At 42.0% G+C, this 144,179-nt stretch overlaps 3 protein-coding genes and 1 long non-coding RNA gene across 4 annotated transcripts; 2 read left to right on the forward strand and 2 right to left on the reverse strand.

Moving 5' to 3' along the window:
- Positions 1-10,405: 10,405 nt before the first annotated feature.
- LOC118248557 (uncharacterized) lies at positions 10,406-14,144 on the forward strand. Its single transcript, XR_004778789.2, has 3 exons — positions 10,406-10,464; positions 13,023-13,057; positions 13,204-14,144. It is a non-coding gene; the product is annotated as an uncharacterized LOC118248557 (long non-coding RNA).
- A 4,804-nt stretch (positions 14,145-18,948) lies between these two features.
- PDZD8 (PDZ domain containing 8) lies at positions 18,949-76,537 on the forward strand. The gene is made up of 5 exons (XM_035547713.2): positions 18,949-19,884; positions 38,406-38,528; positions 44,511-44,613; positions 69,933-70,095; positions 71,921-76,537. Exons 1-5 carry the CDS (start codon positions 18,989-18,991, stop codon positions 74,119-74,121), a joined length of 3,486 nt encoding a protein of 1,161 aa, XP_035403606.1. The 5' UTR covers positions 18,949-18,988; the 3' UTR covers positions 74,122-76,537.
- Positions 76,538-78,373: 1,836 nt separating this feature from the next.
- On the reverse strand, positions 78,374-105,288 carry SLC18A2 (solute carrier family 18 member A2). The gene is made up of 15 exons (XM_035547842.1): positions 104,980-105,288; positions 102,967-103,318; positions 96,498-96,556; positions 95,318-95,401; positions 92,693-92,785; positions 92,143-92,232; positions 91,992-92,035; positions 91,852-91,912; positions 86,946-87,041; positions 84,178-84,256; positions 83,881-83,932; positions 83,376-83,439; positions 82,833-82,952; positions 82,126-82,259; positions 78,374-79,993 (listed from the first exon to the last, which is right to left on the reverse strand). Exons 1-15 carry the CDS (start codon positions 105,098-105,100, stop codon positions 79,883-79,885), a joined length of 1,560 nt encoding a protein of 519 aa, XP_035403735.1. The 5' UTR covers positions 105,101-105,288; the 3' UTR covers positions 78,374-79,882.
- Positions 105,289-134,828: 29,540 nt separating this feature from the next.
- On the reverse strand, positions 134,829-139,615 carry KCNK18 (potassium two pore domain channel subfamily K member 18). Its single transcript, XM_035547536.1, has 3 exons — positions 139,399-139,615; positions 138,504-138,650; positions 134,829-135,655 (listed from the first exon to the last, which is right to left on the reverse strand). The coding sequence occupies exons 1-3, from the start codon at positions 139,613-139,615 to the stop codon at positions 134,829-134,831; spliced, it is 1,191 nt and encodes a 396-aa protein (XP_035403429.1).
- Between the last annotated feature and the right edge of the window lie 4,564 nt (positions 139,616-144,179).

Genomic DNA, 144,179 nt, shown 5'->3' on the forward strand with positions numbered 1-144,179 from the left:
CTGTGAAATCGAAGTGGTCTTTGTCCCAAAGTATACATCTTCAGCTGAAAACAAGGGATCAGATTCACTGCCTCTGGCTGAGTGGCTCCTTACCCCGCGAGTAATCCCGGTGAAACCGACGGGACTGCTGGCGGAGCTGAAGGATGTGTTGGCAGAGCGTTAGGTTGCTGGCTTTGGTTCCCAACATCCACTCCCGGTGTTTACCTCTGTGTTAAAAAGCTTCTAACATCTACACTCACTGCAATGTAGTGGGGCTAAGGTGCAGGCCAGATAAATACAGAGTCTGGAATGATGGAGCAAAATTCTGGCCAAAATATCATTGTGTCTTCTGGTTGATTTTTTTTTTCATTTTGTGCTTCTTCCTCCCTCCAGTCATACTCCCAGTCACACTGGCAAAGTGAGCTCTGCTTCACTGGTTGATCTGTCTTAAAAAGAAAGTAGTTTTTTCACCAGCAGAGGAAAAGGACAGATCCCATATGTATGGTCTCACTGCTTTTTTTTTTTTTTTTTCCCTGTGCAAAGGCAGCTGATTAACTGAAGTACCTGCCCTGCGTATCCCCTCTGCTGTTACAGGTAGGTCCTTCCTTCATTTCCCATGACATTAATCTAGCTCTGCATGTAATGTCATTTCCCCACGGCATTAATATTGCTCCGCATGTAAGGAAATAGGAGGCGAAAAGGAGCTATGCAGAAGACCTCCTTGTGTTATCCTTTAGCTTTTGCTAAAACTGGCTGGAAATTTCGGAGAGAGAAAAAAATTTTCCACTGGCAAACTGCCAGGCTGATTAAATCAAAATGAACCTCCCAGCAGAAATCAGACGAATTTCTCAGGTTTCCGATGAGCTCAGTGGGCTGGTAGGCTGCTGCAGAGCCTGGTGACTGGGAGAGCCTCAGCTCAGTCCCGTTAGATCCATGGCTCTGTTAGACAACTGGGAGTTAGCCGCTGCTATCTTTGTCTGGGTATGTCACCACAAGTCATTCATCAAGCTGATGGAATCCACCACCAGACTGGTCTCCTGGGTTGGGTGAGGACACTCTGAGGCCACGCTCTGCTCCTCTAGAGCCTTTTGTGGAGCTCAGGAACCCCCGAGCTCAGCAGTCCTGAGCTGCTGAAATAACTGAGCCGCCCTGAACGACACCCCACCCCAAGCCGGGTCGCAACAGGAAGATACACGCTCTGAAAATTACACTCACAGCACTTCAAGGAGGCAAGGAGGAGTTCAAAGGCGATGATTTTGGGTTGCCTGTAGCAACTTAATTCCATCCTGAGCATAAAATCAATTCTCCATCCCTCTAACCAACTGGTCCTGTTCTTCTCTCTCCTCCCAGGCTGTCTTCATGGTTTCCCATGTAGGACCAGATTCCAAGACCGTCTGGTCCCAGGTTCTCCCCTCCCCATAAAAACCCAGTCTCACCCAAATCCTCACGCCAGCTCTCCTGTTCTTGCCCCAGTTCCTGCCCCCTGTGTTCACATTTACTCACCTCTCCTCATGTGCCTAACCAGAGGCCAGTGGGGCAGAGATGATGGCAAGCCCAAGAAAGACAGGGTCTTTATTCCAGTTTTGGTGAGTGGTCTGGTCCCAGCCCACAGCAGCTAGGAGCAGCAACGAAAACACAAGTCTGCACCCCAGTTCCCCATAACCGGAGCATCTGAGGCTGGCATATAAATGGCTTGGGGACCCCTGCTTGCCTAAAGGGGATAAATGTTAGAAGAGTCCAGTTGTTAATTTTTACAAGTCTCTACTGAGTATATGTGATTTCTCTTTCAATTTTCTTTCTTGAAAATAGATTAATAGTTTCTCCCCCTTTTTTTCCAGCTTGAGGCAGAAATCTAACAGAAATTTTCAGCTTGAATGATGAAAGTTTCGTGAAGCTGTACAGAATGGGAAATAGCTTCTTCTTCTGGGAAGTGCTGAGCGACCCTGACGTGGGCTGGGACTCTCAGGCAGTGCAGGGTGGTCTGGCAAAGCCTTCAGCAGGGCACTGCACTGGTAGGGCAGGTAGGTGATGCCAGAGCACTGCTTTTAGTGTGTAAATGTGTAGGACCTGGCCTGATATCTCAGGGAAGCAAGGCTGGTTCCCGATTCCATGATGTTTTCTATATAATATTTCCAGGAGCTCCTTCTCTTTCCTTTTCTTGCCAATAAACCGCAGTCTCATCCAAATCTGCATGTCTTCTCTCTTCCCCCCCGGTGCTGCATTTCATCTGCTTATCCCTTCTTCTCTGTGGGGATGCCAGCAGAGCAGAGCAGATCAAGAATATCACAGAAAAGGATCTTTTCATCTCTGTTACCTCCTTCGTTGCGAGCCTTCAGAGGCAGACCTGCCTCTCACTCGATGTCTAAGCAAGTGTCCTGTGCAGTGAAACTGATCTAGAGAGAATCGAGCTTTAATGACTTGGCAGCTGCTTTCTTTTTTCCACTTTTTAAAATTTATAGTACACGAGATCAATCTTTTATCCCCAAGAGAAGAAGCAGATTAATAGAAAAAGCGAGGTGAAGGGGGTGGAGGGTTGGCTGGTCCTTAGCAGCAGCTCCTGGCAAGCAGAGGAGGTGCGTGGCACCCACGTCGGGGGTCCCCCAGCACATCAGCCCTGATGTGCTCCTGCTCCACGCTGGCCTTGCTGTTTCCACACTGATCTTGACATGGTGTCATCGCTCAGAAGGTTTTTCCCCCTCCGTCCCAAGGTCTCTTCCCCTGTGAGTTGTCTGGCACCCCAAGGAAACCCTCCTGCGAGCGTGCTCCTCTGCATTTATAGGCAAGGTGACAGACGTGGTGCTGGCTTAGGAGAATGAGCTAACGAGTTCTCATAAACAATATTAATAAGTGAAATAGTATTTCATTTTCTCCAAATTAGGAAGGCTTTTGTTTTGCTCTCATAGAACTCTGCTGGTCCTCCGAAATGGATCGGTAGTGACATCCAGTGGCCACGAACTGAGACAGCTGTAATAATTTGGGGTTGTAATAGAGTCATCTGGATTTACTGCTGGTTAGAAGCATCGTAAAAGCGTTCTGTATGCAAAAACCTGTCTATGGTTTTCATAAGTACCGCTGTCCAGGGAGTGAAGAAAAACAACATATTCACCCAAAGCATCTTCTCCAGGGCTAGGTCAACAACTTCTTTGCTTTGGAGCCCTGGCTCTGCTCTGACCCCCTTAATCAAGTAATCATTTGGACTGGCCTTTGCAAGTAGCTTTATGCACTCTACAAGGTATTGTGAAGTGAGTTAAAGTAAAGATCTTATGGAATAATTTGGATGGCCTGTACAGGTTGCCAACTTGCTGTTATCAGTTCTCTCAAAGGGCTTTGTGACCCTCACATGGTTCCTATTTATCTGCTTGGCTTCTGACAATGCTGGCTGAACCAAGGGGCTATCTTCACTATACAGAGCTTTGCAGGTGTCAAAGTTTGTGTATGAAGGGGTAAGAGAACTGCTGATAATGCTTTGGGGGTGTTTGTTTGTTTGAGGAAAATGTGCTTGAAATCCATTTTCCCAATGCAAACACTGATTAAAATGTCAACAGCGTTATTTTCAGGGTTTTAGAAATGGACATGAGATCTAGGTAGTCTGAGTCCAGCTTGGCAGTCCGACATTATGAGTGATTTTTTCTTTTCTTATCATGTTATTGTGGTGTTCCAACCTGCAATGTGCTAAATACAGCAGAGCACATACTTCAAGCGTCCCTGACCTTGAGCAAGCACACCCAGGAGCACTTTGTTGGATGGGAGCCACACCGCTTCACTTCTCGCTGATCCAGGGCTTCAGAGCGACTCAGATGCTGATCGAGAGTATGCACCAGGTCACCAACTCGTGAATCAGCTGTTTCGCGTGACTGAGGGAATTCGGAGAACGGTTTGCTTCTCTTTCTCAGTACTGTAGAAAGATACCTACCAGCCTAGTGTGCAGCCAGGAGACCAGCACATCATCAGCCGTGCACAGAACGCTTTTCACTGACTAACTGTGAAATGGGAAATTCTCAACTCTCCCTAAAGAGACAATACGCCTTTCTTAACCAAAGTGCTGACGCTGTGACTCTATAGAGTAAATCCTCAGGAAAATGCTGTTTCTCACTTGCAATTTAAGAAGTTAAATTTACAGACCCTCCAACAGCCCTCTGCCTCACGCTGGATCCTAATCTGAAGTGACTGCTGCGGTTCAGCTCAGGGCTCAGACAGATAATCAAGTTACTGTTGGTTAAAGAGTCACTGTGTGTTCGTCGAGGCTGGAGGCTCAACCACATGCATACTTCCAGACCCTCACAAGCATACAGCAAAAATGCATTATCTTAAATCTTTTTTGCTGACATTTCAATGAACACATTTTTCCTCAAATATGTGACAGGCCGAGAGCATCTGGCTCCGCTGATGCTTAGTGAGTAACTCATTACACTGCAGGAACTCACTTATTTTTGAGCCCTGAGCTTTGTTAATGCTCTTGCCTGTGTTACAGTGCTGGAGCACTTGATTTGCACTTGGACTGGGGTGTTAGATTTAGGTGCTTGAGCAACAAAGTTTGCAGAGATCCAAACCTTTAATCCGTAGCTATGGGAAGCGTTGGGGTAAAAACCCTGCTCATTACTCATTGCTTACATTTAGACTATGGATGCTTTGAGGAGCGTATGGAGTCTACAAACTTACAGACTGAAACTAAAAAGCAGAGGCAAGTGTGTCAGCCTTTCAGATCCTGCTGATACTTTATCTGAGAGAGCAACCTAATAAAACACCCTCCTTGCCTCTCCAGTAGGGATGCTTAGGACATTTTGATGGCTGACACTTCGAGCATATAACCTTTAGTTCTGTGATTTTAGGGATGGCTCTCATTTCTCCCCTTCTCCCATTTCCTGTAATGCGTGTTTACTTACTTAGTAATGCTCAGTCCTCTTTGGGGATTAGAAGATGTTAAGGCAACAAATAAGACACAGATGGCAGCAAGCTCATATTTAATAGTAAGGCACCGAATGCTTATAATTACTTTTACTAAGCTATTACTTAGTCATATGGTAGATCATTGATATTATTTTCTAAAAATGATAGGTATCTTCAGAAAATCAGATTCTGTCCCTTTCAGAAAAAAAATATATCATAATTAATCAAAAATATTATAATAAAGGAACTTCCAATACTGCAGTAATAAAATTACCATCTCTCTCCTAATATGCTGAACAGAACAAGAAGTTCATCATTATCTAGAAGTCTGATTCCTGCTAAGGAATTAAAAAGTTATTAAACAGTGACTGTCTCCACAAATACTGTGAGCTACTCTGTGAGCCATTACCTGGATACCATGCCACAATGGGATTTAACATATCCTTTGACCAGGACAGAGTTAACAGATTGCCACTAACAGATGTCAGATTTGTGCATAGCATCTGAGAAAAATATTAGGCTGCAAGGGAGGAGTTAAAAGTGGACAGCTTTGTGTAATTGGTCTCAGATTGGGTGACAGAACAGGTTGGTTGAAAGGAAGGAAGAAGGAAAAAGTGAGCAAGACTGGTCTCTAGCAAAGTATGAGTGTAAATACAGCAGGAGCTAATTGTCCTGTCGTGTAGAAAGTAATAGGATTAAACTTGACTGAATATAGTGCAAATAGTGAGATTTGCTTTCTTGGAGAGTTTGAGATCTTGCAGGTTTGGCAGTTCACTAAAAAATGAAACCTGGAGAGGGGTGGTTGGATTATTATTATCGTCATCGTCATCATCATCCAAACAAATGGATTGTTTGGAAATCCAAACAATGTATAACTGCGTACCTTGAACAGAAAATGCAGCACTGACCTTAAATCTGTCTTTTAGCTCATGTAAAGGGACCAACCCAGCTCCCAGAGAAGAAATAAGAGAAATATAAAGGGGTTGATAAGGTACAAAACCATGTATTAACTTATGCTAAAGTACTTTGTGCATCTGTAAAGAAAAGTCTCAGCTATTGAGACAACTGGGCAATAGGATGCTTGCTTTGGGGTGGTGTCACTACCGCCACTGGAAGTGGATCCCCCAGGGGGAGTAGGGGTGAGCGGATTCAGTGCTGGTTTTAACTGGGCCTCTCACGGGCTCTTCTAAATACAGAAAGGTGTGACATTTGCTGGCTATCGTTTATTTTATTTCACTTATCCTCTGCCATAGAAAACAGTTCATTATCTACAGGTGAGGGAACTCAGCTGAGTGGTGGGAAATGTACTCATGATCTTCAAAAAATGTTAAGAAATGTAGATTTTGCTCCCTAGTGAGAGACGCAGTTGTATCATTAGCCAGAACTGAAAAAAGGCATCTGATGCTGCATAGTTTTATGCGTGGGGTCATGCTTTCTTGTGCTCATTCTAGCTCAGCAGGGGCTCAATCTGGGGCAAAAATAGGAAGATGCCAAAAGTTCTCTTCATTGTAATAATTGCTTGCGTTTGCCTATACAACTACAAAGCTTTCCTGTTAATATCAATATGAGGGCTCCCTCCATTCTTACCTACATGAAAATGTATTTTCTTGTGACCATCCTCTATGTGCTTTTTCATTCACTCAGTTCTGTTTGTGTACAGTATCACTTTAGCAGTGGCTCATTTGGATGTACGTGTCCAGCAAATTCTTGTAAGTTAATCATTGGCATCTTTATTGCATTTACAAATAACAGACTCTGGTTATCAAGTTCTCCTCCAGCTACTTCATCACAGTGCACAAGAACATACACACTGTCTGTCAGACCAACTTGGGACTCGATTAATTTCCTTAGATGAGCTAATGAGCAAACAGGTGCCAGCTAGAACAGGATGAACCAAGGCACTGCCAAAAAAAGTCAGTCCTGTTCCCAGACAAAAATAAGAAAAAACAAATGCATTAAATTCATTGAGCGTGAAATCTTCAGATGATAGGAATCAGCTATTGCAAATTTTCACTATTCATCAGGGTTTCTGGACTAGTGGAGCACTCAGTACATCAGTGGTATTGCTGAAACTACTGCCAGTCGGGTCCCATATGTAAGCAGTGGGCTATGGAAAGGAGATGTGCTTGCGTGAAGATAAGCACTCCTCAGAAAAGCTGTGAAGCTGACCTCTTAATAGCCAGCAAGAATCATGTTTATATTGTTTACCAAAACCCAGCATTCCTAAATGCTTCTCTACTAGAAAATGGTGCTTTGTCTTGTCGGTAAGTGGGATAATAAGGAAGTGAGAAAGATGAGTCACCAAGCCACAGGGAGAGAAAATGCAGTGTGAGCAACCGCAGCACCCTCACTTGGCCCTGTGGTCCTTCGATAGAGCGTAACGCAGCTTCCTGCAGCAGCGCTCTGCAACCAGAGCTCAATTCATCTCACTGCTCTGGGCGAAGGTGAAGCAGATTTATTCTAGCAGTCTCAGATGTGCCCACACGGCCTTCATTAACAAGTTATCTAAACAGCTTGTAATTTTAGTAAGCGCATTTATCAGGTGTGACTTCAAAGCTTAAAGAGCTAAGCCCCATCTTCTCAAGGGACTCAGGTAACAACCTTCCCCCTGAAGATGGGAAGCGACTGTTGTGAGAGTTAGGGCAGGGGCCCTGTCTTCGGACTGTCATGGGACTGTCCTTTCTCTCCAAGTTTGATATCCAAATAGTTACAGTACTGTACCTGAATGTTGGGATGGGGCAGGTTCGTGGCAAAACCACCCTGAAAACAGGGTAAGTTGAGCCCAGGTGCAGAGTAACACAGTAACAAAATGCCGAGGCAGAACGATGAGCAGGGAGAAAAGACAGGGCTGTGCTGCTGAATTCTGACCGAAACATGATTCTGCAGATAGTGCTTGTGCCAAAATAAACAAAATAACAACAACAACAAAAAACCCAAGAACAAAAACAAAATGCAAGCCAACAACCATGATACTACCAATATGGTTACTAAAAGTTGAAAGTGGGGGAAACAGAAGAGAAAAGTCATAGTGTGTGGCGGAGTAGCAATAACTTTTCAAAAACCTTTCTTAATTGCTTCTGTGACATCCTCTTTTACCTAAATTTGACCCCGTGCAAGCTCTTAAAGGCGTCTATCTTGTGTCAGGTGAACTGTCTCTGTCAGTGAATGCATCTGTCCAATAAAAGATGCTAAAAACAAAGTTGCTGTAGAAGAGTCATGCTGATGAGAGTAGCTGCAAGATGAAAAGAAGAACTTGGCCTCGTGGCAAAGTAATACTTTCACTGTTCTGCGTGGGTTTCACAATTAACTTGGCGTATACTTTGAAAATGTCCTTGCCAGTGCCCCTTCAGTGAGAAGCAGGCATGCTCATGTTACAGCACCAGGCAGGCTGAGCAACTGGTGGGGAGGAAGCGCTAATGCCCAGAAATCTCCTGTGTAAAATCAAACACAATTACCTTGACTATGAACCTATGGTGTAACAGCCTTTATCTAGCTGCTCTTTGGCACGAGTCCTGAACAGACCTTGCAGTTGGTCCTAAATCTTGAGTTACTTCTCCCCTGACACACACACACTTTGTTAGTAGCTGTACCCATTACATTCAGCATTTACACAGCTGCTGGTGGCTGCCCTTTTCCTAGAGATACCGACAGCTCAGCCAAATTGCCATCGAGAGGCTCTGTCCCAGGCTTTCCCAGTAAAACAGCCAAAGGTCTAAGAGAAAGGGGGAAGATAGTCCTGAAGGAGAGCTTCCTAGATAACTGCCATCCAGAACACAGCAGTGATCAGATGGAGAAATCTGCTCTCCCTTCCTAATAGAAGGGATAGAGCAACACCCCAGATGTAAGGCTTTGATACCAGCTCTCCCACCCCAGGCAACTCTGTAGCACTAGGACTCACCTCTTTGCATATCTGTAAAAGAAGAGATTTAGCATGGGGCAAAGCTCACTCATTTCACTTGCCCTGGCCTTCGCTGATATACTGTTCGTGACAAGATCTGTTCTCAAAAGCCTAGCCCTTTTTTTCCTGCCATCCTTCTTACCATGTAATTTAAATGTGTTTATCTGTGGTTGTCTCTTCCCCTGCTTTTGACATCCTTTGCACCCACGCTCCTCCAGAGAACAAGCAGGGGTGTGTGTGTATTAGCAGAGTGGGCAAAGGATGAATGCATTCTTGTGCTCCCTGGGTTGTGCTCCCTCCAAATCAGATCATTTCTGCAGGGTGCAAGCAGCATTGCCAGACTGTACTTTAAGCATTTAAGCTAATGAAAGAAAGATTAGCATCTCAGAAATCTATTAACAAACTCAGGTGGTTTTTGTTGTTGTTGTTGTTTTTAAACCAGTGTATTATGTTTATATATTATTAATGAAATCCAAGTCTTGTACAGTATATGCCTGCGTTACTCCTACATCACTCCTGTGCACTGCAGTGTATAAATTATTCCTATTACTGGCCCTTGCTGATTGTCTCTTGAGAAGGTAGCAATGCAAAGGAAGAGCTTTCTGCTCCTTGCAGAAATGAAGCTACCATGCTGAACGTGGGCCTGACTGGGACTAAACCTGCTCTCTACCTGGTTTAGGTCTCTGAAACCTGCATTCCCTCTGAAAACTGCTTTGCCTTCTGTAGGGCTGAGAAACCAGGGGAAGTGACAGGACTACTCTTAGATAACAAAGGAAAATGCCAGGTGTGAGGAGGTCTGGAAATCCATGCCAGCCTTAACTCTGTCTTTACACTGGATTCAGTGGGGGATGAAGCTCTTGGGAAACGATTCGGAAGGACAAGTATGCAACGAAAAAAAAAAAAAAAGATGCTTTATTTCTGAGAAAAAAATATTATCTCCCTTCCTGCTTCTCCTGCAGAAGCAGCCATTTCTGATCCTTGAGATAAAACCATTTTCTGTCATCCCTCCTCCCTTCACCAAGCTCTGCTTCTGCAGCAGCTCCTCTGCTGCAGTGTCTGTGCTTGTGGGCAGTGGGAGCTCAAGGAGGTGCCTTCCAGTTCCCTCCTTCACCTCACCACCTTACCTGCTCCCTCTGCTTCCCCAGACCTGCTCCTGAGCACAGTGTGCCTGGACAGCCTCTGGTTTTCTACCTGTTTTCCATTGATTGTGTGCAATTCATCTGGGGGCATAATCTGCTCAGGTTTTCCTCATTAATTCCATCGTATTCCCTTATCCTTTACGCCTCCCAAGACAAGAGGAAGTTCTTACAGGTTAATTTTCCGGACCAGCTGCATGTCAATAAACAATTTTGCAATATTTAGTGGATATTTATTTAGAGCAAAGGAAAAAAGCCTGCAGTAATCTATGGCAAAACAAAGCAGGGATCATCTTTTCATGCCTTAACAATGGGGTTCTGCTGGGTGACTAGCTCATAGCAGCATCTGCAGTGGAAGCAGTTAATATTTGTATTTAAAAAAAAAAAAAAAAAAAAACAAAACGTGAGACTAAGGTAGAACATTTTAAAATAACTGTTCTTAATGTTGCTACAGAGACCTCTATTACAGCCATTGTACGTGACGTGCAATGATTATATTCCATGTAGGTAACATCTCTCGCTCAGACGAGTAGAAGCTGATGATTCTCCCACTCATACAAGACGGTATGTAAAAGCATGCAGGTCGTGGCAGACAAGTTTACTTCGGTTTTCAACTCTTAAAAAATGAAATGTGCTGTTTTAGTACTCTATTAACAATTTCTCACCCTTGAAGATATCTCTTGTTTAACACATTTTGCCTTCTCTAAAACAAACATGCTTAGGATTCTAGTAATTGGGATGATAAACATAGCAACCCTATCATAAAAATAGAGGCTATAATTGATATGGTTGGCAGGGCATGCATCTAGAGCTCTGTTAAAGCTGAGTAGTTTCAACAAGTTACCTTTGAATAGAAAACATATTGACTACCTCAAAGATTTTATTTGTGCTTTGAGCCTAGCTGATTAGGCCACAGTACTAAACTCAGAAAATGTATTGCTTGTGTTCTTGCAGGAACATGGACTGCTTTTTGAAAATACTGCTGAGAAAATGCTGCTGATCAAAAGCTGTTAAGTCAAAATCCGGGAAAAAAAAATAGTTTTCATTACTGTATTCTAAGCTATACCCAGTCCAATAAAAATAACAGTAGATGGAAATGCAGCCCTCACAGAACTTCAGTTTCACTTCTACGACAGTTTTCATCTTCCTGACTTTTTTTTTTTTTATAATATTGACTTGGATTAAATAACCTTGTATGGATGACAAATTTTTGCAGATATTATTCAGGAAGCCAAGCTTCTTTAGGGCTTATTTCATAGAAGCTTTAAATTTCATATTGAAAATATTTACTTCAGTTTTTCCATTTGTTAGACCGACAGCTCAATAAGTAAATTCAAATAGAAGTGTATAATGCTGCATTTCAGGCAGCTGTGGTTTTACAGCCAAGCTTCTAAAATCATTGGAATAACTGAAAAGTTGTAGGTTGGTAGTGGGAGGAATTTATAAATAATTTGCTGAGATACTGAGGACAGCAGACAAGTTCCTCGCTTCTTTCAGCCTTCAGACCAAGATTCTGCTTTCTCAGTCAGTCCATTCTTCTAAACATCCGTGAATGCCCAGGGAAAAAAAAAAAAAAAAAAACAATGCAAGTTGAACAAAATGAAAACTGTATGAATATACGTGAACTTTGCCTTCTGGCTTACTGAAGCTACAAGGCTGCCCTAAAATGGGAAAATTATTCTTCAGTTAAGAACTATTTGATTTTTTTCCCTGTCAGTAGTTTGGAAATGAACATGAAAAACATGGATTTAAATCACACCTCTGCCAGAGGTTATCTCCTATTTTTACTAATAATCTAAACATTAGAAGAAAAAAAAATATATCAAACTAATATTTTTCTTAATTATTTTTGACACTTTCCTTGTCTGTGCAGTTCATTTAGCCCATTCCTCTGAAGTCTTAAACACAACCTCAGTGTACAAGGGTAAGACTAGACAATATAGCTTTCCAAGTGGCAAAATGTTTGTGAAGCTACAAATTGCTTCTGTCCTAAATGACACTTTTCAGGGTGAAACATGAGGTAATGTTTATAGGTGCATTCATATTTGGCTTGAGTTTGCCTTGCTTTGAACAGATTCTGAGCAGAAGCAGTGCAGACATTAGTATGAAACCAGACTATTAAATAAACGGTAACAGGATGAAGACAGGAATGGTAGCATTATGCCTTCTCAGCAGAAATGTGTTACTAATGGTACTTACATAGATTTCAGTAATACAGCTATTTGTCTTACATAGCTGAGCAGAGTAATTTATGTTATTACAGATATGTAGCTGGGGCTGCCTGGACTGCAGTTAGGTTTGCAACTATTATTGTCATTAAAACTAGTCTTCAGGCCATATCCTTAAGACAAGCTATTTGAGTTTGTGCAAAAATATTTTGTGATAAAACTGCCTACTTAAAGGTTGGTCACGTGAGTCATGCTCTCCCTTTTCATTCTTTGAATCTAGAAAAATCAATAATGGCACAGGAAGCCTGTTGTAAAACACTGTTACTAGGGAAGAGCAGAAATGAGACTATGTGAATTAATGTTTCTGTTTGTTTCTGTTTACCTTTCCCTAGCTTGCTGCCAATACAAAGGAAAAAAAAAAAAAAAGGAAAAAAAAAAGGGGGAGAAAAAGCCAACTTACTGCTCAGTGCTCAAATGTCCTTGAGTTTGTATGAGGAAATGAAATGAAATGAAATGGCCATCTTCCAGCCCTGCTGTGGGAATTGAAGAAACTGTTTCTTTGCTTAGTGCTTGTCAGACTCATCTCTAAAATAGCTATTTTTCCCCAAAAAAAGTTATTTACATCAAGATGCCTGGTCCAAGTTGACTTTCTGTAACAAGTTCTTTTCAATTTTTAACGTTTAAGTTGGGTGGAGGGGGGTGCAAACAGGAGAGAAAATGAGAGGATCTTTCAGGTGTTAGTGAGAGGTTCTGCTCCGCAAACACCTCCCTGTGTGTTTAGATGGACAACTTTTATGTGCAGACAGTGAGAATGCCCATGCTGCAGACACTGAGGGGGCTCACAAGTCTCAGACTGCTGGCAGAAAGGCATGCCTGCAGACCAAGTTACGCAGCACACCTTCTCCATATGGCAAGCAGATGAACTGACTGGTAATTTCCTTTTTCCCTTTTCAGTGTCATGAAACTCAGAGGTGATCAGAGAGGCAAAGGTAAATAACAGATAAATACCAGACACTTCTTCTTCCAAGAAACCTCACAGATCTAGGCTAAATTTTCTGAGATGCTCTCTCTGGCTTGGAGAAGCGGTGCAGATCGCCTCACAATTCTGTACTGTTCCCTTGTCTTTTCTTTCCAGGACACCAGGACACATGGGTGCTACTGAGCAGCGACTGAAACCCAAGACCTGCCGCAGCATGACACCAGTCCCGGCCGTAGACCGTGAAATGGGATGGCCGAGTATTTGCATGAGGAAGCACTGCCCGGAGCCCAGGACACAAATCTGCTCAGACAGTTAGGGCACTGGACAGTTCTTCCCCTGGTCACGGCAGTAAGGTATTAAACAGCCTCAGCCCTGCTCAGAGATGGCAGACACACAGCCATGTGCTCGGTCCTGAGCTCACAGCAGGACTGATAGCCTCTGGCAGCAGGGCAGCTTCTGGCAGTGGCCTGGTTCAACCAGGTTTACCTGGAGGCTGGCAGGACACAGCGAGCAGCTTGCCCCAGCCTACGCCCCTGAGTGTAACCAGGCACCTGCAGACACTTAATGAAGGGCGAGTGAAGCACAAAGCCTCACAGGGACCCTCGTCTCAAATGTTGTGGTTATCCCTGAAGCATGCATTAACTGTTTTGCTGCTGAGCCCTTCCACAAAGTCAAAACTGCTTTCTAATGCAGTTTGTTGAGGCCTATACGTCAGCCAGAGGCCGATTTGGACTAATCCAGGAAGGGAGCCAAGTATTAAAAAAAAACCAACCTCTGAGGTTGTGGAATATCTAAAACATATTGATCATGGTGTAATTACTCTTGAAATGTATTAGGGGAAGTAGCTAAAACAGTCTCCACTCTGAGAAAGATGATGTGGGAGCATGCAAGAGGGCCTCGGGGAGACTGACTGGAATTCTTATGAGGGATGGTGAACCTGTTTCAGAAAATGTAAAGAAAAGTTACCCAAGTGAGCATTAAATGACAGATGTGGTAATGACTATCTCAAACTTCCATTTTCTAAAGATTTAGCTACTATTTACATGAATATCAGAAGTCAGTGAAGCAAACGCAGCAAGAAGCAGCATACATGTGACAAATCTCACTTGCATCTTTGAATTAAAAAGCAGTTCCTCAACTTAAGATGTAATGACAGGCTGGAAATAAAGGAAGTCTTCAGTTTGCCTTGGATACTGGTAATATAAAAAGACTGAATTTGTTACATTTACATTTAAAACGGCTTTCTTTCCTTTTTTTTTTATTTTATTTTTTTTTAATCTTGGATAAGTTATCTCAGAGCTGCAGTTCATAAGTGGAGGATCTTGTTCCATGACACAATAAAAGCCAGGGTCTGGTGAGACAGTAGCAGAATCCCTAATTAAGAGACAGGATACTCTAAGCTTGAACACGAGCCTCTTGAAGTAAGTATCCAAAGCACCTTTATATCCAAAATGTTAAGCTCTTGATTAAAAAAGCATAAAGTACTTTTGATGATAATTAAAGATGAGCTTCAGTCAAAATACCGGCTTTGTGTTTGGGCTGAACTAAACCTAGGATTCAAACTCTCACTATCTTTTTGTTTTGACATGTTGTGATCCAAACTGTTCGGGCCCTTAAGCCATTACTAGTAACCAGCTCAAGTACTTTACTTGTTGCATGTAAGATTGCAAAGCTGTTCATAAACAATCAAGTAGTTCACAGCAAGTTGACAGCAAGTTGAATATGAGCCAGCAGTGTGCCCTGGCAGCCAGGAGGGCCAACCATATCCTGGGATGCATCAAGCACAGCATTGCTAGTCGGTCGAGGGAAGTGAGTGTCCCGCTCTACTCTGCGCTGGTTTGGCCTCACCTCGAGTACTGTGTGCAGTTCTGGGCACCACAGTACAAAAAGGACATTAAACTGTTGGAGCGACGAAGACGGTGAAGGGCCTAGAGGGGAAGACATATGAGGAGCAGCTGAGGTCACTTGGCCTGTTCAGCCTGGAGAAGAGGAGGCTGATTGGGGACCTCATCGCAGTCTACAACTTCCTCGTGAGGGGGAGTGGAGAGGCAGGTGACTCCGTTATCACCAGTGACAGGACCCGTGGGAACAGTGTCAAGCTGAGGCAGGGGAAGTTTAGGCTAGACATCAGGAAGAGGTTCTTCACCGAAAGGGTGGTTGCACACTGGAACAGGCTCCCCAGTGAAGTAGTCACTGCACCAAGCCTGTCTGAATTTAAGAAGCGTTTGGACCGTGCACTTAGTCACATGGTCTAAACTTTTGGGCAGACCTGTGCGGTGCCAGGAGTTGGACTTGATGATCCTTATGGGTCTCTTCCAACTCGGGATATTCTATGATTCTATGATTCTATGATAAGTATTCCTGTTGTAAGACAGTTCATATTAGATGGGTAAATTGAGACATGAAATTAAAAGCTTTTTTTTTTTCTTTTTCCTTTTTTTTTTTTTCTCAGAAGTGAACATTAATTTGGGGTATCCACATCTTTGGGCAGTCATGAGAGGCTTTTTTTCTTCCCATAGCACACAGTCGTCACAATTCCAAACTAAACTGGTTTCTTATTAACACTGAAAATGGAGGTTCAGGCATCTCAGGTAGGGTCTATCCCAAAAGCAGCATTTAAAATCCATTCAAATCCCCAAAACATCAGCCTACTTTCCTTTTCTGAATTCACTATGAGTCAGTTCTAGGATAGAAATAAAGTCCCTTAAAATTCTCAGTCACCTCCCTTAAAAATTACTAAAAGTTGGTAAAGTGAGGAATGGAGGAACTGAGCTCTTGATGGTGAACTATGCTTGAGGGATTTAGAAATGAATGCTGAGTCAGAAGAGATGGACCATCCTCTGTGCAGAGAATGGGCTCAGAAGGGACACAACAGATGAGTTTCTCCAGGTGAGTTGAACAGAAACCTTCCAGGAGACAACCAGCTGGAGGTGCGGTGAGCCCCTTCTGCCAACACTGGGAGCAGATTCATATTGCAACCTGCCTCTTCAAAAGGCAGAATTAAAACCGAGGGAAAATAAATAAATAAATAAATAAAAATTTAGATGGCATCAAAAGAAATCTCATATGCTTAAAAGCTTCAATGTTTTTAATGAGGTTCACTCCAATAAAATGTAGGATCACCTGATAAGTAGATGACCTTGTGCATGGAGAGTTCAGAACTAGAACTGTAGGCAGTCCTGATCACTGTATTTCTTTTCCTTTTTTTTTTTTTTAATTTTACAGACCTCCAGAACAGGACCAGACCAGCTGCTCTCTAGTATTCTGTCTGAAATGGTAAAAGCCTGAGGATAGTTAAGAGGAAACAACACACCACAGTAGTTTGTCACCAGTGCAACTTCCAGCAATCTTTGTATTTAATAGCCCTCAGTGGATTTTTTTCCTCATGAATTTACCTAATCACTTTCTAAATCCTGTTTCATGCAGTACCATGAGAACGATAATCTAATTTTGGTCTCTAAGACATGTATTACAAAAACAATAGGAGGCCCAGGAAAGAATGAAATCATCTTGCCAAAAGATATTACAAAAGCAGGCAACGACTAAAGCACACTGATGAAGAAAATTACTAAAACCACTCATTACAAAATAACCCAGCATTTCCTGATTTGAAAAAGAATCTGTTATTTAGACTACTTTGCAGTTTTGAAAAATTTCCACCTGTAATCATTTTTCTAAGCTTGTGACAAGGGCATTTCTCTCTTCAGTGCCACAGGGTGCCACATTTTAAAGTGTACTTTTTCCACTGGTCATACCATATAGGATTAACAGAAAATTCTTCTAGATTTCTCTTAATCCATAGATTCTTGGATCAGTCACTAATGAGATGAATATAGACAAATATTCCCAGGGTGCCACTACTCTTTAAGCACTACTCATGCTTAAACATGAGAAATACAATTTCTGTGAATTTACGCTTCCTTTTCTCTACTAGATTACCTATTTCTATATATTTTGCAATCCTTGTTCACTATCCCTTTTGCAATCTCTTGTAAAGTGTCAAAAATTGTTTTAAAGTTCTATGCTTACAGGTTTATTGTCCTAAAATCTGATTTACAAAATAAAATAATATACCAGGACTTTTCCTGAGTATTTTTCTTGCTTAGATATAGATGAAATAAATTTTAATAAATTCTCCCCTAGTATTTTTTTTTTATATTAAAAATCATATATACATACAGAGTCAAACTTTTGCATGGCAATCCTATTTAATAATTTACAGCTGTGCAAAGAGCAAGCAGGTGAGTATATTCTATACAGTTGCACAAAGCTCTGTGTAACCACAGTGGAAATTGGCCAGATTGCACACACCTTTCTATTTATCCAGACCTCCAGAAAATGCAAACAGTCACTTCTAAACTGAAGCCAAAGTCAAATATGCATAGAGGTCCTCTCTGGATGCTATGAAGACGAATATTTTTTTCCCTTTTACCTGACAAACAATTTTATTTTCTCTCTTGACTTACTTCAATCCTACTTAACGTTTTATAAAATTTTTCCATGCCCTTTTTGTACTTGTGTTAACATTACTTATTTCCCTTCATTCTTTCACTGTCACTGAAAATGCTGAAACACACCCGATTCTAGCTTTGTAAAGTGTCTCCAAGATTACACGGCTCCTATTGAAAAAGTTCCTAGGAGACAAGAAAAGCGATTACTGAGCTGAACATTTCAGAGACTCTAAAGCCGCCATCAGGTGCACAAAATGCGCCAGATTTTCTGTTCTGCTTATTTAGCAGGGGAAGATACTCAATTGAGACATCTGCAACATTTTTTTTCCTTTTTTCCTGGTGTTCTTCCTGACACAAAACCAAGGCTGCTACTGCCTTCCTGAACGTATTATTCCGTATCTGAAAAGTCATTTAGTTGCAAATCCCAAAGCTTTCCTTTCTTGCTGCGTATGCCCGTACTAGCCATGGCGGAGGCCCACAACAGAGCGGTTCAAATTTTGTACTAATGACCTCTCTGGTATTTCTATAGAGATGCTCTGTTAAACACCCAGGCATTTCAACTTTCAGTCACAAGACCTATAAAAAATTCATACTCTGAATCTCCAGTTTCAAACCGCAGCTCTGCCTCATTAAGAGCTTTTCAATCCTCCCACCCCACACACTCACACAGGAGGTGGGGGGAGAGGGAGCTTTTATCTCCCTGGCGTTTAGATTTCACATTTTCTTCTCCTCGTTTGCATTTTTAAGTATCTCCGGAGGCTGGCAAAGAACGAGCATGACCCTCGATTTTCTGATATTAAAATATATTAAATGGGAACGTCTTTATAGCTAGGTGACTAAATAAAAACAGGCGGTGAAAAACACAAAAACCCACGAGCTTTATTATAAGTAACTTTTGTGCTAATTGTGGACGCCTTACAGAAATTAGAAAACCTGAAGGCTGCAAGAAGAGGTTGCACGCACCCAAAATCACCCAAAATGACCCCAAAGCGCCGCGGGGCTGTCCCCGCACATCCTCCAGCAGCCCTTGCAGCTCCGATTCCGCCTTTAAACGAGTTCAGCGCATGAGACCAACAGGTGGGGCTTTATTTTTGAAGCACGTTTGCGCTTCCCAGTAGAAGCTCGGCTATTGAGCGCGTCACTTGCGTACAGCACCTTGCGGCTGCCCGCCGCCTCACGACCCCCCCCCACACCCCCCGGCCGCCATTTCAGGCACCCCCACCCCGGCGCCCCTCAACCCCTTGCGCTCGCGCATGCGCGTTCCGCCCTGTGACGCCGCAGCGCCCGGCGCGGTGACGCGCCCGGCGGGGCCTCCCCGTCTCCGCCAATGGGGCGGCGCGGAGGGGCTGCCGGGCCCCGCCCCCCGCCGCCGCCACCACCGCGGCCGCCGCCGCCGCCGCCGCAGCGCAGGGCGCGGGGGGGACCCGGATGAGGCGGCGGCGGCGCCCGGCGGCGGCGGCAGCGTCGGGCCGCGGGCGCCGAGGGCCGGGATGCTGCCGGTGTACGGCATCGTGCTGTCGGCGCTGGCCGGCGGCTTCCTCACGCTGCTGCTCCAGCTCCTGCTCCTCTACGGCAGGAAGCCCGAGCCGCCCCCCGGGCCGGACGGAGCCGCCGGGGGCCTCGTGTACGCCCGCGTGGCGGCCGGCCACGGCCTGAGGGAGTACCTGCAGGGCGCCGAGCCGACCGCCGGGCAGGCGGCAACGGACGCGGCCCCGGTGCCGGCCGCCGCTCCGCCCGCTGCGGGCCCCGAGCCCGGCGCCAAGCCCCCGCCGCCTCCCCAGCAGCAGCAGCAGGCGGCGGAGCCCCCGTCGGAGCCGTCGTCCCGCGAGGAGACGTGCCACTTCCTCAATGCCATCTTCCTCTTCCTCTTCAGGGAGCTGCGGGACACGGCCCTGGTCAGGAACTGGGTGACGAAGAAGATCAAGGTGGAGTTCGAGGAGCTGCTGCAGACCAAGATGACGGGGAAGGTGCTGGAGGGGCTCAGCCTCAGGGACGTCTCGCTCGGCAACGTCCTGCCCGTCTTCAAAGCCGTCAAGCTCATCCGGCCCGTGGTGTGCAACGAGGAGGGCTGCCCCGAGGAGCTGGGCTTCGAGGTGGACCTGGAGTACAACGGCGGCTTCCACCTGGCCATCGACGCCGACCTGGTCTTCGGCAAGTCGGCGTACCTCTTCGTCAAGATCTCCCGGGTGATGGGGAAGCTGAAGCTGGTCTTCACGCGCCTGCCTTTCACTCATTGGTACTTCTCTTTTATGGATGACCCTGTGATACTCTTTGAGGTAAAGTCCCAGTTCGAAGGGAGGCCCATGCCGCAGCTCACGTCCATCATCGTGAACCAGTTCAAGAAAGTTATCAAGCGCAAGCATACCTTGCCCAATTATAAAATCAGGTAAGAAGAGGCCTGCATCCAGAACGTTACTCTTGGAGAAGTGTGTTCATGTTGGTGTCGTGATCTTAATAGGCCAAAAGAGGCTTCTCTTGGTATTTTTACAGATGGGACACTTGCACTTCATTGATACTGAATGCTTTGCGTGAAGATAAGCATGGTTTTCCATTTACAGCAGGTGAAATAACCTCACTTTGCACAGTGAGGTTGTGATATGCCCCAAAACGCATATAACTGAGTGGTGGAAATAGTGGGTTTCAGAAATTCTTGGGTCTGCCAGGTGTCCAACAGCAGGACCAGGATCTTTCTCTTTGGAAGAGGTGAAAGGATGGCCGTGTGGAACAGCACGTGGGTTGGGGGTATCCTTCTGTCACAGGTGAGCCACCTAGGCAACGCTTGTGACTTACGCTTATCGAGAGAGAAGGATTTTGTTCCTTAATGTGAGGCAGGAATAACTTCCCTTTGTAGGGAATATTTTTGGAATCACGTGATAGGTGGTGACCTCTTCCTTTCCGGTTTGCTTAATTTCTTCAATAGCTTTGGAAAAATCTTAAAGTTGGTAAGAGATGTGTTACTACTATTGTGGTAAAGCTTTGGGGGGCTTCTTTTTTCTTTCTTTGGAAGCTATCACCTTTTCTAAAGGTGCACATAGCAGCACAGGCTGTGTATCATATCACATATAATGTGATGTTCGGTGATATTTCTGTAGCAGAAGTTGCAAGTGGCATCTTCTTTTCTTGATTCCACCTTGATTTTTTGATCTAAAAAGATACTGAATGTCTTACCTCTGCTAAGATACAATGTTCCTCTTCTCCCATGTGTCTTAGGTTACCACCTTTCCTTTCTCTCTGGTTTATTCTTTGTAGTTTTTGTCATGTGTTAATTCAGGAGTTTTGTTCTGTTTACCACATTCTTTTCCAATAAGCCTTTTCTCTGGAATTCCTCAGACATGAGTAACTGAAAATGCCTATTTGAATTTTGAAGTGTAACTAGCAGTGACATGATTTTTAAAGCCTTTTCAGCTGGTTCTTCTGCAATCTAATTTAGAAGAGCTCCTGTGAAAATGGATGTGTAAAACATCCAGGACTTGGAAAGCCCCGAAAGGGTAGTAAGTAGTTTCTTAAAGTAATGTGGTGGTCCCTCCAGAGACTGAAGGACTGAATTACTCTCTGGAATGCCCTGGGCAGCAGTGAAACTGTCAAGAGCAAGTTTGTTTCCATTCTTTTACTGCTTAGCAAAAGAACCGAAGCTGGTAACTGTGGAAAAGAGCCAGAAGGAGAGGCTGGGATAGCACAGTCACCCTGGCAAGTGAGCATTCTCGGCATACCTAGAAAGAGCAAGTAGAGCAGATGAGCATTGCACTCTCTAGGCAAGTTTTTAGCTTGTTTGAGGAAGCAGTGATGTGCTCATCCCCTTCAGGAGCAGGAGAAAGACATTTTCATTTTTCCCCAGGGAGATGCACCAGGACAGTAGGGCTCTCTCTTCATTTGGGGTTAGAGTACTGAATTCTTCACATATTTCTCAAACGTTCTGCACCATTAGGCCACTGGCATGGTAAAGAGACTGGAGGGGGCAAAAAGGAAAGAAGCAGAGCTCAGTGATTGGGCCAGAAATGAGTAGAAGTGTATGAGGACAGAAGGTAACTGACACTGGAAACAATATGGGAAGCATAAATTATTGTAGAGCTAAGATGAGTTAAAACATTTTAAAATAATAAGTCAAGCTGTCAGAAGTCGGAAGTTTGGGAACGCTTGAGAAGAAAACAGTGTCAGCTGGTTTTCACCCTGGATAGCAGGCTTGTTGTACAGGGCGGCAGGTGTTCAGCTAAGCAGTGTCCAACCTTGTGTTTGGTGCTTTTGACCTTTACATTTTACGCTGTGTTGTGAACGTGTAATTCTGACCCACTGTGTTGTAAACGGGGAAGGCAGCAGACTGAGCTTAATGCCTGGTAATGAAATTACCTTAAGTAAGGCAGATTGGGTCATCGGTGTCCTAACTGCTTAGAACTTTGCCTTTGACATTTTCTAGTTGGACTGCTGACCTCTTCGTGCTCCTTATCCGTGAACCCTTTGGCTGTCCGTGGGTGCCCAAGGTTTTGTGGGAATGTTCTCTGGCATCATACCTCAGAGGAGTTTATTTAGCTGGAGCCCTGGCAGCAGGGCTTAGGAACAGCCCGGCGGTGACAATGCACCCATATGTGACGGTGTGGTTGAGGAGTTACGGCTTATGTGGTGTGGAGAACTGATCTGGAAAGTTCCCTGTTGATAAAAAGATACAAAACTTTGTATTTGTGACAGTCGTTTTAAGAATACGTTTATTTGGGGTTATGGTAGTCCAAGGCCATGTTAATGTATTCCTTAGCAGAGTACGTGTAGGAAGAAGTCAGGACAGTTTCACAACTGCTTAATAACCTGGTGCCTTAAATAAAACAAAACAATTTCTCATGTACAGGGAATGTGCTTCTCCTCTCCCCATTTCTTTCTTTCCTGTGGCCTATACTTCTCATGTTTAAGTACTTAGTAAGTGTTTGGTTCCGTGTGTAGTTCAAAACCTCTTGCTCAGGTAACTCTGTAAATAAATCTTTGAATAGCAGTAATTACAACCTTGTAAACAAAAGCACTTGGAGTGCAGGGAGTTCTCTGTCCAGCTGGTTAAGGGGATTTGTTATCTAGCTAGTTTCCAGATTGAAGTCCATAAAGGAGTTTTAACTTTTTTTCAGATGCTAAGTAATGGTAACATTTAAAATAAGTGGGTTTTGTCGTCTTCTGTATTAGGTAGCTTTCAGAGGGCTGTTGGTAATGAATGGTGTGAGGGGAGAACTGTCAGTAGTTGCTTCTTGAACATCCTGTAACGAAGTTGGGGTTAAACAGATCCCTCCTCTTACATTAGTGAACTGTGAAATACCGTATTAGAGAACGCATATGTGTGTTTTGTCTTTGCACACAGACTATCTGTGTCTATAGACTAGTTGCTACAGACAAGTTTTCCCAGATAAGTGCCAAATTTTAGGCAGCAAAACAGCGATGAGTAAGGTCTTCGTCCTCATTATCATTGCTGAGAGTGACTTTGTGCATCCTCTGTAAGTGGTTGGAATGTGGAAGCAGAAATCTGGCATTCCTGATGCTCTCTGAGCCCCCATAAGGGAGGCAGTGTAGACTGGTGAGTGCGTTTTGAATTTCACCTAGGATTCTTTGTACAAGTTTCTCCACAAAAGCAATTGTCTGCTAATTGACAAAGGCGGGATGCACTTTGTCCAAACAAATAAGTAGTAATTTGTGTGTGGTTCTAATGGTGTGTAATCAGTTTTCTTTGGCTCTTGAAGAGACGTTTCTATCTGGTAAATATGCATTTTGAAGCAATTGCCATTCAGTGGTAGAGCAGCTATCTCATGCAGTAGAAGCTGGTTATATTTCTGGAAGCAAGGCTGTTGGTAAAACTCAGTGAATAGTAGATATTTTTTATCATTGTTGATGAAGTGTTGTGCAATTCAGTTGGAAGTTGCAGGGACTGCAGCTGTTCTATAGCGAACTTTGATCTCCATGCATTTATTGCTTTGTTACAGAAGTGCAGAGCAGCGTTTCTGAAACCTCTCTGTCACAGAAGCCCCTCATTCAAGTTGGCAAGTGTGCGGAGCATGACAGTGGGTATGGAGAGACTTCCCTTCCCTGTTGCTTCTCCAGGATGCTAACTGCTGGTGTTCTGCAGGGTGGCCGCTTACCAACCAGCTGCCTCGTGGTCTCCCGAAATCTCTGCTACCAGCACCCTTGGGATCCAGGTTGAGTCAGCCGTGCCCACCCACGTGGCTTGACCTGATGCTGGATTTCTTGTGTAGGTTTCTTTTGCTAGAGCATGATGCTAGTTGTCAGCACACAGCTTTATCAGGAGTTTATCCTGCAGACTGAATCCGTACTTTTGTTTTTCATAGTATGCACTCAAACAGTTCTTCAAAAGTAGTGCTGTAGGCATTTTTTGTGTTGGTTTTAACTCTCCATATCACATGGGATACAGCGGTTAACACGAGGCTGTAGTTTCTAACATTGCTGCAGCATGTTCAATACTTATCTCGAAGTAGCAAGGGCTGTTTCCACTGTCCGTCTTTTTGCCTGCTTTTGCTGTTGTAGGTGTCACAGGTTGATCTCTTAGTTCCCTAACGAGCTACACCTTGCTCATTAACCTGCTTATTGGTGGCAACCTTGATATTCCCCCTGCTAATGTCAGGTACGCTAATTACGCTATTCTCTAGCCTAGGCTGGAGTCAGCTGCAGTTCTGTTGTTTTGAACAGGTTCTGATATCTTGGTGTAGATTTCAGAGAGCTTTGATTTTTTTTGTGTGCGCTCTGTGGATAACCAAAATACACTTTTCCATAATGAAGATACAAAGCCCTTCCTGTGCACGCAAAGGGGAAGGAGGAAGTACTTGCAATCTAATCTCCCTCCAAAACTTCGTTTCCCAGTATTTCCCCGGCAGCAATAGCAAAACTCTGACAGCTGCTGTTGTTCCCCCCCCAAGTTTAAGGTCTTGCAAGTTCATCCATTGAGGTTCAAAGCAGCTTAGGTACTGCCAAAGCAGCGAGGGAGGGAGTTCTGTGTATTTTAAGAACACTTGGTTTCTCTGCTCATTACAGTAACAAAAACCAAAAACAACAACAAAAACACACCACCACCACCAACAAAAAAAACCACTAATATTTCGGTATGGGTATTAGTTTGATCTTTTGCTTTATTTTAATGCATGTTATCAGACTGCAATCACTTTATTTTCGTTAGAAGTAGTCTTTGATAGATTACTTTATCGTTTTATATCTGTTTATATATTAATTAGATAAACTCCTAAATTCCCTTCCAGCATGAATTGCCCTTTGAACTGATCATTTGCGATATAGTGAGCTACATTAAATAGTTTTATGCTTTATTTGGAAGCTGGAGCTGTATTGAATTTCACTGGGAAGAACTATTAGAGAAGCCTATTTTCGTTTGCTGTTACAGAATGCAATTTGAGGGTTACACAGCAGTTTCTTATTTTTAGCAAAACTTGAGCTGAGAGGTAACGTAAGTAGCTATTGATTATGAAGTGTTTCTTATAATAGAAATGACTTCATAATCTGGTAACAGAGGTATTGGAAAAAGTATAAAATTAAAAAAAAATCTATCTAATTCATATGATGAGGTTAATCCAAGCAGAAATACTTACAGAAATTAGGATTGTGAGCACTGCTGACTTCAAAAATCAGCTGTTAGTAGAGATACCTACTTTCTCTTCCTCTTCTGCAAAGGAAGAGGATGTGGAGGCTCTCTTCCTGAGCAGATTGTGACCGTCGCTGTGATGTGAGCCTCTTGTAGAAGTTGCATCTGTGACCGTAGCTGTGATGTGAGCCTCTCGAAGCAGTTGCATCTGTGAGACACACCTATGTGAAGTTCATTCCTGTTGCTGCTAGAAGGAAAAATGAGACTTTTTTTTTTTTACACCCTACCTCTGCCCATTCTAGGTGGAAAAATTCTCTAGTATATAGAAAGAGGGAAAAAAATGGTTTCAAGTCCTTTTTTACTCTGCAGAAACGGATGGTACAGAAGCGCTGTGGGTTTTCAGGTTGTTCCAGAGGTGATGCTCTGAGTGATGCCAGCACAGAGACTCGCTTCGCTTCTGGCAAAGCAGCGGTAATTGCAATCAGTAGATCTGTCTGTAGACAGCAGCTTCACGCTTGGAAGATTATCTTTGTAGTGCACGGACAAGTAATATTTTTTTATTCATACAGGATTTAGATAAGTGGATTTGTGGGCAACCTGACATATAGTAAACAAAGCCAAGCCCTGGAACGTTAAATATTGCGATTTCTTCAAGGGTGCTGTGTGACTAAAAGGGAGCTTTTTATAGTGCAGAGCTTTTCTGCCTTAATTTCGGGAGTGGTCCACCTCAGCCATTGTGCCTAGAGGGTCACCAAATTCTTCAGATTAAATCAAAGTTGTATTTATGTAGATACCAACCCTAAAACCACTGGTTCCAGGGGGTTTGAAACCCTTTACTCTTCTTCCCCAACTCCAACAATTTACAGTCTTTAACACAGAAAAGATCTAATTCTGAAAGAATGCTGATTTGAAACGTTTTCATTATAAAGACTAATTTAATGAATGACTAGCCACATACTGGACATTTCCTAGTATACGGTCAGTATTCTTTCCTGTTTAAACGAGATCCCTTTCCTATGACTAGTCAGCAAATGTTACCTTTTCATACCTGCAAGGGCTAAGAGTTAGTGTGGCACTGATTTGAGATGGATTGGGGAAGAAACCGGGTACCAAATGTATAGTTGGGGACAAAAAAAAACAAAACAAAAAAAACCAACCTCATTGGAGGGAAGGAGGGAGGGATGAAGAAATAAAAGAATTAATTTCAGCGTTGCATTTGGTGCAGGTGGTAATCCAATAAGCATCAGGGTTAATTGTCCTGACCGGAAAATAAAATCTCCATCAAATTCTCTTAATTGAAACTTGAAAACTGGCGCTGGTTTCTTCTCAGGCTGGCCAGAAGGAAATCTTGCTTTGCCGTGAGGGTGGGCAAACGGCGCAGCGGGCTCCCTGTGGCGCTCGATGCCCCACGCCTGTCTGCCCAGGAGGCTTTTGGGAACCCCTGAGCTCTTGGCTAGCCCCAGAGTGGTCGGGCTCTTGAACCACATGGTTGCTGCAGGTCCCTTCCAACTGAACTGTGCTGCGTCCTAAAAAAGGTATAAAAGGTTATCTGTGCGATGGCGATAGAAAGAAAATGGCCTTGTTTTACACGTTTCCATTCTGTATTTTTAAATGCTTGGTTTTAGTTCTGCAGTGAACTTTTCTCATATGAGTGGTGATTGAAGGCTCTGAAAATAAAAGGTATTTGACACTTAATGGCAGAATGATGCTTTATATTTTTTTTCACCGTATTTCTTCCTATTTCTGTTCTTCTGAACGCTGCTCTTGAGCACTGGAGCTGACCTGGCTGCTCAGTGAGAGCAAATACTTTGCTTTGTATTCAGTTGTCAGTTACTTTGTCATAATTTTTCATTTTTTCTCAATGAAATACAAAACAAACAGTTGTACTTTCTTATCTTTAGAAAGGTAATTTATTTCAAAGTAAATGCGGGGCACACGGGAGCTCTTCATGTTCCCAAACTGTGGGCATCCGACCAAAGCCTGGCTTTGGGTCCGGGCCACCTGCGGGCGGCAGGCAAGGAGCGTGTTCAAGCATGGGGCTGGGCTGTGACCATGGGAGCTGGGGGCACGTGTGTGATGTGGGGAGCACTGGGGGCATGCTGGAACCGAGGGTGGGCTCTGCCTAAAAGGAGGTAAAATCTGTGCCCCCGTGCCTTGAAGGAATCTGTAAAAATGGGCAGCTGACAGCTCCCAGCAGCTCGTTTGGTGTGGAAATATAAGGCTCTCTTATAGTACCGGTTCTGTACAAAGAACATAAAACGTCATTGCTAACAAAAAGGTGAAATGCTGGGTCCGAAAGCTCGCAGATAAGGAGGAAGGCTTCAGTAGGCAGTGGGGTACCAGTGCGGTGCTCCAGCCGCTGGCGAGCTCGGTCCCCAGCTGCGGGTTTCCCCGCTGGAGCCGGTCCTTTCGTGGTGGGGGTTTCAATGGGAAACTGCTTGCTCTGCGTTCCTGCCGAGATTGCCTCAAGTCGCCCAATATGCCTCTGTGTTTACAGTTTGTGTTCACACTTGTTTGATTTAAAACTATTTCAACATTTGATTATCCTTGATATCATAGGAGATTTCACATTTGGAAGCGCTGCTAGGATTAATAAGCTTTATTGGCTGAAATGAGTATGAAGGGGAAAATGTCACGTACCTCTGTGATTTGTTAATTTAGCTGATAATTTGTGCCACCCTGGTCAGCTAAAATCCATTAATTGCTGTAATATGAAAACTCAAACTGTGCTTTTGTACAGAAGAAAGCAATGAGCCGGTATTAATGATAGGTGGGGGCAACTAGCTTTTTCAGCAGGTCTCATTCTGGATGATGCAGGAATCTCAGCATTTTGTTCCTAGCAGTGGACAAGTTCTCATTTTGGAAGTGAGTGTGGATGCCAGTTTGTGTGAAGGGGATCGGGAGGTTATAATTTTATAGACGCTGTTCAGGGCAACAGGGATACGCTAAGCTTAACTTAAAATTTAGGAATTTCTTCAGTTGAGTAGTTTCTGCTGCAATCACTGAGTTTCTGGCTAAAGCAGAGTCTTTGCTGCCGGAACGTTGTTTTTCATTCTTACAGGAGGAAGGTCCACAAACGCCTTGGAAACTTTTCCTGTTGTAATTTACCTTCACCAGGTAGCAGATCTCAGTTATTTCTCAAGCCAAACAGATCTGGGCTAAAACGCAGACTTTGCTTCAAGATACTCGATGGTCCCAGCCAGGATATCTGGTCATGTAGTGAAAAAAGGAGCAGTAAGGGCTGGAGCTGACAGGTACGTGCACGTTGCAAAGCAAGCCTTAGCTTTTGTGAGATGGCAGAAAGGCTTTTCAGCGCCGGAGAACTGCTTTGTCTTGTTGGGTTTTATTTATTTATTTATGCAGCTGTTGTAATCTATTTTAGCCTTAAAAAAGTGCATGGGAACAGCTTACCTTTATAACTTCTTAATTCCACTGCTGGACTTGCAGCTCTGCTGGGTTTCAGCAGGGCGGTCTGCGAGGAGCACTGCACGCAACCCGCTTTGTTAAAGCTGTTCCGTGTAATGCCAAATGCAGGAATCCCAGTACAGCAGTGTGCTTTTCATCTTTTTGAAGACATATCAGATATCAAAAAAAAAAAAAATCTGTATTACAGAGATCAGCTGATGATAGAGTTCATCAGACGGCTGTGCTCAAAGGCAGTAATTAATTGCCAGACACGACTAGCAGAAAATCAAATTTGGACAGTCATTCAGGAAAACTTTTTTTTTAGAAGTTTTGTGTTGCTTGAAGCGTAAAAACTTGCAAGGGAAATTTGGGATTAAATTAAAAACAAACCTTAAAAATGATTCTGATGTTGTAAATTAAGGGAACACACTCGGGCTGGGCAGCAAGTGAGCAAGGAAAAAGGGTACAGGGACTGTGCCCAAAGTTGTTTCTTGATCCTAAATCCTATATAGGTTACATCCAGCTGTTCACATTCCTTCTGTTTTCTGGGTGTTGTAGCTTTTTCTTGGTGGTTTTTTTTTTTTTTTTGGGGGGGGGGGTTATTTTAAAATATTGGATAAAAATTAAGAAATAATCTGTGGATATCTAATAAAGAATGAGTCATAATATGACTTTCTTAACCTAGTCTTAATGCTAAACTTCAGTGAATTTTCCTGTGTCAGCTTTAAACAGCAACATAGTTATGAAACATGCCCCTTCAGAAGAGAATATTTACAAATATTATGGCCTGCTTTTATAATGGCGTTATGTACCAGCTGCTTTCTGTAACTAGTGCCTCATATATAAAATGCTTTAAACAGTACTGCAGCCTCTGCAAATTGCCCTGTCAAATACACTTTTACATGGGATTTCAAAAGTAAGTCATTGTGCAGTAAGAACATGGGTATCGCTTGTGTAGTAAATGACTTAAAACATTATTCCCGTGTGCCTGAGCTGAAACAGGACGAGGAAACAGGACGAGGGGGAACTGAAGATCGTGGTCTCGCAGCGACGCGGCAGAAGGCTTCGCAGAATTGTCTGAGCCGCTGCTGCGAGCGATCTGCCTCGGTGAACAATTCCTAAGCAATTAAACGGGGGAAATGATGCCGTCTAGTTCTGAAAACTTCATAACAACTCGGCTTTCTGGTGGTGATTTTTTTCTGAATAGGCCTGCATCCTTCTGGCCCTGCGGTAGAATAAACAAAACAAAACTTCGGATGCTGCCAAGCGAAGAGCCCAGCGGATTACAAGGGGAGGTGGGGTGGGAACAGCAGTGTTAGTCAGCAGTATTGTTTTAAAACAATACCGCAAAAACTCGGATTGTTGTGTCCTTCTGAAAGGAGGACAAATTAGAGAAAACAGCCAAATTCATTATGGGGATGCTGGGAGAGGATTAGGGTAATTGGAGCAGCTGCTGCTTTCAAACGTCCTCACCAGTCACAGCTCACTTGCTGTTGGTGCGGGACCTGTGAAATGCAGGAATCCTGCCCAATAGTTCTGCACCCCTCTATTTGCTTGTCCCCAGGCCACGTCTGTGCAGAGTGGCTGCATCATTTGGTCCCGTTTGCTCACAGCATGAGCCCCTTAGTGCCACGCCGTGCCGTGCCATGTCCCTGCCCACCACTGCAGCAGGGTGGCTGAGCTCTCGGTGCCGTGGGTCCTTGGTTGATGCTGCTGCCCGTATGGGACTTCAGGGTGAGCCATCGCTCAGCTCAGCTCTGGGAGTTACTGCGGGTTCTGAGCCAGGCTGGCTCCAGGGCTTTGCAGGACTTTAAGGGCAGGAGCTGGGCCATCTTCTGCGTGCTCAGGGGTGGTTAGGGCGCTGTAAATGGAGGAGAAGCTTCGGTAGTTGGTGCCTTGTCAAAGCTAAGTGGAGGAGTGGGGATAAACCTGTGCAAGCTCTGGTGTCTGGAGTCAGAACAGATAGAAATGGTTCTCCGTGTCTGGGTTACGCCTGTCAGAGGCCCTATTCAGGCGTGAAAGACTGAAAGGTGATTTTCTGGCCCCTCAGGAAGCTGTCTGGGAGGGTGTCAGTGCTTGGTGTGTCGATGGAGCTAGTGCTTGGCGTAGAGAATTAAAACTACTGGAGTTCGGAGGGCAAGTTGTGTGCTGAGCTGGGATTTCATGGGAGCACCAGCACCGCTTCCCTCTGACCAGCGCTGCACAGAGTTGGCTCTGTGGAGAGACTTGAGGCCTCCTCACGGAGAACGGGCTGCAGAAGTAGGGAAGTTCTGCTAGCAGTGGTTGCTGCAACCAACCCAACCCCACTGGCTGAAGGTGCAGAGCTTGGGGTGGCTTTGTTCGTGTCCCGTTGCTTCCTGCCATTGGTAGTGCTAGTCTTCTCGAATGTTTACGAGCTGCCTGTTGGGGTGGCTGCTGCACCACACCTGCCTGGCTCCAGCTCTCCGTGAAGGACACATTTGGCATCTTCTGTCCCGTTTGGGGCTGAGCCACGCTTCAGGCTGCCCGGTTAGACAGGGAGGTTGTGTCCTGTCCTGCCTCAGCCTGAGGATTTCCATCTTTCGCTTAGTTAGAACCAACAATCGGCTTCAGTGAGAACACATGTAGCTTAAAACAAAACAAACGAAACACGAACTCAAGGAGATCAAAGAGTCGTTTGCTGCGTTGAGTAGCGAAGTTATCTCGGTGTATGTAGAATTTGGAACTTGGGAAACTGTTCTTGAAATGCAAAGAATCTCTGTGTGGTCAAATTGATGTTGTTTGTGCTAAGAAAGTAGTGTTGATAAACCTGATTTGAGATTTCTTTTTGCCTTTGGCTCTTTCAGTACAGACAGCAAAGGCAAGACTTCCCTTGCCGTATTTACAGTTCCCTCTCTCATAAAAGCAGGACAAGAAATGTACCACTTTTTTTTCCCCCCTGAGAGAGCTACTCGAATATTTACTTTTTTATTAGCCATCGTGAAGTAGGTCTTAAAGCTCTGAGCGCTCATTTTGAGCGACTGATGGGAGATACCTCGGAGGCACTGATAGTGCTGCAGGGAGGAGACAGCCGCCTAAATCTGGAAATGTGTGAAACATCTTTGGAGGAAAAACGAAATTAAATCCCTGCATTTTTGAGGTCTTGATTTAAAAAGTGACTGCTCGTATATTGAGAGCTTATGTGTGTGAGGCTCTTACAAGTCTGTGGCAGAATATCCTGTAACAGTGGGTGGAGTGCCAGGAGGGACTTGCAGCGTTGCCTACGGTTTCTGGGAAAATAAACCTACTCTTACTGCGCTGTTTTTCGTGGGTCAGATTTTCCTGGGTGGGAGTAAAGCTAAAATTAGTAGATATCTGTGTTGAATAAGAGTGTGTTCTGAGTTCCTGAAGTCCCCTGAATTCTGACACTCGTGCAGCGTCGTTCCTTGTGAAATCAGTGGAAGCTGGAGAAGTACTTTTTGCAAAATCTGCAGTGGTGGTACTTAAATAACACAGCAAAACACCCAACACCCTACCCGTTATTGTTTTCAAAATGAGGATGAGTTCCACTTCTACATCTTCTGTGTGAAGAATGATACAAGCTATTTGCAATATAATATTTAACATTAGCGAGCCTAAATGTAAACTGATAAGTACTTTTGAAATGTCATAAGTGTGGTCATGCCCTTTTAGGAGTAGGTTGTAAGATTTTAGAATTTTAGTGGATACACACGGTGTAAGAACAGAGGGATTTTATGAATTAAAATATCATCTGGTGTCAATCACTTTCTGAATGTATACTTTATGAACTCGTGACTTGTATTTCTGTAAATCAGATAAAAAGAAAGGCTGTCTCTAAAAATAACTCCAGTGTTTTTGAGTTTTATTTTGTAATTTAACAAGCCTTTTGTATATTCCCAAAAGTGTAAAACAAAAAAAAAAACACAAACAACCTGCTGAATAACTTTATTTTTTCCAAAATATTTTGGATATTAAAATTTTCAAATATAGCAGCATTTACAAAAGCAAATTAATGGTTTACTAAACAGTTTCACTTCAGGTTTTGTTTTACTTTATTTACCGTGGTAAACTAGTTTTGCAGACTTGCAATGTATGCAAAATAGTTCTTGCTAACGATAGCCACGCTCTTAGCTAGTGGGCTCCTCTGAGATTTAAGGTCTCTCTTTGCCTTGTTTATTAAGATTTAAATGTTCAGGTAATGTGTTGTGACATAAATCTGTAACTCGATTAAAAATTCGTAAACCTGTTGATGTTTAATCTTATTTTATGGCAGCAAAGTAGCGCTGGGATCCATAAAGTACACGTGATTAATGTGGACTTGAACAGATACCCTGTGATTTTATAGACCACTATTTTAGATATCAAACTTCCGTAATAAAACCAGGTAATATTTTATATTTTTCCTAGAAACTCTGGAAACGGCTTCTCACTGCTTAGCTGAAGCTCTGCTTACAAAATCCTAGCCTTGCATTTAGAAGTGGCGTTGTCAGTCCTGCTGCTCATTGAATTAGGAAATGGGCTGCGGGGAGTTTTTGAAGTTTGTTCCTGTCTGTATTTAGCCTTATTTTTGTGTGTGCGTGCTGTGATTCTGGACGTTTTTAATAGATGCAATGAACAGAAACGCAGAACCCCTTGGCGATCTTTGGCCATATAACTTGATTTTTTTTTTTTCCTCCCGAGTTTTTAATAGATTTCCTCATGCAACTAAAAATACTGCAGTTAAGTATGAGCTGTGGAAGCAATCGATTTATCCAAGAGGTTATTATTGGGAATATAGACGAGGCCCTTCTGAAAGCAAAGCAGTGAATTACAGCCTCGGCCGGTCTAGGTGAGCGTTCGCACATCCCTGCCTCCCCCACGGAGCCGGCGACTGGAAGGAAAGAAGGAAGGAAGGAAGGGGCTGCGGCAGCTCTGCAAGCCCCCCCGGGCGAGGGGGAGCAAATTGGGTTTGTTTTTCAGATGCAGTTTTGATCTCAGCTTTGTGAGGGATGATATGGGAGCAAGGGAGCCCCTGAAGTGGCTCTGAAATGCGGCGTGAGCCCAGCGGAGGAGCTTTTGTGCGGAGGAGACGCACTGGCTGCGGGCAGGGTCTGGAAACATTTTGCTGGGCTTTGTGTGTGGAGGAGCTACGTGTTATGCTATTTTAAGTGTATCTTTAATCCTGTATGTTAATCGAGTAACTTTATCGTAATTATCTTTCAGTATAATTATCTGACCTAATTCTTCATGTGAAATTACTTTTTTTTTCCTGTTTGTGCCTTGAGGTACTTGTCAAAACACTTTTGCTACTCAACAGCTTAACTATTATTTTTACTTTTTTTTCATGCTAAAATTTCCCATGACATTGATTGCTGTATATTCCTCTTCATATTAAATTAAATGCTGCTCTATAACGTTTTCTTAATCGCGTGCTATTCAAATTTTAGACTTCTGGACAAATAAGATCAATTTTTGGAGGGGGATGGATAATTTAAAGACAAATTGAAGAAGCAGTATAAGCATCTAACATAAGGCATTTTTAAAAACTTTTTTTTTAAAGCGGGATTTCAAGGCAAGGACTTGGCGTTTGCTTTTTAGTATAACTACAAAGTGACTTTTTTTTCCTAGGGAAAAGGTGAAGAGTTTACAAAACCTTAACTACAGTTTACAGACAGTAAACTCTACCTTAATTCCAATATTGTTTGGTATCATTTCACAGGCTAGGAATTGAAAAGGAGGTTTCCAGATACATGGATCGAGTTGGTGTAATCCTGCCTTGCAGCTCAAGGACGTGTGACACGAACATGAATTTTTGCCATTTGACCTTGCAGAGTAAGGAGAGGCAGCGTCAGACCCCGCGTGAAAGGCATCTAAGGTGCTCGCAGCAGAAACGTGCCTTGGGGACCCTGGTACCAAGTCAGTGGGGTTCAGACACATGCTGTATTTCTTTAAGCAGCTTTTGGTAATGTTTTCTCAACCGTTGTGCTGCCAGCAGAGACTCTGAGATTCCCCCAGCCCATTGTCGAGTCCTAAAACCTTTCCCCAGGCTGCATCAGCCAGCGGCCCCGTTGCAGAGCACTTCTCATGGGCTTGTTCTCCGCTGATTGAGGTCCGCAGTTCCATGTAGCTACATTTTGCTTACGGCTTAAAGTTTAGACAGGGAGAACACTGGATTAGTGTTTGAAGATACAGACAGCCAAATAGAAGCCACATTTTTCCTTGTTCAGAGTTTGCCTATGAGAGCTGTGAATTCGGGAGAGCAGCCTGCTGGGGCTGATCTCACCCAGGGTGCTGGGGCAGCTGCAGAGACCAGCTGTGATTCCTCCGCACCTGTAATTCACTCATAGGCTTCTTGTAGGCTTTCTGAGGTTCCCTGCTAGGCGCACAAACACACTTTCATTTTTAGTTTGTGTGACGGATTTTCTCTAAGGCATTTCTCTAGGATAAGGATTTCTCTAATTGGTGGACTTTTGCTCCTTAGAGATGGACTAAATTTAAGTGTGTATTTGCCACCTCTTAAAGCTGTTACAGAAGTTACATGGTTATTTATTCAAAGTAATTAATAAAATAAGTTCTACCTTATAATGATGAATCTGAGATGACAGGAAATAGTCATTTCTTCTTTTCGTAGGATTGTGTGGGCCGTGAAGACAGCGGGGCTCTCAAGGCAGCAGATGCTGCAGGGCTTGGGAGCAGAGTTCTCTTGCCTGCCTCACTGAATCGTTACTGCAAGCGCTAGCTAAAAGTCTTCTCCTGATGCATCAACACAAAGAAAGATAGCTTCACGTTCATATTAGCAGTGTGTTTTATTGGCCCTGGTGTAAATGCTCATTTCACGACAGCTCGTTTTGTTGGCAACGTGGCTGTTGGTAGGCAGGAAAGCTCCCTGTTGCGGGCAGAGGCGGCGGGGCCACCCGCTTGCTGGTCGGCTGCTGTGACAGCCGGGAAGCGCCTGTGGCTGTTGGACACTGCTTTAGGAGGTAAAATGGCTTAAAGGCTCTGTCTGCCATGGGGGGAAAAGAAGGGAGAACCCCGGAGAACCACTGGGTTACATGCAGGGATTGCAGGCTGCCTGCGTGCGGCCCCGCAGTACAGCCCAGAGGTAACCGTGCGCCGCCGGCATCGTGGGCTCCGTGTCCTGCTGCCAAGCTGCCTCGATCAGGCACATGCTGCCTTCCAGGAGCTGAAGGCTTCAGAGCAGCAGCTGCATAAATACCCCCGTATCCCAGGTAAAATCTAGTGTTAAGGTTTGGTGCTAATGCCGGTGAAAGTAAGGAAAGTATTAGGACTCTTTGCTAAGGATTTAGCAAATTAGTTTTATTGCTAAGAACGTGACCGTAGACCCTTGCTGTGATGAGCAATTTTGCTGGGACGGCTTTTTAACCTTATATCTTTTTTAATGAAATTTAATTAGTTAAGTGCTGCACAACCCGAAGTCACAACCCGAAGTCTAGCATATACTCTTAAGTGTTTTATGTGTTATTGTAGATAACTGCATTAACACTTTAGAGTTTCCATCTTTAATACATTGGTGCGTTAATTTAAAAAAAAATCTCAATTTTGATTTCCACTTTCAAAATAATAATTAACATTTTCTTAATCTAGAAAAAATGACTTATTCTGAGGGTTATTTCTTTATTCCATGCTGTAGCAAAAGATTGCAGTGTGCAGAGTATTTAACACTTTGTTCTGAAGTTACTTTAGAGACTGCATCTTTAGTTTGACTAAACATTTTAGTTGATAACTTTGCTTTTTTCTTCTTGCTATTATTTCTAACGCTGTAAACAGATTTGCCCAGGCTTTGTTGTTGTTGTTATATAGGCTGCAGACTGTTTATGCTATGTATAACGGCAGGGCCTTATCAGTACCAAAAACTCAAACCCTTGCATTTGCAGCAATATCAGAAAGGTGGTGGTGATCTACTGGATCCTTTCTCCCTCCCTCCCAGAGCTCTTGTGTCAGCAGCTCGCTGAGGGGCCTGCTGGTGGTCGATGGTTGGTGGTTCCCAAGGGGAACCATCCATGGAAGATATTTTGGAGGCAGCATACAGATAGCTGCTGGTACTAATTGGAAAGTTGGGTGGTTTTTTGTTGTTTGTTTTATGTTGCGTTCTTGCCTCTGCTCATGGAAATTAAGTTCTTCCTGTGCTGAAAATCAGAAAACCTACAAGTAATTACTGACCCCAAACTTGCATTATTTTGCAGTGCAGTTGTCTAACTGATGCTTTTTTTGCTGAACAGAGCAGAATCTTTGTTGGAGGGGAAAAATCAGCCCTAACAGAGGGAGTGCTGTTGCTTGTGCTGCACGTGAGAGCTCTGCGGCAGGTTTGTGCCCTGGCTCAGGGCAGGGGTGCCTGGGTCCCAAAGCAGCAGGGCTTCTTCCCAGTTTGTAGAGTGAAAATAGCACTGCTGGTGTCCCCCCCCTTGTAATTGTTACTATTCCTCTCTTTGCAGTTCTTGAATTATTAAAGATTATAAGTAACATATCAAACTAGATCGTGTACGCGCATAAGGGGTATTCTGGGTTGGTGGTTTATGGTACAAGAGTACCGTAAGTCTGAACTGTGGCCTATGTGATTTAATTGCTTCATATTTTTAATACACAAAATAATTGTATATAGTATTTAAAGCTGAGTGTTTTGACTTGTCTGTCTTCATCCAGTCTTTTTTTTTCTGGAGGAGTTAATGAGGGAGAAACTTGGAACAAAATTAAAGTTAGAAATGGGATTGGATTTCAGTAAAATAACCGGAGTGTTAAGATGTACTTATTCACGAGGAGAACAAAAGAAGTCTCTTTCTCATGGCTTTGTCCGAGGCTGATGCTAGCACAAATACTTAAGTGTCTCGAACCAGGGCGTCGGGCTCCCTCCTGAAGAGTGTGTCGACAGTTAAAGGGCGCTCCATTATTTATTTGGATTTCTGAAACTCTTCAATCCCGATCCATGTGACTGTTTCCTGAACATATTGTGATCTCTGAATGTGACAAGCAGATGCTTCTGATGGTTAAGCAAACAGTTTTTATGAAAGACTTCTTTCTTATGAAATGGCAGAGACGTCCTGCAGGCAGTGGTGCTCATCTTCTGCTGTTTGTGCGTCTTCCGAACAGAAATACTCGCTGGAAGGCTGGCGGTGACAAAGGAAAACCGGGCACTGGAAAGTGGTAGGAAACGAGCAATGAGTAAAAATGGAAAGCAGAGAGCCCCTGCAAGTGCTTTCTCATACACTGTGTGTAAATAGCAGTGCCGTTCCCATAACATATTTCTCTTTCCGAGGTCGGGGCCCTTGCTGCTGGAATCGCAGGGGCAGCGTGTGCGTGAGAGGGGCTGGGGCTGCAGCTGTGCGGCCTCTCCCCCTCCTGCTCCCCCTGCATCGCGGCCGTGTCCAGCCCTGAAACGGGGCCATTTAGAACTGAAAGCTGGATTTATGAGTCAGTGTATTCTTACCAGAAAGAGCTAGTTATGTGGTGAGATAACGGGTGTGAAACACTGGTGTTTTGAACGTGAACTGCTTTCCCTGAGTCACATGCAGCCAGCGATGGGGGAAATAAAATTCAAGGAAAACTATTTAGTACCTGTATTTTCATTTTAATTCCAGAAGATAAGGGGAAAAAAAAGGCAATTAAATCTTTTTCACAAAATAAGAGAAGTATTAATCCTGGTAACTAAAGTGTTTGGGTTTTTAGGATGTATCAGTCGTCTTAAGTACAGCAGTGTTGTGACGGTTTAGGTTTTAGGGTCTTAGTATTTTTTCACCTTAGACCTGTTTAAGTCCTACAAAAAGGTCTTGTAATAAGATTCTCCAATCTTCTCCGTTCAAAAAGTGTTATTAACTTCTGCTTGTTCCTTTTGAGCAATAAATATGCAGAAATTGAAGTTTTTCTCTGTTGGAGCATTAAAGATTCTTTCTAATCCCATTACCATTTTTTAAAGTTGTGGTAGTCCAATTTGTGTAATTTGAATTCTCTTCTGTATTTTTCAGGTTCAAGCCATTTTTTCCATTTCAAGTATCACTACCTGATGAATATGAAGATCGAGACCTCTGTATACAGGATTTTCTGTTGATAGAAGGTCGACTAAAAGTCACGTTAATTGAATGTACAAGGTACCTTCTGTGGTCTTTTGCTCATTCTTTATTAAGCAAGTACACACGTGTTTCTTAATTCGTAGTAATTATAGCTGTAAGCCTGTGCTGATTCAAGAAGTGGCATCTTTTGTTGTGCTGGAGCTTTAATCAAGAAATACATTTTTAAAGTAAAAAGGAACACATGAAAGCTGTAGCAAGTTTGAGGCAATTCTACAGTGTGTGTATGAACAGGGATTTCCCTTTATTTTGGATTTTGTCTGGTTAAACGCTAATGTGCCTCCTGTTTTTGTTTTTATTTGTTTGGCACTCCAAATTATGAATCTCTTTCAGGACAATATAAATGTTGTAATTATCATATAGTATGGTGTTGCAAGCACAGGGAAGTAATTGTTTCACTGTTTTACTCAGATCGATCCAAATAACTCTTACGAGGCATTATTTGTCTTTGTTTTGAACAAAATATTGGAAAGAAAGAAAATGTACCTCCGTTTATTGAAGAGAAAATTATTCTCTTTAAAACTGGACAAAAGGTATGCAGATGTGGTTTGGTTTTGTGGGTTTTGTTTGGTTTTGTCAGACCTTTTAATTCTTGGTTTATGGTAGATCTTATCTTTGTGGTGCTTAGGCTTTGATCTAGCCATGTGCCATTCTGCTCTTTATGAACTAAACCTCCGGTTTACAATGTGTTTTTTTAACTAGCTTTTTCATTACTTATATTACCACGTGAGCTCCTTGTTGCTTTTTTTTTCTTGTAGCCTTGTACAACCATGTCGGAACTTTATTTGCTCTGATAATGCCTTTTATCAGTGCTATTTACCCATCGCAACAAGCTTATTTCTAGATGATGATCTGCTTATGCTTCTTGTTTGGTCTTTCTTGATTGTGTTGGTCACAAGAATGATTTAATTTTTGAGGGTGAAAAAAATGCTGCTTACCTGTTTTCCTAGATTTGTGATCAGTTTCCTATGAGTACACCAATAATGTTAAATGATTTGATGCATTCCTTGGTTGTTAGGAGCATTTCTTCTTCATCCCCACTGAATAAAGGAACTCAAGATCTCTCTATAGACAGATTCCAATTTCAGTCCAATAGTGTGTTTGCTTTTATTATAATAGGGCCCAAAATAACTCGTTAAGTTACATGCAGTTCTTGGTTTGGAAAGTCACTTTAAAATACCGTGTCTCCTGCATCTGAAATACTGTGTGCAACATTGCCGATGTAACAGTACTGTTCTGTTTCTTTCCGTTACCTTCCAGAAGCCAGATTGCTCAGTTTGACATCATCAGCTGACCTCTCAGTATTTTCAGCTGTCACAGATGCTTATCAGATGGCAGAGAGAGGATGCAGTTGCTGGCTTGTCAGGCCTTTTGAGCTTCAGGTCTGATTTAATCTATTTTATGCAGTTTGGAATTTCTAGATGCGCTCTTGAAAGCTGTATGAACAGACACATCTCAGTCTACATGGCTGACTTTGGTCCTATAGTAATTCCTCAGATCTTCCAAGTTGTTCCATCCTTTTTTGAACTTAAACAACCACAGCTGCTGTCTGTAAAATACCCCTGTAGATGAATATTCTTGCTTGCTTTGCACCTGAAGACATTTGTGAGGTAGAAGCTGAAAGGCACAGAGAGGACTTTGGAAGTAGAGGAAGAAATACACAATATGTACAAAAGTAACAATGTCACAATTTCCCTTTTCATAACTATGGCATGTGAAGGCTGTCCGGGGCTGTTTGCAAGGTTTCTTTTGCAATACCACTCTGTAAGCTGACATGCAGAGGGTTTTTCACCAACATCTGCTGCTGGGACCTCTGCGGATCTGTTACAGTCCCTGCTGGCGTGCTGGGACTTCGCCCTGAGAGCCTTCCAGGGAGCACTGTGACCTGATACCGACTGAGCATTGCTTCATTTCCCCAAACTTCTTAGTTCTTCACCTAAAGGTGCTTTGAGGTCACTAAACTCAAGAGCCTCTTCCATCATAGGCAGTTTCTGTGTGAGCGAATTCATAGCAGAATGGTTGTCATCTCCTAATGAGAACCGTCATCTGGAGGGGGTTACCTGAAGTTTTCTTCCTTGGCAATCTTTCCAATTCCAGAAATGAAAGATCACCTTGACTTCTGTATGTTTTTCAGTTTTGCTCAGTGCCTGAGGATGTTTTTGTATTCTGTCTCAATATGGTAGCTATGGCAGAGCTGAGTGATTTAAGCTTTGCTTTGGTCCTTGCATGGAGTAGTAGCCTTCAGTTGCTGTTTTCATGTTCTAAACAATTAAGTCTTGAACGACAGCAGTGAAACTATAGAGATAAAGCATCTTGCAAACTCTTTGTATGTTAGAAATGTCTAGCTTAATTTCATTTTGTTCTTCATGTATCCAAATGCATACTTCTTGCGCTTTTTTCTAATCACCACCCAGGTTTCCTTGTTGTCACTTTATTGAAAGAAAATTTTTGTGTATTTTTTACATGAGATTATTGAAAGAATGGAAACTTCACTGGTGTAAATAACATTTTACAATTTTTGTCTAACCTATTGAAAACATGTTTTTATGATTGTAGCACCTTCACAGAATACTTTTGTTGCAAAAATGTTATCTGTAGGTGAAAACATTGTACAACGTGATGGTGACAGTTTCTTCTATGAAAGAGAAAGGAAAAACAAGTTAGACTAACAATTGCATCCTTGCCTTAATTTTTTTAGGGAGAGAAAAGAACAAAGCAACACGCTGTTAAATCTCCCCATATGACTTTTTAAAGGTACTCTGTGAAGAAAGTCTTAAATCCTGTCAACTCTTACTATATTAAGCAGAATATTCTTCTAAAACTGTGCCACAATGTGGGCTTTTAAAATGAACATTTGTTTTAATAACCTTTGTGGACAGGGAGACTTTTCCTAAGACAGTCATTTTGTAAAACACTGCAGTGTGTACCTGAGACTGACATATTAGGTTTGGAGTTTTATGTTTATTTTTTTTCCCTTTTGCCTTCAAGTGGGCTTCGTGCAGCAGTGTGTGGATATTGAATCTGCTTTTGACATTCTTAAAATTCAGGAAATATTCTGCTTATTTTGACTCCAAAACTATTTGCAAATAAAAGGGGCACAGCTGAAATTAAAAATAAGTTTAAAAAAAAAGTTTAAAAAGAAAAAACCAGGAAAAAGTTGTAAAGGAAATGTATTGAGCTTGCTTTTATGTACCTGGTAATAAATAACGTTACTATAGATTGGTGTGTACTTTGCACATATGGGGTTCTTGTTAGATTTGCATATCAACCCTTCAGCATCACCCCACAAAAAGCAGCCAGCTTGATAGTCCTTCTACTCATCCTCCTCTCCTGGAGACGTAGAGACAGGCCAAAGTCCTCAGGGCTTCGATCAGCCCTAAGGGGTGAGACTGCCCCCACCTCGGCCCGTTCTGCTGCCTGCCCTCTGTCAGAGGGCCTCCTATAACATTTGGGATCCGCACGGTGCTGGGACACTGTGCTAAGCTGCTGCTGTTCGTGGCTGCTCTGCTGAATCACTCTGCTCTGCCTTGTGCTTACCCGAGGGTATCCCATGTGGAGTTAGGGAAGCAGTAGAAATCCTTCTGTATACCTATTTTAATTACTCAGGCAGTAACTTAACCATATTTTCTTATTGGTTTAATTTTTGCTTGGGCTATAAACCTTGTTTCAGGGCGTCTTTCATACAGTGTTTTATACTGGTTTATAAATCTTACATCTGTGGAGTACACAGTAATGTGCATTTTAATATGCAGTTGTTTGGGGTGTGCTGTGGTGCAATTGTAATCAGTCTTTATCTGCAGCTGCGTTGGAGAACACAGCATGCTGTCAAAGATGTTATTCAAACAAAAACTTCCTTAGTGTTGTAGCAGTTAAAATTTCCTCTTTGTCTTCCTGAAACTGGAAATGGGATTCCAAACTTCAGCATGAAGTGCCCATGGACCAGGACTGCTCTTTAAGTGTGTATTTTTGCTATGATACGTTTCTTCAAGTAGGGTGTTGGTAGCCTAATGTAATGTGAAATCCCATTGTTTGTTTTCTGTGCACCTTTGGTGTTATGGTTGTAATTGAAAATCATTTTTTTTTCCAGTTGTGATGTATCTCCTGTCCTAGTTCTTGTACGTTACTTGTCACCAGTACAGGACAGATGAATAGCTGCTGCGCGGATATTTTAGAGGGACAGCAAGGACTCCTGGAAGATCACTGTACATAGTTTTGTCCATCTTTCTATATCTCTCTAAATGCATTAACCATCTGTATCTTTGATCAGCTGCATTTTTGTTCTCCCCTGACCCACCGTGCTTCCCTCCTTTGCAAAGCAGGAGAGAGAACTTCTGCTGTCCTGTCGGAATGAAATGCAGTGTGTGCAAGCAATGACCAACTGTGGAAAAACTTGACTGCACTAGCTGGTGGCGATGAGTTGCAGTTGACACAGAAGAAAAAGCGCATTATTCAAAAGCAACTACTAAAAGCAGAATAGAAAAGCCATAAAGGGTTGCTGAGGGTGGCTTAAAAATAAGCAAAGAAGGTGTGAGCTGGTCAGTCTAAGTAACTCTGAACAAGCTTAGTCTTGCCCAGACAAAGTACCTGATCGGTTGGTTCTGAGACTGGATTTCTGCTTACTGTAATCAAATCAATAGCATCTAGACAAACAAGTGCTGAAGGTCAAGCTGGAAGTGAGGCTGACAGCTGCTCTTTGCAGTGCTTCAGTAGAGAAGAGATGGGGAAGCACGCAGACTCGACACCTGAGGCTGGCAGCACAGCGTGCAGCCACAAAGCTGGCACTGGGTACAGCAAATACAAGTGTGCTGGGCACCAGCCCAGGTGTAGATGTAGAACTGAGTAACTGCAAGGATCTTCGCCTACAGTCTCGCTCCATGTAATCACGTACTCAGCTAAAAAGCAGTTAAATTATTCGTAGAGAGACGTACAAAAGGAACACTTCTTTCATTCCCCTTGCTTTAATGCAAGCTAGAGAACTGTTGTAGACAGAGGTACGTTACCTTGGGATTGGTTTAATATTACCAATTCCAGTTGCTGAAAAAAGTTGCTTTCAATTGTTTTTACTTAATTTTCAAAGGATATTTAATACATATCTCCATATCTAAAAGTCCACAAACTTTGTAATTATAAATACTTAACCTAGAAACATTCATTAAGAACATGAAAATGAACAGAGAAAATTGCTGGGATTCGATTACAACTTTGGTCTCCATCATCTAAAGAGTTGTGTAACAAATCTCAATCATAAGTAAACTAGTTTGGACGAAAGCTTAGATATGTTTATTTTGAAGTTTTCTATGTGCATTTGGCAAGGACCGTTTCTAATAGCTCTCTTGGAAGAGCACAATTTATCTGAGGTTTTTATTCCAAAACATTTATGTGCTTCCAAGTACTGCGAGATAAACTGTGTACAACTTCAGTGCTTCCCACACACCCCCTCTTATAGCGCTGTTACCTAACTGGAAAGCTTCGTAGCCTTCTGGAATAGAATAAGATGCCTGAAGAACCACTTCTGTTTGCTAGGAAATAGTTTACTGCTGACTGTGTATTTGTGACTTTACTACTACAGTAACACTCTCTCTCCAACCAGGGAAAGCTGTTGTATGTTGTGAAGTTTAGAACTAGAGCGAAAAACTCTTGTGTCTGTAACTGCTTTATTTTATAAGCTATTCTTTTACAGAAAAATACTAATCTGCCGACTTAACACTTAAAAAAAAAAACACCAAACAAACAAACAAAAAAAACACCCCTTCCTCCCTCTAACACCCCCCAAAGCCATTTTAAAATGATTTTAGATACATGTAGAATACTTCCACTAGAGGGTGGCAGTGCCTTGCATTTTGTGAAAGGCTGTGCATTTGGAATCACTTATGTATGGACTTCTGTATCTGTACACATGGAAAATAGTAATGGGGTGTATAGAGGGAGAACACTGAGTTTTATTTATGATATTTGGGATGTATACTAGTATTACAATTCTTACCGTAGGCTTTTCTGTTTCAGGTTGCTTATATTTGGATCCTATGAAAGAGAAACAAATGTTCATTGCACAATGGAGCTGAGCAGTAATGTTTGGGAAGAAAAATCAAGGAGTTCCATTAAAACGGTAAAAAAAAAAAAAAAAAAAAGGTTTAATCTTTACATATTGCAGTATGTTTTATGTTCTTAATACATTGCCTAGAAAGAATGTATCTCTTGAACAACCAAATGGGTGATTTAGCAGGAGGAAAACCCTAAAAATATAATGGACCAGTTACTATTTTTTAATTCGTTGTCAGATCAGCGTGCTGAAAATGTACCTGATTGGAGCATATTGATTATCAGCTGTACAAATGCATTAAAACAATCAGTGTAAATGATGTATTTTGTAGGCCTGTTACATTTGAGTGAGGCAATGAAAAACAGTGAATGAAACAATGAAAACAGTGAAGGAGATTTATCTGTCTTTCACTGGGCAGTAATGTATTCCCTTCTGACACAGGCATTGAAGATTCATGTGATCAGAGGGTTACTCATTTGACTGATTTCCTCCCTTTGTCTACATTTTGACAAAATGCAGAGGGAATTGCTGTAGGTCTCTCGTTTTTTAAGAGCATACGAATCCTCCCAGGTCTGCTGAAGAAAAATACTTTTACAGGTGTCTGCAAGTACAGAAAGTGGCAGTATTAGTGGTATTGTATGTTAATCTTTTATTATCATACTTGATAACACGAGTTCAGCAGCATAGAGCCTACAAATTGCATTTCTCTTCTTTTGTGTATGTGGGAGGATGAGTTGCCTGTTTTTCCCCTCAAACAAGAGGTGCGATATATGAAAGAGCCTTTAAATTTTACATTAGTGATATTGTGGTAGTCATCAAATGGAATTGGGCTTATGCTGAGCAGTAAGTACTGTGCCTATTGAAAACAACAGAAGCTGTATGAAGCAAGTTGTTAAGATAAAAAGAAATCACTGCAACGAAAATCAGTGTCCTGCGTTTTACCCTCTGCTGTCTGAGTGCAACTAGCTTAAGCCCTGTGCCTTCACTGCATCAGACTGGAGTTCTGGAGATCTGCAGTGTTGTCTGGATGCAGCAACCAGAAGCCATTCAGCACCTCCTTCAGCTTCTGCAGTTAAATTCCATTTTGTGGTGTTTTTAAAACTCCTAGTGACAACTGCTATGGTATTTGTTTTGAGTATACAGTGTAGTACCCAAAAATACTGTTTTGGGTGTATTACACAGTAAGTATTTTCTGTGGACTGGGTCTTGCCTAAAAGGATGCATGGCTGAGCAGCAAAGACAACTGCCTCTTGTCGTAGCTGATGCACTCTCAGTTGAGTGAAAAACTTGATGGGTGGAAAGGATGCACTCTTACTTCCCTAGCCCTCTCGAGCACTTGGTTGCAATCAGCTTTCTGAGCACAGCATGGGGGAGGCAGGAGGGGAAGGCACAAGTAGGGAGTCAGGAGCTGGTGCACAGGCAGAGAAACTTCAGAGAGCTTTCTTGGAGCCTGGGTCAGCAGCCAAACATCATGGGAACCAGTAGTGGCTCAGGACTATGTTTTCTGGAGTTCTCTGTCTTGGCCACCTCTGTACCCCCTCCAGTCAGAGCTGTTTAGCCACGTCGGTTCTCTGAGCTGCCTTACTGCATGATAGCTGCAGTGCCAGCAGAAAGAGAAGGAAAGGTGTGTGGGGAAAGGAGAGAGGGATGATGGCAGCTTAAACTAGTGTCAGCTGCAAAGCATCGCACCGCCAGAGGTGTTAGGGAGCATAATGGGTTGCAGTGGTCCTGAGAGGATTTACTGAGTTCAGTTAACCCTAGAAGTTGCAAGATTTCATTGAGTCGCTAGGCAAGGTAGAGGTTTGGGGTAATTTATTTTCAGATCTTTTTGTTTAATTTTGCTTAACTTCTTCTGGTTTGCTTTATTCTACCTCTAAAGATTTAATTCTGTGTGTATGATTGCATAAGGATAATGCAATTCAGCCCTAATAGTCTGGCCAGTTCATAGTTTTAACCTATTCCTAATAGCAACAAATATCTCAAAATTTTCAAGAAACAGGCAATATTGTCAGTGTTTAGAAAACCATTTCAGGGTCTGCACCCAGTTCTGATACTAATTTATCTATCTGAATGACCCCTTTGTGGGAACAGTCCAAGTGTGAAACCGTGCACACGTTTCCAGGGTTGGTGCTCTAGTAGTTACGGTGGCAGTGCGCTGATTTAACGTTGTACTCTGGACAAACTGATTTGTGCTAATGTATAGGTTATCTTGAGGAGCAGTATCAGGATGTGTCCTGTTGCTCTTCTGCTAGCAGACAGTGTGGCGCTGTGTGTTCCTGACAGCAGATGGCAGCAGGACTAAACTTAAACTGATGGCAGGCAGAAAGACGGGTCCTGTTTAAAATTATCCTAAAAAAAAGTGCTCAGGCTGAGACTCTCAGCTCACCTTCTGTTTGAGCACCTAAAATGAAATGGCAGGCTTTCAAAATTTCAGTTTTTGGTAATATGGCTTGCAATGTGCAGAAGTTTAAGTATCTGTGTTCCAGTTCTTCATTGCTCAGTCGCTGCCTGCCAGAGAGCCCAGACTCCAGATCTGCGTTGCTGACCCTCAAGCTATGCTGCCAGTATGACGAACTCGCTGTGTTCAACTGCCCTGAGCTTCAGGCCACCAAATAGGTGACTGAACTTGAAGGTCCTGATTTTGGAAGTCTTGCTATGGTGGAATACAGCACCTGTAAGTTAGCACCTTACAAAACTGTGTTGTTTTTCAGCTTCAGTTCACCAGATGTAGGGAAATCACAAAAGTCTCTTTTCCTTGGGAAAAGACTTTAAATATGCAAGTTAAGTTACAAAATATTAGCAGATCTTGCTGGGAGGCAAGAGAATTTGCCAAGCCCCTCAATTAAATGAGGAATGTTGCTAACATACTTAAGATGGGAACTTAGTTATTTTTCTGAGTAATTGCAACTGTATGAATATCTTGGTAATATTAAATCCTTCTTTTATTGCCCTTGTGTGCAATAATTATTTGAGATGAAGTTGCTGGAATGAATAATAGGTACGGAAACTATGGAGGAGAAATAATAGACTAAGTTGAAGTGGGAAATAGTTAAATAGGTTCTGGCTGAAAAGTGTCTGTAGTTCGTAATGGTGTCATACAGGCACCATTCATCATCTTCATCATTCAGAATTCATCATCTGAGTGATTGCACTCAACAGCGTTCTAGAGGAAAATTCTCATAACTTCCTGCACTTATTAGCATTTTTATTTTTTTATTACGTTAGTGATAAAAGATTAGACAGGCTTAATACTTCGTAATGAATTTGGTGAGACTTTAATCTGATCCCATTATTTATGGAATATTAGTAGATGTCAAAATTGGTTTTTGAAAAGAAGGTGCTGTGTTATTGATTCTAGATTATTTCTGAAGTGTCTGTTCTAATACGAAGGTGTTTCTAGAGAGATGATTTGGCACATTCCCATGTGACACAAGTAAACATTCGTAAATACCTTAATTAGTAGTGCGTGCTGCTGGAATTAACGTTAATCACTGCATTGGTATGTAAAATTTATTTATGGACAGGATGTAGTAATTAGACAGCATTTAGCAACATTGGATTAGTAGACAGGTGTTCCATAGCTAAAAATTTAGATATATCTTTAAATAATGGGCAACGTGTGCATACTGTGACAAGTTTGTGCACCTTATTGGGTGTAAGAATGTAGAGTAATGGGAGAAAGGTTCTCAGTTATGAAGCAAAATGCATCTGCTCTGTGATTTCTCTTGTCTGTCTTGCCCCTTTTCATAAGGGAAGTTCAGGAGCACAAGATAATTACTTCTGATTTTGAAATAATCACATCACATACTCAGAAAATTTGAGGGAACACCTTTAAATTCTGGTGGCAAGGATGTTGCTCCTTGAGGTAGCACTGTAGGAATGGCTGCACTTCCCTGTTCTTAAAGGCAGTAAGTGTTGGGGGGAAAATCTGCTTTGAGGGTTGTTTTTGTTGTTATTTGGGCTTTGTTTGTTTTTGAAATCTCTTCTGTGAATGCAAACATTAGCAATGCAGGAACTTCATTTTATGTTTTGCAAATGAAATATTTCTGTCTAAAATGCTACATCTGATAGCCCATAGGACTATGCCTTTGCAGCAGTTCTTAGAAGCACACAAATAACCTCTGAAGTAGCATAATATACAGAATTGAAGAATTCAGATGTGTCCCACTACATTTTAGGAATTTCGTTTGAACTTTTCTCTTATTCACTCTGAACATTCAGAGCTTAACACTGGAGTAGTTGAAGGGGAAGACCACTGGCCTCTACCTCTCAGTATTACACTGAATTTGTGTGTGTCTATACATATATAGGCTATGATCTTCTCTGTTTTGGGGGGGTTATTTTGACAGCTATGGACTTTTACTGGTAAATTTAATGGTAACTTTGAAATTGCTGTAGGCAGGCTTTTTTAATAAAAAATTGTGATAAAAACAAAGGGATATTTCTCAGCCTTTCATAAAACCAAATTTCCTTTGTCAGGGATTAAGGGAACCTTACAGGTGTTCCAGTAGAGTGACATATGAATGTAAAATGAGAAATAATGTAGATCAAATCCAGCACCTTCTGAAATGAATTGCCTGAAGATACTAAACAATAATGTCAAAATTTGAAGCAACTGTGAAATGTTAATTTGTAAATACATGGAGTTAAATGCCTCACAGTTGGCATTTCAGTCTGCTTATTTAAGTCTGCCATTTCAACATTTAATCCTATCAAAAGAAAGGAGGAGGATTAAAGCAAGCGAAGCTTTTTCAAAATGTCACTTTTTATGAAAATTCATGATCTTGTAAAATTTGATAATATTTGTAAATACAATGGGGAATAGTTCTGAGATTTGTGCCTTACATAATATTCTGTAATCCGTCTTTCAAATAAACTTGAAGGCCATCAGGATTTTTTCTGGCTCATCCTGAACATTTAAGCTTTTTTGACTGGAGGCTTAAGAAGGCTTCTCTGTTATTTAATGAGACCTCCTGGGGAAGTGCACTGCAGTGCTTTGCAGAGACATGGATATGAACATTAAAACAAAAGCAAGCAAAAAAAAAAATTTTTTGGTACATGTATATTCAGGTAGTTTAGAATAAGGTATCATCAGTGTAGTTAAAGCCTGACCTAATATTTATTGCCTGCTTGTAAAAACCATTCATAAGATATCATATACTCTGTTCTTGGGCATGCGTACCCTCATGTGGGGGTTACAGTGGTTAAGAAGCAGAGCTCTCCACACTTCACTGCCTCTGGTAGCAGCCAGTGTGAAATGCATCGAGTGCATCCAAGTCGGTAATACTCCTTACATGTGCTTTTCTCCCTGTGTCCAGGCTTGAAGTCATGGTCCTTCCTAGGTTTCCTCGGAGGGGTCCGAGTTCTGCAGAGGTTCTGATTGCCTGCAGTGAATATGACTTTCTCGTTTTCAAATTGAGAATGATGGATAAAAAGATCAATGAACAAAATAACACAAGAGAGAAGAATCTGTTAGGAGCAGGACTTAATGCTTTTTGGTGGTTGTGCTTCCCTGGCCCCCAGCTCTTGCTTCAAAATGTTATAACAGAAATCATCCACGTTAGTCAAACCTAGGGCTTGTTCAGCTTGGGGACCCTTGTTCAGCTGGGGTGTTCCAAATGCACGTTTTGCAGGGTGTTGTACTCTCTGCAAGCAAAGTACTGACCTTTCTATTTTATTTTTTAATTTGAAAAAGGTACAAGCCTTTTAGATGGCTCTTAGGTGAATTCATCTCTGAGAACCGACTGTTCTTGGACAAAATGTCCATTAAAAACTGAGCTTTGTCTTCTGTTAATGTTGTTTACTACACTGATAAGCAACATTCATTTTAGCAGTGTATTTTTGCTTTGAAGCTTGTTCACATAATAAGCAACCTGTAGTACATACTTGTTAACTTATAGTTGTGTCTTCCATATCCAAATAGTACCTAGTTTGAATAGAAACTGCAAGATTGTCTTATAATACTTGTTAATTGCAACTTCACATTTAAAATATAAAACTATTAAGTCAATGCAACTTGATCTCTTTTCCTTAAAAATGCTAGTAACACCTAAGCCAGCGCCCTGGTTTAGTGTATTACTGTCCTGAATTTTTTGTATTCTTCTCATCTGGTCCAAATATTGGATGCAGGAAAGAGTTTTAAGTACTTCTCACAGCAGCTGTGTTTCTCATTTGCGAAGAAATTGATTTACAGTGATAGCTGATCTTGCTAAATAAATAGATGTCTGATGCATGAAAGCTAACCTTGTTTGTATAAACGGTGTGGCTCATTGTACGAGAGATAACAGGGCTTTATTGACCAGAGTAAACAGAATGGTTTCTGGGCAGTTCAGTGCATTTCTGGAAGGACTTTCTAAACTCTGTTGTTCTGCCCTGTTGCAAAGCTCGGCAGCCAGGCGGGCGGCTCGGGCCGGGGGCTGTTGCACAGGGGGGTGGCAAGTTAAGGACTCTCCTCTCTTTGAAGTGTTCATTAGTGAACCATCCCTCTGAGTTCTGCTTCCTGAAGGTCATCATTTCCAAAGGTAGGTGTTTGGTTTGGGAGTGTGTTTGACAGTGTTATTTTAGGTATGCAGCTTCCACACTCTTTAAAACTAGAAGCCTGAGATGCAGTTTCAAAAATCTAGCTTTCTTTTTTTCCTTTTTAAATCAGACATTTTACTGGTGTCATGTCTATCGTGAAGCATCCTTTGTCACTTTGGTATATTCAGACTCAATTGTTTTCTCATGAAACGCATGAAGAAAATAGAATTTATCAACTTTAAATGGAATTATTGTATGGAGTTTCTTTTTCCAACTGGCAGACTGGCCAAGTGTCTCAAATCCAAGGCATAAACTGAAAGAAGCAAAATTGAAACTTTTAAAAAACCTATTGAAAACTTAAAAATTTGTTAGAAGTTCATCTTAAGCATTTTTTTTTTTGTCTCCTGGGATTCTTGAAACAATTCATAGCATCAAATCTTGTCATAGAATCAAGTGTAGTTGGGAGAGCCTCTAAATTGCAGTAGCAATCTGACTAACCTGATTATCCATCAATAAAAATCGAAGTAGTAGTCAAGTGATAAGGCTAGAATTAATGTGTGGGTTTTTCTAGCCTTTTCATATAATGGGTGGTGTAAAGGGCTAAGAAGTTTTTCGTCCTAGCCAAGCAAGCAATTGCCAAAACTTCTTCAAATAGCAGTGTGCGTTTAGTTCTTAGTTATGTTTCAGTGCATTCTAGATAGTTACTTAAACACAGATATTCACAATTGCCTTTGGAAAAATGACATGTCATTGCTTGTTTGTACTCTGTGTTCCTTTTGGGTCTTCTTGTTCACTTCTAAGATATATTTTTCTCGAGGAACCATTATAATAAGTTAACCTCTTCTTAATGTACGATGTTTAAGGAGCAGGGAGAGTCTGTGTATGCAAATTAATATCTAAGAGGAGTTAACTATTTTGGGTAAAATACTATTAGAAATTAGTTGTATTTAGCTTTTGTCTTTTTTTTAACCCAAGTGTGCTGATGGAATTTGGAGATGTAATGGAGTGTTGTTTTTTTTAACTCCTGCTAAGTCAGTAATAATAGCAGATAACATTGGCAGACTTTTTCTTGAAGTAAAGGAAGCCTGTTGCAGGTAGGCCTCCTGGAAAGGTTCTACTTCTCATTTTATAGTCTGATAAACACATAGCTGGACAAGGAGAAATACCAGGTCTTCAGCAACTGAGAAGAGCAATTCATTTTGGCGGAATGAAAGAGCGAGTGAGAAATAAGGGCATGTGTTTGGCAGCTGAACTGGCCATCAGAAGCTGAGATGTTTTTGAGGGCACAAAATTGTAATACAGGGAGCAGATGGAGATAGCTGAGAGGTAGGTGGATTGATGGTTACTAAATGGTGCTCTGCACCAAGCAAGCAGATTCTTCAGCACCAAGAACAGACTTGGGAGACGTGTATGAAATGAGAGGCTTCCAAACAGGGTGGTTGGTACAGGTTGCAATGTACCTGGAAAGGTTCTCCTGTTGGTAAGTTACCTGTCGCTCCTGTAACAGAAATTTGCTTGCTATTGCTGCCCTAGTCAGCAAGGGCTGCTCTGGCTTGTGGTACCTGGCATAAGCTTGTACTCTTTTTTACACATCTCCTTTGGCCTGCAACATGTTATACACTTAGGAGCTTGGTTTGCACTTAGAGTTGCTAAATGCAGCTGTTTGCATTAAGTGATGAGATGCATGAGTCTCTTTCTGGTTCTCTGTATGATTCAAGCTTCTTACCCAGTACTGGCCCTATACATCTATCTGGATTTCAACAGTTAGCCTTCTGTTCTGGTGAGGTTTTGAGAGGTGGTATTAAAGCATTCAAGGAGATTTGATATACAGGCTATATTAAAGTATACTAAAGTTTTCATTAGTAGAGGAAATCTCAGTACTTAGGTCTGATTCTCATTGCTATTTTAATCGGTTTAAACACAAAAATTACATTATCTTAAGCATAATCAGGCTAAATATCAGGAATAAATTTGGAAATGAAGGTTTTTGAAAATACCCTTAATATTTAATATATAATACAATAATTTTATTAAAGATTTCACTAACGATACTGCTGTTCTTTAATGTAGGTATTTGATGTCCTTCAACAGGAGGAAAATGCGTTTTCGTACAGCACAGACAGTTGATATCTAGTCTTAAATTTTGTGGTAAAAGTGTCAAAATATGGGCTTATAAAATACTGAGTGACTGCAAAGAAAGCCTTTCCTTTTGTGGGAGGAATTCCTTCTCATGAGTATAGTCTTATGTCACGCTGCTGTTTTATGAAGTCAAATGAGTTAAGTAGTTCAGATTCTTGGACTGAGAGTAAGTACAGTGTTGTTACGTGGGTCGGGTCTCACCTTCCTAGAGTGCTGAACTGAACGATATCTCAAAATGACTACTCAATTTTTTTCTTCCTTTCCGCTTCTTTAACCACAAGCTGAAGCAGAAATTAGGTGCTTATCTCTAGTGTTATAAATCTCTTGCAGGTCTAGCAGGGTGGAGCTCAGCATCTGGGGGCAACACTGCTAAAGAAAATGGTGGTTGGCGTATTTATGTTGTTATTGTTTTCACTGCCTAGAATACTGTGGTTATTTTCTGTCTGTGGAATAGCAGGAGAGAAATCTGATAATTCTCATAATTATTAGTACAGCATGAGCAATTTTTCTTGCTTTTTCTTTAGGGCTGCTATTTTTAAATGCTTCCAGTAATTTTAAAATAAAGAAAAAAAAAAGCATAAGCAATCCTTTTGTAATGCAAGTGTGGTAAGTGGTCTCCAAATGCTCTATAACAACGCCAGGTAGAAATGGGAAAGTAATATGGGTGGGCAGCATAGCAATTGCCCTGCAAAAGCCTTAGGGATCAAAAATGCAATTGCTGATTCCCGTCCCAGAAATGGCTAAAAGGTCATTCCAGTGTATGAAGGTTAGATAGAGCAGACTGATGCTTTGCAAAGGACACCTGTTTATCGGAAGTAATCAGAAGTGAGTCATGGTTAAAAACCGGAGCATTTCCCTTAATGCAGTCTGTTAAAAGGCTGTCTCCATTAAATTTTATTTAAGGTAAATAGACTCTTTGAACTATGAACATCTTTACAAATATTTTAACCAAAAGTCAGTATCTTCAGATCTTTAGTAATGTCATCTGTTTCCATTTTTAGGTGCTTAGCTTGGAACAAATATAATGTCTGTGCAGCCTCAGATCCATTTTATGTTAATTGAAGCTATATATTTTCCCTAGCTGAAGAAAGAAAATAAACCCAGAAACCTCCTAGAAATCTGAGGCTGGATATCCAGAAAGCTTAGTTTATATACATTTTTTTTAATTATAAAAAAAGTCATACAGTTTTCATCTCTGTATATATAAATACAAGCACACTTTATATATGTATAAGGTATGTGTACAGATAAACGTACATGCACTTGATATATGTAGATGTGTGTACGTGTATATATAAAAAATCAAAACCATCAGTTGTTCTTCAGTTAAATTTAAATGAAAGTCTCATGGATAGCAAATTGCCCATGCATTAAAAATGTAGATACTTGCAATTACAACAAATGATTTCCGAGAAGTTGGGCTTGGCTTATCTGGAGCTCCTTCATAGTTACAGCCCTAATCTTATAGAAAAGTCAAGAAATGCAAAGATGGTTATCAGAACAATTGCAGAAAACTGTTCCTAGGTAGCTGAGTCATACATCTGGGGCAGTATAGCAAGAATAGCCCGTACAACAGCTTGTAAGCCAAGAACACTTAGATGACAATATGAACTGCATGGGACGTAAGCTTAGGAATAGTGTTCACACCTTCGTAACACAAACAACCATTGTAATCTCTTCCCCTAGCCCCCCTTTCAAACTGAGGATTTCCACTGGTCTCGAAGCAGGTGGACGTTTGTGTTAAGTAGAAACCAAAATATACAGACACGGTTTGATTCGAGTGATGTAGTTAGCTGCGTAACAAGTAACCGAAATTACAAGTCGCTGTTCAGCCACGTGGTACTTCTGTGAAGTGTGGAGTCAAAATTGATTTGGGCTATGTAACCTGTTCTTAGGGGATATGAAAAGCACCCTGTGATGGATGATGATAGATGTTGTACAACGTGATTTTACTCAGAAGTTTTGGGTTTGAGACATGTCTATAGGCACAGAGGTCTACCTGTAAAAGTTTGTCAAGCTTTTTTTTTTTTTATGAGGAGCACAGTAAAGAAGGACCTGAGCTGCAGTGGAGGCAGGGACAAAGCTTCATCCTGTGGGGTGGCAGTGAGGTTTGCTGAACCAAATGACCAAACCAGTTCTCTAAGCAGCACTTGGAGATGTAATGTCTGTTAATAATTAAGAGAAAGCAGGCACAGTAGTAAGGGAGAGCAAATAATGCCTATTGGTGCAGGAGACCAGGTGTGAGGATGAATAACAGCATCAGTTCAGCTGCATAAACAGAGCAGAGGACATCTAATGAGGATACCACCAACAAAGCCATGGGAGTAATCAGGTCATGGGAGTACAGTAGCTGTAAATATTTGGCTAGTGTGGGATCTTTGCCTAATTAATGTGTATTATCTGTAGGCTATAGAAACTACAAGGGAACTTGTAATTATACTATCAAAACCATTAAACAGCAGAAATACCGACTTCAGCAGAAAACAGCAAGAAAATTGGCTAGATTTCAAGCAGTTATTCGTATATATAATTCCAAACAAGATTTAAATACATCTGAACAAGGTGTCTGGTTACTAGACAGAGTAATTTGGAGTGGAAGAGCCCCCAGGAGGTAACCTGGTCCACCCAGGTCAGGGCTAAGCAGGACCAGGCTCTCAGGCCCCTCTCAGAACATGGCAGGCAGGCCGTGCCAATTGCTCAAGGAGTCCTTCTCTTCAGTTTTTTCTTTTTTAGAGCTCTCACAGAACAGTACTCGACAGACCATGCAGTTACACGCAGAGGGAAAGCAAGAGAGTTAGCTGAGTTCATTTACACTAGTTCAGACTGAATCGCTCCTTTTGCTTAAGACAAACCTAGGCGTATTGCTGTGCTGATGGACTCAAAGTAAGACTTTTGTGTTGAAGGCAGTCCAGACAGGAGTCAGGTCTAGCCTAAAAACAGAGAAAATAGTATATATGCAATATTTTTGTTTCTTTTATTACGTTTCTGCAGCCTGGCTCCAATAGGTGTTTAACCTAAGCATGGGAATATCTGTGATGGATTTTTATTCCTTGCAAGCAATATTTGAACAAAGAATACTTTTTTAACACAGTTTTTTTTTTTTTTTTTTTTTTTGCCAGGCCTGATAAAATATTTTTATTTCCAGTGCAGCTTTTGAAACTGTAGCTATTGGAGGAGAATCTGAAATAATCTGATTTTCTGAAAATATGTTGGTAATAACTAGGAATGAAGTGTTGGCTGCTGTTGTGAGCAAGGATACTCAGATTCCTGCCAGCTGCTGTGTAGAAGTGCCATTAGGAGCCACAGTCTTGGTTGCATATGATTGGGGTAACCAATGATTGTAATTAGTTCCTGAACTTTAAAAATAGCTGTTGGGAGGAAGTAATTTTGTAAAAGGTCACTAAAGCAGTATTCTCTTATGTCTAATAATTGGAATGAAAGGAAACCAGATTTACCAGACAGCAAAGAATGTGTTTCTAGCAAAGATCACACAATTTACTTTCACAGATATTAGTTTCATTTCTGGTTTTGACAGCTGGAACCAGAAACCTGTACAGGCACTGGAGATGTGCCCTGTACAGAATACACTCTTTTGCAAGTTCAAAAAATAATTAAGTGGAGGAAAGAGATTTTTTGGTATTGCAGAACCTGCAACTCACTGTGCAACTCTTCAAATGTTAAAGTGAGTATTTCAAAGCTGCAGTGGAAGGGAAGCAAGAGAAGTTGTAGTGGCTGCAAGAAGACCTGCTTAGGGGAAGATACTGTGTGGGTCTTAACTAGTGTATGGATACTTTTTAATTGGTTATTTTTTAATTGATTATTGTTAGTTATTGTTATGGTTATTGTTATTGTATGGTTATTGCATGGTTATTGTTAGTGTTGCAATTTTCTGATATCTAACAGTGTCAGAACAGTATATTTAGCCAGGCTGGTTACCGTAATTATGTCAGTTCAGTGAGCAGTCCAGAAGCAGAGGTCTATTTCAGTGTCTCTTTTTATATTAATTTAGATATCTTTTATGTTTATCCCTATAAACATAAAAGATATATCCCAGTGGTTTTTTAGAAGGCACTCATTTCTAAAATCTGTGGGTTTTAACTTGTATTTGCAAGAGGAGGGGGGAAAAAAAAGTAAGTATTTAACCAGGTGGGGATGTAAACCAAGGAGGCAGTCCAGTTTGGCTCTAGTCCTTCCATTATCCCAGTGTAACACGTAGAGCTTTACTATTTGTGTGCCCTAAAAACCCCATTGCCCCCCAAAAGCGGTGACAAGCCCAGGCAGCTCTGGTTCTGTGCAGGGTGAGTTGGCTCAGGCTCCTGGGGACGAGGGCAGAGGGAGCAGCCCCGTGCCCCGAGGAGGGCAGCCCTGCTTCTGGGAGGAGGGTCCTGCTGCTATGGGGGCAAGTGGTGCTGCTGGATGGGGCTTGGCCTCTCCGATCACCCCTGAGGAAGGGTGCATTTTGCCAGTTGTTCACATCAGGGCTGCGTTTGTCCTGGAGAACTTACAGCATTGTCAGCATTGTTGGGAAAGGCGTTTACATAAACCACGCGTTCTTCGTGGAAACAAAAATGTTTACTTTCTGCGTAATGAAATTTTAGCTTTTCCAGTAATTATAAGCAAAATATTACTTGATTTCATCATGGTACACGTATGCAAAATCTGTATGAACAGAAATCATGATCTTTACATGCTGGTTTTAATTTCGGCTTGCTTTTTATGCAGAATACTGTTTGCAGTTCAACTCAGAAGTGTGTCCTTGTCTGAAAAAAATCAATGATGCTTTTACAGTAAAGATCTAACTTAGAGTCCATGGTGGTATTTGGGTGACATAGCAACGTAAAATTCCTTCAGTTTTAATTATCTTCTGGGACTCTTGTTCCAACGGTATTAAAGTGTGTAAGCCAAAGGCGCTTTTTGAGAGCCTCTAGAGTTCATCAAGAGGGGCAAGCTGTGCATGATGAAAACACGTGTTTAGTCATTAGGGTTTTCTTCTGGCCCTGAAGCCTAACAGACTTCTAAGGGGGGAGGGAAGTAAAGCACCTCACTGACAATTTTCCTTTATCTCCCCAAATTTGTCTTTGTCTCACAAAGAGACAATTCTTTATATACCTTTCTCCAGCAGACTCTATTGTAATATTTGCATGACAGTCATTACCTAAGAGTGAGGTGCAGGAGTAGGCAGTTACAAATCTGAGTCTAAGCTGTGGGTTTTTTGGTAGTTTGTATAAATGGTTGTAATAGTCAGAGATCTTCAGCGGGGGAACGATGACTGCTTTGCCAGGGTACCTCCTGCATTAGCTTGCAGGCAGCAGTTTGCAATCCAGGCTAGTTATTTTCTCTCCCCATCTTCCTTTCCTTCTACTCTATATATGTGGTGTTTCTGGACTTCCCCACCCTAAGCTATGTCTAAATATAATTTCCAGGTACTTTTTTCTTAGGCTTTCTAGTGTGCTTCAGAGATTGAGAGAGAACTTTCTTGAGTTAATGAGTTAATTGAGTTTCTTGTGCTCTTGAAATAGAGTGGTAAGTTAAGTGATTGTATTAAAACTGGGAAGCAAGTTAATCATCAGATTTGTAGTTTTGCATCCTGAAGTTTTACTGTAAGATACTTCATCTCTTTTACTTTTTCTCAATTTTATTACCTTAAGCTATTTCCTCATTCATCACATTGCGCATTTGTTTTTCTATGAAGTTCTAATTCCTTCAGTCTGTAGGTTTTCAAGTTCTGTTTTTACTATTAAAGTTTTTCACTTAGCTTGTTTTTATTATTAAAAAAAATACACCTTAGTATGGATTCACTGTAAAATACATATATATGTGTGTGTGTATATATATAACCAATGCCCAGACTAAGCTTTTGGACATTTTACTAGTTGTATGCTCAGTCATCTGCTTTATTCACAACTTTTTAAATATTACTTTTCCAATATTTTAAAATAAAAGTATCAAATTAAACGAGAAACAGACTGAACATTTCGTACCGAATGTGCCGTTTATGACCAGTGACTCTTTTTTTTGAGGCTGCTGCTGAGGGATTTTCAGAGAGCTCTCGAAACACACAGCAGCGCTCGGGGAGCTGCAGCCTTTGGCTGCTAAGGGCCCCCCCGCTCGCGTTCACTTCTGCGTGCGGCCCGTGCTGCTGTTGTGGCTGAGCTGTTGGTCAGCCATCGGACCGTGGGTGATGGTCAAGAAAGTGTAGTACCGTGGGCTGGTATCGAGTGGTCAAATTATAGTGTACAGAATGATCTCATTGAAATGATTTAAATAATCTGAATTATTCATACTGAAGTCAAGAAATAAAAAAAAAAAAAAAAATCGTGGTTTCAGAACTGATGCAGATTCCATCCCTGTAATATGCAAAGAAATAAATACTCATCACCTCAACCTTAAAAGAAAAAAATAAGATCTACTTAAGGGTAGCTTCTATCATGCACATGCACTTAACAGTCTTCTCTCCCCCTTGTTAAATACGGTTTTTTGAAAATATATTTATTTCTCAGGCACTGTATGGTATTGACTAATTCTTTTCTCATTTTTTAAATCAAATAAGGAGTAAGCTGTAAATTCTTTCAGTGAGCTAATTCATCACAGTCCCAAATGAGCTCTGTTTCTAATGGCAGAGGAGAGAAGGGGAAATGGAAGTAGGAAGATAATGCGTTGCGAAATCTGCTGGGTATTTTTCTTATATACTTCACTAGCTATCAATAAGATCTGTTGTTAATTTAAAAATAATAGAGCATAAAAACAGTGTCTGTGAAGTTATTGGGAGTGCTGAAGTAAAAGGAGGCATCTTTAAGCTTGACATAATTTCCTATTCATTCTTTCACTTACCTTCCCACAGGGAGACATGGACTTGGTAAATATTACTTCTCTAAGCCAGAGAATACTTCAAACACCCATCAAAAGGGACGAACTGTTACTTCTGTTGTAGATAATGTCCTGTTCCCCTTGAAATTAAATTTTTCTTTGACTCCCGGTAAGCTATTTCTGGAGCAGTGTTTTTCTTCTAGCACTAGTGCATATTTCAGTGCGACTTGGGGTCTGCAATGTTTTGATGGAGAATTCACATGCTCTGCTACTTCCAGAAATGTTTGGGGCTGGGGAAGTTAAGGGAGAGATTCCTGTTGTGTTGTGACCGAGCCTTAACACAATTCAGTTCTAAAATGTTTAACAGAAGTCTCTGACATAGCAAATTGGGTTTTTTATTTATTTTCTTAGTGTTTTGTTGGTCTGTTTTTTTGTTGTTGTTGTTTTGAACATGTATTGCTTTTTCATGTCCTAGAAGGGGAGGCTATTCAGCTCTCTGAGTAGTTACACCTGTTCTGTTTGCTTGCCACTCGGACATCTAACTATAGGGAATAAATCCTACGTTTTTGTTATCCAAGTAAGCAACTACATTGATTGCAACATGAAAAATTCAGACTTTCAGATCTTCCTGAAGCACTTGTTGGAGTTTGGATGCAAAGTTTGAGAGCATATTGATTCCAATTTGCAGATAGTGTTCACTTTCAAAATTCTTCTTCTGCTCTATTCAGTCTTCTGCTATATTGGGAAGTGATTTCTACGTGCATATGGGGGAGAATTCTACAATATTTTTCAAGTGCAAAGCAAATAGAGGTGGGTATTGATTTCTTTTGCAAAGCGACTTGTCACTATCTGGCTTGGTGTAAAGACCTTCTCAGTTCATAGCTGTGGCAATTTTTGTAAGCGATGAATGGTAACGGTATGAAAATCTGGCTTCTAGGTGTGCTCTTGCTTTGGTGCAGCTAATGAGATGTGACAGTGAGCTCCTGTTCCGCTGCCTGGCAGTGACTTGTGCCCTATAACCATAAACAAATTGATTTGACGTGTGTTCAACGAAAGAACCAGAAATAGATGTATGGTCCTGGAAATCTTTACTGTTGATATAGTTACGTGTTTATACTGCAGTGTTTTGTCCAGAAATTAATTGGAAACAACTCAGTGTGGTTTGGATTCTGTTCTACATAGAGAAAAAACATTATTATACACCAAAACCTTGGCCTTCTGGCAGTAATTATTGAGAATAGGCTAGATACAGATCCCCAGCTCCTCTGGTCCTGGCACTGCAGAATTTCAGCAGTAAGCTCATCTTCTGGCTTTCCCAGATAAAGGGGGGACGGCAGTGATATGTACAACAGGATCTTTGTTTTGATCCAGATGGATCATCTATTTAATCGCTGAAGAGTTGGTACAGTGATGAATCATTTTATTGCATCTGCTTTCGTTCCTTTGGGTTCAGCTAGATCTGTGGGTAAGTAGGAGCCCAAAAAATGATTGGGTCATGTGGGATTTTAAGGCTTGCATTTCTGTGTCATGGCCAGCTCGTGTTCATTAATATTGACAAGAAAGATAACAGTTGTGATGAAGATTGTGTGCGTATGCAGTGCAGAAATCACAAACCCTTTTCACTTAAGTCTTGCGATAATGTAAATTGTCTGATGAGATTGGTCCTAGGTCTGTCAGGTGGCTGTTGCTTAGACTATGCTGTTACTAAGGGCATAATTTGCATTGCCAGAAACTGCAAGGGTTTGCTTGTGAGAGTGTTTTTACTTATATTTTGCAGACCATTGGATAAGTAATTGTAAATACCTGATTTTTAATAAAATACTCCATTTTTAATGACACTGCTTGACTCCGGCACGAAGGCTCGTCTCGCAGTCCCTCTGCTTGTGACGGCAGTGGTGGGGAGCCCGGGTGGCAGGGACAAGCAGAGCTGCAGCTGCTCCCTTGGCCTGTCCTGGGACTAGCTGCACTCCCCGGCCCCTGCCGCTGCCCCAGCAGCACTCAGCTCTTCCTCGGAGCAGTTTCAGCAGTGGTTCTGCTCCCGTCTCAGATCTGTGGGTTTTGCTGTAGATCCCCAGGTGAGAATTATTTGCGAAGTTCCTGCTCTCTTCAGAAGATGCGCTGTACTCCAGATGCGGCTTCCTGACATTGGCGTTGCTGCAAAGAAAATGCTTCTGCTCCAGAATAAAGCAAACCTATAAATAATGCACTTTATCTCAAATGTTTTTTCCTTCAGAAATGAAATTTTAAGGCCCTTTAAAACATAACTTTTGAGCCCTTCAGTGTAAGCTAAGAGTTATGATTTGTATTCATTAGAAAGTAGTATTGTAGATTTTATTTCCATGGAAACTAGCATCAGTGATGCTTTTTGATGACAGTGGATAATAACTATCATATTTTTAGTTTTGAAGGCAATATGCATGTCAGTAATCAGATTGCTGCTGCTGGGTGCAATCATCACGCAGTTTCTTTGTGTGAAGAGGAAGGCTTCACAGTGCCAGTTAATGCCATTAGAAAGACCTTTAACTTGATATTCTAATAATGTGATTTCATGGATATCAATAAAAGTTGTTCTCTAACTATTAATTAGTTCTGATATTAACATAATTACTAGCTGGTTTAGCTTTCAATATATTTGCTTTCAATATATACATTGGCAAGTTTTTCTTTTTTTCCATCTCGAGTGATAAACAAAACCCCAGATTGACCTTTCTGTTCCACACACATGCTCAAAGTGCACGAACACTCTTATGTTCTCATTAATCTCCTATATCCATAATTTGCATTGAAATAATTTATAACAAATTTATACAAAGGAAACCATTACCAAGGTAAGCTTCCTATTGGGTCTGCATTGCACATAGAGCAAGTTGATTTCTAACGCTGGATTTTTAATACCCAGCTTCAATAAGCTTATTTCAGTATTTGTTACCAGGCTACCTGAGCATTTTACCAAACGCTTATGTAGTAACTGAGTCATGCTTAAGCGATATTGGAGGAAGCCTTTTTTCTATCAGACATGAATGGTGATAGAAGATTTGAAAAAAATCAATCTTTTCCCACTTTTTAGGACCAAAGGAAATCATCACGGTTGGGTTTAATAAAGACTAAAGATGTCAGTGAGCAGGAGCACTTAAAGAAGAGCTACGCTGGTGTTTGTACTAAATTGCTCTCCAAAGAAGAGCTATGGATAAAACTGGAGGTGTTCATTTTATTTGCCTCTGACACTTTGAAGTTAAATGCCGGGTTTGAGCTGCCTTGTTTGTCTTTACCTCGTCCATTCAGCTCATGTAATTACTGTTTAGTGAGAATGCCTTGGCAATACATGATAATTGCTAAACAGTTTGCTTTTTGCATGTCATATAACCATAACCTGTTTCCCTGTACAATTGGAAAGTACAGGAGTTTTTAGTATTAGTTCAGTAAAAGAGGAGCCGCAATGCGTCAGGAGTACTGAGGAAAAATGTGTGGCTCCTTATTTTGTTCAGTATCTAGATTTTGTTCTGTATTTCACTGATATCAAATGCTTTCGGTGCTCGTCGGGGATATGTGCAGATGTTTACTACCATGAATTATCAGAGATTTCAGGGAAAATAGCGTGATGGAAAAGTTAGACATGTGCATAGCATTTGTGGCCTTAATGAATTATTGCTTTAAATATAATCTTGGTCCAATATGTAACTCATTTCAGAATGAAATTGCCATCATATTTTATAATGTAGATGTTTGTTTTCTAAAAGAGATTACGTAGAACAGAAAATGATGAGGCCCGCCAGCTTGCTATGTAACAGGACTTTCTCCAAAAAAAAGAAACTTATCCATAAAGAAGTTTCTTCCTTAAAGGAAAGAAAAATGTGAAAACTGCAGCATTTGTTTGACATAACTGTGTGTCCACCTGCACAGACCATGGTTCATGTAGCCGGAAGAATTATCAGCACAGGGTCTAACATCCAACTTCTTTCACTGCTGCTATTGTTAACGGGAATTCTGTCCCTGATACTCCACAAAAAGCAAAGCTGCTACTGCTGCAGACCACGAGGTAGTGATTCCACTGCTGATAACCCTGATTCTTTCTCTGACACACTTGTTGTACATTTATAATGTCATTTGAGGGTTTAAATAGAAAGTGTGTGCCACGCTTTCAAAAATAAATGAGTATTATATGATTAAATGAATATTTAATTGGGGTGGCTGAGATGCGATACATCCATTCAGGGGAAGTTCTGTCTCTTGAAAACTGCTTCCAGTATGAATGACTTCTGCTCTGAAGTTTTTGTTTTTCAGACAGTGTTTTAAGTTGGCAAAACATTTTTACTACATAGAATTTTCCAATCAGCACTTCTGACCTCTTTGTATTTCCTGAGAATTACATAGTCAAACTTAGCCATTCATTCCGGCGGGTAGTTGATAACTGTTTTTTATCACTGATATTCTCCTTGGCAGTTTGGAGAAAATTCTGTGTTATTCTTAAGGAAATTTGAAATGGTCAAGAGGAGATAAGCAGAGGAAAACAGTAAAAATCTTAGATGCACACTGTCACAGCAGTTGAAGGTAGGTCCCCACTGCTGTACAGCACTGTGATATTGATACACCTGAAATAATGCAGAGGCAAGTACCAACTTCCCTGTACGAAATCTAAACGCAGTCTTATTGTCAAAGTCAGCTTGGGCTAATTCATCTTGGTCTCTGTCATCCATCATCATGGATTCCTTGGTCAAGGGCTACATCAGACAATTTGTGGTTAGATTGAAATCCTCTCAGAACATTCAGATTTTTTTTCTTTTTTCTTCCTTTTTGAGTCTGGTGTTTCTGAGGAGTGTCTCAAGAGATTGATGATCCTTGCTTCCTTTTGCTGTCTCATCTAGCCCATATAAATAAGCTAGCAATCAATTCACTGTGTAGGTCGTATATAATGACTGCATTCAATAATAGTGTTGAAAAAGCAAGAATTTAAAGTCCATATTTTAAAGACTATATGCCAAAAAACTTTTTTTAATAATATAAATATGAGTCTTCTGAATAGAAGTAACTGCTTCCTAGTTTTTGTTCTTTCATGTTATTTTTTGACATGAAATATACCTTCCTTTCCTCTCAACGTGCGGCGTTGTCTGGGAGAATGTAATAGTTTACAGGCACATTCATAGGTATTTAATCTCTACTTTTTCTCCAAAACATTAGACCATCCTTCCAAGAACACACAAGATCAACTGTGGTCACCAGTGGGTTGGAAAAAAATTAAGGTTTTTATCTGCAAGACAGCATAGAAAGTGAGAAAGTGATATGTCAGTTTGACACATGCGGCATGTTATATACCACTGATAGCGAATAAGAAGTATTTGTAAAAGTCTTGTTTTTTATTTGATGTAAATTAGTGAAATAAGATTTCTTGCATGTGCTTAGGTGACTGGGCTTTTCTTGGCATTTATTCAAAAAAATTCTCTGTATTTGTGAGGGATGTTATTTATTGTCATCTTAGAAATTCTGAATGGTATCTAATGTTAACTTAGTGTAGTCCCGTGATAATAATATATTGTTGTTGATATTCTTACCCCTGTATTTAAAAATAAATTCATAAGTACAGTTTTGGAAGCAAATAGTGAATGAGATGGCATCACACCTGTGTCTGTAAGTCCGTAGGCAGTTACCTGTGAGAGAGATGTTTATCATTCCTTCACGTTTGCAAATTATTTCACACTGGTAATTTAATGAAGCATTTAGAGATTGTTTTCATCCTATATCAACATTAATCTAAATATTCAGTCATTTAAATGGCGCTAGCAAGCTATAAACTTCTGAATCATTACTGCGTAGCTGTGAAGTTTGGTATCAGTATGTTTAAAACAGGTCAAAGAAATTAATTTTCACTGACGTCCAACATTTGCTAGGCTTTCAAAATAAAGAGACTGAGGTAGGGTAAGACTATGAGACCCAATGTGATTTTCTCCCGCATTGTATTTCCAGAGCATACTTCCGCTATTGAACGGAAAGTATTGGAGGAGCTGTGCTCCACAGTGGCTCATGCAGTGATGCATATAAATGAACTAAAGCCTTTATTGGGAGATCAATGCTTATATACTTTGTTCTGTGAAAGTCAGGCACTCACAGCCATGCATCAAAATGTTTTATTAATTTTAAAGTGAATGGAAATCTAGTCCTCTTTTTTTTTTTTTTTTTTTTTTTTTTACCTAGATAATAAAACCCTAAGGAAATTACTTCCTCCCCCTTGGTCCCAAGTTAGTCATTATTGTTCTGTAGCATCTTAATTTCATCACAAATAGCCTGGGGAGTGCTTACTTAAAAAAAAAAAAAAAAAAAAAAAAAAGATTAAAAAGAAATTTACGTTTTCCAAATTTTAATGACAGTTTAGCTCTAACTCTTTCAATATAAATTACTCTGTATGTCTTTCACTAACAAACGTTGTATCTGCTTTATCTTGAAACTTGGTGAAATTACTGTAGTGGGAGGCTTGCAGGAACTAGTAAAACAGAGCTATTAAATCAAAATAATTGGATTTTAATATGATGTAGTTAATTGGTTAAAGCGCCTGCTTCTCCAAATTTTTTTCCCTTGCACCAAATGTCCTTGATAACAATTGTCTTCTCGTTAGCAGCAGTTCTCTCCTGACCCCTCTGTCATTTACCTGCTTTCCTCCTCCTGATGCTTCAGGTTCCGGGCGATCTTGGGCTCTTCACGTACCGTATGTTTTACTTGAGGGAGGGTCAGAAAGACAGAAAGCAGCCGTGCTGGATGTACAAAGATGCTGTTGGGGTTTTCTTTTGTGAGATTACTGGCTCGGGCAGCAAGTTTGAAATGGCGTTCAGCCGCACTGCAGCTAGCTGGAGATACCAGCGGTGTTGTCATTTGGGAAGACTTGGGGTTGCCAGAAAGAAAAAAACGAGAAAGCTATTCATCCGGTTTGGGTTGATAAATAAAACCAGTTTACTCTGCGAGAAAGCTTGTGGCTGTGCCAAAGTTAATAAAATGTTGAGATGAACTTTGCTTGTTATGTTCAAAGGCCCTCTCTTTCCCAAAACAGCTTTCCATCAGACACCGCTGGAATACTGCGGGGCTCCTCGCCACTGGTGATTCGTGCGCCGTGTCCCTGCATGGAAGCCAAATGTTTGGAGATACCTAAATGCCTTTGGTCCCAGCTGTCCCTAGTTTCTTTTATGTGGTCTGGCCCTGGGGGAGGAGGGAAGGGTGAAATGCTGGAAATCACCTCCGAGGTTTCTCCTCTCTTGCAGTAGGGAATGTCTCCATTGCGAAGTCATGCTGCTGTCTAGAGCTGCTCAGTCAGGTCCTTGGATTCAAAGGAAACTTAAGAGGATCGGGGTCTATACTGACAAATGTAAGAAAGAGCTTTTGGTAACTTTTCCCCTTTTGCCATCCAATGACGCCCTTTTCCCCCGTATTTTGCTCATCATGCAGTTTGCCATGACTTGTAAGTACCAGCAGTGGTCAGAGGTCATTGCTGCCTTGTTTCAGGTGCTGGGCGTTGAGGGACCAGCCTGTGTTTTCCTTGTGAGGTTCCTTCGCAACCAGGGCTCGTTACTTTCTGAAGAACAGGCCTTCAGAAAGGGCATCGCTTCTGTGTGCCACTCTTGGAAGGATGAGCAAATACCCATCTGGAAAGGAAAGTAGATTTTCGTGCAGTAACTCCTGTTTGTGTTTTTAACGTTACAGTGGCCAACAAGCAAACTTAAAGCAACATTTCTTTTGCAGGGATGCCAAACTAACAGGGTCTCCTTCTTTTGACTTGAAAATGTCATGTCTTATTAACTAAATCTAGTTGGGGGGGATGGGGGGTGGTAAGATCCAAAACTCATATAAGATTTCAGGAAAAACTATGTACCATCAAAACAGATGTATCCATAAAGAAGCCTAACTAAATTACAAGAATAACTTACTGTTAAGGGGATAATTATTCTATTTTTTTCTCAACTACTCCGTCTAGAGATCCATTTCTTTCCTAAAATTCTCTTAAAACTCTCGCTAAATGGCTTTGTACTTCAGTGGTCTCATGAAAAGTGGAGTAAAAAGTGCTTACAATATCAAATTAGTGCTTGTAGTAATAGTAATTGAAGACTATTTTTTTTATTTAAGAAGTTTCTCTTTTCTTACATATGTATTTCTAATAATCTTTTTCTTTTTTTTAATCTTCAGTGCTTTGTAGCAGTGTACTAGCATGTTGTATATCTGAGTTTCTTTTAGATGGGAATGACCTGAAACAAAAAAAAAAAGAGCCAGTTGTTTCTGTAAGGAATATATTTGCATTGTAGAGGAACCTTGACTCTTGGAACTGCAATTAAGCTTATTTTAGATCTTGTTATTCTTGCATACTTTACTGGGCACTCACAATAGTTGAACAGTTTGAGAGAAAATATCTCTAAGTGACTCTGGGAAATGTAGAAAATAAGTGGTAAAGCTTAGAAAGTTAATGCAAGTCTGCTGCGTTAAACTCAATGCTTTAAGCATGCTGTTGATTAGGATAGCATTTTCACTTCGTAAAGAAGTGATCAACAACAACAAAAAAAGTTAATTTTTAAAAAGTGCTGATGTTAGGATTATAGCAAAGGAATGAGAGCTATACAGTCAAAGAGAGAGCTGTGTACTGAAGGTAGGTAATTCCCTTCACCTATGAAAAGCCATTGTACCAAACTAAGCAAACGAGCACATCCTCAGAAGAGGAGGATCATCTCCAGACAGTTCAAACACAGACAATGGAACAGCAACAAAGTAAATGCAGAAGGATGGAGGAGACGACTGTCCACTTAAGCTCAGTAAATTGAAGCCAAATAGAAAATTTCCTATGGAGGTTTTTTACAAACAGTATCTGTCTCTCTGTTCTTGGGAATGAAAAAGCAAATTAGATTTCTCTCCATGGAGCTGAGACATAGCCTGTGAGTTTCTCTTTCAAACAGACAGAATATACTTTGGCAGAATGATAGCAGACAGTCATTTGAAACAATCCAGAAGAAATGTCCTTTATGGAGGGGAAAAAAAAGTTTTTGTTAAGAAAAAAAATGCCAAAGATCTTAGACATTGAGATATATAAATAAATGGTCACTACCTTGGTGTATTCTTTAACTAGGATCTCTTATAACTTAGAAATCTGTGCATGAATGGACAGGGTGAAATTCTGCTACGGAGATTGTACCTCAGATGTTATTTTAAGAACAAAATACTTGATTACAACTAAAATGCATCTTGTATTTATCTTGTAAAGGAAGATAAATGTGAGGACATGGTTCCTGGTCTTTCAAGAAACTTCTTAAGCTATTAAGTGTTTTATCTGTCTTAATAAATGTGCATAATAGCACAGAGATTTGTTCTATGTTTTTGTAACATGCAAGACTAAGAGGTTTTTCACTCCAAATACTTTTTGTATAGTCTACTGAAGAAATACTGATAGTAATAGGTTTTGTAACATAACTGTGGGATATTCAAACAGATACCTGGATCAATGGTTCAGCACTCCTTTTAATAAAGCTTCTTCCCAATACAGCAGATCGTGAGGTTGTGTTTTGCTGTAACTTAGTTGTGACTGGAGCTTTTTGCAAAGATGAGCCGTGTATTACCATTCTTGCCAATTTGTGTTTACAGGGGTTAACTCATTGTGTAAAAAAGAAAAAAGAAACATGTACATGCAGCGTGTATATTTTGCTGACAATTCTTTTACTGCTTTCTAGTTTTGCCATTTGGGGCTCTTCAGAATTGGTTCCATCTTTCTCCAAAGGTATAAACTATGTTGACAGATTGTGAATCCATTATGTGATAATGTGCTCAGTGAATTCAGTGGATGTCCTAATGCTTTTTTCATAATACCAGTTATATAATTTTAGTTAAACAAGAGCATTAGTAGCCATGAATCCTCACAGTCAGCTTAATCAGCATGCTCTAATTTTTTATTTCCTTCTCTCTAGGCAGAGCTGGTGAAAGGGAATCTGCAAAGTGTTGGACTCACGTTGCGCCTTGTGCAGTCCAAGGAAGAAGATGCAGGACACGTTGTTATTGAAACGGTTACGCCAAATTCACCTGCAGCAGCTGCTGATCTACAGAGGGGAGACAGACTTCTAGCAATTGGCAGTGAGTAATATGTCAGCTTTCAAAATAATGTCTTGCAATCAGGAAGGACGTTTCTGCATAGAGTTCAATTAGACTGGTGTTCTCAACAGTTACGCATATGCCTGGCTCTCATAATAAATAAGTTTGTATATTTATGGCCACTTAAGGTTGTCATTCACTTGATCAGTTTTCTTGCGTATTTATTCTTTGCTAGGTTTATTTACTCTTTTGCCAACGTAAAGGTGAATAAACATTTGAATGTAAATATATTTTGACCGTTCAAATAGTGATGCTGTGAGGTTCCCTGCTTAGTTTTTGCTAGCAAATTTATAAAATGTGCTTGGCTTACAGAGAAAACAGTAACATTTTGTCTGCCTCATATACCTGCATTCTCTCAACTGAATCTGAAGATACTAAATAGAGCATGGAACAAATGGTGTAAATGCCTTTTGATTACCAAAGTAATTGTCTGAAATAACAAAATGACCCAAGATGATCTGTTGAGTATTCAATAGTATCTATACTTTTGGTACCAAACTTCATCAGCTTTGATATGTAGGAGTTTATCTACTCTGAAGTTCTCACAATGAAAGACTTTGGCCAAGTTGTAAATGAGAGAGTTAAGTGCTGCATTGAGGCAAAACCAAACAAACAACTCTTGAGGTTGTTTTTTGTGGGGGCAGCAGTTATGGGAATTACAAAATGGTTTGATATAGGTTTATAAAGACCAAAACAGTGGGAATACCATTGTATATTAATAGTGTTTTAGAAGTGTAGGTAGCACTGATAAAACTGAATGCAAACTAAAATTGTTAGGGGAAAATGGTAATAAAATTTTTTTATGGTTATATCATAAATTTAGTTGTAGAGAGATCATCTCCGTAATGTAATTAGTTGAGAATAGAATTCAACAAGAGTTGCGTAATTAGGTGGTGTGTATATAGCATCCCTGTTATCCCTGCATGTGCTATTCATGTATGTGGTACATATGTATTTATAACAACACACTTCTCCAAACATTAACTGTACAACCAGGATTCAAAATTTTATTCTAAATTTGGTTTTGCTAAGTCATTAATGTACTATAGAAGAGTTAGTATGGTAAAAATGCTGTGAAGATAGAACTTTACACATTTGGGTATACAAGGACTGCTTAATGTGACTGTGCATGGGGTTAAGATCCAGTGGCTTAAAAGGATTTCAAGTTGCTTTGGACATGCAATTGTTTACCTAAGAACAAGGGAAAAGTCACTTTTATATGACCCTCTTCGTTTGGATTTTGTGCTTACTGAGATAGCTTGTTAGCTTGTACTTAGCTTGTTAAATCTGAGTGTAGGCTGGAGATACTGCCAAAGGGGTCCGAAAGTCTGTGATGATGAAGATGGTTCAATGTATCTTCACTGTTCAGCCACGCTGAGGATGCATCATGCCTGTATTTTGCAAACATAACAGACCTCTCAGCTTTGTTAGCCTACCTCTGCTTTAATTATAACCACGTTTTAAGATACCCATCTCTTTGAGACCTTTGTTAATGCTTACCTCTGAAAAATCCAACCATAAAGTAAGCAAAAGTTAGCATATAAATCAACATTACTCTTCAAAGTGTTAATAACAAACAGAAAACTGGACTGTGTTAGCATCATTTCCAGCTCCTGAGGTAATATATTTGTATGAGTAAAATGGAAGGATTTCAGTCCAGCTTTTCCATCATAATTGCTTGACTTCCTCTGTTAGTGGTAATAACACTATTGCTCATTGCTAAAGATCTCAATGTATGTGTTGACTATTTTTGGTCATTTAGATTATTAACATATTTTCAAAGCTGACATTTTTATCTTTTTTATAGGTGTTAAAATCACATCTACTGTCCAAGTGTTGAAACTTATTAGACAGGCTGGGGACAGAGTTTTAGTCTTTTATGAAAGGCCTGTTGGGTATAATCAGCATGGTTCAGCGCTACAGGATGGATTTGGACAGTTGGAAGACTCTGCTTTCTTGACACAGCAAGATGATGACCCAGCTAGCTTATCAGCTGATGTTGATAACAGAGACTTTGATTCAGAATTCGAGGACTTAGCATGCGAATCACCTGAACAAAAAGAAGATATGCCAACAACTCCAAGTCCAAAACGTTCAGTAGTAATACTTGCTTCTAAACCTCTTGGAACTATATCTCCGATTCTGAATCGAAAACTGCATTTAGGAAGTTATCAGACAACATCAAAAACTCAACAAAAAGATGGAACTAAAGTGGCAACACCCAAAACAACTGAGAGTTCAGATACATCACAGCAATCAGGTAAACAATCACAAGGATCCAGTACTAAGCCTCCCGTACCACCTAGGCCACAAAGTAAGCCTACTTTGCCTACTAGTGAAACTCAAAATCTGTTAGAAACTGGAGGTTTCTCTTCTGAAAAACCAGAGAGGCCACCTCCACCTGCCAGTAATGGAGATAAATGTACGGAGAAAGTAGCGAAGAATAATGATCAAACAGAAGACCCAACGGTATCAAAAGTAGCAACGGTACCAAAACAAGATGCATTAAAAGATGGAATTTCAGAAAATGCACGTAGTAACAAAGATAGTGGAGATGATCATCAAACTTGGGAATCGCCAGAAATTCCATATCGAATCCGGCAAGGCCAATGGCCAAAGACAAGAACATCCTGCTGTGTATTTGAAGTAGAAGGATACCATAAGTACCTTAATGTTGCACTGTGGTGCAGGGACCCTTTCAAAGCTGGTGGTTTTATCTGTTTAGGATATGCAAGCATAAAACTTGAAGAAATAGCTTTAGATTGTATAGCTACATCATCAATGGAATATGTTAGAACATTTAAATTGGATGCTCCTGCACCTAAAGCAGCGGTCACTAGAACAGCGTTGCGGAATTTGACAACCCATAAGGGATTTAATGAAAAATTTTGTTACGGTGATATAACTTTACACTTCAAATATTTAAAAGAAGGTGAATTAGATGATTCAAACTTTCTGGTGGAGAAAGAAAAGGAATGTCATTTTGAAGAAGAAGTTCGTACACTTCCGAAAGAGGATCCTTATTTGGGACAAATTGTCGTTAATGAGAACAGGCATAACTTTCAGGATACTCAGTTTCAGAATCCAACGTGGTGTGATTACTGCAAAAAGAAAGTATGGACTAAAGCAGCTTCACAGTGCATGCTCTGTGCTTACGTTTGCCATAAAAAATGTCAAGAAAAATGTCTAACTGAGACACCCTTTTGTGTAGGAGCTGAAAAGCGACTTGATCGAACTGCGGGAGCTTGTAAAACGGACGGACAGGAAGCTTCGCAGGCCGCGTCCTCTCGTGTTGATTCAGAATCTAAATCTGTTAACAGAACTACAGGTTTGACCAGACATATCATCAATACAAGTACCCGTTTGTTAAACCTTCGTCAAGTCCCCAAAGCTGCTCGCCTTTCAGAGCAAGGAGCAGAGGCTGTAGAGCCTTCGCCAAAGCACACACCAAACACTTCTGATAACGAAAGTAGTGATACCGAAATTAGTGGTCCAAGTAGTCCTTCAAAACGTGCTTCAGGTACTGGGATAAAGTTGGTCAGAAAGGAGGGTGGTCTAGATGACAGTGTCTTCATTGCAGTTAAAGAAATCGGACGTGATCTCTATAGAAGTTTACCCACAGAGGAGCGTTTTCAGAAACTAGAATTTATGTTGGATAAGTTGCAGAATGAAATAGACCAGGAGCTGGAAAATAATAATTCACTTGTTAAAGAAGAAAAAGATGCAACTGATGCAAGGAAAAAAGCATTGATTTCTGCTGCGCTGGCTAAATCAGGAGAAAGACTGCAAGCTCTCACGCTGCTCATGATCCACTACAGAGCAGGCATTGAGGATATAGAGTCTTTGGAGAGCATGTCCTCAGACCGGCAGTCCAAAAAAGTGACTAAAGATTCAGAGGAAGCCAGTATAGCAGAAGAAGTGGATAACGAAGACATCAGTCTGACAGAGGCTCCAACATTCAACATCGTGTCAGAAGAACCAGAGGAACCACCTCAATCAGTAGACTGATACATGTTTAGCCTTTGAAGGACTGGACTAAAGAAATACTTTGCACTTAATTACAAACACACAAATCAAATTAAAACACTGGTATAACACACCTGCTTCTCCACAGTTATTTGCCTGTGTAAGAGTACAGCTGATAATGGTTCTCCAGCTATAGCACCGACATTTTGTTAAACTGGCTGGTTAAAGCTACATTTTGGGGTTTATATTGGAAATTTATTTTTAATAACTTATTCTTATTTTTTTCTAATTATGTAACCTTACCATTTCACATTAATGTGTGTGGTATCCCTAATATATTACTTGTCCTCCTTCCTGCCCCCCCCCCTTTTTTTTTTTTTTTCCCTTTTGAGCTAATGTTCTCAACAGGAAACTGCCAGGATTTTTGAAATGTTTAGTTTCCATCGTATGATGAAAAAATATAAGCTTGTTGCATGCCTAAGCTGATGACTGACAACAGAAATCACTGAGGGACCAGGCTTCAAAACTTTGATCACAGTTACTGTATGTCTCCTAAGTAGTTGTGTTATCTCTTTGCCAAACATATCATGACAGCAAACAAAACATCTTTTTATGTCTGTTAATAATACTTGGTAAAGTTATTGAATATCAGGTCATTTGTTTTCCATCCTTTTGTTAAATGCAAAAACTTTTCATAGTTGTTAGCATAGTTCGTAACAATGCCATGCTAGAAAAAGCCTCCTTACAACTTTGGAATACTGTAGCCTGATGCAATTACATTAGATACTGAAGTACACACCGGTAATAATTGAACTGAGAGTATTTTGGAGATAAAAGAAGCTGGTTGCCTTCTGGAACAAAATTGTCTTTAAGTATTGCTGTATTATCTGATAAGCTGATAAAGGAAAAAAAAATGTTCTTCACAAGAGTTGGAGGTTTCATTGCATTCTATGAAAAAGCGTGTAATGACAGTTCAAGTAATTTCAGAAGTTTTAATATTTTGCTGCAGATTTTATCATTTCAGAAAGCTTGAGGTACAAAGTAAGAGTTGACAACACGCCTCAACATTGTCTCTCAACATTTTTGAGTAACCACAGTGGGCAAATTGCATTCAGCTTCTCAGACAGAAGAGGCAGTCTGAGCAGAGGATCACCTTTTTCAGGAAAAATGTCGTATAGTGTATATAACATGTTTTCTTTTTGAGTCAAAATAAGTGAGTCCACTAGTCAAGAGGAAGAATTTCAGCCAGCAGCTTTTGAAAAGAACTATCTGGTCTTGTGCTGTGTGTAAATTGTGGATCTTAGCATTATCTGGCTAAGGCCGTTGTTCTTATTTATTTCCTGTAAACATGACTTTAAGTTTCATTCTCTGTATAGAAATGCCATATAAAATATCATCTTTATTTTAGGTACTGCATTAGGGTCATTATCACTGGTATCATTGATAGTAGGAAAATGCCTTTGTGGAAATGGAGTTGAATCTAAGATGGTAAAATAAATAATTTAAATTTTCAGGCAGTCTGTAACGTAGCTCTCCATTAAATTTGCTTCTCAGTTTATTTCATGGTGGGCAAAATTAAGAAGCAACGGTTTTCACAGATGGAAAAGCATACTTGTACTTCTAAATGAAAAAAATTACTTCCATTGATGCAACTACCTGCACTTTTTGTGAGTTCTGGGCAGTCGATAATTATTTAGCTGATGTATGGAAAACACTATCCATGCTAAAATAGGTATATCACACTTCTGAAATTAAGCTTCAGCAAATAATCGCACAAAATTAGCTTCCCTTATTGACTAAAAGTTATTTAACCTATACCTGCTTGAGATGCATATTAAGACTTTCCCACTCCATTTTCTCAGTGGCTTACCATTGGTGGCGATCTGCATTAAATCTCCATCAGTGTTCGCTCTTATGGACTACTATAGCAGTTTTCAAATATATCCAAGTACTTCATTTAAACCCTGGTACACATGAAGGAGCTATGAAAACAATGCAAATACCAATTTCAAAAATGCATTCGAGGTTTCAAATTTACTTGTGTAATACAGTGGATAAGAAAAGCTGGATATAGTTTTCCTTGTATAGTACTGCTAATGATGATTGTAAGAGATAAATTAAACGTAGTGCAATATTTTTAAATATACTGAATGGGAAAAGGGCAAAATAGTTGTATTTTAGTGATAAGAAGGAAAATAAATTCCTATCTGGCATTAATTACAATACATGGTGAATCTTGAGGGGAAGAGTGTAATACATTCCTGATGTAATCCTTGCTTCATGCTTGATTGTAAATAGCTGAAAATAAAGAATACCACAGAAAACAAGAATATCTTGACTTAATGATATCTGAATAGGTGGCAGCTACACACACTTGCAGAAACTCTGCCTAATATGATTTTGTTGGCTATTATTTTATCATGAGAATAAGCTTTAATAAAATAGTTTTGCTAAATTATCATCTTCTTTGCTTTGTCTCAATATTTTTTAACCATTTGTATCACACCAGTTTGTCATCTAAAGCCACTGCTTGAAAATATCTTTGGGAGAAGAAGACACATTTTGCATTAAATAAAGTTACTGAGTGCCAGATTGGATTGGGCTTTCATGCGTTCTTTGTATTTGGATATGTGTTTATCTTTGTTCTACAGAATTTAATAATAGACATTAATTCAAAATGGTGATTTCAGTTGATTCACTGTGTAGCTAGATAGTATTAAAATGCCAAATATATATTTATTTTTTTTGAGACCTCTAACCTCTATACAAATAATGTTCGGTTATTGGCAATGGGAACTATCAGTGGAGTTGCTGTGTGGGGGGAGATGAGGAGGTATCCAAAAAATTTCTGACTTCCAGAATTTTTTCTGCAAGAAAGAAAAAATCTTTCCCTCAGAAAATGTTAATGGATAACTAAACAAGTCTCTACTGTTTACTTGCTCATTTTTTGTTTAATCAATTTTTCATTCTAATTCCCCATCCTTTTTTTCTTTTTCCTGGAATTGGAAATAAATCATGCATGGAAGTTTACACCTTCAAGGCAGGACTGAGTAATGGGAGAAAAAATACACAAAAATACACAAAACCTGGGAGAACCCAAATTATTCTAGGACAGAAAGTTTTCTGTGCTGCTTAGGGTTGCTGCTCAATTACTAGCTGATAAAATCCCCTTATTTCTTCATGCCGCAGAAAATCCAAAAGGTAGAATGACTGCTTGATGTCTGTTTGGGGTAAAAAGTAGAGCACAGACAGCCCCACATGTGGCCCTTAACTTTGCCTTCCTGTGCAGGGGCAGCTGCAGAGCAAAGCACAGCAAAGGGCTGGTCCTGAAGGTCCAGAAGTGCCCTGGCCACGTTTGCAGCACAGGAATTCAATTGGTTCATCTGTCCCTGGGGCTCCTTCTCATCCTCCCCTTCTGCTGCAGATAAATGTGAGCTGTTCTTAGCTTTGATTTGCTCAGAAGTACCAAACCAATACATGAAGTAAGCCAGTCTGTGCTCTTTTTGGTATGTAACTGCTCTTTTTGCATTACATTTCAATGTTTGTGCATTTAAGTGATCCGTTAGATAACCAGCAGGAGAATAACCGACCTCGCCCTGTGGTCACTCTGAATTCCAACATCTGTTTATCCAACTTCAGTTGGATTAACAATTTGATGTTCTGTGAACTAAAATACCTTCTCCCGGGCCAAAATTTTGAGTATCCTAATGCTCTACAACAGCAAAATGAGAAGCTAATGTAAATATTCATCGACATGCACAAGTGTTACTTAGCGGCAGTGATAAACTTGGCATGCTGCAGAGTCTTGGTTTATGCTCTGTTAATGCCTGTCTTCAACCACCTCTCCACTTTGAAGGAAGGTTTTCCCTCTGTTACATATTCACAAGAACGCAGTAGAAAATACGCTGGTATAAAACCTCTTAGGTGGATTTTCAAATAAACCACGGAACATATTGCTTGGCCTTTCACATCATTCAAGCGTCTTTGGATGTTTTCTCAGAATATTCCCTCTTAAACACTCTTCTGGCGGGCTCCACAAGTGTGTGTATCCTGGTAATGCACAGTTTGTCCTTACCCATTTCACAGATGTTAAAGCTCGGATCAGCCGTCACGCGATAGGCAGCTTTTGGAAGCTATTGTGGTTGCGTAAAGAAGTTGCATGTATTTGTGACCTAGAGTGAAAATGTTTGTCCTCAAACACAACAAAGGGACTAGAACCAAGGTGTGCTTTCCCAGGAGCTGGATTTTTTTTTTTCTTTTATAGTATACAGAAGATCACAATGCATAGAGCAAATTCTGAGGGGGGAGGTTAATTTTTTTTTTTATTACAATAGATCATGAACTTATTTTAGATACCTTTATTTTAATGTGGTCTGAATGCATAATTTTCGACAAAGCAATATTTGAAGTTTGATCCACTATTTCTTCATATTTTCTGACCATAGTATATACACTTTACAAAACTATATGTAAACATAGTATCTATGCTGCAGTACATAAAACATCTGCAATTACATGAAAGAAGGCACATAAAGATTTTAATTTTACAAATAAAAAGATACACCACAGTTGATAAGAACATTGTGAATTGTTTTAAATGCTTTTTTTCAGTCGTATTTTTCACATTGCAGAGACCATGTAATCCAGTGCTGTGTTCCGCTATTAGACCATCTCCCCAGATGTTAAGAGAAATTGGCAGCAAACAGGACATTTTTCATTATCTTTGGGAAAGTTTATATTTTTAATTCATTTTTTTTGAAAAAATAAATATATGCTGAATTTCTAAATGTGTATGCAAATGCATGTAAAATATTTTTGTGAACTGCTTAAGTTAGTAGCTTACTTCCAGTACATGCTGAGTCTAAATACTTTGATACTGCAGTTTTTTCTAGCCAGTCACTTAGGATGCATCTGAAATAAACTTGAGATATTAAAAATAAGATCCAAAAGATAGAAATATAAACAAGTATCTTCATGTAGTTCTTATTCCCTTTCAGGGAAAGGAACTATGTACATTCAAACATACTTGTTTACCCAGTACTGTATGTGTCTTCGGGCACTTCATCTTGCACAACTGCTTAGCTGATTAAAACTCCATTAAATTGTACAGACTAATAGCAATATACTCATCCATTCAAAATACTTATTTTTCCAGGCATTCCATGAGTGGTCAGGTACAGTTCATTTTTCAAATTGCAAAGTAGTTGTGCCTTTTATTTTAATAATATGTGATCCAAAATTGATCAAAAAATTCATAGCGGTGTCTACACTCTTAATTCCAGCCTTCAGCACCTGTGTGTGGATGTACTTACCAGGGTACAGTTTAAAAAACTGGAAATTGGATAGGTTTTCTTTGAGCTTTGCAAGGGTTTTGTGTTTGGTTGGTTTTAATCAATAGAATAAATCAGAGAAGTTATATTCAAGAGATCGGTTCGTTCTTATGACTCCAAACAGAATGTGAAGCGTAGGTCAGTGAGTTGACTTGAAAAATCAAATAGTTTAAATTCACGTTTATACAGATTTACACTACACATTTAATCAAAAATATACTGTGTAATATTCAATGAAATTAAATACACAAAATAAAGGTAAACACTATACAAATCCTCTATAAAAGCTTTTTTCCCTTCTTATAAGGCAGTTAGCAGTCTGCTTTATAACCATGGGAGATGATTAATATACCTTTGGTTTTTTGACCATTTCACTATTAAATCTACAGTACAACTAAACATATTTCTGGATGAGATGTTTCACATGAAACACTGCATTGTGTACACCAAAATAGATTATATGGCTTTTACTGTTATTCATCGCTTTCATACTCCTCTTCTTCATCACCTATCGGGTAGGCCTGGATGTTGTTCTGGGTATACATTTTTGTTTTAACGGGGCAGTTGTGATCCATGAGTATTGCCTACAAGAGAAGAGAGCGTGAACATTAGCACGTCCAACTAACACGCAGCTGCGGCCTGCACGCGACTCAACCGCAGCCATCCACAGATTTAGGGATTCACTGGATTTCTGTGAAAGTAGAACCAAACTGATTTCCATCAGAGTGTTCATAGGTCAAGACTCCACCTCATACACCTCAAGATATCAGCACTGGTAAAAGGGGTTGCCGTTATAAGAAGCAGGAGGGGCGGGCCAGAGGCCTGCTGCCTCAGCTGCCAAGGCCGGGGGCAGCCACATTTCCCCACCGTTTCATCCTTCTGGATGAATTTTTCCCAGGACAACCCAGCTCTGTACTCAGCAGTTGTGTAGCGTTTCACATTGTGTGGGATTCAGTTTAGCTGTTAATTAATTACCCAGAGAGACAATATAGGAAACCCTGTCCGTGACGAGCTCCCTGCTGCTATCACGGTGGCCAGCGTTGCACCTCGTGTAGCTGTCAACCACACACAATTTAAGGCTGTAGCAATGAATAACATGCAGGAGTGCAGGCTGTCAGTCTCATACTGGCCCTAAGCTTATAAAAGGCAGAAAATTAAGTTTGTTTTTCTCACTTCAGGATGCATGCGGCTTGGCTGGCTGGCACCACATGGGGTTAAAGCCAGCTCCAAGCACTCTTAGAGCAGCAGTGTGTTTTGCCTCATCCTGGGACTCCCTCTGCTCTTTAATCTTTCCTATCCCATGCTCTCATTTTACAAAGCCCTCTGGACTGCCGAGAGAGCACAAGCAGCAGCTGAGTGTGGTGCTTTAGCAAGCAGCTCAGTGCAGGGAGATGAGGGGAGCTCAGAGAGGGACAGAAGGCGCTGTTTGTGCATGAACGCTTCAGTACAGATTTCAGATTTCAGCCTTAGAGGTGGCTCAAATGAGCTGAAGGCACAAACCAACTGAAAAGTAAACTTTCTGTCCCGATTTGTACCAAGAATGCTGCTTTATCAGGTGGAAATACCCGGTAACGAATGCAATAATTTAAAAATATTTGGGTTCATTGAATTTATAACTGCTGCCCCCTCTCTGCAAAGCAGTTGAACCAGCATCTGTGACTGTCCTTGATCCATTATAGCAATAACCATTACTTTTCCAAATTTCAAACAATGGTACCAACTCCTGAAATAAAACCTTATGCATGTGAATCATCTTTTCTTGTGGCTCTGCTGACAACCACCACATGCTCTTACATTGCTTCACCCCAAGCCTACCCCAGCCTTTTAAAAGGACTTGCCACCAAGCACCTGCACGTGGCAGTGCCTCCTGCTCAGCTGTGGGAAGCTGACAATAAACTTCATCTCTGTGCAAACAACAGCAGGTCTTTTGGTTTTTGTTCTTTCTGTTCCCTAACCTTAGTGTTTAAAAAAAAATCATTGCAGTCTGCAAAGGTCATTCTAAGGGATTAGCTGGAATCTCTGGGATTCTGCAGTACAAATATGGGTGACACCGAAGGTCTCTGTCCTCACGTACATCACATTTCAGCAAGATCCATTTTTCCAGCTTCTCTTTTATGAATACCAGTACAAAGCATGCACAGCTCATGCACTAGGTTCTGTCCTTGCCTTTCAGAACTTTGTTACTGCATAGTAAGACAATGGCCATGTAAAAGTACATTTTCTTTCCTTAAACGACTTGCCACTACATTTTGGGTGCAAGCCAACCTTGTTCAGCATGAGCAAGGACAGAGTGCTGGGGTCTGGACCTGCACATGGTGACTGATGCTGCAGCAAAGCATTGTGCTTCTACTCGGGATTTTCCCAGCCCAGGGGAAATCTTCCTACTAAATGCACTGCCATGTAACTCCTTCTGGAGCATCCTGCTAGGCAGAGGAAACCCTGTGAACATAGCACAAGGTGCCCTCCAGCAGTAACAGGACTTCAGAATCAGATCCAGTATAACAGGAACAGCAAACCTTGGAACAGCAGCACAGGGGACATATAACTAAAAAATTTCCTTTACACATCTTGGACAGATAATGAGATGGGGGTTATTCCAAATAGTGATGCATGAGGGTGAAATAAACTGTGCTGGTCCTGTTTTGGGGAAGTTAGAGGCAAAGATGCAGAAATAAGTTATGACTGAAAAAAAAGGCAAAAAAGATGTCACGCTTACCATTTTCTCTTCTTTGGCAGGTGGACTTCGAAGGAAAAAGCACAGAGGAGCAAAGAGGATATCCACGATCCCTATAATTGTCATGAGCCATGGAAATCCAATTGCCTTTGCAATGGCACCACCAGCAGAGGGACCTTTTATAAATAAAACCCTTTTCCTGAATACCATAAAATTTGCAGCATTCACTTTGAACAGTAATTTTACATATAAAACTCCCACTTCACAAATGGATTTAGGGAATACAAGGATACATATGTAATTAAAACATGAACCTTCTCTGGCTCCAGACCCTGCATTCACTGCAGAAATCAGAGATGCTCTGAGGGGCTGTGGGGTGTCTGTACGGGACAGTCAAGGGAGAGGGGGTAAGGGGAGAGTTATTTCCCTCCCAGACACATAGGAGCACAGCCACGGTGGCAGTCCCAGGTGTTGCTAGGTCTTTTTCTTAGGGATATCTTATCTCTGTTCAATGCCTGCCTGCCTCAAGCCTCTTACAGCTACTGAAGATGCACATAGCACCACGGCAGAGGAGGGGAACTGATGCCAAACAGCTCCCTGCATCCTTTCCCTCTGCTTCTGGCTTCTTGAAGGAAAAAAGCAACCCCAGCTCACAAAGCCTGCAAATGCCACGGGGATTCACGCCTAGCAGCACAGCACATTTGTCTTTACTGTCGAGTGCATTTTAGACAGGAAGATGGAAGACTTACCTATCGCAAAGCCCATGCAGAAGGCAACATCAGCTATGGCATACACGCTGCCATAGACTGACACGTGGCGCAGATCCACGAGGTAGCCCATGATGGGCATCATGGAGGAGTCCACCATTCCTGGTCGTGAGGGAGGGGAACAGAGTTCAGAAAAAACGTCCTTTTTTTTTTTGATTTTATTTTAACATCTCAGACAACTATGTGCTAAAATGGTATGCAACAGCAACTAGACGGATGATTATTCTTAGATGTGTAAAAGTTTGTGTTAAAACAGTCTGTATTGTGTCTGAGGTCACATATGGATGAATATAGGCATGTGCACATGACACTTGCTGACCGACGTGAGAGATGTGAGCTTAGAGCACATCAGCTCCAGCACTGCCCCGTGGTCCTCCTGGCTCCACCTGCCAGTCCAGGCCACAGCTCAGACTTCACTACAATTGTCAAGCCAGAATAGCAACAAAGCTTGTTTGCTGTGTAACTTCACACAAAACCATTTTTACATAAACAACAGACTGAAAAAATCATTGTAATTTTTCTCACCGATGGCGAATCCAACTCCAAAATTGGGTGCTATGAGCCCATAAATGTTCTTAGCAAATGGTACCTATGAACGAAATTTCGGGCAGTTAATTAGGTCGCACTAATGAGGTTAGTTTTCTTTTTCTAAGAGAAATTTCCAGAGTAGTTAGAGCATGCTTTGTACAGGTGTGCAGCTGGTGTTTGACATGTGTTCTGGCCTACTGCAGCAGACGGCTCTGCCACTGCACCACTGACACCCTCGCCATCACAAACGAGAGTAAACTGCTGACTGACAGCTCAAAAGAACGATCCCCCTCCTCTCTGGGAGGCACACTTCCTTCAACATAATTGAACCATTGAGATTTTAAAGCACTCAGATACGGGATCTGGAACCCATTAGCTACACATTGTTTATTAACATATCTGTAAGGCAGAAGCTCCAGTGAAATCTCATGATAAAGCACATGTTCAAAAAAGAACACGGGAACATTTAGATGGTGTCACAGATACATCATCTTCTACTTACACATAAAATGCTTACTCCCACGATTAGCATCCCGAGTAAAGCGCAGAGCCACCTACCAAAGAAGAAACATCAGTCAGACTTCAGTGCCTGCAAGGTGCTAGAGGTGATTTGGGACGGTTCAAAGCCATGTCTGAAGTGCAGAGATGCACAACCAAAGGAGCAATGTGTTCCAAAAATTATCTTGCTACTACAAAACAAATTTTAATAACTTCCACCATCAACAGACTGCCCCGAGAAACACTGCAAATGGTACAAGAACACGCTGGAAGATTATTAATATTTTTAAATTAAGCATACCTTCCCATTTTGTGCGCGAGTATCCCAAAAAGATTAGTCCCGATAAGATAAGAGATACTAGCCGGAAGAAAAGCAACGCCTGAAAAATATGAATGAGATGATTTATCAGCAATGATTTCAGTGAGGTGTTAGAAGAAACTAATAAATTCCAGACGCCGCAATTTTGGTCTGAACACAACTAATGGAGTCTTTGTGCGTAGCCCAGAGAATCAAATATCCGGTTTCTTGCAGCCTTTTCCTGAAATCTCAGGACATCATCTATGAAATGCAGGAGCAATATGATGCCTTTGAACAGAGCTTTCCAGCATCAGCTGCAAGACCTGGCACGGGAGAGGAGATGCAAAGAGGAAAAAAGGAAAAAAAAAAAGGGGGTATTTCTCACTGCAGTAAAGTTTGGGGTAGTTCAAGGAAGTTCATTTTTCCCCTTTACGCATATTTCTGGGTTGTGTGGCTGGCACACGGAGCATGTGCTGGGCTCCCCATGGCCAGGAGCCCCTGTACTACAGGTGGGCTTGTAATGCCACGATGCAGCCCTCAGTCAAGCAACAGCTGAACCAAGCACCTATCAATAACATAAAGATGAAGAAACTTTAACAGCTTAAAAAACACTTAGCTGTAGTGCTCAGCTAATGAGGGCACCCAAGAAAAATCCCAACCCTGAGGCACTTCCATCTCCTCCTGAAGGACGAAGCATTGGAAAGCCGGCTCCGGCCTGCACTGGAGGATTGCTCTTCTCCCTCATCCCACACCGGGGCTGCAGCGCAGAGCCCAGTCAGAGGGAAAATGGCCGATGAAGCTGCTGCAGCAGCGATGCCAGTAGCAGCACGGGCTATGGGTGCCTCTGGTGCTGCCCACACTGCAGCAGGGATCACCACCGCCAACCAGGAGGTGGCCTTGTACCAAGCATTTCTGGGAGACAGGGGCACAGGTGGTGGCTCAACATTGTAGGGTTGATGCCTCTTGGAAGAAAGTAATGCACCGCATCTTTCTGGTGTTCCTGTTCAATTTTGCATCTTCCCAAGTAAATCTGGGAAATGTGACAAAAGTGGGAAAGTCTGGCAACTTAACGCATGCCACAGCAAGCCTTCCATTTGGTCATTTTAAAATCAGATAATTCAAATTTAGAGAGCAGCCATGACATTATGGTACACAATCAAACCATTTCCTCCAAGTGTATGTGCTCCTCATCTCTCACCAAGGCAACACAGATTTTCTCATTTCCTGCTTATCCATCGTCCTTCCTATATCTCTCTGATATTCATAAGAAAAATTGAGAGGTCATTTTTAGCACAGCAATATCCTATGATTAAAATCCTTGTGGGTCACAATGGCAATGCTGGGGAAACCTTTTCACCTGTGCAACCGCAGCTACTTCAGTGTGGCTTGGAGCAGACTTTTTATATGAAATGGCCATTTACAGCAGAGCTCAAAAACTGGGAAAAATACTGCAAAAGCTTGGTCAATAAGGCTTGCATGTTGGTGTGGTACAGTCACAGTGGTAAGTTGTGCTTCTACTGAAGCAGAACTGTGATTTTCTAAATAAGCTTTATGCAAAGTAACATTAATTGATCAAAATCAGAGCCCTTCGTACCTTCTTCTGATCACTCTTCAAATAACTGGATCTCAAAACTGCATAAGATAATCATTTGCTTAAAACCCTGCAGTTCGGATATAATTTAAGAGGCTTAAAAACTTTAATTAATGCTGTCAAATCAGACAAAGTGTAATGGACTCAATTACTTATATCATTAAGGGGTAAAATTAGTCTTAATTTAAAATGGATATTTTCCTTCTAGGAACCTCTGTTCAAATAGGAGATGTGTAAATCTCATTTCTGTTACACCAGTATACTCCAGTGGGGGAGGTAGATAAGCCATCTTTGTTTTTCTTTGTGAGGCTTAAAATATCTAGGTCTGCATGTTAATTTTGCTATGTAAGGGGCTAGCAATCATTACCACATTCAACAGTACAGTAATACATTAAGGACTGCCACCTATGGCTAGCCTAGATCTGAGTTTGCATTCATTTGAAATAATGTTTGTATTTTCTCTGTGTTGTAGGGACACCTATATTAGTATTCTCTAGGGATATTAGCCTGACGAACATTATTTTCAACAAGGATTTTTCTTTTGCTTTCAAATACCATACATTGATACTAGAAAATGCTCCTCATGTCCCATTTCTCTCCGGTGCCTACGTTTTAAGAAAAGTCCATGCTTTTCCTACCATTGCCATCTGCAGCCCTGGAAGCAGTACATGCTAACACGTGCATGCTGGATGCAGCACACACTGCACCCGATGCAGATTTCCTGCTCCCAGCAGTTCACACTAGGCACTAAGGAGGGATTCCCTCTGGGAAAAACCCTAAACCAAATGATTTTTGAAAACAGTTGTTGATTGTTTGAAAGTCAAATCTTTGTACTTTTCTAGAGTGCCTTGAAGGCTTTACAACATATATTTACGAGCAAAACCTGAAATGTGCTCATGTCTAGAACGCTGGGCCAGGAACTGAATCGCATTGTGCCCTGCTCAGTAGTAAGTCTCCAATGCAGCAACGTTGCTGCAAGGTATGTGTGTGTATGTGCATGGCCATGCTGCAGCCTGCCCTGCAGGGCTGACTGGGGCTCCCAGTAATGTTGGCAATTTAAAGATAGTCCAAAAAAAATTACTACCTTTAAAGTGTCTAAGGAGAGCATTATTAACAGGACCAGAACAGAGACATCCATCAGACAAAATATAGCAGACCCAAGTAATGTGCTGTACTTTACCAAGTTGCCATTTTTTGGAACACATGGTCTCCATCATCCAGATGGGTAAAGCTGGTTCAAGCATAGCGATAGCCATGTTTGCAAAGCAGATTGATCCTTGGAGAAAGAAGGGGGAGGAAAAAACAAAAAGTAAAAAATTATTTATTTTGACTATGAACAAAAACCTGTGCAAAGATTGAATGCTTTTACAAAAAAAAAAAAAAAAAGTGCTTTTTAAAGACCTATTTGTCATGCATCAAATGCTGATTAATGTTAAACAGAGCAGAGTGTAAAGTCACTGAAGACTAACTTTCTGTATGTTTCAATTCTCCCAGAAATTCTACAATAAAGGTTAAGCTATTTTCATATTGTGAAGGGGGGCAGCAAAGTCTACAGCGAGCCTGATGACATTTAGAAAGTTTGTGATGTCTGACCGTGTACAAACGACAAGCTAAAACCACACTCCTTTGGTCTTTATCTCCAGTCTCCTGGGGCAAAACCTGAACCTGTTGTGTAAGAGACATGGCTCCAACCCGTTGTGAATGAGGAAGATGAGCCGTGGAGGTTGGGATCCTAAAAATACCACCCGACAGCCAGAGGGATGCCTACCCCCTACAAAAGGGAGCTTTGTGTACAGGCCCCGCAGCCGGCAGCCGCTAAGCCATGCCACAAAGCATCGGCTTGGCTGAGCTTGCCCACCCGTATGAATTTCAAATGCTTCCAAATCTCTTTTGAATCTCTGGACCTTTGGTCATTCACACGCAAAGAACAGAAGTGCTGACTCAATCCTGCCTGCCGGCTGCTCTCTGCTTGTGTAGGGTTTTGCTTCCTGCTCCGCTGCCCGCAGATTGTGCTCTGGCGGTGGTGTCCAGGCCTTCTGCCCTCAGGAGTGGCTGCAGCCTTAGTGCGGGGACTGTTACACCCCACAGTGCTTTTTTTGAGTTGGGAGGCCTTCCCCACTTCCTCCAAAGGGCCTGAAGCAGCCACAGCCCAGTGCAGGGTAACGGAACCTGTCCCCACTGCTAACCCCTCACAGAAGTGAGGGAAGTCCCTGCTAGAACTGACAGCCTCACACTTGTGTTCTTGCTCCTCTTCCTAACATTTATAATCTTTGAAATTTAGGAAAATATTCAAAATATTAGACATAAATTTTACCTCAAAAGGAAAAAAAAAAAAAAAAAAAAAAGCTCAATTTGTCTGAGCTCTGAGTTCTCTGGAACTTGTCTGCTCTGAGTTCTCTGGAACTACTGTTTCTGCTGGAAGAAGCTCCTCCTCACGCAGCTCACAACAAAATGAGCACTGATTCTGCTCCTTGCTCGGAGCTGTCAGACCGCATTAGGCTGTGTACCCGCGGGACCTGAGGTGAGCTGGCAGGCCAGCCGCTCGCTGCCTTCCCGGGGCACGCAGCAGCCGCTCGGCCCGGCCTTACACCGCAGACCAGAGGTTAGAGCTAACCGGGGCTTCTGCTGCCACCAGCTGCCACCAGCGCGGTCTCTCTGAGGAGCCCCAGCTGGACACCCATGGCCTGCCCTGTTCCCAGCCAAGCTTGAGTGACTTCCTCCATGATGGAAAAACGCTTTGAGCCACACAAAATTGAGCCAGAGGAAACAGTGTTGTCCTAACAGAGGCAGCTAAACAGCAAAGATCTCATTCTACTCAGCAAACTTCACAAAGAAATGGGAACCATGCATGCATGTATGGCACCGATTTCTTGTTAGGACGGGAAGCTTCACCAGGGTTTGCCAAAGTACTCAGGTGCATGCTGACAAAGGTACCTGGATCTTTAGGATGTACTGCAAGGGAAAGGTGAGAGCCTGAGATGGTATTCTGCAAACTCAGGGCACAGTTTAATAAACACCATGCTACCTCAGTAAAACTTCCCCAAAACAAGGTCATTTTTTCCTCTGCTTTATATGGAGCTGACCTCTCTTTAGAGGTGTGTATCTCAGGAGCAGAAATCCTACACTGTTTCCTGCTTAAATTAGATTAAATGTCCTGCATTGGCCAGAAGATGTGAAATTGCAGCCTTCCAGCTGGATCCCATCTCCAGGGCTGGGAACCCGCTAGCCTTTTGGCAGAGCACCGTGGAGATCACCAGTATTTTTCTGTGAAAAATCCAGTACCCAGTGTTAAGCTGTTATGAGTTTTCTCAAGAGCCCATGTGCTAGTGACGATATCTGTCTCAGCTCTGTTTTTTGAATCTGGTAGCTCAAACTAACTTGCCTGTCAGTGCAACTTCGTCACCCTGCAGCACCTAACCTTTTTTAATCCCCATGGGTGAGGTGCAACTGTGAGAACGGCAGTGACTTCATTCACTAGCAGTGATAAAAAGTGTCAGCGACATTTCTTTTGCCTGGGTCAGCGAGCACGGATGCCTCACCTGACACATATGCTCCACGCAGCAGGAGGCAGAATCTATATTTGCTCACATTTCCCTTCTCCAGCAGAGGTTTCCACCTGAGCATGCCATATCACCTCTGCGCTGAAACCACAGGGGAATTGGGCTTTCCAGACCTGCACTTCTGCCGGTCCCGAGCTGGCCGAAGCTGGGCGACCACAGCACCTCACTGCAGCACCGCTGCAGGACTCAGGACATCAGTGTGGCACTGAGTGAAGCCAAGTCCCCTCTGTCACCAGCCCAGGGTCAGCAGGGGCTGCCGAGAGAAGAGCCAGGCGAGGAGGAGGGGGCTGTGTGCTTCAGTTCGGGACAGCTGGTGCTAAAGAGTGACACGGTGCCACAGGTAAGGGAATCGGTCAGGAAGCTCTTGTGCTTTGGAAATGCAAACAATTATGACTCAAGTGTATGACGCACACTTAGGAGATTGAATTTATGCCATGAAATTAGCGTGCCTAAATTGAGAGTGCAAAAAGCACTTAAACTGGTAGTCCATTTGCAGCACCCCTAAAATTTCCCTGTTTTTTACTTGTGGTTAGCAATTAACCCACTAGAGAATTAACCCAATGCCGTGAATTTTGTCATTTTAAAACATTTTTTAAAATTTAATTTTGAAATGAAAATTAATTTTAACAAGTTTTTAAATGAATGCTTAGAAGGCATTCAGAACTTCTGTCCTCCCTGAGCAGTGCAAATCCACAAGACTTTCAGCCTTCCCAAACCAATGTATCTGAACAAAACACCGACCTCACTGGGGTAAGGGACAGAAAATGACACTTTCAAAACTCTTTTCACTGCATAAAGCAACTGCTTCAGAACTGGGGCAATTAGCATTTAAGGCTGAGGGGGCTGAGGTTAAAGAACATGGGCGTCATCCATTCTGCCAAGCACTGGGCAGTCTCTGTCCTGGGAAGCAGGGACAGTGGATGCTGAACCAAACCCATGGGTAACCTGTGGGAGGGACCCGTGGGAGGGACTTTCATCTGTCCTGGACACCAATGCCTGGTGGGAGGTGGACAAGTCACCTCGTGCAGCTGGAGAGAGCAGGAGGGAAGGGAGCAGAGAGGGTCTCTGTGCTTCTGTCCCTCCGTACAGCCTTCCTTTCCCTGTCTCCTGCAGTGGCCAGCTGCAGTGGGTTGAAGATGGGAAGGAGAAAGGGGAAGCACTGGCAGTGCCTGCAGGAACGTGCAGGGAAGCAAGAGGCAGGCAGAGCCCGTGCTGTAAGGGTAAGGTCTCTCTGGCACACACTGTCCTGATCCCAGCCTACCCATCCTGAATCTGCCTCATCACCTTGGTGCTCTGGGACTGCCCAGCCCAGCTTTACTGAGCCCCCAAACATCAGCTGGAACAGCTTCTGAGAGAACAGAACAGTTGCATGCCATGCAATGGGTAGAAAAAGGAACAAAGTCCATCCCTCCTCGCAGCAGACATGGGAGGTGGTCAAAAGAGCACCATAAAGATGGGATCCATGGGTCTTACTACCTTTTCTCTTACGTGGTTAAGACTAAGCCTGGCATGAGCAGCTCAGTCTATCACAGATTACACTTTGACAGGGCTTACACTATTCTCAAGATATCCACTTACAGGGCGGATGATCCTCACCTTGCAGCACTTGCTCTTAACCCCTGTAAGAGGCCAGGTACTGGATCAGATGAAAGGTAGATTTGAACTCTGATGACAGTTCCCATCTGTGCTGCTCTTTTCCCTCAAACACTTTTGTCCTATCGCAAGTTCTTTAAATGCTCCACGAATTTCTTAAGCAAAAGTGTCTGTGTAACTTCAGACACAGCTTGACCAAGTCTTGTCACAGAGCTAAGGTAGTGAGAATGGCCCAAGATCACCAAAACCCGAGCACCCCAAAAATGCCCGTAGGCATTGCTTTGTCAGACAAGCAGGTTAGGATTAAGGGACAAAGCAGTAAAAATCATGATCCGCTTTCAGGTATTTTACAGACATTTAAAAGGGTCAGGCTTAATTACAGCCCTCTTTAGAGCAAACCAACAAAACATGATGCAAAAGGCAAACTTCCCTCAAGGCACAAAACAAACAATACATGTAATACCAGACGCCACTCACCATCTGACCCAGACCTTTTCCGAAACACAACCCATGCTCTAGAGACCCTCGCTCCCTTCTCAGATGGAAGCAAACTTCTGAGTTATTCCTCATGCCTGCCTGGGATGCGCTGGTGGGTCCTCCCTCCACACCTCTGCCCTATTCACTTGTCTCATGGGCATTTTCATGGCCACATCTTGGTGTGGTGCAGCAATTCCTTGTCCTAGCAAGGATCCGCAGCTCATTAGTGCCCTCTCAGCTAGGCAGACACCACGTTTCCAGCTTCCAGGCCACTGTGTTTCTACCAGTACCTCCATCCAGAGTTACTGATGGATTACTTTGTTCTTTGTGCTTCATGTAAACGAAAGCAGCAAATGACATTATTGCTAGACCAGACTAGCTCGAGGCTTTCCAGGATGCCAGGAATAATGCCAACAGTTGATTTAAATAAAAATAAAATAAAAAAGGATCTGATACCTGCCGCAATAATGATATATGGGTCCTTCAAAAGTGTCAGTAGCGGTGTCCCCTTCTGACTCTAGGAAACAAATGGAAAGTTGGGATTAGGAAAGGCAAAGCATCAGGTGTCGCCTAGAGTGCTTTACTGCAATACTCACTTCTGCCTGTGCTCTGGACGGCTGCAGAACAAATAATTGAACAGCTGTGGAAAGAAATCAATACTGTAAGGTTTCTTCAGGAAGGGGTCAGGACACAGACACACGAAAGGGGTGTGCCACAGAGCAATAGCGACTCTCCACGTGCACTGACCTCCGTCTAGCAGAGCCAGTGCTGCCAGCACAAGGAACGGCGAGCTCTTCCCCACAAACTCGTACATGACGCTCCCGAAAGGTGGGCCCACTGAGGGGGAGAAATGAAGGAAAAGCTGTGAAGCCGCGTTTCTGACCCCAAACATATGTCCTCTGCAAGCGTTTGAGCACCCTGTGTTGGCACTCAGGGACCACAAACTTTAATTTAAAACAAAACAAAACAAAACAAAATGAACAACAACAAAAAAAAAGATGAATAAAACCAACAGAAAAGCTCATTGATCTCTGTGATTATGAAAAGTGTATTCTTCACACCCCAAAATACTCCTCCATTTAAACAAAACCCAAGCATCTCAGAGATTATTGTCTGATGTGTATCCGCATAAGAAATATGTTTCTGCGTAAGAAATGATTCTTAACATGCACCATGCATCTAATCTGGAGATGGCACGGTAACATTGCACCTGAGGAGATCCTGCCACTGTTTTCACAGACCACAAGGAGGTGCTTTGGGTGGTTTCTGCTGGTGGCAGAGCCCCCATCTCACTGACCTAATACTCCCATAGCAAGTCCTCCCAGTGCAATCCCCATCGCATTGCCTCGCTCTTCGTCGTCTGTGTATACACTGGCAAGCATACCCATCCCTAAAATACAAACAGAACAGAACAAAGCACACAATTAGGCAGCTGTGTCTTACAATTTATTAGATAGAGGTGACAGCAGGTATCTGTATATGAGTATATACCTACACACTTATATATCTATATTTATACACATATATAGATCCACATACATATGCATGTGTGTATATAAGTCCCCACCATGTGCAATTTGCCTTGAAGCAGAAGGGAGTTTGGCACACATAAATGGTCTCAATGCCATGTTCTATTACACCCTATTACTCAGGTAGTTTAATGATGCCCTGATTTGCCGGATTCTGTGTCCCTGCCTTTGTCACAGAGTGTTTAGAAGCTGCTTTTCAGCCAGTTGAAACAAAGCTCTCGACGAGTATTGTCTGCTATTTGTGCTCTGGGTGCTCGACACGAAGGTTGGTGACGGCTGACAGCTACAACCGTGGTCGCTGCAGGCTGTGCTCTGAGCATAAAGTATCATGCCCAGCTGATTGCTTTGAAAATGAGTATTTCAAGTTCAGCATCCAAAATTAAAGGATGCTTTTGACCTTTATCTTAATGTTCCCCATTTCTGCATTCTATGATGAGCCATCATTTCACAAAAGGAAACATGAAGCCTCTTTCGTTTGCTTTTGTGAAGCACTCAGACACAGTAGTGGTAAATGCTACAGAAGAGTCCTCATAGAAATTATTAATTCTGTTTTCAAATCAGGGACTCAGTATATAAGGTCCCCAGCTAGACAGTGAGCCAGAAAGAGAAAACACAGCCCTGCATGACTGATCACTAAGTAAATACGGACCATCATGTGCACCGAAAGGTAATGCAGCAGAGGTCCTGTGTGGATGAACATGCTTACTGAAAGTCGTGGCAGACTTCAAACTGGTTGAAAAGCAACTTAGAAAACAATATCAGAATTCACAGCAAATTTACAGAGATTGCTTGCACAGCTGCAGGGGGGGGTACTACACCCACTACTATGGTACTGCAGCTTGGAGGGCAAGTCATGGCTGAGCATGAGCATGCAGGTGGTGCAAGTGAGTTGGGCTGTTGGACTCATGACGTGACTTTTTCCCTCCCGTTGGCACTTGTCTGGGGTCAGAGCTTCTTCTGAGGGCTTGGTCTGGCCTTGGTGCAGTGCAGGAAGAGCTGGGGGTGGCTGGAGACTACCCAAAAAACAACAGTGGGGGTGAGCAAAGGCTGAGCAGCCATCAGCAAGAGACCACTGCAGGTCTTTGGATTTAAAGCTAGAGAGGGGAAACCGATGTGCGATGTGATGTGGTCTTGAAATTTAAAAAAAAAAAAAAAAAAAGCCACAACGATAAAGAAAAGAAACTGTAGAAACTGTTCTTCATGTTCTCTCAACTATGAGAACCAGAAATGGATATGAATGACAGGAAGGAGGCTTTAGATGGGAGATCGTAAAAGGACTTCCTAACAGTAAATGTAGTTAAGCACAAAGCTCAATGCTGAGGGCATTTCTGGAGGCTTTTGAGAGCACATCTGTCAAGTATGCAAGAGGAATGACAGATCCTGCCTTCAGGAAGGGGGTAGACTAGGGAGACTCTTGGCCTTCTCTGCTCTGATTTGTAGGCTGTCTGGGGAAAAATACATGCTCATCAAAGAGCCCTATCTCAAGGTACACCCCTGCACAGGGCCTGAGATAAAGCTGAACAAAAATTTTGATCCTGGCATGTCTTAACTTTGGAAAGCTTGACTTGTAAACTTAATTAGTTTGGGGGCTGGGGATCTCCGTTGGATATCCCCACCTGCCCCAAGGCTGCAGCACAATCCCTGCAGTGGGGATCTGGGTGAAATCCAGCTCTCAAATGTTTGTTATCTTCCTATGAGAAGTACGTGAGCCCTGTTTATTGACCAGTCCCATTTGGGAGGGGGGATTTTTCCTGAGGAAGCCAAGAGACATGCTCTGGACAAAAAGCTCAATTCACCTCCCCTTTCAAGACAAATTTATATTCCTGCTGCTATCATGAACAAAATATAATTTCTCTAGACTCAGTCTCAGAGATCATTGAATAATTTGGAGTGAAAATCCATACTCCATTTCACTTGTTCATTTAAAAAGAAAAAGAAAGATCTTATATTGGATATCTAGCACAGGCAATCTGAGTCCAAACTGGCAGGCAGAATTACAAGCCACTGGAAACAACATTTTATAACAGAAATTTCAGAAACAGGCAGAGGTACTATCCCTATGATAATAAGTACCAACATAAGTTCATGGTGACCTTTAAAAGGGCTGAAAATGAATTTAAAGTGTTGAAGGCATACATGCAGAAACCCCAGGGAGAGAGTACATCATCTAGAGCTCTACCGTACTGCAGCCCACATACCAAGTAATTCTGAAGAGACATTTGCTTGTGAGCTACTGCATAGGAAAGAGGCAGAAAGAAAATAATGAAATTGATTTAATTGAATAATTTTGTATTAATTATTGAAACCGCAGACAAAATACAATTAAGAAATGACTGTTACTGAAAAAGACAGAATTGGTGATCCGTATTTTACTCTATCACATGCTCTCTTACCTGCCACTGAAGAACAAGAGGAGCCCACTCCTTGGAGGGACCTTGCAATAAACAGTAATGTGTAGCTTCCTGAGAAGGCAAACACTATGGAAAAGACAGAAGTAAATTTTTAAAATTAGTTTAACTCTAACTAGGTTAAAAAGTTAGATTTCTTTAAACTATCACAAAAAAAAAAAAACCACCCTTTCTGCAATTCAGTCAGGTGTTTACAGTGACTTGTGTCACTTTCAATGCTAACTGCATTATTGTCTCTTATTGCATTTGGATGTGTCAGTGTTGAATTGTTCTTAGGTGTCTGAGCCTTCTGGTTATACAGAATGCAAGCGCCCAAGCAGTTTTAACTAATTACTTGGGATTTGATTACATCCTGCTCTGATTCAGCTGCACACGGAGGCGAATTAAGACCTTTCTTTCCAGCCTTGTTCCCCCCATAGCTGCATTTCGGGCTGCCCAGTCTGAAGCTCCGGGCATTCACAAAGGCAGGATTTAGCACATGCACACAGGCTCACACCAGCATTTCTTCCAGTAAGCAAATGGGTAGAGAGGTTTTACAGTGGTATTCCCAGCTCTGCGCTGGATGCTGTGTGGCACAGCTGGCCATGAATTAGACTTGCAACTGTTATAACCATACCAAGCAAAATTTGTCTAATGTTCCAAAAATCTGGAGTTGTCAAAGACTCTACCAACAGGTAATCTTATCCATCACTTCAGTCCCCTTGCTGTCAGAAATATTTTCCTAATATTTAATCTAAATTTTCTTTGATACTTTTTTAAGGTTGCTATTCCATTTTTTACATGCAGTGGACATGGAGAACTCTTAATTCGCTTCCTTTTTTCTCATAGACTCTGATACATCTTACACCTGCCTTCTGAAGCAAGCCCAGTTCTTTAATCATTCCTCACAGGCTTCTAACAATGCTTGATGTTCTCCTTTGTACTCTTTCCATCTGGGACACGTCCTTAAGTACCATGCAAAACTGAACATAAACCAGTAGCTGACGCCTTATTAACACCATTTAGGGTGCGCAAATCATCTCAGCTGACTTGCAGGCTATGCTCCTGTTTGCACATCCTCCACATTAATTCCTCTACATCAACAAGAATTCCTAAGGATCATTATTATAGATGATTTATTTAAAAGTTGCATCTGAACAACACTAAGTAAGAAGTGGCCACTTACTGATCGTTGACACAAACATGATGCAGAAGCCAGCAAACAGTGGAATCTGGTAGCCTATTCTGGAAAATAAATAAATAAATAAATAAATAAATAAATAAATTCACATTTTCAGGATTGTCTCACTGATATTTTGAGTTACATTTAATTGCATGAGGGCTTTTTTTCTTTTCTTTTTTTTTTTTTTTTTCTGTGCACAAGCACAAAAGATGCAAAAACCCAACCTGTAGTTTCTTTGCAGGTTTTGAAGTATTTATAGCGGACAACATGATCAAATTGCTCCATGTTACAAACGCCTTCTCATTTGGTACAGCACACTTTTCACCTGAAATCCCTGGAAGAAGTCCTTCCTTCATTAGAATTTGATTGTCCTGTTCTCGTTCCACCATCATTGTTCTCAATAAAGCCCCTCTGGATCCCTATGGGGTTGCCAAGAATATGAGAATGGAAGATTCATCTAAGCATGCTGAGCTTTGAAATATTCCAGAAATGTTTCAAGAATCATCTGTTTCCACCCTCATGAGACAATGACTGTAATGAGACATGGTCAAACCAATGGCTTTTTTTCTGGGAAAATTTGTCATCAGCTTCACTGGGAGTTCTGCTTCAACTACAAGCACCGAAAGTGTCCCAAAGTGTCTGAGAGTGATATTTTTGCTTTTTCACAGTGTTAGGGTCAAGTATGGAGCTGATCAAAGCTTTCTTCATCAAAACTCAAAAGTATAAAAACATCAGAAATAGCCTGGAGATATGCCCGGCTGCTATAAGCATTTTCAAATTTCCAGGAAATAAATTATTTTCTGTCTGGAAAGCAAACACATTTTTAGGCAGCTAAATTTGAAATTTCAACAAAGACCTCACAATATGCTACTTTTCATGCCATTAAAACTCTGCCTTGGAATCAAAAGTACTACCCAGGTAGCTTGTGTGTAGTCTGTGTGTTCACCATACTTTATTCAGCTTCCTTTCCCCTAAAATTCTGTATCTCAAATGTATTTGCAAAGACATTTTTTTAATGGCCAAATTCTTCAACGGTGAAGATATTCAAAGGAATACTAATTAATTTTAATTCCCAGTGATTTGACAGTATTGGGCTTTTATATTGGTGGTACTGGTTTAAGTAGGTCAGTCAAATAATGGAAGAGTCTATAATGGCCCTTCTCATTTTTGATAATAGTAGTCTTAAGACAGATAAACAAACATCATTATTCTGAGCTTTGTTTATTTGTCAGTGTAATTTTTATACAAGTAAGGACCACAGATAATAGTAAAGTCTTTGAAGTACAAGGCTGTTCGTTATTGGTGTCTGTAACATTTGTTGGAGTTTTGAGAACAGAAGAAATCTAGCATGCACTTTTTCACAAGCCTTAGAAATTTCTAATGAAGAGCACGTGGAAGAATTTTGCCATTAAAAATATGACAAAAACATAGTGCACTGAGTTTTCTAGTTGAAATCTGCAAGTAGGTGCTACAAAAATACAGCAGAGGAAACGTTACTCTTGTGGTTACTTAACTGGACTGGTATCTGCAAACAGCAACCTCAATTCCTCTTTTCTGTGGGCTTAGGATAATCACTTTAATCTCTCAAAACCTTGATACCTGACCATTAAAAGAATAATACTATACTTTTTTTGTCTGTTTTATTTAAAGAGGATGATTTTTCTAGGCTTGTCTCTTCTATCATTGTGTGTACATGGTAAGTATTATACAGAGGGACACTAATCTCCACTGATGTCTCTGCGCATGCAAGGACATAAAAAAGAATCATCTCCTATTGCCATCCCCTTGCCTGCCCTTCCCAGTGGGCTCATGTATAAAAGGCCACAGTGAGTTTGACCACAATTGCTTTGATTTTGAATTTTGGAATTACAGAAAGCACTGATATAAATACGGATAAATAACCCCTGCATGCACGGCTACTGCTGTTGGTGAGTGATATCAGCTGGCTCTGTGGTACTGTGAATGCAGAAGTTGAATGTCCCTATTCCTTCTCCCATTGGAATGGGGGGTTTTGTCTGTGAAAGCCATCCCAGAGGTGTCTAGGATGGACACTGTGGGAGGAGAAGTGTGATTTCAGTAAAGAAATAAGTAATTATTTCATTTGCCACATGAGACAGCAATTCACTGCTCCTACAAGTACACTGCATTAAAACTCAGTTACTTGTTTGAAGACAGATGCCACACAAAGTGACTCCCATATTCATGCTTGCACCACTAGATCAGAGACATTAGCTGTGAGATCTGCCATAAGCATTAGTGAACTAAATAAAGGGAAGGGATATCATACTAGTCCTGTAATCTTAACTAAAGGATCAGCTGCCATCAAATTAAACGTTTCACCTCTCTCAATATGCCCTCTGTCTGAAATGTTTCTGTCAGGTGACTGTTGCAAGAAAACAAGGATTTTGGAAGTCACTTTTAATGCTCTATGAAATCCTCTTCAAGCTTTGGTCTTAGTTTTTGCAGTCACGGATATTATTCTTCCTTTACCTTGGACAAACAGAGTCACACCAAGGTGTGAAGCACCACATAGCAGAGAGTCATGGAGGCAGAGCTGGAGCAGAACCCATTCTTGCCTTGCAGCAGACCATGACGCCTTATTGCACATGCTGAGGTCTAACACATGCCTTTCCCTCCACACCCAGAGAATCATCTCAAAACCAGACTCTGTGTGGGCAGAGCTAGTCCTTTCACCCAAAATCTATATTGCTTGTGGTCCACCATACAAAGCGATGTGAAGGTATAGTCAGGAGAGGACGTGCATTTGTGCTGAGCTAAGCAAGTCTGCATAGTCCTCTGAAACGGTCAAAGTTGCCTGGAACAGTTTGGAGATGGTGCGCTACCCTGCTAAGGGTTGCTGAGCCCCTGGAAGTCATGGTTGTTCTTGCTCTGGGGCCGTTCTTACCCTCATCCAGCTGACAGCTAGAAGTGTAGATTGTCTTTTCCTGCACAATCTTAGCAAACCCTGCCTCCTCCTAAAATAGCAGTGTTAATTACTTGGCAGTTGTGCTACCACAAATGTCTAATCTGCAGCTGCAGTCCTGGGCTGTCCAACAGACATGAGAGCACAGACTGGGAGTTTTCACTGATCGGAACAATTACAATATATAACAAATGATCACGAAATGGGGAGGCACCACCTGTAACAGCCAGCTGTTCAGAGACTCTGTCCCTGATCCTGGGCTGTTCCTGTTCTTGCCATGTGAAACCTGTGCAGTTTCTAATTTTTGGCCATGACATGACATGCTCCATCACAGTTATCTCTACATTTTTCCTGTCTCATCTCTTCCTTTTTCTTGCTATCATGCCTTAACAAGTCATTTTCTCGGGCACTCCTCACAAAAAACTACAAGAGAAGCCGAAGCAGCCAGAGGGTCCACCATGTTTCAGGGAGGCTACCTGTAGCTAAAAGTGCTTCCTACAAGTGGTTCCAACTCACAAAAAAAAAAAACACAGAGTCATCAGTTGAAGGAGGGAGAGGAAAGGCTGCCAGTGACAGAGAAAGCCTGAATGACCCCATTTTAGGGCCGTCTTGGCCCCAGACTGCAGAACTGTTTGGAAGTGGATTACACTCACTAATAATGTTACACTGCAATGAGACAACCAATTGATGGGTTCTGTGCAGCAGTAAAATAAAGGTTACACTGGCCAGGTTAGCAGCTGTGGATGATTAGAGCCTAATTGCCTATCCATTACAGGATTGCAATTTACTGACTTTAAACCTATTACCATATAGCTACAGCAGTACCAACATGAGCACCACTCGCTCAGCCTGTCCTGGTTGGCATTTTGGCCATCTTCAGCCCTAGTGGAGACTGGGGAGATGTATGACAAGAGGAATATTTTCCTCCATGTCATGACCCAACGAACCTCTGAACGTGCAGGAAGGAAGGGAAGAAGGCTCAGGGGCAGCAGTGGCAGTTTTTTTGCTGGGATTTTCACCAGGACTTAGCACAAAGGGAAATGGTAGTGTTCCATCAGCTGTCAGCCAGCTCACCATGATGGGTTTGTGTTTTCTTTGGTGTTCTTTGAAAAGAGATGGGCTTTAAATAAGAAATATTTTAGCCTAGCTTGCTTCTTTTAAACTAATTTTGAAATGTATTTTTAAAATTCTTCAGCTCCAGCAGTTATAGAAAAAGTGAAAAAAAAAGCCTACAAAATTTTCAGAGGACCTAAACTAAGTAATTGGCACAGCCTTGTGGCACAGACTTGCCACTTACTGGCAATGTGAGTGGAATAGCCTGTTGGATCCTATACAAACTCAAGCACTCAAAAACAGTGCGTTTTTAAGGCCAGTAACTCCATGCTTGTTTAAAACTCTAAGCTGTGATACTTTGCTGAAATTTTGCAGAAGTAATAACAGCAATAATAATTATCACTAAACAGCTTATCAGTGTTAAAGAAGAGCCTTTATAATGATGACTTCTGTTTCATTTATAAAAATCAGTTTTTACACTTCCTTTTAACTGAACATGCACATTGTTCTTAGGAAATCTCAATTTGAGTTTTGGGGGGGGGTTGTTTCTTTCTTTCTTTGTCTTTTTGCCAGTGGCTTCTACAGTTAATTGATAAATACGTGAACTGATATTTCCCACTAAACATTTCTCAGAAGAAAGGCAGACACTGCTCCGAGACACAAACAACGCATGAAAGAAAACCAGCAATCCTTAAATCTAATTTAGGGCCACTTGGCCACGAAGACACTCGTTTCTGCGTGGGTGGGAGGACGGCATGCCGCATGGGGCCATGTGCTCTCCTTGATTCTCCTTTTCCCACTCGTTGGGAAACCGCTGGTAACGTGTGGCGCCTTACTTCTTTTTGGCAGGTTTGGCAGTTTGTAGAAATGATTATAAGAACAGCAGAATCCAGAGAAAAGTAAATGGAGATAGGGCAATGATACAGACAATTATTACTAAAACCTAGAATACCTAAAGAACTGTCATGGAAATATTATTTCACTTCATGCTGCTTTGCCTGTGGATGAGCTATCATAGCCCAACAAAGCAACATAGGAAATCTGGGTAACAAAGATCTGTTTTCCTCCTTAAATTGCAACAGTGTTTGTGTAAAGGGATTTTTTAAGGGCAAACTTTCAGAGCAGGGATATGCAGGAGGAGATAAGGTGAAATAAAACAGAAATGAAGCTGTCTATCTAATGTAAAACTTTTGTGTCTGTATCAGTTCCACAGATTTAATACAGGTTTTGAATTCATAACATTGTGGGTCCAACCACTGCTCATCTCTCCACTTGAAACTCCTCTATCAGACTGAAATTAAGCACTGTGTATATAAGCTGTAAATACAAGAAAGGTACTTTTAGTTCAAAACCTGAAATATCCAGCCTTAAAGAACATCGTTTGTTTTGTTTATTGCCACCTGTGGTAAGCACTGACTGCCTAAACAGGAGTGTTTTACAAGGACAGGAAACAGACAAATTTCCTCAGTTTATTATTTTCTGAAAGGAAAATGTCTTCTTTATAAAAATAGCTTAATAAGAAATATGAAAATTGGTGGCCTAAGTACAATTTGGAGCTTACTTCCTACAGAGATGGATCTCACACACTCTGTTTAGAAGGGCTGCAGCTTGTTCTGTGGGGAACAATTACACAGAACACTAACAATAAAATCAAATTAATTATTAACACCAAAAATTTTAATGATATTATAAATACTTTTAAATCTCTGTGTAAACATAATTAGTGCTTGGATTTGTTTTTGTTTGTTTGTTTGTTGTTGTTGTAAGTGATTTATTTTGGTGCCTACATCTCCTATCCTGCTCCGGAGGATTTTGTGTAACGTCCCACCCAAACACATTCTGCTCAATACATCATACATACGCAAGGACTCGGAGAGGAAAATTTGACAGTTGGAGCCGCTCATGCACAGACGTAAATCTTATCTGTTGAACTCAGTGAAGAACATGGCACCAGCAGGGTTTGGCAGACCTGATCCCTTTCCGTGGAAGTCCATGAGAACCTCCCGCTTGGCCTTACCTTGCGACATTCAGAATCACTGTGCACCAAAGCACACCGAGAGCTGCGAGAGCCGGGGAGAGATCTGAACACTGCCTACACCTTCAACATCATTTTTGCCTAATACAGGTGTAATAGATGTGTCACCGAGTCACAGAGCTTGATCCTTGTAACTACTCAGCCGTGGCATCTTTTGGCCCTGCGTAACTGTATTGAAGAAATTTCAACAACCCTTCAGTAAAAGTTTCAATAAAAGCCTGAGGGCTCAGGAGCTGGAGAAAAAGAGAAGTGTACAACACTGTCAAGTGGCTCGTGTGCTTACTGATTTATTTCGGAAAGGATGCAGGCATTCAGAAGACGTGTTCATCAAATGTATTTCACTAAGATACTCCTCCAGATAAAGTGAGAAGGCCAGGAAGCCAGGGCCACAACAGTAAGAGGTACTTTGAAATCCCCACCCAGACTAAAACATGAATACAAATCCTAACTGAGTAACATACCTGTTCGTCAGCGGCCCTATGAAGGGGTTAGTGATCAGCTGCACCGTTGCCTTTGAAGCAAACAATAGCCCAACTTGAACATTTTCGTTCAGCAGGTCCTTGTCCTCCTTAGGGCAATCAGATGGAGGAGCAGTCACGTTCACTGTCATTTGTTCTGTCGGGGTGTGGGGCAGCTCTCTGGGGCCCGGCTGAGCAGACTCATTCCCAGTAACCATCGTCAAGTTGTCATAGTAGGAGAAGATACTCTGAAAATTGTCCATCGTTGCTGAAACTACGTTAGGCTTAGTAGTCTGGACTTCTGATGCATTTTTCTCATGTTTGATGCTGTAAAGGTAACTGGGAATTATTGGCACTGGAAAAACAAATAGAATATATTAGCATCTTACCATCAGGTTATGTGCAGATAGAATCACCAATTTGTATTGTTTGCTTTGTCACTGATTGAGAAGTACAAGGCTTTCCTACTGAGAACGTCAGTACAGATTTTAAAAGACTGAAACACAGAACTTAAATAGTGCAATTTAAAACACAGTTCTTTTACATTAGCCTTTATTTTTGCCAGTTTTTGTAATTATAAAATATTCTATACATACATCACTCAGAAAGAAAAATATGAGAAGTATCAAAAACCATGTCTGAACAGACTGATGCACATGACTGCATAAATCCCTTTATTAGATTGTGAAAACGTGAATAATGAGAAAAGCACTTAAACTAGCATTAAGCCAAAATAGTAAAAAGTAATAAAACATACTAATAAAATAAGCCACCAAAAAAACGAGTAATCAGAACTAATGTATTGCTGTTTACATATGTCACTATTTCTTTAAAATTTACATTGAAAACACCACCCAGAAGGGACGCACTTTATAAGCTTTAGTTCATAGCTGCAATTTAATTGTATTAACATGTATCTCAGAAACTAGCATATCCACACTGGTTGGAACAGATGTAAGATTCATTCTACTGGGAAGCATCAGTGACAGAACCAGCAGAGTTGCCTGGCCTCTCTTCTGACACAGCCCCATCTTTCAGTGAGTCTGCAGACTGAGATACTTTTAAGGGCTTCTAGCACACATCTTACAGAACAAATAAGGAAATCTTAACAACTTTATAAGAAAGGATCTTCATGTAAAAAAATCCAAAACTGACTTGGTAAAAGTATTCACGGAGTTTTTGTTAAAGGCATCAGCTTTAAGCTGAACCCCCCCCAGGAGCTGATGCTGGCAGGGCAGCACTGCATGGGGTGGGCTCCGCACTCCGTGAAAAGTGTGTGAGCACAAGTCAGGAGTTTCTCTGAGCCCTTGGACAAAATGGATATGAACAGAAGCCTTTCGATACGTGGATTTATAAAGTACCAGCAAAAAATGTTCCAGGACTTGATTTGGGTTAATTCCTAACTCTGGACACCACGCCACTTGAAGCCAGTAAAAGTGTCACCTTCAACTTTGATCAAAACTCTGATTATTTTATTAAACCAGCTCTTAGAAGCACTTTTCTTAAAACCCATGCAGATAGTTTTCTTATTAATCTACCATTTGACGAGCAGCGTGGGGGAGAGGAGACCTATCGCAAGGAAACAGGCATCTCCAGTGTTATCTAGCCTGGTGTTTCAGTTGCATGACCGCAGGAGGAAAAAGAGATGATGAGCTAAAAATATCAATGTTGTCATTCTGAGAAGTTTTAGTGGCTTTCAGTGGGAAAAAAATAAAATAAATAAATTAGGAAGGTGTTTTTATGCAATTCCTTATCCTGCAAGTGACAGAGAAACAAAGCGCGACTTCGCTGCGTGTGGCGGTGTCCGCAGTACCCGGGGCACCCTACGTGTTTGAAAACCTGTGGTTTGCGAGCATCAGCCACGCACCCAGGCAGCACATCTGTCACCGGAGATTACCGCTGGCATAAATCGGGGGGAGAAACCAACGAAAAACACAGAAACGAACCAGAAACCGACCCACCCCCGAGCCACCGACGGCAAAGCTCGCAGCCCCACCGCCAGACCCGGTCGCCTACCGACCACGGTGAGCAGCATGTTGTCCAGGAGCAGGGCGATGAAGACGATGAGGAGGATGAGCCTCCGGGAGCTCCGGCCCTCCCGCAGCCAGCGGAGGAGGCTGGCCTCGCCCCGGGCCATGCCGCCCGGCCCCGCCGCGCCGCCGCCGCCGCCGCCGCTGCCTCTGCCGCTGCCCGCGGCCTCGCGGAGGCCCCCGGGGGCCGCCCCGGGCCAGGGGCTGAGGCCGGAGCCCCCTCCTCGCCCTGCCCCGGCCCGCCCCGGCTCGCAGGACCCCGGCCAGCAGCCCGCTGCCAGCCGGCTGGGCAGGAGGAGGAGGAGGAGGAGGAGGAGGAGGAGGAGGAGGAGGAGGAGGAGGAGGAGGAGGGGTTGGAGGAAGGAGGAGGACGACGACGACGACGACGAAGAGGAGGAGGAGGAGGCGGGGCACAGAGACCCCTCTGGATGTCCCTTCCCGACCTGAGCGGTTCGCAGCTCTCAGCCGCCGTGCCCGGAGTGCCGGGCTCCGTGCCCAGCCCGCTCCCCTTGCGCCTTTCCCCAGCAGCACGGGCTGCCAGGGGAGGCTGTTGGACAAAGATTCACGGCGGTTTAGAAGTCAGCTTTCAGCCCGCTCCCTTCAGGCAGCCGCTGCCCAGCCCGAGGGCTGCTCTCTGCTTCACCCTCTTCGCGGTGCTTCGCCCCCGGTAAAGAGCACCGAAGTCGCGATGAGCCTTGTAATGAGCTGAACAGCCCCAGAAGCAAACGGCAGGCTGAAGCCGGTGGCAACACCGCTGTGCAAACAGCTCCTTCTTCAGCGATGTTCCCTGTATACGTGTACATCTGCGGGTGTCACCCCGTGCCCCTGCAGCACGACGCCGTTAGGACACAGGTTGCCTGTGGCGTGGTGCTCGGACTTAGCCTGGTCCTCCTGCAGCAGCACTCGCCTCGTGCGATAAACAAAGTGCCTGTGCTGGTTTGTTCATTTGAGAATTAATTTATTAGTTAATGAAAGCCATTTACTCTGTGAACTCCTGGCAAAGTAGCAGCTGAAGAAAAACCAGTGTGGTCTAAACTGATCTCAGGTCCCGATCCATCTCTGGCAGAGATCTAGCAGGCTTTAGGAATGGGATGAATTTTCAGGGCAGTCTGCTGTTGACTATACACATTTTTTCCTAAAAACAGTGAAAAGAGGGAGTGGATTTGCTAATAGCACCTGTTTTGTTTGCATGCAGGTAGCTTTGATTTTATTTGACATATCCACCAAGCATTATGTTCGTATGGGAACTATCCTACCAGTGCACAACAAATGCCCCCAGTGGGTATTGCTAAGCTCTTGATTCACAAACAAGGGTTCGTATCCTGAAGGCACTTACACCACAAATCACATCGCTGAGCTGAGGACTGCGGAGGAATGCAGGAGGAGGCAGGGAACACTGCGAAGGTCAGCAACAGGAGCCATGTCAGTATGGGAAAATAAATTTCAGCTTTCGACAAAACGTCCATAGCAATTTCCTATCAGGAAAACATGCGTTTGGGCAGTTTGTAAGCACAGCTGTTCGAAGGAGAGTTAGCTGATAGGGGTGCTGCTGTTTCTGTCACCTGTCCGAAAGCAGATGTGGACAAAGATGCTTTTTCAGCCATCTGTGATGAGGGATGCAGTTGCAGAAGCCTCCTGCTTCTTTCCCTGTATCACGCACATGACGGGGGGAGAACATCCCCTCCTCCCCCGAGCCTGTCTTCCAGAATTTCTCTCCTTCTGCCTGTCCCTGCTGTGCTGACATTCGTGCTGGCAGCATCTGGCCACTGTTTTGCTGTACTTGAAGTCACTTCTCTCTTCTACTCTCCTATCTTCTCTTACCCTCAGCCAATTGACTTTTAGACAACTAATGCCAAAATATGTGTGCAAAAGCATGCCTGCACTATTAGCATGGACAAGCACAGAGCATTTGAGTGTACTTATTTGCATGTGGAGATGCCCACTGGTGCACAGACACTATTGCTTTGTTAATCTAGCTGATTAAATCATGTTTACCTCTAGGAAGCTAGCAGGTCAGGAAGACACAAGGTTTGCTGCTGTGAAGGTATAAAGTGTATTCCATTCCTTCTCCACTATTTACTTGTCCCTAGCCAGGGATCTTCGTGTCTACCAAAGAAAAAGTAGGAAAGGAGTAGGAGCATAGTGAAATTGGACGTTATATTTGGGAAGCTGTTTATGACTTGGTTTCCCTATTGAACTCCCCATACAAAATGAAATAAAAATTTCATGCTTTGAAAAAAGATGTTCAAATTTTTTTATTTTTTTTTTTGGTAAAGTATCTGCCTTTTTTTTTTGCCTTAGCTATCCTTTGAAGTATACATGTGCCTGTTATACCCAGATTGTAATATTACAATTTTATTAGTTTTTGATAAATGACACCTATAAGCTCAGAAATAACTTCCAAAATCACATATTTATATGGGAATATAAATTTTGAGAACTTAGCATTAGCTCATGTGGATGCTACCCTCTGAATGAGACACCCCTAGCACTTTAGGACATAGGTTAAAGGCACAGAGTATCATACAGTTGGTGACCCAAATATGATTTAACATGGTCTTGATGCTTAGGTTTTGGCCAGCTGAATGGTGGGCTCTCCTGAATCACCTCTGTGGTGCATCACCAAATGAGCTATGCAGACAGATAAAATAGCCAAGAATACACAGGCAGCAATACTCCAAACAATCATGAGTCTGGGAACGATGCTGGAGAACACTACGACTTGGCAGCCAAAATTCTGATCTCCGCTAGGAAGTTTCCCTGTGGCAAGATGTCCTCTGTGCACAGCTGGATGCTGTCATGGCACACGACACAATGTTGTTACAAGCACCAGGGAGAAGTGCCATTTTGCTGGTTTGCCTCCAGGTTCCTTCAGTGCTGAACTTAAAAAACAAACAAACAAACAAATAAATAAATAAATAACACCAACAAAAAAAAAAACACACACACTAGAGTTCTCACCATCCAGGCTGAGAAACACAGTACGTTGCTGGCTCCTGTGGGAAAAATAATCCCCTTTAAAGCTGTCTCTTTTTTAAGATTTACTTTTATTTCCACAGCTTGCAGTTTAACTTGCAATAATTCATAATTAACTTAGCTTTCTGTATGAATTAATAATTTACAGTTATTGCTAGTGGGGAAAAATCCTGCTATAAATAATTCTTACTATTTAAGTTGGAAGACATACCTGGCAGCTTACTAATAACAAGTAATATACTTAGTCAGCTTTTTCAACCCTTGTAGCTCTTTCAAGATTTTTTTTAATTTGTGCCCAAGAGTCATGCTACTAATTACTATGTAGTAAGGCAGTGTGGTAGTTAGATTCACTGAATAATGCATCTCATTTTCCCCAGGCGTTGAAGATATACATTGTGTTTTAATCTGCTGCCATATAACCTACAGCGAGTACATGTGTGAATGCATTTATGTGTGTATATTAATAAACATGATTGTTCCTTGTGGCATGTAGTGTTTTGAGGAAAAAGAGAAAAACAGAAATTTTGCTTTTAAAGGGGTCACTTGTTTATTATTCCATTATGCCAAACTACAGCCTGCCTGGATTTAGCTGAACAACTGTGTGTATGATACCCAGATTTAAGGCCATGAGGGGCTCATCCAAAAAGCTAGAATGGCTCACAGTGGGTAGATGGGGTGCAGGGGGAGAAGAGAGATTGTGCAGTTTGGGGATCTCCTCTAAAAAGAAATGGGTTAAAAGTAATTTATTTAATTACAATAAGGGTCTGAAATTTGTAGAGAGTTTCAGAACTAGGACATTTTACTCTGCAGCACAACATCACTCCTTCAAAAATAACATTTTGAACTATTTTGCTCTTCACTTTAGGAAAAAAAATAAATAAAATTAATTTCTTCCAGGGCTGGGGAAAGTGGCTGAGCCGAAAACCTCCACCCATCCTGCTCCCTATCCAAAGCCACCCCTGAGGAAAGCACACAACCTGCAGTACCCAAGCTAGCAGGTTATAGGAGAGAATATTTAGCTACGTATGGGAACAGCAGCTGAAGTGATAGCAGAACAAGTGCCAGCAGTGCCTGCTCAGCCAGGCACCATGCGGGGCTGCTGCGGCCTGCCTGGTAGCCTCACCCGCAGCCCACCTGGTGAGATGTCCTCCTGGCGTCCTCATCCTCTCCTGTCAGACTTCCTTCAAAATTTAGCCTAAAGAAGCACTAGGAAAAGCTGCTTTACCCTGAGGATTTAACGTGATCCTCCTCAGAACCGGCCAGGAGAGCTGTCGTGCTGTGAGGCGGTGGTGGGAGCTATTCTTAGCATTTTTGGTGTCAGGCTTTGTGTGATCATAGTGACATTACTGACCACAGGTTAGTGATGGTAGCGTCTAGCTCTGACATGTTCCATTGCTCTGACGAGAAAAGAGTGAGCGCCAAGCACAATAAAAGCTGGAAAATAACGAGGCTAAATAGCACCTTGTTCTCCCCCTTCTTTCCGAGCTGTTTTTCTGTCTGCAGTCAGCGCAACCCCCAGGGCAGCCCACTGTTAGCTCCATGATCAATGGGAACGCATGCTGGCCTCAGCTTTACAAACCTAATTATTTTCTTCAGAAATCTGTCTGAAGCTAAAAGGCATCTGACAAAAAATCTTTCCTGTCCCTGGAGCTTAGAGGAATTTGGTCATTGCATGTAAATTGTGTTTACGTTGACTGTTCTCACATCCTCTGCAACTGTGGCTTTGCAAAAGCACAGTCTCTTCCAGCACAAACTGTGAATGTTATGTATGAAGAAATCTGGTTAGTAATGATAATGCGTGTGTGTTTATACACACACAGCACAAGCACGTAAACTTGTGCTAGTGCCTGTGTGTGCTGGCAGGTACGTGTGTGTGTACATGTAAGATGTCACTGTCCATATGCTACATAGGTAATGCACCACTCGCGTGCTTTGGGAAGTATGAGGGCAAAGCAGAGGCCAAGCAGGTTATGGGGAAAGGAAGCGATTGCTCTTGCTTCAGTGGCTGGGCTTCAGAAGCAAAGGCCTTCCTGCTTTATTAGCCTGTCCAGTAACTCAGAAGTGTACAGGAAGCTATAAGGTCAATTTGGTCTAAGTAGCTGTTCATCTTTAACATTTATCTACTGGTTAAAAGATTAGCCAGCTTTCATGCACTTCCCTAGCCCTTTGCCACAACATATAGTGGAGCTCTGCATCAAAAAGAGGGTTCAACCCTCTTCTCTCTGGGGGCCACCTGCATTAATGCTGGTTCATTTTGCAGAACTGGCCAAGTCCGAGTGAATGGATGCAGGGGAAAAGGGTATCCTGTGCAAAAGAAATCCTGAACATGAGGTGGGCCAACCCTGAACACTGGCATCATCACCATCACTGGTGGTGTTGGCAGGAAAAAGGAAATGTAACTAGCTCAGAGACAGCAACAGGCATGAAGACGGAAAAGCTTTGAAGCGCAGTTCCCAGAGAAGTGGGAAGGAAGCAGTGGAAACATAGAGGCAGGACCGCTAGGCAGGGACATGCTTTTACCAGTCCAGTTAGAGGAAACAGCCCTGAGTGCTTGAACTCAGCCCAGGCATCTCTATATGCTCAAAACATAACTCAAGAATTAGTGAAGATTTGCCTCTAACAGGAGGAAATACCTGATGGCCAGGGAAGGCTCTCCTCTTCTGCGAACATTTTAAACTGGCTCCAGACTTCCCATGGATGTGTAAGCCTCCACTTAGCAGAAACAAATGCATACCAAAAAAAGGCAGAGAGAGAAAAACTGGAGAAACACCTGCAGGATCACTTATGTCTCTTGGTTACATTTCAGCCCAGTAGCTGGACCACCAGGACAAAGCACAGTGCCTTCCACCAGCCTGAAAGCTGTACCAGGGGTCCTGGCTTAACAAAACATTTGCCCAGCTGGCTGTCAGGGCTCCCCTGTTCCCATGCAGTAGGTGGGTGCTGGTGGCATTGAATCAATTTCCAGGCCTTCATCTAAATATATTATCTTGGATTAAACCCTGTGGAAAATTCATAATGAAAAACAAGCAAACCCCCCAGAGCAGGCATGATCTGCAAGCTGGCAAATACTGTGATTGCTTCCCACAGATTATAATTTTACCAACACCTGGGCTGAATGCACTGTGCTGATGCAACAGCCTCATGGATCCTAATGAAATAATTACGGGATAAGAGCACAAAGAAACATTCAGAGCTTGAGAGAAAACAAACAAGTGTAACGCAGGAACAAAGGTACTAGATCAGCTGGGAGATGAAAAGCTTTTGTGTGGCCTTATTTATATTATTGGCATATATAAAATCTCTTCAGACCTGTATGTAATACGTTACCTATAAATGCAGTCAGTACGAACTGCCTGGTCTGGAGGGAATTGCTGTGGTTTTGCGGAAGGCTGAGGTCTTAAACAAAATGTCCTGCTCTTTTGTGAAAGGCGAGGGGCAGAAGAGGAGTCTGTGGCACCCCTGCTCTGCGCTCACCCCTATGGCTGTGGACAAACCACAAAACCACGACGTAATTGCTTCTCTGTGTAATGTGTGTAACACTCCACACCTAATCCCCTGTAGCTTTGCACAGCCTTTTGAGTTAATGTATTGAGTTACGTCTGAAATTCCCTCATGAAAGACATCATTAAATAACCGGTTCGTAGTCTTTTATTTAAAGCTGTTTGGCCACAAACACAAGGAAAGACTTCCAATGGGCATCAGAAAAAGAGCAAAGGAGCTGCAACTCTGGAAGCAGAAGCAATGTGGCTCTCCTAGACAGACCTACGAAGACAGTGGGTTTCCCTTTTGAAAGACAACAGAGGTCTTGGTAGGACTGAAGGCCAGACAGACATACCAAGAAACATGAATGTCTCTGAAGAACCCTGTGAGAGAGTTTAACCTGATGTTGGACAGCTCTAAATTCTGAGGAAAAAAAAAATAAAATAATTTAAAAAAAAAAGTTTCTGAGCTTATTCTGATTATAGCATCTTGTTCTCTATTTATAACGCAAAATCCACACGTTACAGGACTCTGGTTGGGAAGGTCCAGAACTGCATTTTGCAGGCCTCATTAAGAGCTGATCATCTCTTTCATACTCCATATGTGAGTTTTTGTTTCATTTCCAAGAGCGCTGTGTTAAAATATGAGAAACTAAGTGGAATATTGAAAGAGAGTGATATCTTCTGCTAGACAAAAGAAAATCAAGACTAATGGATACAGAGAGCCAAGAAGCTGCTGAAAACCAACCTGCAGGTTTTTTTAGTGGACAGGACCAGCTATTTGGGTAGAAAAGCCACTCCCACAGCAGATCCCAGGTTTCCCAGGCTGAAGTAGCTCCTGGGCATCTAAGAAACTTCATTAATCACTTTGACTGCATCAGTAAAATACCTGTGTGATATGGGGTGCATGAGCTGTACCTCTCAGCTACGTGTGACCTGCTCAGGAGCTCCTTAGACAGCTCAAACAAAAACATGGCTGTTGTAAGGCAGATAAAGTGGCTTAAAACCATCCATGGACTTATTCCCTCACCCTTTTCTAATGGATGAAACTCAGAGAAGATTGCTACTCTAATACTTCGACAGCCCTCCCAGCCACTCACACTTACAATCTCCTTGACTTCAAGACATTAGTTTGCAGGAATGGATCCCAAATCATGCTAGCAATAGTAAAAAGTACTTAAATATTTTTTATTTTTATTTTTTGAAAATAAATAAATCAGTGCTCTCTAAACAGTGTTCTCTTTTCTATCCTTCTAATAGTAATTATATTTCTGGACTAGAGTCATGTAAATGAACACAAACTAAGCTTATGTCTTAGCTGAGCCTGTTGACTTACAATTCTTCACACACAGGAACATGATTAAGATCTAGAATGACTGAAATACTTTGTTTAATCAAAGGTGTCACCATTTCATAGGGACCTGTGTATACTAATGGAAATGCTGTAGTACATTTCTGCGGCCAAGTTCTTCCATTTTAAAAATCCTGTTCAATCTTCTTCCATCAAGAGGACTTGCATTTTTCCATTTGTTTTCAACAGGAAATTTTTTACTCTCGAAAAACAAAATCTTCATATGAGTCTAAACACTTGGAAAAATAGGAAGCTCTGCCTGGGAATACAAATTGCACTGCTGTGCTTAGTCACAAATGGCTGAGTGCAATGAGATTTTACAATAAACCAGAAATGTCTGTGTTTTGTTGTGTCAATAAATGTTCCAGTGATGCTCTTAAAGACAATAAATTACTGGTAATGGAACACTATCCTCAGCATGTAGAAGTCATTTTCCACTTCCAGACATTCTCAGATTAGGTTTAAATTGCTATTAGAAAATCCTAAATGTGTTTGTTTGAAGAAAATCTTTTTAATGCCTAGAAATAATCCAGCAGCGGCTGGTTTGAGCAGAGTTAGCTGGAGTATTCCTGGGGAGCACAGTTTAGAGGTTTGGAAGGGAGCTCAGCTCCATCATATCCTTACCACTAGCAGAGAGGGTGATACAGAAAGATTTCACATCCTGTAATTTTTTGCAGCTGCGTTAAGGGTGTGCTCAGCTGAAGAGGAAACTTGTTGTCAACCTGCTAAGAAAATCGTTGTGAGAGCCTGAGTTTATAATAAGGGGAAAACACTTGTTCCTGAGACAGCGCTCACAGGTTGCAGTTTGCAGAGCATCTCTGCACAGTGGTTACTCACAGACAGCCTTTGGGGCAGTATGGGTGAGCAATGAACATTGCAAGCAAGGCAGAATAAATAAACTAGAAAAACAGGACTCTGATATACAACCATTAACGCTTTTGCAAGTAGAGCTGTTGGCTGTGCTGAAGATCCACTGAAATCCATGGTGTTACCCAGCATTAGTGTTCAGATGCTCGGCAGTGCTTGCAGCAGGGACCTGAAGGTACAAATGTTGGAGTTCTTACCCATCCTCTTCAGAGTTTATGTTAGCAGTAGCAAAACAAAGCAGGACAAACCCTTTACTGTTTTTTATTGTTTGTTTGTTTTTATTTTAATGGCAGCTGTAGTAATGATCAGAATGGTGTCGTGTGTAGAAATGTAACAAGTTATAAATGCTCTTCAAGGCTGCAATACTTTTCCTGCACTGATACTGATCCTGCACTGAAAAATAGTGAACAGCAGACATAAAGCCTTAACAGGAATTCTTATATTGACTTTCTGAGCTTTCTCAAATAGAAATCCATGAGGGATTGAGCAGGAATTTCAGAGGGGCTAATTAGCTCTGTGCCCCAAGAAAACATCACTGGCAAACTCAGATTGTGCGGGCTTGTGCTTCACTATCTCACAAATGAATGACCCAAAAAAGACTGGGCAAATGATCCTTTCCTGGTCAGTGCCCAACACTGATTACACATATTCAAATTCAGAATTGAATTCCTATTAGCAGAAAGTCTGCTTTGCCCCATATTTTATTTTTGGAAAAAAAAAAAAAAAAAGAAAAAAAAAGAAATAAAAGTGGTGCTAGTGGCTGTATTTGCATTAGCAATAGCAGGCTTTGCCGATGCACAAGATCTCTGGCCCGTGCTGAAAATCAAAGCAAAAGGTTACAGACTGAAAATCAAAGGTTACAGTTCCATGTTAGAAGTCATCAAAATTGTCTGTGCTACTTCCTATTTTCTGTCAGCATTTTGAGCTATTTTAAGTCTGTGCAGACTTAATGAGCTATGTAATTGTGTACAGCGTGTGCAGGAGCCCAGACAGAAGCAAGTGGCACTGAGAAGCCTGCAGCTCTGTGAGGGCACAGTTGTCTTCCCTTGGCATGGCAGGAATTAAACTGATTTCACCACCATGGTTACTCGTACCAAGGTTTTGCTATGGATCCTGTTGATTTTTGGCAACAGAAGGGTTGTCAAGAAGCTCATTATGGGACTATGTGTTGGAGAGTGGGTCTGGGGCAACGTTCTAGTAACTGTAGTGAAACTTGAAAAACAACTATAAAAGTCTTGAATATACTCAGTTTACAGAGTATTATCATCAAAACAGATGAAACAGTCAGAGCAAGGATCAGTTCATGCTGGTTTCTTGCCTCTAATCACCACCAAATGCCATTGCCTTGAGGAAAACGTAAAAAGCAGAGCAAGCATGTAGTGCTGCCTCCCTAGTGCTCTCTGACTCACAAATTATTCGCTTTGCACAGACTTCTTGAGGCAAAATGATGACTTTGTACCTACCAGACATCCATGGATGAGGTTGGCTAGCTGCATTCTGAACCTCTGTAAATTTGCAGTTGTCATGACATCCCTGGCAACGCCCCCTGGCATCCACCTCTGGCCCTTGGCCATCATCACGTCAGCAGTGTCACCTCATCTGCCCAAATCACATCTCATCTTACCCTAGCATGCCCTCGTAGATACTGAACCCAGCTTTTAAGAGCATTCTGGGTCTGAAAGATGCAAATACAATCACATGCTGGGATTTATACTGAGGCTAGGAAAGTCTGGTTGAAGGCTTTGGTATTTCTGTGCCCCCCTGAGGGTGAAACACTTCCTACACTACACATGACCCACTCGATGCTATCCATATGCTTCTGTAGTCAGAAGTGGTCTGTAGTCTCTTTGGAAGCTCTGCCCCTGCACTCAGCAGCTGCTCTTCTCAGCCCTGAAGGTTGTACCATTTCCTCTCTTGCACTAGGAACCACAGGATATCCCACTTCACTGCTGGAATGGGTTACTGACACTTCATTGCCATATAATATGTATATAATATGAAATGCCACATTTGTACTTACATATGTAGATATGTGTGGATACATTATATATGTAAGGTATGTTCTGTTGTTTTAGTTTCAACTATATTTAACAATGAGATAAACGCTCTGGTATAATGTATGTATTGCAAGTGCACGTTTATATTGCAGCATATTTGACCAATCTTTCCCTGGTGTCTTTATTGCTATTCTCCATGGGCACACATTGACAAGAATTTGGTAAAAGAGGAAGCAAATATAAACGAAGGAAATTCTAGCAGGTGACAAGCTTGCTACTCATGAAATGTTAGTAAGATTCCCCTTCTAAGGACCAAATCTTTCTTCAGGTGTTAGATCTGCTGTAAATGACAGCTTCTCAGGCCCACAGAGCCCCAACAGAGATGAGCTAGGCTCATGGGCTAGAGGATTTCCCCGGATGTCCTGCCTACCACCACCTCCATGGAGAAGCTGGTGTGAGGAGTGCTTCCGTGCATTGTGCTGTAATCCTGTGGGAAGGGGGGCAAGGCCGTTCAACAGGATGCTTTATTACACTTGTACTTTCTTATATGCCTTTCTTTTTGTCGGTATATCCAAATATTGATGCTAACGTAACAGAGGAATGAACTTGGTATGTCAGATGGTTACCAAACCTGTAACTAACCGCTGTAATGGCAAGAGATTGTGAGTGGCTGTGTTTGGCATGTAGGTAGGGGGCTGTGTAGGTGTGAGGCAGATGGTATCAGCAAGCAAAATGCTATGAGCCTTACCACAGGTGGGGAAAAATGGAGCAAGGCCCCTCGCAACTTTCTGTTATGGAAAAGGGCATTTGCAGCACCTCTCAGACAAGTGTTGGTCCTGGCTGGAGCCGAGGAGCAGTACCAAGCCTTGTCTGAGACAGGGAAGGGAGCAATCCTGCCCTTTTACATTGCAAAGGTAACTAGAAATAACAAAGCTGCTGCTGAGACACGAAGGAGGTCAGCATAGCCAGGTGGCCTGGCCACTTGTCACCTCTGCCACCAGTGTCCCACATGTGGGGCTTGCAACCTGGAGCGAGTGGAGGAGGCAGCCTGCAGAAGCAGCCTGCAGAGCCTGCGTAAAGGGCAGGGCCGGCTGCTTTCCCTGGGGAGCTTGGGGATGCTTTTTGCAAGTGCCGGGAGAGATATGTGACTGGCATTGCTAGCTTTCATCCGAACAGGGAATCCTTGAGCGGCATTATCATACAAATGCCACGCCGAGACAGAGAGTCAAAAGATACGCTTGTTCCAACCAAGAAGCCACAAACTGTAAAATCTACGCTGAGCCCAGAGCTCTCCCTGACAGCCTTCGGAGGGCTTAGTTTGCCTACCAGAGATTTTTCCTTTAATGTAGCAGAATACAACACGATGGATAAAGCCACAGAAGTCATGAAATGGAAAAATGTGATTTGCTGAACTCTGTGTTTAAAAACCCTGAAGTGAATCCTTCGCTGTGCAGAGATGAGCTTGTGAGCAGGAGAGTGTTTCCACAAAGGGAGCGTAGGGATTCCTCTGCGCATGGCTCCACAGGTATTAAATATAATTGTACATCATTTCTACCTTTCTGGAAAGGAAAGGGAGAGGTTATATAAAATCAGGATTCTTTGATGTGGAATATCTTCTTTGCCATACAATCCTGGCTTTGGATAACTCTTACCTCAACAAGTTGTTTTTTTTTTTAAAATTAATTTCTCCTCCAGTTTTCCTGTGTGAACAAAGTCAACCATGTATGAAGTACATAGGGCTGGCTCCTCAGCGGACAGTTCCTCTGCCTTCTAAGCCACTTCACTGCAATTGAAGCTTGGACCAACAGTTACTTAATCACTGAAAAGTTTACACATTTTAGGGGGGATGAATTTAGGCAGATATTCTGATTTGACAGATATTTGGCATCCTGATGCACAAAATATGCGTTCAGTTTCGTAGGATTTTAGTCACAGATTACACCTTCCTACCCCTGGGACACCACAGGAGGTCCCACCTGTTTAAGTCCCCACCAGCAGCACGTTACTGGAGGCACGGGCAGCATCGCTGTCCCTCTCCTTCTGCAGGATCCCCCATGCCAGGTACAGTGCGCCCATCTGCAAACCATCCACTGCCAGCACGTGGGGTCCTGGGGCGAGAGGGAGGCAGCAGCAGCTCTCTGTAAGCGCGGGGGATGCAGGCACCATGGCCGAGCTCTGCAGCTTTGGAGCTAAAAGGCTTGTCCTCACGCTCAGCAGGTGATGCCGGATGGGGCTGGGTGTTAGAGCAGGCATCTGCACCTGCCAGTCGCATTTTCCCTGCAGGAAGAGTCAGTCATCGTCAATATTTATAAAGCCCGGTGAGACCTTCTCACTGAAGGGCAGAAGAAGCGAAATCTGTTTCATTATTATGAGTTTCCAGCTCTTCAGTGACATTTGATGAAATCATATTAACCGTAATTATATTTGAGGGGAACACGTCTAAGTTCTAATGAGCCTTTATAGTTATTCATTATCTGATTTCTTCACTTTCATTTTACAAAGGTTTGTTTGCTTCATTCAGTTAAATTAAGGGAGAGCCCTTTTTAACAACCTCTTCCCTTCAACTCGCAGGTCCTTTACTGAGCATTATGGCTCTACACCCACAAATACTGCACACACTTGCTTAATTTTTTAGCTTCTAGGGGGTCCCATCATATACTCAAAGTTACAGATAAGAATAGCTTTGTGGATAAGCACCTGTATATTTATCAAATGAAATTCTCACAGTAAGTGGGCTTTGCATCTAGAGGTATCAAATCCAGGCACTACAGATGCTTCACACGAGAGTTATATGCAGATTTCAAGCATAAATCTGATTTCAATCATTTTGAGTTCATACCCTGAATTTCAATGGGAATGGGGAGAGCAGCACACTGACTTGTACTGAAGATGAATATCTTCTCTGTTTAGTTTATTATTTAAGTCCCCGATACGGGGGAAAAAAAAGGGTTTTGGACTTTAACAGGACTGAATATCTTCATTCTTGTTTGCCTTCTCTTTCTGTGCTTTTTTCAGTCTGAGGAATCCAGGTCATATATATTTCCTGAAAGCTGAAAATTGTACCTGTAACTGTAATTGTAATTACCTCTTTAGATTGCCTACAGTTAAGAAGGTGAAGAACTGATGAAGGTGCTAATTGGCTTCTGTGTAATGACATTTTTTTTCTAATAACTTTTTTCCTTTTTTCTTTTTTTTCCTTGTAGTCTCATTAAAAATCATTTTGGGGGAAATGAAGGATGTTTGAAATAGTATGTTGTGAACAATCATCATAAAAAAAAAAGCATACAAAATATGAAGCACCAATACTACCAGAATATTAGCAGAAAATAATTGTTCAACTTTGTATATCTTTTAACTGATAAATTTCCAAAATTAAATATTGATTTTTAAAATACAGTCTATTGGAGCAGATCACACATACTTTACAGAAAGGAGACCCAAGCCACAGGTCTGAGAACTGAGCTTCTGTAAGCTTCAGGAGTTCTGGAAATTCAAGCCTATAGTAAAAAAACATATCTTTGGATTGATTCCGTTGTGCTATCTCTCTGTCAAAAATTATCAGGTACTCCAAATTCCACTTCTATTGTGAAAATGACCATTAATTTAGCTCTGCTAGAGCCTGCATCCACATGAAAGGAACTTTCAATAGGCTGTATCCATTGCCTATGTTTTCAAATCATAATATCTCCATAGTCTCTCCCTTCACAAGAATAAATAAAAGAGATGCAGCAAAGCAATAAAGGGAAAATCAGGGATAAAAGAAATAATTTGCAATCATAGTAAAGTCAAAGCATCGTGCTACATCTTTGTTTTTCAGATAACCCAAAACATCTTCAAAGTTAAAGGCAGGACAAATATCCATAGCAACTAATTGCATTTGCTGCACCTGCTGGCAAGTGCCGTGGCTGTGTACGTGAATACCCAAGTAAACCCCACTGCTGCAAACAAGAGCAGAGCCCAACTGGAGGGGTGTCCTTGAGCACTTCTGTGCTGCCAGGATGCTTCCACCCTGCGAACAAAGCTCAGACTTCATTATATTTTTTTATAAATACACTGTGCTTTCTCTCACATTATTTTTGACACCAAAAGTATTCTCCAATAATTTCCTTAAAGAAACATTGTTGTCCTTCCTCAGCCTATGATAAGTTCAGAATCTTGGCAAAGAGATGGGGAGCTGGCAGATGGAAATTGCTGCCTCTTGATCATTTGACTATACCATTTTTCCCTCTTTCTCCTTAATGCATCTCTCCCTTCCTCTCTTCTGTCTGATGTAGGTTATATGTGACTTGGGACAGGCATTACCTTACATTATTTAGTTGTACAGTGCGTAGTGCAAAGGGCTTCCAGTCCTTGAGTGGAGTTTCTTCAAGCTACCCCCATACTGATATTAATACATCAATTGGGGTTTATCATTACTTTTAGCAACACCCCTCTATTATAAAGCACTGACCCGAGCAGTTTGTTTCATTGCAATACAACTTGCTGAGTCCGAACAGCACTCCTATTAGCCATTTAGCAGTGCTGTATTTAAAGTATTGATAAAAGCAGGAATGATATTCTGCAGCTGGAGCTTCTGCTTGAGGATATTGCACAAACAGAACATACTTGCTTTGTATGCACCACATATTGTAATTAATTTGAATTTCTTTATGAAACAAGTCATTCAGTGCCAATGGCTGGTGACATTACAAACTCCCCTCTACGTGATTTAGTGTTATTTGATTACACTGGTAACGTGCTTCTGTTTCCATTTGTCAGGTCTCTATACAGAGCTCATAGATGCAGAAAGAGGACCAGGTTTGACACATATAGAGCAGAACAATAAAAAGAAATAGAGAATTTTTTAAATATTAATCATTCCCTTTCTGAGTCATATAAGCCTTGCCAGGGATTGCACATAGATATATGATACTATTTAAAGCACAGCACTTTGATGATAGATGTTCAAACAGCACCATTAGTGAACAGATCCTCCTCTTTTTAAAATCTATGACATTTGATTTTGTCCAAAATAAATTATTTGACAAACATTAAAGAAACATCTCAACAAAATTATCACTTGTGTGATCTGGCATAATTCTTATGTATTTTTTGGTGATTTCCAGTCATTCCTTTCTAATAAAGAAAACAACACTCATTGGGCAGATGTCAAAATTAATATTTGGATGTGCTCATTTCCCGTATATTCATGGCCACCACCTCACACCATGTGTGAAATGCATTTCTGTTTCCTCTTGCTCGAATCTGCCAGTCCACACTGCCTGGCAAGGCTTGCCCTGCTGCAGCTGGGGCAGGGAGCAGGCAGCAGGGCAGGTGGGCACAGGGCGGGCACGGTGATGGCTGTGTTTGCTCTTCGGCTCAGCACCTGCCGTGTCCTCCCCTTCAGCAAGAAAACAGAGAAATCCCTTCAGACACGTAGCACTGAGATGCCCGGGGCAGGCAACAGAGGAAGCACGGGGCCATCAGCATCGATCCATGCTCCTTTTCCCCTCCTCCTTGCAGGAAGGTTGCATGCTGCACTCTGGGGATGAGGCTTGGGAGCATGTCGCCACTGGTTAACCTTCTCTTTTCCTCCCCAGTTTGCATGGAGCCATTCACAGTATATTTATTGCCATTGCTAGCAGCCATTGTATTTCCCCGCGTGCATCTGTCAGGGCAGAGAATGTTCAGCAGCCGAGCAGGGGGGTTAAGGTCATTGCTAGTCGTGGTGGGGCTGACATTTCCTGTGGTTACATCCCTCTGCCTTTCTCAGTCATAGTCAGCCATGCTGCCATAAGCTGGAATGATTCAGGCCCCGTGGCCTCCACTGTTGCAGCTTAAATTCCACTAAAAATAGTAATAATAAGAGAAACTGGTGACATTTAAGCAGAAGTCTGGGTGGAGTATGAGCTAGGTTAGAAGAGAACAAACAAAAGATTATCTGTCCTTTGAAACATCCACCTTCTTGCCAATTCAAATATTGACCGGCTGCAGAATAGGAAAATCACTGCTTGCAGTAGCACGGAAATGGCTGAGTTTGCTTCAGAGATAACCCTTACAGCAAAAAATGGTGTTTGGAGGCTTCCAACAAAGGCTGTGGACTCCAAAGGAGACAAAAGGCATGTGTGCACTGAGGAGGTGGCTATCTCTGGGATGCTGTTTCAGTGTAAAATCTGGGTGGAGATGATAGACCTCGACCCCAGGCTGCTCTGTGACATTCAGACATGCGCAGTGGTGATACCAGCTGAAGGGGTGCTGGTGACAGCATCCTACCCCCAGCTGCTTGTGTCGGGGTGCTGTGAAACGGATTGGGGAGCTCATCTGCCTGCAAAAAAGCCTCATGCATTTGGGATATGGCTCAGAGGGGTCAGTTCCTGACCTGTTGTGGCACAGGAGAGCCACAACAAGTGTGTGGTGTAGCATGGGGCTGGAAGGGCCATAGGGTGGGAGGAAAAGAGAGGAAAAGGCCAGGCAGGGGCAAGACCTGAAGCACCATGGTGCTGATGCTCAGCGCTTTACAACACCAAATCTTGTTCTTAGTGTAGCTGGTCTCTGGAAAATGTGCCCAGAATCACCTCATGTGGTTTCAGCCATTGAAAGGAATGCTGAGCAGGACCCCATCTGCTTGGGGTAGATTTAGCGTGATGGGTGATGTTTTGCTTTGCCTTTTATATAACCTTTTGTTTTCATAGTGATTTTTTAGTACTTTGAGACATAAGAGCTTCAAGATAGGTTTTTCTGCCTGAGATTTTGCATGTTCACTTTCTAATGCTAGAAGGCCTGTAGAGATCAGTTCTGAGAACAATGAAAAAGTAGAATCTAGTCCTTCTCCCGGTATTAATTAAGCCTTTTGTCCTGTTCTGAACAAACCGATTAGGCCTTGCCACAGCCCTCAGAGGTATTATTACCACCCTTCAACGGAGGAGGGCAGATGAAGCCAAGGAGGGCTGTAATTTGCTTCAGGTGAGTCAGCCAAACGGATGTGAAATCAAAAAGAGAGTAGAAAGGGCCCAGTCCTGAATCATACACTCCTGTCATTAGCCAGAGCTGCTTCCAGTAATGTGCCCGGCCACACCGGCAGTGCTGGCACAGCTCAGCCTCCTCAGGCAGCAGCCAGAGGCCTTGTGGGCCTCGGCGCTTCCCAGGGGGTTGGGCGAGTCTGGGTGAGGGGCTTCTGCTCCTCTGTCCTCAGTCTCTGTGCCTCAATGTACCTCTTCATGTGGCCTTTGAGATCATATTTGGATCACTGGAGGTGGTTCGATACATTCTTGCTATTTTTTGCCTAAAAGAAAGGGTAAAATGAGAATTTATTGAGGAGCATCCTGAAACTTATTCAATCTCTATGTAGATAAATGAGGGGCATCACACTAAATGATTGCTGTGGTCCCTTCTAGCTTTATAACTATTAACAGTTAGCTTCTGTACATAAAGTTTAAGCATTTTCCTATTCTTTCCCTCCTAAAAATTACTCGCTTCTTCTGAACCGTTCACCCACTTACACATGCCTCAATTCCTACATGGAGAATCGTGCTTCTCGCTTTGCACGGACTTCTCCCGGTCATTCCCTGGTTCCTAAAGCAGATGAAGCACAGCAAAGCAGGACCAGACCCCCAGGTGGTGTCAAACGGCTGTGGGGACCAGGTTAAATGGAAAACCTGACTCGGGCCACCCCTGCAGGTCGCGGCTCTCAGCCGTGCCACCTGCCGGCAGCCGTCCCCTCCGAGAAACGAGGTCTGCTTGCACCATCTAGTGGCTTGCTCAAACCGAGCTGAGATGCTGCAGGCAGCCCCAGTCACCTGTAAACCAGGCCTGGATGATAAACAGAGAGAGAAGGCACCTGTGGTTGCATGCAGCTGTAAGTGGAGATAGGAAATACAAAAGGCATGCCTACCTACATTAATATAATAAAAGTTCTGAATCATAAATTCTTTTTTTTTCTCACTTTTTATTACATGTTATTATCAGTAAAAGCACTCACACGTGCACACACGCCCCCCCCAAAAAAACCAACCAACTAAAAAATTAAAATAAAATAATAAAATAAAATAAAATAAAATAACAGAATCCATATGAAATAAATTGGTAAGGAAGGTTCTTCAACTATAACACACACACACACACACACACACACACACACACAAAAAGTATTCCAAGCTCATTTCCAGGGTCCAAGATTATGGAGTTCAGACCACAATCATTATCACACATCCTTGTTTTGTAGCTGCTGAAGAAGGAAAGCTTTGCTTTCCTGCAAAGAAGAGTTGAGGAGTGAAAGTGATGCTACAGAAAGAGATGATTTCACTGAGTGAAGAATGGAAGGAAGAGGATATTTCTAAGAAACGTGTTAAAGAGATGGAAAAGATCATTTTCCATGAATACATTTATGCTATTTTTTATTGGCAACCAGAATACTGAAAAACATCATCCAAAACCAAGATGGCTTGTGTTTGTATTCTCTTAAGTGTTTACAGAAGCGATTCCCTCCAACTTTAACTCTTCTTATTTCTTCAGGCTTCCCAAGCCAAGGCCTAAACCTCCAGCTGTATTCAGATAGGGAGAGCATGACCTGGCAGAGGCATGTGGTGAGGCCCAGCAATAAATCAGTACTCAGCAGGCCCTGGCACCAGGAGAGCCACTGGTCTCCAAGACTGACCTCTCCTTCCCCTCCTTTCTTTCCTTCAACCCTCCCTAGGGCTGGGAGTGTTAGCTAAGAGCCCCTGAGTTCAGCACTAAGCAGGAGTGAAACACAGACTTTGCAAGATGAAGTATCTCTGGTGAAGGCCGGGGAGCCCAGAGCTGGCAGCGTACCCGAGCCCTGCGGGTGGGCGACCTCAGGCATGCCTCTTCACTCCTCCACATCCCTCCTCTCCCTGCTTCATAAAATAATGGCAATTTCTTATCTTTGAGAGAGGCTTAGAAATACACTCATGAAGTACAAAGCATTACTCCTATACTGTATATGAAATATACTGTATATGAAATATACAGTATTATTGCTGGGTGCTATTTTGCAGTTGATGTATTTCCATATTAATGTGGCAATGGATGCTTGGGCAGCCCACAGCTGGGAGTCACCAGGAATCCTCTCCATGCACAATTACAGAGAAAAGGGCAATTAAAGGCCGTGACTCCACAAGCCATACTGAGTCAATACTTCCCCCGGCCCTTGATGGCATCATCTTTGAAATGCAGGAAGGCATTTCCAGGACTTTGGCAATACAACTAAAATGGTGGCAGGTTATTGGCAGGTGGCATTATTCAGGGATAGGGTCATTTTCAAGGACTTTGGTTTTCTTTTGAAGACAGTGAGAGCTTTGCAAGCCATGTCAGTCACCCAGGTGTGGGAGCTCACCTGTGCTGTGTAAACGCTGCCTGCTCTCTCACCACGGAGACCTGCCTGAAACATATATATGGTCGCAAAACATGCAGGAAGCACTGAGAGAGGTTATGTTTAATATGGACTTCTCTGAGTACAAGTAGTCCATTCTTTGAGACAAAATGATACCTGTAGAAAGTAGAGCCTTACCCATTAGGAAGACAACTTACATCTCACAGTACAACTAGAAATGTAAAATTTTGGAGGGGCAGATGTAATAGCTGCGACTTGCACCTCGATGATGAGCCACACAGAGATGAGTTTCAACAAGCCAGCCAGCAGCCTAGCAGCACTGTTGGTAAGCACAAGCACAGTCAGCGTGTCCAGGTAAATTTCATTCAAGTTAGCACAAACCATCTTCCTGGTGGTGTGAGCTGAGGCAGCCTTTGGCCACCACTTCAGCACCAAGAGGTGCAGGCACGTGCCTGCAGCAGGACTACATCCTCATGCACTTCCCACACTGAAACTACAAGGCATCATCCCGTCAGATGACGTGTGAAGCAGACCTGAAGCATTCACCTTCAGCTTTGACAGTAACCTCCAGCTGCTTTTGTCTCTTCACTGCTATTGCCAGGACCAACAGAGCACAACCTCTGCCCTAAGGGTTGTATAAACTAGTGACTGGGAGATCCATCTTCCACAGAGATGGATAAGGATCGTGCACCCACAAGGATAGTGTGATGATAAATAATTAGAAGACATCCCTATTTTCTTCAGATGAAAGACCTGCAAAGGCCTCTCCCAATTTAACATATTCTTGCCCAATTTTGACAAATGTATCAGAGAGCAAGCCAGCCAGGCTCTGCACTGAAATATGCCTTCTCCCCTGAGGATCTATCAGTCTCTCTTGATCTCCTCTCACCAGGTAACAAGCATTTGCGTGTGGCTGCTCCCCTGACTGATCTCCTTTCTGCACCTGTTCCAGCTTGGTTTCCAAGGTAGCTCCTGTCTGTGAACAAGCCATGGTCATGGGCTCAGGACATCGATTCTCCTACTATTAATCTCAAACTTGATAATGTGACCATGACCACTTCTACATAAGCACTTCTTTTACATACATGCCCTCTGGTCCAATTTCATAAAATGTGCTTGATGATTTGCAATTTTGCAAGTGTATCACATTTGTCTTTTTCCGCTCTGGAGAGGAGAAATACATCTTATTCACTCTGTGTTTGTCAGATTCATGCTCTGTTTAATTACCCTGCTTTCCCATCCTTCCAGCCAGCTGCAAGAACCTTGACCAAGAGCTATTCGGTTCATTTCTGATGCTAAATTAACAATTACAGACTGACAGACTGATGCTTTTCCCAGTGTTCAGAAGAGTGACCTAACAGGCTTATGCAGAGATGACAACAGGTATTCCTAAATACTAACACTCAAAAAACAAATGCATTGAGCAGTCAGGCACTGACTGATCGATGGGTCAGGCCAAGTGCCTGTGAGCTGGACTGCAGCTGGTGGGGTAAAGTAGCAGAGCTGAAACAGGACAGCCGGGCAGTGCACACCCCGTACTTGCCATGAAATTTCACTGCATTGCATGAGGCTCCTGCATTCATGGGTCCTATTTCACTGAGTTTCTTCCTTTTTGAAATACACCGCAGCTGCTCCGCAGATCTACTCAATCACCCGGTGACACATATTTGTAAACTAGCCATGAAGATTTTTTCTTTCTTGCTTAGCCAGCACGGGCAGGAAGTGATAAGGTCTGCTTTGGTTACAATGAGGGATGCATGCTGCAGCAGGCGTGTGGCTAGAAACCTTGGATAATGGATGGTAACTTAAGGTCCTTATCTAAGATGCTCTGAGGAACTGCCATAATAAAAATAATAAACAGCAGCAATAATAATTATTAACAGAATTCAAGGAGTCTGACTCTAATCCCACGCTGGGTTTAATAATTTAATGATTCTGCTGACTTTGACAGATCTGCTTCTGATTTAAACTGCTGAAAGTGAAATCAGAACCAGGGCCCAGATCTTTTGTCTGCCTTATAATTAAGCTGTTTTGAGAGGTTGTATAGCTCCTTGATGATGCTATTCAGACTAAAAACCAAGTGAAGTTTTTTGATCTAAGCTGTTACTAAAGTCAACCACTTCAAATCTGGAGCAGGAGACTGGAGATTTTTACAGGAACAGACTCCCCAATGTTTTTGTTTGTTTGTTTCTATGACACCTTTTTCCAAACAACAGAAATACTGAGAGCAGTTCCTGACTTGATTTCATGTTCCCATCAATAAAAGCTTGTAAATGAAAAAAAATATATGTATCTGATTTTAAAAACACTGGGCTTAGATTAAGCTCAAGGGTTGGGCAATATGTTTATTTGAACATCATCCCTAAAATCTATTTTAAAATTGCCTGCAGATTGAGTTTAATGACTTCCTTAATTGCTATGTTTATAGCATTGTTAATATTTGTGCTTCTGTTTCTCTATTCTCTTTTAGGGACTGACAGAGGAAATGCTTCTCTAAGGACGAAGTGAATGTCTGCCCCTGGACCCATGTCCCATGTCCCAGGAACGCCTGAGGAACTGAGGGCACGTTGGGACGCTGATGGGAACCGAGATGGGGAGCTCTGCCAAAATACAATGACAAAACATGGCCACAGGAAAAATAATTGCTAACCACAACAGTGCTTGATGGAGGGATAAAATACATCTTAATGTTTTTCTTTTTTTGACCAAGAAAAGCTTGGGTTTATTTCAACGAGATGTTTGCTTGTCTCAGGCATCTGTGATCGCACCCTGACTGTGGATCACTGCTGGCAGGGAAGAAAACTGCCACCCCTCGATGAGTACAAGAAGAGCAAGCAACAACTGCCAGCAGTTTAGCTGGTTTGTGTAGGAAAAGCTTTCCATGAGATGGCAGTTTAGGCATGAAACAGCTCTTCTAAAACCAGGATCAGAGGGATTAATGGCAACACATACTCTATTTGTCCCTTCTTTCCAAATCTTTCACTAAAGGCACTGTGAGCTTTGCCATGGATTTCCACAAGATCAGAACTCAGCCCTCTGCTACTTAGGTAGCATTTAGAAGTAGCTTTTCTATAAAGTAAAAACATGTCTACATACCAGTCCTTAATCTCTTTAAGCACAAAGTTTATTTGTTTTGTCAGCAAAGCAAATTGCGGTAAAAACCACTTAGCAGCATGAACTCTGTTGCACAGCAGACTGAAAAGCACTGCTGCCGGTGGTCAAACTGCTGCACAAGCACACACACACTTTTTCTTTACAGACCCAGACAGCAAACCTAACTTCTTAGGGCATCAAATCATGTCCTGCTCTTAAACTCCAAGGAAAGTTCATAAACCATATTTATTTTATTTTATTATTTATTTTAATTCTTCCCAGTAACTACAAAGCTATCTCAAGACTATTTAAAGTGTTTGAGAAACATCTTTTAAGAAGAATGCCATGTATTAGCTTGTAGATTGTACCAGCTCTTCTCCTGCGAAAGGCTGAAAAACACAGTATCAAATCTGGAGAAAGCCGGTGCCGTTCCATCAGCAGAATACCACTACATGTCACCATGTCTGTGTAAGAAGCTGGAGCTACAGCAACAGCACAGGGGGATCAAAAAGAGCTTCATTCTTTCAGGTCCTTCTGTTCTTACTCAGGTGAATGACTCATCCCGGGGAGATATTAAAGGGAAAATGGCTAAAACCTTTTTAAAAGCGCTCTTTTGTCCATCAACATTAAGCAATTGAACCCAAAGTCTTCCTACACATCCAGGCTTGCTTTGAAAACATTTTGTGAAAATGCTGCTATGACATTTGCCCAACAAAAAATTCAAAACATGTATTTACCTCAACATTCGTTTAAATGTCAGCAGAAGTTTTCATGCAGGCATCAGCCAGTCTCGTTCTGTAGGAAACTGAGCAGCCCTGTGCTTTTGGCTGGTGAGTCCATTTGGAAAGCTATCCATTAAACATCAGTGAGGCCTATTCAGTGCTCTCCTGTGACTGCAGACTGGCAGATGAGAGAATGACAGCTTAAAAATAAGTACAATGTCAGTCAGGCTGGTGGGCAGACAGCCTCCCCCTAACTATATGCTGAATGCCCCAAACTCCTAAATTCTTTCACTGGCAACGGCTTTTATTCCTTGCTACAAGAAAAATATAAGTGGGAAAATTGTGGAACACGAGTGTCCTATACCCACAGTCAGAGCCCCAGCCCCCAAACCTTGTCTGCTTCTCAAACTGTTTGTCACATGTGGCAAAAAAACAGCAAATGGGCGGATTTCCCCTCTCAGGCACTGATCAGAGAGCACGATGACAGTCAGCATCGTACGGCAGGTCAAATAACTCCCTTCCAGCACAGCATCGAGTACTTTTTTTATATGGCAATTCTGTATGCTGATCTGTGGTATCTTCCCTCTCTGTTTTCCTGTTCACACAGGACCTGTGGAAGCAGATAATGTAATGAGTCAGTGTTGTTAGACAACATAGTTACCCTGATTTCTCATCAGTAGATGCTTAACACAGCAATTTATTTTTCACTGTCAAACATCTCTACTCTTTCATTTTCACTGTCAAACCTCTCTGCTCTTTCCTTCTTGCTTTGTTTCTCCTTGCCTGCTTGCCCATTTCCTTCCATTTCTTCTGGACTTTGATACAACCTGAAAACGCATAAACATAAAGTTTTGTGCCTGATACACAAGCTTGAAACAGCCTGAACTAACCTCAAAAGAACAAGATTTTATCTTCTGAGAGGCTGAATTTTTAACTAAAAGGAAAAAAAAAAAAAAAAGCTCAAGTTCACATGCCAAGCTGTGGGTGCACATGCCAACTAACATTCGTCCAAGCACTTCCCAAAACTCCCTAATGAGTACCACGTGCAGACAGCCAGCTATCGGCTCGCACACGTAATGCACTCACGGACTTCACTGTCCATGAAGCTTTGCACTTAGACCTTGGGCCCCTATCCCAAAAATATTGGCCTGATATATGAGAGAGCTGTTGTCTTCGAGCAGCTATTACTTGCTATGAGTGATGGAGCAAATTCCTAGTATTTCTGTCACCATCTGTGCTGATGCACTTTAACAAATGTAATTGAAATTTATCCGGTGCAACTTGATCCCCCTTGCTCTGTGTGTAACATAGGATATCGCTTGGGATGCCTTGAGAAATAGGTTTCTTACCATGTATGTGTGTAACAGGTAAGGAAGAAAGGGAAGGGTAACCTAATTAAATACTTAATTTAGGTGCTTTTTATAAATAATAATAAAAAAAAAAGAAAAAAATAATAAAAATAATAAAAAAATAAAAAATAAGAAGAAAATACGAGAAGATATAAGAAAATATAAGAAATAAAAGATAAGAAAATATAATAAGAAAAAATAATAAAAAAGAAAAAGTACTCAGTTTGTGAAAACCCAGGAAAAGAATGAGACCCGTCACTCTGGACTCACAAAACACTCATATTGCATGCAACAGCCACACATGCTACGTTTGATGCACCCTGGGGTCTGGAAATGAGGATCACAAGGTATGCTGGGAACCTGGAAGCAAAGGGGACTGCAGGGACTCCTCTCAGCTGGAGTCTCAGCCTTTGCCTCTGCTGAGGCTGCCGTCACGCATGCTATTAGCGTTCATTATATGAGAGTGTTTGTGTGATGTGGGTGCATCTCCACCTGGAACGAGTTGAAAAAGCATAAAGGCCATCAAAGTGCTATCAGATGTTATTAACGTTTAGCCCACTAAAATCTGGACCACATCTGAACTACTGGCACACAGATGACAAGTCCTCCATCCCGTTAAGAATTTCCTGAGTCCTCAGGCATATTGCTCATGTGAGAGATGCTTCCGAATGGCTTACTGTTCTTTAATGAACAAGCAAAAAAAGAAGGGGGCTATTTCTGGTGGTTTCATTGATAGCTTTTCAATTCAGACCCTGCATCTTCCTTCTGCTGCTGTTTTCTCTCTCAAGAGGCTTACTTGCACGAAATCCTCTCCTCCCCGTGGCTGTGGGTTGTGAGACCTGTCCACCAGCCCAAATACTGTGCCAAACATGCTGATCTCCAAAAGGACCTTGGACCATGGGCTGGCAGCACAAATGTTCCCCAGGCCACCACTGTATTTTCAGTACTTCTCAGGCACCTTTTCATCATACTATGGCTATATATATATATATATATATATGTATAAAAAAAAGGCTATACAGAAAATGGCTCCTTCTACCTTTGCTGTCATTTTCTCCCTCTAACCCATCTGCCCAAATGCTTTCTGCTTCTTCCACTCAGTCCTCCATCCCTCCCTCTATACTCCCCACACCGGGAATGCCCTTCTTTTCTCTCCCAAGTGCTCGTGACAGCTGCCATCTTGGCCCAATCAGGAGTGATTGATCCAGCATCCTTCAGCACCAAGTGCATTTGATCTGTGAAGCTCTCCAGCTGGGCTTGTAATAACTCATATCCTTTGTGGGTTATACATCAAGCAACTCTTTCCCCATCAGTCACGTCTTTCCTGATAGAAAAGTCCTTCCATGAAGCCCTTCACTGCTAATCCACCATCTCATGCAGCACGTGGTGGAAAAAGTTATTATGAAAATCAGTATTTTGTATTGCTTTGATGCAAGCCAAGCTGATTTCCATGTCAATTTGTTCAAAAAAATAAACTTTTTGGGGGAAAAGACTGTGAATTCTTCCAGGATTTAGACCTTGATAAGAGCAGTCAACTCATAAATATTTATGCCTGAGGCTCACTAAATGAGCCACTGCTCACTACTTTGTCTCATTTTCATTAACTCTGTTGCTTTATTTACTGAGCTACATTCAGAGCTAAACAGACTGATCTTGTGCTATCAATGTCAGCACAATGCTGCTGCATACTCCTCTGTCATCTGGGAATCTGTTTTCTGACTCTGATGGAAAGAAAATTAGGGACAGATATTCCTGTTGTGTGGGAGCAATGTTTCGTTGCACCTGCAAAGAAGACATCAATACCTTTTAATGCCTGACTTTGGAGTGTGTGTTCAGCTCTCCACCCTCCTTTAGGTCTTTGACATAGGACAAATGACCACGTTATGTTTGCTGCAGGTCGGTTGTCTTGGGTTGCCTAAATCACATTTTTCTTGTGACATGCTTTGCATAAACAGAGGGCGTTTGTTCAGAAGATCTTAGGATTTGTCTAACACACACATATGTGAAATTTCAGAAAATAGATTTACTGATTTTTTGTGGGCTAAATAACAGCCCACTTCAATGCACTGCAGGCACTGAAATCAAGTGAGAACACAACCAAGAAGCCCAATATTCTGTCTCAGAGACACCAGGTCACAGAGAAAGAACAGAAGGACAGAAAAGGCTGTAGAGATGTTTCTTCAGACTCTGCCAGTTCTGGTCTCAGAGATTAATGAACTAGAAGTGCTATCTTTGTACTTACTTGTTTTTCAAGTTATTCTTTCATGAATTTACTCCATCTCCCATTGATCTAATGTGAACATTTAATTGCCACATCCTCTCATGACAGGGAATGTCTATGGCTTAATTATATGTTGTGTGAAGTTCCATTTTCTCCTCTTTTTGTTTCTTTTCTTAAACTCGCCACATGCTAGGTTCATTTGGCAACCCTAGATCTCAATGAAAGACGTATAATAATCTTTCAGTCATTCCCGATTTCTCCATGCCCTCGTAGTGTTGCATGCTTCTGTTCTCCCTCACCTCTTTCCAGACTAGAGAGCTACTCTACACCACTCATAAGGAAGTTGTTCCCCATCTTTGTTCATCCTTTTCCCCGACCTATGGACTTTTTCTAATTTTCCTTTACCCTTTGGGAGGTGAAGGACCAGAGCTGCACATTGTATTCAAGAGGCAGGAACATCATGATCTTACAGAGGGCCATGGTGATGTGATTTGTTCTCTCTACTTCTATAAAATATTCTCTTATCCCCTACAACTGACATGTTCTATAAGTAAAGCAGTTTACTGCCATCCCTTGGCCGTAATGAGAATGATTTTGTTCATGACCCTTTTTGCATGTCCAGCCAAACTTCCCTAAATCCTTGAAGTAAATGTGATGGTATGAAGGTACAACATCTATGAGAAGTCTATAGGGGCCAGATTCTGGATTAATCCTTTGGCATAAAAGAGATCTCAATGATATGGGAGAGACTCGTCCTTTGACAGAAAGACCAGTTCTTACTAGTGCTGGCAGTGTTAGGCGTATCACAAGGAAAAACCCTGAGGAGCAGGAAGTGTAGTCCTCTGATCCAAAGCCCATTAAATAATATGAAGCTTTTCATTGCTTTCTGAGAACTTTGGCGCAGGTCCAAAGTCCTACACTGATTTTAATCCAAAGACATAAAATGAGGTAATATGAGAGTAGTCTGAATGGAAGGACTTTGTACACGATGTCAAAGTCAGGGCAGACATTAAAAAGTTAACCAGAGTTCCTTCCAAATGCTATCTTCTTTATTGTTGTCCTTATAAAGCACTTTTCTATATACCCTCTTTCATTATATACATTGCATATCACCAGTTCTTAATCACAGCTAATTAGTAATAACAAGGACAATATATGTTACTGTTCACAGTGATTGTAACAGAGTTAGGATGTCATGTAAATACTCTGAACGTCTCATCTTCAAATGGCAAACTTGCTATGGAAAACAATGTACATTCTCTCACAATCAAGCATGTTTTAATATCTAATGATGTCATTCACATTCAGTGTGCATGCATATAATTTACACACTAAGAGGCAGTTAATTAAAGTCAGTGGTTTCTTTTATAGACTATGCTTTTTTGACGTAAAAAATGATGGTTGATAGCTTGACTCAAATTATGAATAATATAAGCAAAATCTTGAAAAAACATATTCCCACACTTCTGTGCTTCAGTACAGGATCCTTACCACATCCCAGAGAAATAGGTAGACTTCTCTTTCTATGAGCGGGTGAAGGGACCCACAGAAGTCAAGCACTCTGTGCGGAGTAAAACCTGAATTAAAGGAGAGAACTTTTGGGATTGGTGTCCCCAGGCCATCACATTTCTTTAATGGCAAAGGTGGAGTTTCATTCCATGGCTACAGTCACCCGGAGGTCCTTCATGCCTTGCCCCAGGTGGCCCTCTCAAGAGCAGAACTTGTCTCGGGCACTGTTATGGCTGGACACCATGAATCACACCTTCTCTGGGCTGAGTACAGATGTGATAAGTGAAGGTGGAAAATAGTACAGAGAGATGAGCAACTTTCTGACTGATTTATGGACCAGGGACAGAGAAAGAGGTGAAAATTCTTTAATTTTAAATTTTCTCTGGACGGCACAAAGATGCTTGCAATACACGCAACCATGACAGACCAGCAGCTGGGTTCACACTTCTTCTCCCCAGCTCTCTCTGCTGATGAATCCTGTTACCACAGCATGTGCTCGCAGTTCGGCACGGACAGCAATGACCTAGCTGTCCCTGGCTGCAGGCAGGGTGCCAGGACGAGACAGGGGTCTGGGCTCTGCATGGAGAAGTGCTAAAAAAAATCCCCAGTTGGCTTGTTGTGGAAGAGAGGACAGGAAGCCTGCTGAAAGTCAGAGCTTTGCAAAAGGTGCTGGGGAGCGCTGGCAGGGAGAGCTTTCTGCTCTTTCATCATGCATTATCTACTTTTATTATTTAGGAGATGGGACCCTTGTTGGAAAGTACTCCCTGGAGATGCCTACACCAAGTGTCTCCTGAGGCATCCAGCCAGTTTACAGCAGATTGGCACGGGGAATCAGAAGAAAATGTGCCTCCTGCAAGCCCAAGGCAGAGAGTGGAAATGCACAAGAACAGTTTCATCTCATCGCAGGGGCAAATGCATATGAGTGAGGGAGAAATGACTACGCTTATTTTGGATATAACTTCTTTGGATATACCTTCTTTGATGGCATCTTTTTCTCTCCACAAAATGAAATCACCTTTTTATATAAGACAATTAAGCGGTCCTGGCCCAGCTTAAAAGCAATGAAGACAATTTCCATGCCGATAATAATATAGAGGGAGAAAAACAAGAAAAACTTGGGATGTTCCAGTTGTGTATCTCCAAACCCAATAGTTGTCAAGGTGATAAAGCAGAAATAAAAGGCTTCCTGGAAATCCAGTCTGGTTTCCCAGTTTGGAAGAATGGCAGCTGCACAGGAGATGTACACAAAGATAACCAGCACCATTAACACAATGGGCACATCTAATTTTTCTAACTCTTTTCCTATTTTGTCAAAATTCTCAATTACTCTGGACATTGTTTTTCCCCTGTCTAGTTCAGGACATGAGCTCCATCTCTCTATGCTTTTACTTCTTGATAGCTTTTTGTATTCATTTTCTCTGGCAATTAACAGCTCAAAAATTTCGGCATTGCGATATTGGACTGGCTTTCTTTTAACAGCTGACTGATTTTTCAGCATTTCCACAATATTCAAGGGTTCATTTGCGGCTACTTTAGACAGCACTCTGGATTTTGATCTATCCCCTCTGTTACATGTGGATCCGGAACAGAGTTTAAAGGCTAGAAGTTTTGACTGTAGCTTTCTGAATTCATTGTAAGACTTGGACAAGACAGTCGCAAGGATGTCTCCCATGTCTGTCAGGACCAAGAACATCAAAGGGATGCCAAATAAAGCATACAACATGCAGAGATATTTTCCAGTCCTTGTCACAGGATAGGTATTACCATAACCTTGAACAAAAAAAAAAAAAAAAAAAAAAAAAAGAGAGAGAGAGAGAGAGAGGGAGAAGGGAGAAAGGGAGAGAGAGAGAAAACGTTACTTATTGCACCTGTACTGGACTTCTTACTGACACCAATTTTACTGAGCCATTTTTTAGTCCAGAGCATACTGTCCTTTTTGGCTTTGCTTTGAAGCTGTTCAAATTTCTGCCTTGCAGCCTGGTTACTGATGCAGGCATCTGCCCTCTCCAGGAATGTGGAGGTTTGGAATTTCCCAGTTCTGTTGAATTAACTCTTCCTACCGTACCTGCATGGGCTCTTTGACTTACCTGACTCTTAACAAGAGGCCATTTAGGGAGAAGAAGCAAGAATTTGGGGCAAGTCCGTGACCAGGGTCCAACCCATGCTCTGATGGAGAAGAGGAAGATTTCCATATCTGGGAATATTGGCTAGGCAAGGTCCAGAGGGGGAGACAGCAGGAGAGGTCCTGCTTTTCTTTGCCAAAACTGCTTATCGTGAATGGTAAGCTAGTAGTGTAATTTGAAATTGTTCCTAGTTCATCAGATCTAGCTCTAATGGCATGCCTTGTATTGACATTTTATTTGTACTGGCTTCATAGTTCTCAGAGGCTCTTACATGTACACAGGAAAACAAAGGATCAAGTGAAGAAACATCTGTTTATCACATGAGGAAATGCATGCTTATCCCAGAGTACCAAAGCTTACAAATATCAATTACAACACATAGGAAAGTACTACCAGCCACACGGCCTTTGTGATCCATAAAATGGTAGCAGAAGATATACCCTCTCCCTAAATTCAACTTGGGTATTTAATTTTTCTTCCCCTAACAGTTGGATGTGAATGTCAGTTTGTAAAATAGTGCTTTTCCCTTACAGTGTTAGAAAACATCTGCATTACATTAATTTTATTAGTTTAACAACCATTTTTCTTCTCATCCTCCAGAAAGACATAAAGCATTTCTTCTCCCCGTTCAAGCACATTGTTCTTTTTTAGGTGACCTCCCAGGTCAGGTACTCAGCCCGTGAGGTTATCAGCTGGGATGCTGGAGTGTGGATTTCTTCCTGTCCTCCGACCATTCACTAATGGTCTGAATCCAGCCTTGGCCCCTGCTTTGCTGTGGGACACTGACAGACTATTTATTCTCTGTCACTCTGTTCCCCACTGGTTCATTGGGAATACTAATACTGCTGAAACAACTGGGGAAGATTAATTATAGTAGTTATTGCACAGAGTGACTTCTCAATTTCCATACATTAGAAATACCTTATGCAGTTCTGACCACCGATCTCTAGCCTGGATGCTCGCTTCTGCTAGATAATTAAAGGTAGCTGGGTGGGCTCTCACCTGAAGTGATTTACCAATTCCTAATACTGCAGATAACAAACCCACCACAACAGAAATAGCCATTGCTTAGCAATGAAATAATCCAGGCTTCCTACCGGTCCCAAAACTCAGCTCAAAACCTCAGGATGCTGTGTTAATGCTCACTGCTATGAAGACCAAAAATAATGTAGTTTAGAAATTTTAGAAATAAATGGATCGCTTGGGTCAGTGTGTATGGAAACATCTCTACAGTCCCACGTAAATGGAGATGGGAAAGTATTTCTAGGCAAGAAGTCTTCAACAATATGGTTTTCCACCTGTTTGCTGAAGTCAAAGCTTTCTGGTAAGAGGTACTTTGAAATGTTCCTGGTGTTGTGTTTGTACTAAGAAATATTCACTGGGAGGAAGATACAAGTCTGTATCTCCAGCATGTGTCTGAACTCTTAAGCTGTTCAAATGTGCCTGTGGAATAAAAAATGTGTCATTATCTTCCTGAGACAGAAGCACACTCTATGAGAGCCAGCTGTACTCAGGGGCTGCAGTACACTGCTTGAAGGCAGTCACCAAAGTTGTCAGAGACCGAGGTTCAAGCCTCTGCTGTGACTGAGCCAGCAGATCCTACATGCTCCAGTGAAGTTATTAACTCTCTCCTTATTCCTTGTGGAGAATAATCAGGTTTTATTTTGCATTAAGATGCATACCTGTGCTGGGATCTTGAGTATATCCTACTGCGGTGAAGAAATGTATTTGCAATTTGATCCAATGCCGTGGGACTATTTCCCACCCAGCCTTAATGCTGACAAAATATTTAGATAGTGTCTGTATTCACCAGCATTTGAGAAAGATTAGCAAAAGGACAAAAGTAACTTTGGAAATGAGCATGAGGAGTTGTATTTAGCAATGCAGCGTGAGCCAAAACCGTAACAGATGTTCCTATTTGATCTAGGTCATGCTTTGAAATATGAAGGCAGAAGGAAAGATTTCAGAGGTGTGATTTAAGCAGCGCTGTATGCTGTTAGCCCAGAGAACTGTGAACAACAACAACACAGTCAATTATAGATCCAGAGGTTTACAAAGCAATGTTAGACATAAACAACAGGGAAGCAATTTAAAAACAATATACGCATAATGAATTGCCTCTTTCAGTAAAGAAAACATTACCCAGCATAGCACACAATAGCGGCAGGAATAAGGTTTGATTGAAAAATTGAGCTTTCTTTCATTTCAATGTAATAGTTCTGTGCATATGTCATATATGAGCACATGTTACAGTATGCAGTGCAATGCTGCTACTAATCAGCACATATCATCACTATTGCTTAAATTCTGACTTGTCCTTGGGGCTCAGCTACACCTCTGAAATCCATGTTTGCTGCACCCCTCACAGACCCATTATCAACACGCATGAGAAAAATTCAGGGAGGTTTGGAGTTTCCTAATTCCCTGGAAGAAATACATTAGAGAAAGCAGTGTGGCATTTCGTTCTGTAGGGGTTACTTTACCTCCGGACTTACCCACAGTGGTGAATACTGTGCAGCAGAAGAAGAGAGACCCAAAGAAACTCCATATATCTTTTGGATTGACAAACCAGTCTCGTTTAGCTGTGCTGAGCAGTGTATGGATTTCTTCCTTAAACGACTCCTCATTTTCCGTCATGTTATCTGTTACAGTAACAGCAGAAACTGAGAGTTTGCAGACCCCCAGTCAGGGAGCAGCCTAGGTTTATTATTCCAGGGAATTTTACTCCAGCTGAGCGTTTGCTCCTAGTCCTTTAGAAGATAAAAAGATTCACCTCACACACCCCATTGAAAAAATCAGGTGGGTCCACTGGCTCATTGTGCTAGCACAGTTTCCCGAGCAAAAGTCCAAGCACACGTATGATCCCCATCACAGATCCAGGAGGGTTTCAAGCCTATATCCTCCACTCTACTCCTCCATCAGCACAAGTGGGTCTGGGGAGCAGCACCACACCTGTCTGCACCCGAGCGTCCCATCGCCAGAGGGATGCCCAGGTAGGGATGCTCGGAGCTGGGACAAGGGAGCAGGGAGAGACTTTCTGAGACAGAGAACCCAGCCCCCAGCAGGCAGAGGGGAATAGCACGGAAATCTCAGCTGCTCCTGAACCTTAGGGAACTAGGGCAAAAAGGGACAACACAAGCACATCACAAAAAGTCTTTTAAGTATTTACAGGCAGGAGCACAGGGACCAAGGAAGCTTGCAGTCAAAATCACAGTTAAGGAAGATAAGCAGGCAACAGCAGTCATCAGCTAAGCACAGAGACAATCCCATTTGCAGGCTCAGCCGTTATTACTTTGAAGAATGTCTTCAAAAGCCAAAAATCTCATTCAGAAAGCAAAGGAATGAGTAACTCTGTGTACAATTAAGTTATTTTGCTATTCTGGTACATACCTGATAAATTTCTGGAGATGTACCACAGATTCTGCAGAAAATTTCTATATTCTTCACTTAAATTTACCTTCCGGTTACCTTCAATGTGGGAAAACATGAGAGCCCCAAGAAAAGCATAGATCACGAGAGACAGAATGAAGCAGGCATGTGGAAATACTGCCCAAAATATTTTTTTGCATGCCCTTTTACCTCGCAGAGGCTGAGATGTTGATGCCATCCTAAGCTCTTTTTTTTTTCTCCTTTTTTTTTTTTTCAATTTTGTGGAGAAGATAGCTTTTAGAGACAAGGAGGAGGATGTGAAAGCTTTTGCATCCTAGAAAAGCTTCTCCCGTGAAAACAGGGATTGTTCTGCCTCAGGCTTTCAGATCACATGTCTTATAAGTGAAGATTGCACTACAGTCCCAATGGAAAAGGAGCACAACTCATCAAGCCTTGAAACATTTCTCAGTCAACAATATGCCCCTGTATCCCCGAACCACTACTGCCCAGCCACTGCTGCAATGCACGTGGATTACCAGCTTCAGTGGGTTTCTCTTTGGGCCAATTCATCTTTAAGGTTTCCTTCTCTGAACTACAGTTTCTCACTGATACGGAAGAAACATATTTCCAGCTCCCCAGAGGGAAAATGCACACTGTGAGTGGCAGATTTTTATAAAGATTTCTTCCAGAAGTGGAGAAAAAGAAAAAAGAAAAAAAAAAGAGCTAAGAAGGTTTTTGGTCAGTTCTCCTGTGATTAAAATCTTCCCATTAATTCGAACTCCCATTCACCTTAGTAAGCAAGAACTGACATTCAGTTCAGGGTTACTGATCCTTTCAAACTGTATCCAACATTAAAAATAATTTTTTCCCTTTCATCCATCACTGTAAAACACTTAGAGCAATGAACACTGCTCTTGATAATGTTAATAGTGGTAGTAAGGGGAGTTGGACTTGCCTGAAAGAGCTGTTAAATATTTCATTAAAAACTGAGACAGCCTTGCCCAGCCAAGACCTTCTGAGATATTTGCAAGCTAAACTTCCACGCTATGAAGAAATACTACATGGTTGTAGTGATTTCTTCTGGGTTAAACTCTCAGCAAATTGGATCACAAGATATCACATGCCTGTTAGTATGGCAGCCTCCACGATAGAAAAGAGGCTTTCAGGGCTAAGACAAAAATAAGCCTGTGTGCTTGCTACTTTTCTGGTTTTCTGATTATTTGACCCAGTAGTGCTTTTTTTTTACAATACCTTCATAAATCCTCTTATTGCAATCTTTTTTTTTTTCACTGTCCTGAAACACAGGGTTGAAAACTGTTGATATTCATACTTAATGAAAAGCAACAGGACCTTCTGGGAGGCTGCACTTCAAGACAGTGTGCTCAGATTCGGTGCCCTTACCGGAAGAACAAGGGACATGGAGCAGCCAGCGGGGCAGGTGACAGAGCAAGGTGGCGGTGGGCAGGGTACCCTGTGCTGGAAGGACAAGGCTGGCTTCTCTGGGCGAGTTTTGTACAGAGTGAGCAACAGTGACGTACAAGCTGGCAGAGGTTACTTGGATTTCTACAAATGTGTTGACAAAGTCCCTCGTTCTCAGAAAGGGCTTATTAAAACTGGAGAAATTTCAAACAGCGATGAGCACGATTGAAAGTACGGACAGCTTTCATGAGGAATGACCAAGCAGTGTCTTTGAACCTTGAGAAATAAAAAAAAAGAAAAAGCAAACAATGAAACAAGAACACAAACAAAAAACCTGAGGGATATGTAGCAGCAGTCTTCAAACTCATGGGTGGTCCAAACTTATGGAGAGAGTAGGGTAAGGGATCAGCTCTCCTGGGACCAGAATTGGGGACCATCAAATGAAGCAAGTGGAAACCTGGTTCAAAACAAATAAAAGCGGATGATTTTCACCTAGCTGGCAAACTCCAAAGGATGTTGGGTTTATATACAGGGTGAAGAGAAGTTTAGAAGCACAGTCATTCAATGTTACTAACAGGTAAACCAAAGTGGGTTCAGCAACCCTCTGAACTGAAAATAATTGGCAACTGGGAAAGTGAAATGGGACACTGGGCCAAATGGGCCTTATGTCTGAGGCAGGTATACTCACATTTATGTCCTTATAAAAAAGGCTCTCACAGCCCAGTATGGCAATTCTGACACAATTTGTCCTGTGGATTTTTTCATCTGCATCTCAAACATAAGCCTCTTTCCTCCAAAGTGCTTTAAAAACTTCTTGGCCTCCTCCTATACATGGTAGGATTGCAAAGTATTGAGCAATTCCCAGGAGCTTCTCAGCCATTTGCAACACCAGAATCCGAGCTTGTGACAACAAGAAAATTTAATAAAAATACATTTTGAAATGATTTTTACATTATTTGCTTAATCTAAACCATTTCCCACTATTGCCGTATTACATATTCGAACTCAGTTGCTTAAAAGCAAATCCCACTAACCACAAGTTATTCCAAATTGAGTTACTGTTACTTGTATTGAGAGATTTTTGCAATATGCATTTCCTATTCTTGTTAATGGACAGCAAACCTGCACTTTTCCTAACTTCCATTACTTTGATTAGGGCAAATGTGGGTGTTCTGAAGGTGCTCCTTGAAAGGAAAGTTTGTGACCACAGCTGTAAGGTTTAATTATTCCAGTACAAACGCACACACATTAGAATTCATGCTTTATCTGACTTTCTTGGGTTACAGAGGTTAAATGAGGAAGGTCATTGTTTGTGCAGTGAGGTTTTCGATAATCGATAAAGCTCATCAGGCATCGAGACACCTAGCACGCTGCCATAGACCTGCTGTGTTTATTTCTGCTCTACGAAGGGCTGTTGGACCCCGTGCACTGTGCTGGCCAATACTCAACAGTATGACACCTTCCTCTTTTTTTATGAACAAAGCCAAAGATTTGAAAGGGAGTGATTAAATAAGTAGCCTTATTAAAAAATAAATAAATAAAAGGCATCAGACTAAACTTTTTGCCTTTTTTTTTTTTTTTTCGCATCCAGCACTGATGGTTTGATAAAGAACTAAGACCCCAGCTTGGCAGCACTTCATGACAAAGAGAATTTAAAATGATCAGTGCGAGACTGGATGTTAACAAGGATCACAGAGGATTTTACCTATTGCTGCTCACATACACACCATGGAGAATATTTCCAGAATGCCCTGAATACTCAGCTCCCCCAGCAAACAGGAGTGTTTCCGTCTAACAGTGATATCAGCCCCCCGCAACAAACAAGCCACAGGTAGGCAGCAGGAGTTGTACCAGGAACACGAGCCCAAGTCTGGGTTCTGGGCGAGCATCACTGTATTTGCTCCCCAGAAGCAGGTCATCCCACCCAGTGAGGATGGACGGGGGGTGTCAGTGGGATTTCAGATGTGGTGTTTGGGGGCCTTGCCAGCTCCCATAGACCCCTCTCCTTCCCACCCACCACACCTTGAGACCTGTCCCTGGGGCAGCCCACAAATGGCACAGCATGCACAACCTGCCAGACGAGTGGCACGTGCTTTCCAGGCACTCTGAGCTCGTTTTTCTCCTCCCTACCCCAGTAATATTCCTCTGGAGGATGACTTCCCCTGTTCCCTCCTGGCACCTCCTGCTCTCCCCGCCGTCTCCTTGCACCTCAGACGGCTGGGGATGGATGGAGAAATGCACTAATTGGCTGTGTAGAGTCTCTTGGATTCCCCGAGGGAAGGTTTAGCTTGCTTTGTATCCACCTGTAAAAGTCTCAGCTCTTGCTTGAGTCAAGTGCTTGAGCTTGTAACCTCTGGGAATATTTGAGAGCACTCAGGACTAGCATCCTGACACTGCATATAATGCTAAGTGGATTCAAAGATGTCCAGGACTCTCACCCTGAACTGGAGAACTTCCTATTGCATTCTTTGCTCACACGAAAGCCAAGCAAACAGTCCCCATCGTTTCATCTGTGAGAGACAAACCCTCTTCACATCACCCCCATGCTCCAGGAGCAGCCCAGACTCAAGTACTCCTCCCCAGTCCTTCTCTTTTTTTTTAGCACAGATGAAAGTGTCATGGCCAGAAAACACCTCAGTCCTCTCACTTCTTCACCTGGCGACTCAGCAGCAGGACCAGCCACCCAATTCATTCTTCACCCCTTCTCCCCGTGCTGGTGGGCTGGGTAGAAGGGCTGCCCTCTCCTTCATCCTGCCCCTGCTGTCGGGACCGCGTGGCCAAAGGGGACTGACGGGTGCTTGAGCCCAAGTGGGGAAGCTGCTCCTGGACAGACAAGACCCCCTCAGCCCCCAACCTTCCTTCCTGGTCTCCAGCCCCTTTCTCAAGTGCCAGGGAAGAGCAGAACCTGACCCCTGACAGACTGCAGTGCAGCAATTCCTAATTAGCGCGGGGAAGGCTTTGCAAACGAAGCTGGGCACTGCTACCTCCCAGCGACGTGTACGCCGCTCATTTATCGGCGTGACTCACTTGGATGATGCGATAACACTTCGTGGTGTTACAGCAGGCAGAAAGGTTAATATCGCAGTGAGTCACCGGGGTAAGACCTCACCGCAAGTGAGAGGCGGCGCAGGAGCCCTGGGCTTGCAGATAAGCAGAGGGGATTACCGAGGTTCAGCTACATGTCTTATGCCAAAGCCTTTACTGAGTTAATGTAGTGAACGTAATGTTGGTATAGTGGAGGCTATCTCAGCCCAGTAGTTTCATTTTAAGGCAAACAAGCTCCCCGTGGAGAGATCGGAAAACTGCTTCTTTGGAATTTAATTAACATTAGAGCATGTGAGATTATATGCTGCATAAAAGCTAAGCATCATGATTCATGTCAA

This window comes from Cygnus atratus, chromosome 7 (assembly GCF_013377495.2).
Source record: "Cygnus atratus isolate AKBS03 ecotype Queensland, Australia chromosome 7, CAtr_DNAZoo_HiC_assembly, whole genome shotgun sequence".
NCBI classification, from domain to species: Eukaryota; Metazoa; Chordata; class Aves; order Anseriformes; family Anatidae; genus Cygnus; species Cygnus atratus.

What these genes read in the sequence shown, in the direction of transcription:
- KCNK18 (XM_035547536.1), bottom strand. Translation starts at nt 139,615, where the DNA reads ATGGCATCAACATCTCAGCCTCTGCGAGGTAAAAGGGCATGCAAAAAA. An exon ending in CATCTCCAGAAATTTATCAG is followed by an intron (nt 138,651 to 139,398) that starts GTATGTACCAGA and finishes TTACTGTAACAG; the next exon opens with ATAACATGACGGAAAATGAG. An exon ending in CACAGTATTCACCACTGTGG is followed by an intron (nt 135,656 to 138,503) that starts GTAAGTCCGGAG and finishes TTTTTGTTCAAG; the next exon opens with GTTATGGTAATACCTATCCT.
- SLC18A2 (XM_035547842.1), bottom strand. Translation starts at nt 105,100, where the DNA reads ATGGCCCGGGGCGAGGCCAGCCTCCTCCGCTGGCTGCGGGAGGGCCGG. An exon ending in ATATATCATTATTGCGGCAG is followed by an intron (nt 87,042 to 91,851) that starts GTATCAGATCCT and finishes TCTTTCTCCAAG; the next exon opens with GATCAATCTGCTTTGCAAAC. An exon ending in CTGCATGGGCTTTGCGATAG is followed by an intron (nt 82,260 to 82,832) that starts GTAAGTCTTCCA and finishes TATTTATAAAAG; the next exon opens with GTCCCTCTGCTGGTGGTGCC.
- PDZD8 (XM_035547713.2), top strand. Translation starts at nt 18,989, where the DNA reads ATGCTGCCGGTGTACGGCATCGTGCTGTCGGCGCTGGCCGGCGGCTTC. An exon ending in TTGCCCAATTATAAAATCAG is followed by an intron (nt 19,885 to 38,405) that starts GTAAGAAGAGGC and finishes TGTATTTTTCAG; the next exon opens with GTTCAAGCCATTTTTTCCAT. An exon ending in CAAGGAGTTCCATTAAAACG is followed by an intron (nt 44,614 to 69,932) that starts GTAAAAAAAAAA and finishes CCTTCTCTCTAG; the next exon opens with GCAGAGCTGGTGAAAGGGAA.